This window comes from Jaculus jaculus, chromosome 10, assembly GCF_020740685.1.
Source record: "Jaculus jaculus isolate mJacJac1 chromosome 10, mJacJac1.mat.Y.cur, whole genome shotgun sequence".
Lineage (NCBI taxonomy): Eukaryota > Metazoa > Chordata > Mammalia > Rodentia > Dipodidae > Jaculus > Jaculus jaculus.
Window position 1 is genome coordinate 34,550,426 of NC_059111.1, and position 144,179 is coordinate 34,694,604.

The following is a 144,179-nucleotide window of genomic DNA, read 5'->3' on the forward strand; positions in this document are numbered from 1 at the left end:
TTTGACTTGCCAATCATCAGTCATTTGTTTCTATTATCACAACATGACCCAGGGAGATTTTGCACCCTTTTTGTGCTTCCTTTAGTTCTGTAAAAAAACTAAAGTCATGTAACAATGATGCCAGAGTATGAAATCAAATGGATTTAGTGTATGTGTGTGGAGAAGTCAAACTTCTTTCTTTCAGTATTGAAATTATTGCTTAACTTTTAAATTTTGAATTTGTAGGTCCACGTATGGCTGTGGCATTTATATGCTGAACATGTCAAGAGGAGTCTGAAGTCTCAAATAAGCAGCAAGTATTTAACACCTGCAAATGCATCTCTTAAATCATTCAAATCTCGTTATAGTTGAAATGAGACTGTTTTTTTTCAAGCTTTAAGTTTACTATTACTAATGTGAGCAGGAATGCCATAGCGGCTTGGTGCTTCTGCAACTTTGGTTCTGATATTTCTCTTTATTGTATTCCCAAGTAAATGGAGGAAGGATAATGTTTTGAATGTACCCAAACACCTAAGTACAAATGATCAAACCTGTATTTTTGCTTTTCTTATAAAAACAAGGCTTCCAGTGAAAGGAACATGCCTCAGTCAGTAAAATGCTTGCTATGGAAGCATGAGGATCTGAGTTTGCTCTGAGGTTCACATATTAAAATGCTGGGAATGGTGGCATGTGCTTATAATCCCAGTGTTTGTGAGGTATAGACACAAGGACATCCTGGGGGCTTACTTTTCAGACAGTCTAGCTTAGTTAGGTGAGTTACAGAATAATGAGAGACCCTGTATTGAAAAAGGTAAACAGTAACTCTGCAAACTGTACAACCAGCCATCCAGGCAACATGAGCTCACTGCTGCAATAGTGGCATGATTGTTATGGGGTAACCAGCTGCCTTCTGATTGGATTTGAGGCCTGGTCCATAGGAAAGAATTCAAGCCTGGTACTGAAAAGCTATTCAAAAGCCCATGGCTGTGAAGGTCATAGATGCCACAGAAGGAAGCTACTACTGCAGTTTGGTTAAATGGATATGTTATACTCATCAAATTGCTTGTGTAATAGTGCGGTTCTCAGTATAGATCAGAGAAGTGTCTTTTCACAGATGATGGTGACTACTGGAGAGACTCAATCAGCAAAGTACTGAGAAGCAGCTAAATGCTCAAAATTATATAAGACATTCCTATTGTATCTGTCAAGGCTTAGAGAACATTGCAGAAGACATGGAAGAAAGAACTTACAGGCTTGTGGAGTGCTTTGGAACATTATATTCTGGACATTTGGAGACTCTGCATTCATGAACTCACAGTGGCTATTGTTCCTGGCACAATATTGGACCCACCAACATGTCATCATGGAGGATGAAGGCAAAAATCAACTCATAGAGGGACTGGTTGGACTGGGAAAGGGTTCAACACAAGGAGTATAGAGGAGAATGGCCTATGATCAAGATACATTATGTCCATGTACAAAATTGTTAATGAAATGTATATAGTGAAAAAATGGGTGAACAGTATTCCTGAGGAATGACATATGGAATTGCTGACACCTCCAGTTGTACATGTGCACACTTGTACATATACCCATGTATGTACCTGCACACACACAAACACATACACACAAATTTTATAAAAGGATTCCAGCTACAAAATAAAATGTATAAGTTGTGTTTTATGTAGTCTCCCATACAAACCATGGACATCATAAATCTTTTAAAGAAATCTAAATTGACAACTATTGAAAAACTAGTCTGTGTTGGACAGGTTCTCTTTACTATTTTCCATGGGAATAACAGTGAGTACTTCAGTTTCCTTAGTGATGAAGCCACATTTACTGTGTTCAGTAGTTTCCATATGAGCAAAGAGACTTCCAGCTGTTAGTAATGAAGGTCCCTGTCATAAAGCATTTCACTTGTTTGGTGCTATCTAGACAGTCATCTAACCAATACAAGTACCAAAGTCAGGAATGAACAGGGAATGGCTTAGCAACCAGGGACAGTGCTTGACTTGAGCAGCCAGAACTTGGTTTTGGGTGTATGTGCAGTAAGGTATACTGTGTCCCTTTAAGTGAACTTTCAGAGATTCAGAGAGAGAGAGAGAGACCCCCTACTTACTATCTTATGTATATGCATGCATATGATTAAATCAAAAGCATCATGGGAAGGGTCATATACAGTAGATAAGATTGTGTAACTCAAGTCTGTCAACCGAAATAGAGTAATACTCAAACTATGTTCCTTAGTAACTGACCCCTTCTTGTGAACAATTTAAAAAGAAACCATGGGTCCTTGAGAACTTTCTCAGTCAAATGGCCCACTCCACCAGTGTAGTCAAGCTTCTATAATCACTTTGCTCTTACTTAAGTTTTTTTATGCTTCATTTCTTTGAATAAGGCACAAGAGCCTGGAAAGGGAGGGAGGGAGGGAGGGAGAGGGAGGGAGGGAGGGAGAGAGAGAGAGAGAGAGAGAGAGAGAGAGAGAGAGAGAGAGAGAGAGAGAGAGAGAGAGAGAGAGAGAGGAAACATCATTATTATAAACCCTTGGAGATTTATTGTCTATATAATTCAACCTGTAATTCCAGAGCAAAAGACAGCAGGGAATCAAGACCAGTCTAAGAATAACTGCTTAGTTTTAGGGAAATGCCACTGCATGGATTCATTTTGAGGACAACTTGAAGACTAAAAGGTAGGATTCTATTTCTATCTAGTAGTGTGGGTACTTTTGTTACCTTTTTCCTGAGAGACAAATGAGGATTCTTCCAGGCTTGAGTTGTCTTTGCAATTGCTAAGTATGTAAAGGATAAACCTTGTGCCCCACAATAGAGAATAGCAGAAAGCATGGCAACATCTGAATCCTGGCTGTTTTGTTAATGAACTTTGTGATGTACCTCTCTGAACACCATTCCTTATCTATAAGCAGTCTTTATTCATGATGATGATAATCCAAGCTGCGTTTTACTATTTACTAACCATCTGCAATGTATATAATCACTATGGTTTAGTTTCTCATTCTGGACCAAAGTAAGGACTCAATAAAAGTTAGCTCTATGTCAGGTATGGTGGCCCGTGCCTTTAATCCCAGCACTCAAGAGGCAGAGTGCTCACATAAGGAGGGTCTATATGAATTCTAGGCCAGTCTGGGATTACAGAGTGAATTCCAAGTCAGTCTGGGCTAGAGTGAGACCTACCTCAAAACAAACAAACAAACAAACAAACAAACAAACAAACAAACAAACATTAACTCTGTTTAGATTGTACTCTTTACATAGTGGGTTCTACACAGGGGTAGGGGAATGCATTGTGTGAGAAACGTACTTCATCCCATGTTCAAGAACAGATCCTGCTGAAGTCAGTGTTACTTGGTTACTAGAAACAAACAAACCAACAAAAGAAAACACTCCAGCATTTCTGCCAAAATTATTTACTAAGTTCAGTTACTTTATGAGACTATTTTATCTAAAATTACATTGCTGACTTATTTTAGCAAGATCCTGTAAACACTACTTCAGGGTGCAAAGGTCCAGATCATACTGCCAAAACTGAGCATTCCCACTGGGGGGGGGGGGGTTTGGATTAGGGCAGGAGCTTGGACCATGTGTCAGCACCCAGGGTGTAAAGATGACTAGGAATCTTGGCTTCTGCTTTCAGGAGAAAGGGCCAAAAAAACTAGAAATGGTGTTCAAAAAGTTCTGTGTAGCAAGAAAACACAATAACAAGCACCACAGGACTTTCACATAAATTATCTATTTTATTTTTCAAAACTACCTGGTAAGATACCACTGTCACCATCTTTTCCTATACACACGTATTGGAGACTATAGGATGACCTTCCCAAAACTCTCCACTAGTAAACATTTGATCTGGAATGTAAACTTAGTCTTATGGCTTGGATATGAAGTATCCCCCAGAGGCTCGTAGCTTGAAGGCTTGTTCCCCAGCTAAAGTGTATCCAGTCATAGTAAAGTGTCTGGGTCAGGACAGCTCTGACCTAATTAGTGGTTTATCCATGTATGGTTTCATAATAGGCTGGCATTATTGGGAAGTGATGGAAATGTTTGGAGGTGAAGGACCTGGTTGGAAAAAGTAGGTCCATGGGGACAGTGTGTTCTCTCATATGCCCCTTTTTTCTCTGCCTCTCTCTTTGTCTTCCAGGTTTGTAACTGCCACAAAGTAAGTAGCTCTGCCCATCACATCCCTCTGCCTTATCATAGGCCCAGACACATGGAGCCAGCCTGCATGAACTGAAACCTCTGAAAAGTGAATCAAAATATTCTCCTTTCTCCTCTGAAATTGTTTATGGAGAGTATGTTGTCATAGGACATAAAATTGACCATCATATTGAGGATGACTGTCTGTAAACATCATCAAGTAAATGGGGATAATACATAATACCCTTGTGTACTTAGCCAGAAGCCAAATGAGGAAACTAAAATACGAGTCTTTTAGGAATATTTTATTTATTTGCAAGCAGAGAGATAGGGAGAAGCAACAGAGAGAATGGGCACACAAATTTTTAAGAAAGGAGAATTTATATATAAGTTCCCTTCACAAAACTAGTTTTGATACATTCTATGACAAATAAATGACCTTACTTCCAGTCTCAGATTTTAGTATTCCTAAGTGGAGCATGTTGATTCTTTAGGCATAATTTCATGTACTTTGGATAAGGAATTTAAATAATTACTTTTATTTATTTTTCAGTTATGGATTTTTTTATAGAAAATTTTGAGAGAATGAGAGGGATTACTATGTGTTTGATAGGTTTTGCCATCTCTCATGTTTCTTTGTGCTTCAAGAAGCATTTCTTAAATACATAAAGGAATTCCCTTTTCTGAGTACTCAGTATAGCCTCCTTAAATAAGCTGCTCAAGACACTGAAACTGTATCCAGTGGTTTGGCTACTACTGTTTAAGTCTTTATTTTTGTGTGCTTTGTAAAAATATTTTATTTATGAGAGAGAGAGAAAGAGAGAGAGAGAGAGTGGGAGGGAGAGGGAAGGAGGGAGAGAGAGAGATGCACCATGCCCTCCAGCCATTGCAAACAAACTCCACACTCATGTGCCACCTTGAATATCTGGCTTACATGGGTAATGGGGAATTAAACCTGGGTCCTTAGGCTTCACAGGCAAGTGTCTTAACTGCTGAGCCATCTCTCCAGCCCCTCTTTTTAGTCTCCACATTTTAAGAGGAATTTAACTAAAGGATCTTGTCAGTTTTGGAGGGAGTTTGAGCTACATAAAAGGAGCCTTGGAGAACAAACAAACAACAAAAACAAAACAAAACAAAACAACAAAATAACTGGTTCAAACAGATGTCCAATTAATTACTAACCAGCTATGTGAACCTGGATAAAAACATGACCTCCTGCAGCCTACGATTCCTTATCTGGGAAAGGATAAGTGACAGTTTACTGGTTTATGCCACAGGGAGGTTGAGGGTACCTGGCATCAGAGAGTGTTTATAATGTGGCTGCCCACTGTGCACATCAGAAGAACTCTGACTAGGCCACATGTGACTGAAAGGTCAATCGCCATGTGTGGCATTTGGAAAGAAGAAAATATTCTCTTGTTTACAGTGTTGCTTTTCATCCAGTTCCTAAACTACTGCTGTTATCAAAATCCAAGGTGATCAAATTGCTGGTGTTATAAACCAAGATATATGGAGTAAAAAACACTATGTCCCAAAGCAAGTAAGGCACAATTTTCCATGACTTATAGCAGCCTTTACTACTTTTTTTGAGCTAAAAGGGGAGGAATTTCCTTCATGGGCAAGTTCAAATTGGGGCTCTAATTCCTAAGATAAAACTAAATTCTGGAAGGAAGGTTTTCAGAATGAATCTACTGAAGTAGTGGGAGAAAAGTGATTGCTATTAATAATAATAAATAATGCTGAATGTCAGAGTCACATTTTGGGTCATGATATGCAGAGACATTTATTTATCGTACCAACAACTATGGGCTAACTCCACAATGCATGACCCATTTACATCAACAAGGAAGGTCCATTGGGAGAGGGTAGATCATGGGTGAGCCTAAACAATGGTACCAAACTGCCTGTATTTGCTAAAAAGAAAACTAATAAATTAAATTAAAAATAAATAAATAAATAAATAAATAAATAATGCTGTTTGAATTTTACTATGTGCTACATATCTTCCTAATACTTTATATGAATGTTTAAAACAAGGCAGTTCCTATCCTTCTCTACAAAGGAGGAGAAGAGGTGAATAGATATTAATTAGCTCACCCAAGGTCACACAGTACCTGGTGGATCAGCAAAGAGTCTAAATCCAGAACTATCTCTCAGTAACTTTGCTAGCCTCCAGTAAAATACATGTGAAACACAATCTGCCAAGACAGTCAAATATTGATCATATATTATATTACAAAATCCTTATGAGTTTTGATCTTTCTAGAGAGCTATTAATTATAATTTGAAGATCTATATCTGAGTTTTGATGCCAGATAAGATTCAGAATATGCCCCAGCCAGCGGGGAGTTAAACAAGGACCTGAGGGGAAATTAACCTGGATGGGAGACAAGAGACACAAAGGAGACCAAGTCTATATTCTGATCAAGGTCTCAGATTTATTCAGGCAAGCACAAGCTTATATACAGAAAATAAAACTTTCCAGACAGTGCCTACGTGCCTAAAGTCTGCTCCACAAATGCCTCTGTGTCTGAAGACTATTTGCCAAGGCCATACGATAAGGTCTCTGTGCCTGGAGATCCAAAAACAGCTTCAGTTCTCATGGTCAAAGAGCAGCTACAGCTCCCAATAAGAATAAAAATGATATAATGGCTAAATGAGCTTTATACATATCTACAATAAACACATTCATAGTAGAAAGAGTGGTCTTTGCATATTTGATCTTTAAAAAAGCAATTTCTTTTTTAGAAATTAGTTACTCAGCACTTATTATTATTCATAATACTTACCAGGGAGGGGAACCAATCTAAGAAAAGTTATGTCATATCTGCACCATTGTACACAGTTACTCCACACTTAGAAAATAAAGCAAAAAGGGCTGATCCAGAAAGCTGGAAAGTGACTTAACATTCTGGCTTAAGTACTTGTCAGATCACCTCTCTCACTCTCTCAACCCACTGGTGGAAATGAAGAAGGGCTTACAGCAGGAATGTACCTCATGGTGCCTGGAAGTTGCATCAGGGACTCTGGCTTCAGGCATGAGTAAAATGCACTGATACACTTGAACTTTGCTGTGATGAACAGCAGAAGAGTTCTTTTTTTTTTTTTTAAATTTTTTATTTATTTATTTGAGAGCGACAGACACAGAGAGAAAGACAGATAGAGGGAGAGAGAGAGAGAATGGGCGTGCCAGGGCTTCCAGCCTCTGCAAATGAACTCCAGACGCGTGCACCCCTTGTGCATCTGGCTAACGTGGGACCTGGGGAACCGAGCCTCGAACCGGAGTCCTTAGGCTTCACAGGCAAGCGCTTAACGGCTAAGCCATCTCTCCAGCCCCAGAAGAGTTCTTATTTGAAAAAAGAAAGAAAGAAAGAAAGAAAGAAAGAAAGAAAGAAAGAAAGAAAGAAAGAAAGAAGGAAGGAAGGAAGGAAAGAAAGAAAGAAAGACAAATAACCCTCCACAGTGGTAGAGAATCACAGTAATAAATGGGAAACCTTTATGCTATGAAGCTCCCTTAGCATTCTCAGGAGAGAGCTCTGTAGCTCAGAGGAAAAGCTACATGCTAATGGAGTTCTCTTGTTTGCCTCTTAGCTTAGCCTTCCCTCCTATGTAGTCCTCTGACTTTTGAACTGCTTCTTTCCTATTCAGAATCTCTGTACACCTGCTTCTCTTTACTTTGTCTCTCACATACATTTTTTCCTTTAAAAAACTATAAGGGAATATTTGATGCTACTTTTTGTCCATATTTCAGACAAGAGAGTCCCCAAAGCATTCAACTGTCAACACACATCTTACCAGGTTATTATTTATTAAGAGTAAACATTAGATGGAAATTTATGTATTGAAAATAATTAGAAGCAAATCAAATGCTTGGCTGAGCACAGTGATATGGAACCTAGGAAGAACCTTTGAGTTACATCTCTTCCCTTGCTGGTGATATCCACTAGACCTACTACTTTATTTTTTATTGTATTAACCAAAATAATTACACGTCTACACACTTTCTTCTTTTTTCATTACCTACCCCACTCTTAGGTACTGCAGTCAATCCTTATGACTCCATAAATTTCTCTCTAAAAGGTCCATTTGGTAAGTGCTATTTTCTTTTGCTTTAACCTACTCTATCACACCTTGGCATTTCACAATGTTGATAACCTCTTCTACCTTGAACTTTGTCCTTTCTTCTTTCATTACGCTTCATCCCCCTTGTCACTAAAGGATTATCTCCATGTTGTGGGAGAAGTTTGTTTTCTTTGGGAGCTCAGACAATAAAGAAGCAAAGGAAAAGTGCGTGATCTAACTACAACTTGGCGCATTCTTAGATTCAAATCCCATGTGGTTCAAGAGGCTGCCCAAGCACTGCTTCCTGTGGCTATTATGCCTCCACACTAGCTTCTACACTCCTGCAGTACCAGTGAGATTGCTAGGAATGTCTCTAAACTCTGGAGACAGCAGGAACAACATTGTTTCTGGAACTTTCTAGATCAGATTAGCCTCTGATAGACCTTTTGATAAAGTGTGCATGCCTATTGGCATGGGTTGACCTGTCTTAGAGCTTGCCTTTTATATGGGGTCACAGAAGAGTGCCAGAAGAGGCAGCCTCTCCACCTTTTCAGGCAAGTGCCTTAACTGCTAAGCTATCCCTCTAGCCTGGAATTTTCATTTTTTATTTACTTGAGTGATTCTGAAGAAATTGCCATTATCAGGGAAACTGAAGGCAGAATACAGGAAATGCTATGGCTAGTCCAGACTATGTTGACAACTTAATCTTGAAAGCATTGATCATTGGAATAGACAAAAAAATATATAACTTATATTTTCAATAGGCAAGAAGTTTTGTGGACACATGTCACTCAGCTTTCTGTTGAGTATATATTCAATACAGCTCTGGTACATAGTCTGTAAGCTCTGTACAAAATGAAAATATGGGGCCCCTCTTGTTCAAAAATGAAGAATTTTAATATGGTAGTAGAAAAGCATTAGACCAAATGTAACTCCCAACTCATGAAGCTAGCCCTGACTGCATGTCATTAATACTTATTAAGTATTTAGTTGAGAGGATTGGCCCAGGGTAGATTTGTGTCAACCTTGAACTGCTGTCTCAAATGAAGGGATAAAAGCAAAGACTATTTGTACTGAGGTGGTGTGAGGGTCATTGGTGTTGTGTAAAGTTCTTATAAAGCCATGAAGAACTTGGTTTCAGTGACTATACTGAACTATGTTGGTAGCAGCAATCAGAAGCACAAGTGAGCATGTCTTCTGCTTATTAGAAAAATTGTCTCTCTCCAAAAGTGTCTTGAAGGGCTTGCTGCCACCTTGACATCCCTCTCTAAATTTCTGGTGATGAAAAACTTGATGAAAAAAATGTGTTGAACCTTCCAATTTTCCCTTATACCCTTTTCTCTTATCAAAGGCTTAGCAGTGAAGTAAAAAAGAGAGTAGGTTCTTTCTCTTCCCTTCTTTCTCCTACTTCCCTCTCTCTCTCTTTTAAAACTTTTATTTAGTTATCTGAAAATGTGTGTGTGTGTGTGTGTGTGTGTGTGTGTGTGTGTGTATGTGTGGCATGGGCATGTCATTGTCTCTTGCTGCTGCACATGAACACCGACACACAGCCATTTTGTATCTGTCTTTGTAAGAGTGTTAGGAAATGAACACAGGCCAACTGGCTTTGCAAGCATCTTTAACTGCTGAGACATACCCTCAGTCTCTCCCAGTTCTCTCTTAAAATTGCTTCTTATATACAAATAAGAACATGTTAGGGAATGACTATATTTTCCTATACCTTCAGTTATATGGCTTTTCTTATCCACATTCCATATTCTACAACCCTGGGCTGTGAATTTACATGACATGCATCTAAGGGTGAGGCTTCATAGTGAGCTGGACAATGTATAGAGTTTTCAGTAGCGGATGCAGAGAAGTAAGAGCATTGCAGAGAATCTCCTTAGAGCCAATGACTAAGAGTAAGATAGGCTTTTAGGAAATAACACAAAAGCAGCTGTAACTCAGGGCGTTGCCATCTTAATGCAGTGGTTCTTTTCATGTGATATTTTTATATAACATGTCTTCAGGCATCCAGCATTACCTTTTGATCCTAGTAACTTAAAGAGCAGTGTTTTCTCTGCTTGGTTGTTCTTCATTTTTATACATATGGGAGGCTCCCTTTGTGGGAGTGACTCATATTTCTTAGATATGTTTGACGTGGGCTCAGTGCCTCTTTTCCAAGCCCTTCTGAAGGCCTCAGAGGAACTGTAGGTGAAGCCCAGATGGAGGCTGCTGTGTGTTCTTGGATAAAACACAGTGCATGTTAAATCTTAAAATTTTACAACAACACAGCAATTAAATTGTGCACAGCACAATCTTCTTTAGGGCTTCTAAAAATAGGTTTCCTGACACATTGATTTTCTCAATTGTAAGCTCTGTATTATTCAGTAGAAGAACACTACATTAAAAGGTCTACTGTTTTTAACAAGCCCATTTATCATTGAGCTCATATTCTTATGTTTGAATGTTAAGAGGAAGGTTTGGACATTTTCTAAGCAACATATTGCAGGAAAGTTTAAATAATGGGTAGGCACTTACTAGAGAAATCAGGCATTTGAGGTAAGTAACTGTAATACTACTAACTGGCTAGAAAGTATATTTTGAACATTTTTCCCTATGGAAGAAAGGCATTAAGCTCTGTGATCTACTTCACTTCTAAAATCATATGTACATGGTATGGATAGAAGAAGAAGGTTCACAAAACAATAGCTATATGAGATGTCTTCTAATGTTTTTGTTATATTATTTTCTAGAGACATGAATGAGGTATGAGTTTGTTTAAAACAATGCTGGTCAGGCTCATTAACTTGTTTTTATCTACCAGTTTTGGAAATACTGGTCTAATGTAGTAGCTCACCTGGAGGTCTTGGAGCCATAATGTCTTATGTGATAATGTATGGATTTGTTCTCCTGAAAATAATGTCCTTAGGTTTTATCAGATTCTCAAAAGTCTGTGTAGTTTGATTTAAAGGTTCAGGCAAATTCACTCTATCTGTTCTTTTTGATTTCCCCTAGAAATTTTCTTTTGTACTTATTTTCTATTCTCTCTAATTTTTACCATAGTTATTTCTAACCAAGAGTTCCTCATGGACAAGGAAAATCACTTAAAGTATATATATACACAGTAATGATTAAAGTAATGTTTTTACAGTTTATTCTTTGTTAAGAAGTACTTTAGGGCTTCACAAAGTAAATGCAAGGCAGACATTTGTATCCCCATTTTTCATATGTAGAAGCTGAGATAGAAATTGTATTTGTAATTAGTCTAAGGTCTCAGAGAGTAGGGAAGAATTCTAGCACTGATTATTGAAACTTTAAGCAAACTTACTACTTCCTCCCATGTATCAAGCTCTATATACCTAGGCATGTGTGTTCCACTGAGTCAGAGACTGATGGTGGGGATGAGGAAATTTAGCTGTGCATGAGCTAGCACAGTAAGTGGGAGCCCAGGCTTAGGGAACTTGCTGAATTTTTCTCATTGCTAAGCTACTCTTTATTAGATTCAGTCTAAATATCTCTGACTCTGGGAGATTTCTGAAACTAGTCTTTTTTGATGAACATCTCATAAGCTGGGTCCCTTACAGAGGTAGTTTCCTGCTTGTGTAATAGGTCTGTTGCCAGATGACAGGTACAGGAGCCTTCCCAGTTGTTCCAGTAGTCTGTGTGCACTACACAGCAGAGCTCTCTCCCCGACACTTCCAGGTGAATGAGTCTATGGAGGGAAGAGAAAAGTGAACTTAGTAGAAATTGTGGCAAAGCAGCTTAATTCATTTTTCTTCAAACATGTGGTTCACAGCAATCACTGTTGGTCATGGGCATGTCCTTTTTGCTGGGGATGTTTCTCAGGTGAGTCAGGGGCTTTGAGCCCCCTGTGTAGATGGGTAAGCTAAGCATTTACAAAGCTTGCACAAAGATGTCCAAACAAGATAAGGAGTGGAACCAAGACCCCAGAGCATGGCCTTTGACCTCGTAACACAGCCTCTTATCCGTGTCTCCTGGGACAAAAATCAAACCATGAATTTACTCAGTGGGTCTTCATTTGGTATAGAGTTCAGATTTGGTACCAAGATAGGTCAAATTCAAGCTGACAATTTAGTTCTGTTAGATGCTGTAGGTTTTGGTCAGTGGGCTGAGACTTAACTCTAGAGCAGACACATTGCCAGGGAAGAAAGTAGATTTGCTATTACATTTTTTGAGGTTCCTCACAGTAAAAAAGTCTGCTTGCAGACTTTTAATGTTTTTCAGTTAAAAAAAAAATAACTGAAGCAAAACAAAAACAGTTCAGAGAAAGTTAGACTGTCCAAGCAAAAGTGTCTGGATAAAGGACTGCCCTCTTAGTGAATGTCAGATAGAGGACTACTCGAATTTTCATCTTTTCAAAGCTTCTACTTCTCTTAATCTTTCAACTCCACTCTCAAATGGGAGGAGTGAGTGGGAGAGAGTGAGTGAGCAAGCAGAGGATAAAGTAATTCAAAATAATAAAAAAGAAGGGCAGAGCAGCAGTTAAAAAAATTCAGATAAAATTGTTTGAGGGAATAGTTTCACAGAGAAATAGGAAAAGGAAAACCCTGCTTTAGAGCACAAGAAGTAGTTTGGAAATGTAATTCCAAAGAACTATCAAATTTTAAAAAGTACAACACCATAAGTTCTCCATTCCATATTTCTAAGGTTGTCAAGTAGAGAACACTCATTTTCTATGAGCTTGTGTTTTTCAGGGCTCATGAATGCATTTAGTTCAGTTTTCCATTGTTTTTCCCAAGTTGTTCAGACACAAGGAGACTACTGATTTGATGATCAAGTCTGCGCCCTGTCACAACCAGAGGGTGCATCTCTGGATAGACAAGGGAGGCTATTAGAGTAATGGGTTATAATTTGTGGAATTGGAATTTTTTCCTGAAGCAGAATTCATAATACTTGTTTTTAGTGTGAGAAACACATTTTGTTAGTATATCTCTTAATCCCCAAACAATGATGGTGCCACTCTGATTGCTCTACAGAAAGATTATATGTGCTGATTACCTACCATCATGAGGGTACATTATTGCTTTTTTCCCTTCATAGGGTTACTAGGGCTTAGATAAACTTGTCTTTGTTCTCTTCTTTTGTAACCTTTGGCTGACTGCAGTAAAAGGAATCTGGTTCCTGGATGAGACAACGTGTGCTCTTCACCTGGAGATCAAATGCTTGACTGTCCTCTTATGCCGCTCCTCTGACCACTTCTCTGCTCTTCTAAGAAGTGCTTTGGCCCGAGAGAACACACAGTGACCATTCCAAGTATGGACTAGCTGCACACATGCCAGCCAGTTTCCATGTGAGTACATGTACACCGTGCTTCAGACTAATGTGAGAGTTCATTCTAGTCTTGATGGTTGCATGCCTTACTGCCTTTTGAGGGGCATATGATGGGGAATAGAACAAAGTAGAGAATTATGCTCAAAAAGCTTCATAGATTTGATAGTATCTCACTAAATCTAAGGAACTTGTTCACAGGTATATTTTGTAAAGTCCTTGACTATTGTATGAACAATGTGACATAGCAGGCTACACACATGTCAACTGTTGGGGATTATATTATGAGACAAATTTAGGGATAGAGGAGAGATCATATATTCTGCAGGAATGTAGAGTCTGACAGGGCAGGAGGTCAGATTCTAGAAGATGGATCCTAATTCTTAGTTGAAGGAGTTCTGAAATAGCATGCTTAAAGTAGCACTGGCCCATCTCTGATGGATCAGGGCTGGAATAGAACTATAAGAGAATATAGAGAAATTTTGGCTCCAACCTAATCCATGAATTTTGTACCCCTAGTTAGAGGAGGCTCAAATATGCCCTAATGTGTTACAGAGGTTGGGGTCCTAGCTGTACAGTTGTGCCAAGACATAGCTAGCTAGTAGCATGATTCATTCATTACCTCATCTTCCATGGGTGGAGAAAGGAAATATTATCCTTGTGCTGATTTTATCAGAAGACAAACTCCTAACCTTGAAGTGGATCAGGATTGAATTCCATAAGCACTGCTCATGGCTGCATTCCAAGGAGTTATGTAAGGAGGGCCACACTTTTTCTGGGAGACTAACATGCAAGGGATCATTATTCTTATAAAACATCTAAGATACGAAAGGGAACTTTGGCTATCTGGGCAAAAAGGATCAACTTGATCTGAAAAAAAACCTAAAAGGGATGAAAACCAAGGGTGTCTTCACAATTCTACTAAATGTCCCAAGCAGGAATTAAGGAGGTTTCTCCCTCCCCTTGATTCCACAATTTCTAAAATTCCAGAGATGGGTCTTAAGCATTTACAGGTTGTAGAACTGGAGGAAAAAGATATAAACAAAAAGTTTGGGATACATGTACTATCTTCAGTCCAGAGAAGTCCTCCTCTCCCTTTCCTGTATATCTTCCTTGGCTCATTCACTATTCTATCCTTATGTCATTCTCACAGATTTTCTGTGTTCTCTTTCTTACTTCTAGATTCTGTATTTTTATTGTTTGCTTCCATGCAAGTCTTACACAGCAATGAAGGAAAATTACTTACTTACTAAACAACTAGTTGTAGAAAGTGCTGTTATTTATTTTTTTGGCAACTTATGAGTACTGAATTTTGGTTACTCTGAACTTACCTTGTCATCATCATTTCAAAGGTTCCAGCTTTTATTTTCTATTTTTTGAAAGTTTCCATTGGTTTTTAAAAGGCATGTTTACATTTTGTTAGGTAAAGGGACCTCAGCTTTTTTTTTCCTTCTGTTACCTTTTATCTTTTCCTTTAATAACTGGAATAGGTTGCCTACTAGATTTAGCCAGTTTATAGAGAAGACAAATGACCTGGATTTGTTGCTAGTAATTAATGAGACAACCAGTGAACATAAGCAATGACTTCACTTTCCCTTTGTATTGAGTGAGTGATGGTGAGCAGTTCCAGTCCCATGGTGATGAAAGGAGCATACATCAACAAGAAGACAGTTGTTGCAGAGAACAGGCAATCCTCAACTATTCACCTGAAGCCTATTCAGTCAGATGCCAAAATATGTAGGGCACCAAATCACTATAGAAGAAATTGCAAACTACATTGAGCCATTTCACTTTGATTTCTGCTGAACTGTGGAGCTGAAATATTAACAGCTGTCTTTCATTTTTGTAATTTATCTACCACAATTGCCGTTGCCCCAAACCCAAGAAACTGCAATGATACTGACTGTGTGAGAATGCAATGAAGCTTCTGCCAAAGCACATTTCTCTCATGCTCTGATATCTTTCAAGGGATGGCACTGGGACTCTCTCCTAGCATTTCTCTCATCCTCAGAAGTCCTTCAGGGAGTGGCTGGGAATGTCCTGGGGAATTTCTCTCCTCCTCTCATGTCCTTCAGGGAGTGTGGCACTGTGACTCTCTCGTGGCATTTCTCTCCTCCTCTGATGTCCATCATGGAGGGGCACTGGGAAAATCCTGTGGCATTTCTCTCCAACTCTGATGTCCTACAGGGAGTGCCACTGGGACTCTCTCGTGGCACTTTTCTCCTCCTCTGATGTCCTTCAGGGAGTGGCACTGGGGCTGTACTGTGGCATTACTTTCCTCCTCTGATGTCTTTCAGAGAGTGACACTGGGATTCTCCTGTAGCATTTCTGCTCCTCTGATGTCCATCAGGGTGTGGCACTGGGAATCTCCTGTGGCATTTCTCTCCTCCTCTGATGTCCTTCAGGGAGTGGCACTGGAGCTCTCATGTGGCATTTCTATCCTCCTGTGATGCCCTTTAGGGAGTTGCACTGGGACTCTGTAGTGGAATTTCTCTGCTCCTGTGATGTCCTTCAGAGAGTGGCACATGGCTCTCCAGTGCATTTCTGCTCCTCTGAAGTCCTTCAAGGAGTGACACTGGGTCTGTCCTGTGGCATTTCTCTCTTCCTCTGATGTCCTTCAAAGAGTGGCACTGGGACTCTCTCGTATCATTTCTCACCGCCTCTGATGTCCTTCAGGGTGTGGCACTGGGAATCTCCTGTGGCCCAACTCTCTTCCTCTGATGTCCTTCACAGAGTGGCAATGGGACTCTCCTGCGGCATTTCTCTCCTCCTCTGATGCCCCTCAGGGAATGGCACTGGGGCTCTCCTGTGGCAATTCTACGCTCTGATGTCCTTCAGCGAGTGGCACTGTGGCTGTCCTGTGGCATTTCTCTCCTCCTCTAATGTTCTTCAGGGAGTTGCACTTTGACTCTCTTGTGGCATTTCTACGCTCCTCTGATGTCCTTCAGGGAGTGGCACTGGGACTCTCCTGTGGAAGTACTCTCTTGCTCTGAAGTCCTTCATGGACTGGCACTGGGGCTCTGCTGTAGCATTTCTCTCCTCCTCTGATGTCCATCACGGAGTGGCACAGGGAATCTCTCATGGAATTTCTCACCTATTCTGATGTCCTTCAGGGAGAGGCACTGGGACTCCCTCGGGGCATTTCTCTCCTCCTCTGATGTGCTTCAGGGAGTGGCACTGGGGCTCACCTGTGGCATTTCTCTCCTCCTCTGATGTCCTTCAGAGAGTGACACTGGGACTCTCCTGTAGCATTTCTGCTCCTCTGATGTCTATCAGGTTTTGGCACTGGGAATCTCCTGTGGCACCACTCTCCTCCTCTGATGTCCTTCAGGAGGTGGCACTGGGACTCTCTGTGGCATTTCTCTCCTATTTTGATGTCCTTCAGGGAAAAGCACCGGGTCTCTCCTGTGGTATTTCTCTCCTCCTCTGATGTCCTTCAGGGAGCAGCAAGGGACTCTTGTGGCATTTTTCTCCTCCTCTGAAGTCCTTCGGTGAGTGCCACTGGGGCTGTCTTCTGCCATTTCTCTCCTCCTCTGATGTCCTTCAAGGAGTGGCACTGGGGATCTCTTGTAACATGTCTCTAATCATCTGATATCATTCAGAAAGGGTCACTGGGGCTCTTCTGGTATTTCTCTCCTCCTCTAATGTCCTTCACAGAGGGGCACTGGGACTTTTTTGTGGCATTTCTACACTCCTCTGATGTCCTTCAGGATGTGGCACTGGGACTCTCCTGTGGCATTTCTCTCCTCCTCTGATGTCCTTCATGGAGTGGCAGTGGGGCTCTCCTGTGGCATTTCTGCTCCTCTGATGTCCTTCAGGTACTGGCACTGGGACTCTCTTATGCATTTCTACGCTCCTCTGATGACGTTCAGGGAGTGCCACTGTGAGTCTCCTGTGGCATTTGTGTCCTCCTCTGAAGTCCCTCAGGGAGTAGCACTGGGGCTCTCCAGTGGCATTTCTGCTCCTCTGATGTCCTTCAGGGAGTGACAGTGAGTGTGTCCTGTGGCATTTTTCTCCTCCTCTGATGTTCTTTAGGGAGTGGCACTGGGGCTTTCCTGTGGCATTTCTCTGCTCCTATGATGTAGTTCTGGGAGTCTCACTGGGGCTCTCCTGTGGAATTACTTTCCTCCTCTGATGTCCTTCACAGAGTGGAACTGGGACTTTCTTGTATCATTGCTCACCGCCTCTGGTGTCCTTCAGGGAGTGGCACTGGCAATCTCCTGTGGCATTTCTCTCCTCCTCTGATGTCCTTCAGGGAGTGGCACTGGGACTCTCTCGTGGCATTTCTCTCCTCCTCTGATGTCCTTCAGGGAGTGGCACTGGGGCTCTCCTGTGCATTTCTCTCCTCCTCTGACGTCCTGCATGGAGTATCATTGGCACTCTCTCATGGCATATCTCTCCTCCTCTGATGTCCTTCAGGGAGTAGCATTGGGACTCTCTCATAGCGTTTCTCTCCTCCTCTGATGTCCTTCAGGGAGTGGCACTGGGGCTTTCCTGTGGTATTTTTCTCCTCCTCTGAAGTCCTTCAGGGAGTGAAACTGTGGCTCTCTTGTGTCATTTCTCTCCTCCTCTGATGTCCTTCAGGGAGTGGCACTGGAACTCTCCTAAGGCATTTTTCTCCTCCTCTGATGACCTACAGGGAGTGGCACTGGAGTTACCATGTGGCATTTCTCTCCTCCTGTGATGTCCTTAAGGGAGTGGCACTGGGACTATCCTGTGGAATTTCTCTGCTCCTCTGATGACCTTCCAGGAGTAGCACTGGGGCTTTCTTGTGGCATTTCTCTGCTGCTCTGATGTCCCTCAGGGAGTAGCACTGGGGCTCTCCTGTGGCATTTCTCTCCTCCTCTGATGTCCTTCAGGGAGTGACACTGTGAATCTCCTGTGGCATTTCCCTCCTCCTCTGATGTCCTTCAGGGAGTGGCAGTGGGAACCTATCATGGCATTCCTCTCCTCCTCTGATGTACTTCAGGGAGTGGCACTGAGATTTTCTCGTGGCATTTCTGTCCTTTTCTGATGTACTTCAGGGTGTGGCACTTGGAATCTTCTGTGGCCTTTATCTCCTCCTCTGATGTCCTTCAAGGAGTGGCACTTGGAATCCTCTGTGGCATTTCTCTCTGCTCTGATGTCCTTCAGGAAGTGGCACTGGGAATCTCTTGTTGCATTTCTCTCCTCCTCTGATGTCCTGCAGGGAGTGACACATGGGAATCTCTTGTCGCATTTCTCTCCCCCTCTGATGTCCTTCAGGGAGTGGCTTGGGACTCTCTGGTGGCATTTCTCTGCTCCTCTGACATCCTTCAGGGAGTGGCACTGGGGCTTACCTGTGCATTTCTCTCTTCCTCTCATGTCCATCAAGGAGTGGCATGGGATTCTCTTGTGGCATTTCTCTCCTTCTCTGATGTCTTTCAAGGACTGGCACTGGGACTCTCCTGCTGCATTTCTCTGATCTTCTGATGTCCTTCAGGGACTGCTACTGGAGCTCTTGTGGTATTTCTCTTCTCCACTACCGTCCTTCAGGGAGTAGCATTGGGACTCTTTCTTGGCATTTCTCTCCTCCTCTGATGTCCTTCAGGGACTGGCACTGGGGCTCTCCAGTGGCATTTCTCACCTCAGCTGATGTCCTTCAGTGAGTGGCACTGGGGATCTCCTGTGCATTTCTCTCCTCCTGTGATGTCCTTCAAAGTGAGTCACTTAGACTCTCTGGTGGCATTTCTCTCCTCCACTGATGTCCTTCAGGGAGTGGCATGGGACTCTCTCGTGGCATTTTACTCCCCCTCTGATGTCCTTCAGGGAGTGGCACTGGGATTCTCTCGTGGCATTTCTCTGCTCCTCTGATGTCCTTGAGGTAGTGCACTGGAACACTCCTGTGGAATTTCTCTCCTCCTCTAATGTCCTTCAGGGAGTAGCATTGGGACTCTCTCGTGGCGTTTCTTTCCTTCTCTGATGTCCTTCAGGGAGTGGCATTGGGGCTCTCCTGTGGTATTTCTCTGCTCCTCTGATGTCCCTCAGGGAGCAGCACGGGACTCACTTGTGGCATTTTTCTCCTCCTCTGAAGTCCTTCATGGAGTGGAACTGTGGCTTTCTTGTGCCATTTATCTCCTCCTCAAATGTCCTGCAGGGTGGGGCACAGGGACTCTCTCATGGCATTTCTCTCCTCCTCTGATGTCCTTCAGGAAGTGGCACTGGGGCTCTCCTGTGGCATTTCTCTCCTCCTGTGATGTCCTTCATGGAGTGGGGCTGGGGTTCTCCTGTGGCATTTCTCTGCTCCTCTGATGTCCTTCAAGGAGTGGCACTGGGCTCTCCTGTGGCTCTTCTCTGCTCCTCTGATGTCTTTCAGGGAGTAGCACTGGGGTTCTCCTGTGGTATTTCTCTCCTCCTCTGATGTCCTTCAGGGAGCAGCATGGGACTCTCTTGTGGCATTTTTCTCCTCCTCTGATGTCCTTCAGGGAGTGGAACCTTGGCTCTCATGTGACATTTCTCTCCTCCTCTGATTTCTTTAAGGGAGTGGCACAGGGACTCTCTCGTGGAATTTCTCTCCTCCTCTGATGTTCTTCAGGGGGTGGCACAGGGACTGTCTGGGTCATTTCTCTCCTCCTCTGATGACCTTCATGGAGTGGCACTGGGACTCTCCTGTGGAATTTCTCTCTTTGTCTGAAGTCATTCAGGGACTGGCACTGGAGCTCTCTCGTGGCCTTTCTCTCCTCCTCTGATATCCTTCAGGGAGTGGCACTTGGTCTCTCCTGTGCATTTCTCTCCTCCTCTGAAGTTCTTCAAAGAGTGGCATGGGACTCTTTCACGGCATTTCTCACCTCCTCTGATGTCCTTCCGGGAGTGGCACTGGGAATATCCTGTGCTATTTTTTTCCTCCTCTCATGTCATTCAGGGAGTGGCACTGAGACTCTCTTGTGGCATTTTTCTCATCCTCTGTCATCCTTCAGGGAGTGATATTGAGGCTTTCCTGTCGCATGTTTCTCTTCCTCTGATGTCCTGTGAGAGTGGCATGGGACTCTCACGTGGCATTTCACTCCTCCTCTGATGTCCTTCAGGGAGTGGCATTGGGACACTCTCGTTGCATTTCTCTCCTCCTGTGATGTCCTTCAGGGAATGCCACTGGGGCTCTCTTGTGGCATTTCTGTCCTCCTCTGATGTCCCTCAGGGAGTAGCATTCGGCCTGTCTCATGGCATTTCTCTCCTCCTATGAAGTCTTTCTGGGAGCAGCACGGGACTCTCTTGTGGCATTTCTCTCCTCTTCTGATGTCCTTCAGGGAGTTTCACTGGGACTCTTCTGTGGCATTTCTCTCTTCCTCTGATGACATTAAGGGTGTGGCACTGGGACTCTCTTGTGGCATTTCTACGCTCTGATGTCCTTCAGCGAGTGGCACTGGGACTATGATGTGGCATTTCTCTCCTCCTCTGAATTCCCTCAGGGAGTGGCACTGGAGCTCTCCTGTGACATTTCTGTCCTCCTCTGATGTCCTTCAGGGAATGGTACTGGGTCTCTCCTGTGGAATTTCTCTCCTCCTCTGAAGTCCTTCAGGGACTAGCACAGGGGCTCTCCTGTGGCATTTTACTGCTGCTATGATGTCCTTCAGGAAGTGGTACTGGGGCTCTTCTGTGGCTTTACTCTCCTCCTCTGATGTTCTTCAGGGAGTGGTACTAGGGCTCTCCTGTGCATTTCTCACCTCCTCTGATGCCCTTCAAAGAGTGGCACTTGGACTCTCTCGTGGCATTTCTCACCTCCTCTGATGTCCTTCAGGGAGTGGTACTGGGAATATCCTGTGGTATTTTTCTTCTCCTCTGATATCCTTCAGGGAGTGGCACTGAGACACTCTTGTGGCATTTCTCTCCTCCTCTGATGTCCTTCAGGGACAGGCACTGGTACTCCCCTCTGTGGTATTTTTCTCCTCCTCTGATATCCTTCAGGGAGTGGCACTGAGACACTCTTGTGGCATTTCTCTCCTCCTCTGATGTCCTTCAGGGAGTGACATTGGGCTTTCCTGTGGCATGTCTGTCTTCCTCTGATGTCCTTGAGGGAGTGGCACTGGGGTCTCCTGTGGCATTTCTCTCCTCCTCTGATATCCTTCAGTGTGCATCTCTGGGACTCTCTTGTGGCATTTCTACGCTCCTCTGATGTCCTTCAGGGAGTGCCACTGGGAGTCTCCTGTGGAATTACTCTTTTGCTCTGAAGTTCTTCAGGAACTGGCACTGGGGCTCTTTCGTGGCATTTCTCCCCTCCTCTGATGTCCTTCAGTGAGTGGCACTGGGACTCTCTCATGACATTTCTCTCCTCCTCTTATGTCCTTCAGGGAATGGCACTGGGAATCTTCTGTGGCATTTCTCTCTTCTTCTGATGTTATTCAGGGACTGGCACTGGGACTCTCTCCTGGCATTTCTCTCCTCCTCTGATGTCCTTCAGGGAATTGCACTGGGACTCTTTCGTGGTATTTCTCTCCTACTCTGATGTCATTCAGCGAGTGGCACCTGGAATCTCCTGTGGCATTTCTCTCCCCCTCTGATGTTGTTCATGGAGAGTCATTGGGACTCTCCTGTGGCTCTTCTATCCTCCTCTGAAGTCTTTCAGGTTGTGGCACTGGGACTCTCTTGTGGCATTTCTCTCCTCCTCTGATATCCTTCAGGGAGTGGCACTGGGGCTCTCTCGTGGCATCTGTCACCTCCTCTGATGTTCTTCAGGGAGTGGCACTGGGAATCTGCTGTGGGATCTCTGTCCTCCTCTGTTGTCCTTCAGGGAGAGACACTGTGACTTTCTTGTGCCATTTCTCTGCTCCTTTGATGTTCTTCAGGGAGTGGCAATGGGACTCTCCTGTGGCATTTCTTTGCTCCTTTGATGTCCTTCAAGTAGTGGCACCATGGATCTCCTGTGGCATTTCTCTCCTCCTCTGAACTCCCTCAGGTAGCAGCTCTGGTACTCTCCTGTGGCATTTCTCTCCTCCTCTGATTTTCTTCAGGGAGTGGCACTGGGAGTATTTTGTGGCATTTCTCTCCTCTTTTGAAGTCCCTCAGGTAGCGGCACTGGGACTCTCTTGTGGCATTTCTCTGCTCCTCTGATTTCCTTCAGGGAGGGGTACTGGCACTCTCTCTTGGCATTTCTTTCCTCCTCTGATGTTCTTCAGGGAGTGCACTGGGGCTCTCCTGTGGAATTTCTCTCCTCCTGTGATGTCCTTCAGGGAGTGGCGCAGGGATTGTCCTGTGTCTTTTCTCTCCTCTGAAGTCCTTTAGGGAGTGGTACTGGGGCTTTCCTGTGTCATTTCTCTCCTCCTCTGATGTCCTTCAGGGACAGGCACTGGTACTCCCCTCTGTGGTATTTCTCTGCTCCTCTGATGTCCTTTAGGGTTGGCACTGGGAATCCCTTGTGGCATTTCTCTCCTCCTCTGATGTCCTTAAGGGAGTGGCAATGGGACTCTCTTGGTCATTTCTCTCCTCCTCTGATGTCCTTCATGGAGTTGCACTGGGACTCTCCTGGGCCATTTCTCTCCTTCTCAGATGTCCTTCAGGGAGTGGCACTGTGTCCCTTTTGTGGCATTTCTCTCCTCTTCTGAAGTCCCTCTGGGAGCGGCACTGGGACTCTCTTGTGGTATTTCTCTCCTCCTCTGAACTCCTTCAGGGAGTGGTAGTGGGGCTCTCCTGTGGCATTTCTCTCCTCCTCTGATGTCCTTCAGGGAGTGGCACCTGGACTCTCTCATGCTTGTTAAAAGCCGATATCTGCCAGAAATACTCAGCATGTCCCTGGTTTATTTTCAGTCTTCCATGAATGTAAAATAGAGCAGCCCTCTGCATAAACAGCACACTTTAGGGTTGACTCAGGTCTTTCTTCCACCTGGGAAGAGACAGTGTCAGACTGGTAAGAATGGCCATTTGTTTGGGAAGATCCTTTAAGTCTCTGACTCATCTAAATTATCTTCTAAATAGCAGTCAATCTCAAATAAAGCATCAGTAGAACTCACTCATTTAGTGAAAATGTCTTTCCTTAGATTTCCCAGTGCTGTAAAAATGTTTTATTTCAAAATGTGTGTAACAAATAGCAGGCACGAAAATAGCCATTGTTGATTTTTAACCTAATTATAGACACACAATATTAAAGTGTTTTATTTTTAATTTTTTGTTTTTTTTTACCTATTTAACAGAGAAAGAGGGAGAGAGATTGAGAGAATGGGTGCACTAGGGCCTCCAGCCACTGCCAATGAACTCCAGATGCGTGTGCCCCCTTGTGCACCTGGCTAACATGGGTCCTGGGGAATTGGACCTGAGTACTTTGTCTTTGCAGGCAAATGCCTTAACCACTAAGCCATCCCTCCAGCCCTAAAGTATTTTCTTTAACTTAAAAATGTGATTGAGGGCCAGGGAGATGGCTCAGTGGGGTAAGCATGAGAATTTGAGTTTGAATTCCCAGCACTTACCCACATAAAAGCTGAGCATGGTGGTTTATGCCTATAATCCCAGGCCTGGGGAGGTAGAGACAAGAGGGTTCTCTATCTCCTGGTTTTTGCTTGCTACCTAGTGTAGTCAAATCAGTGACCTCTCCCTTCAGTAAGAGATTTTATCTAAAATGAAAGGTGGCAAACAAGTGAGGAATACATGTCACATTAACCTATGGTTACCATTTGTACACACACACACACACACGTGCATGTGTACCCTCACACAATGCATCCATATATATATGAACACACAAACACATAGGCACATACACATTAATTCTTTCATTAACATTCATAAAATGCTACAACATGCCAGGTCTGTGCTAAATATTGGGCAATGGGGCTCAGTGTCACCATGGGCATTTCTTATGTTATATTTCTGTTGATATAATTTCATCTTTGAAAGAACACTCTGAAAAGAAAATGAGTTGGTGTAGTTTTAAATAAAAGCAATGGAGGGTGACCGAACATGCTTTCAAATTTGTCTCTCCAGGGCAAGCAATTTTTTAGTAGTAGCAAATATTGTCACCAAAAGGTAACACTTAGGGTATGAAATAATTTTTAAGTGAAGAAGGTAAAAGTAATGGAACCACTATGAGAATAAAAGTCTGTGCTCTGCAGGATTTAGTAAATAATAGAGCAACAACCGATTTTCTCGTCACCAAAGGACAACTGCAGGAGTGAAGGTAAGGAAAATAGGGGTAGCCTTTCTGCATATTTCATCTTCTTTAGTCTGCATAAGAAAGCTGGAACATGTGTAGACTCCTTCTCAACTTCTTATGTCATCTAATGGTAATTGCTGAGGGTTAATGCAATATTAGGTAAGGAATGTACAGTGCTGAGAGCAACTCCTGGTATCAGGCAGGAGCACTGTGTAGGGATATGTTATTACATGAAACACAATATTGGGGGTGGGGAGCAGATTTTTCAGTGGAAGGAAAGAACAGAGAAGAGTAAAGAGTACTTGAGCTGGACAAAAAGCTCAGGAGATGATTTTGTTTGACTGTGCACTGACTGCTGCTACAATGACTCAGCCACACCCAAGGAAAACAAGAGGAAAATGGGTCCAAATGATATAGGGCTTGCCTGACCTCACCTGGGAGCTTCTCTTCAACACAATTCTACAGACTCTGGGCAGCCCTCAGATTTCTCCAGATATGTGAGGATTTGCCCACTTTCCAATCTTTTTAGCTAGTTTCAGTTTATCTCTTCAATGCTACTGCTCTTAAACCACGAACACCTTGTTCAATTCCTTTAGGAATCATCATTGCTTTGTTAGTCCAAGATTAATACATTAGTAATAAATTATAAATATAATGCATAATAGTAAATTATAGCTTAGTAAATCATTGTTAGTGAATGTAAATGCATATTCTCTTGTAAAAAATACATATATATTTGGTTAATGGCTTTTGGAGGCCAAACCTTAAATAAAAGAAGTGACTTCATAAATAAGTGTTTTATCTGTTATGCCTGGGTGTTTAAACACAAATTGGATAAAGGTAGCATTTCCCAGTGTATCTCAGACCACAAATAATTAAACCTCCCATCTCTGGGACCCTCTGAAACCCACAAAATCAGGTGAAACATCAAATGCACTTGAAAGCAGTTGGGCCAACTTCTATGTTGGTCTAATGTCAGTGTTAGGGAGGGGAGAATGGGAGAGATCTGAACCATTGCATTCATTCATTGACTCATTTCTTCACATTTGAAAGCTCTTCATTTTTCATAGCTTGTGCTCTGTTTCCAGCTGTTCAATAGCTTTCTTATGGAAGAAGCAGAATTAGCCAACTGCCACTGCTCTAGGGGGATGAATTGCAAATATATTGTATTTTGGCAAACTTTTATAACTAGATGAATTATTTTTCATTCCCCAAAGGCTCTCTTTATTAAATGGCTACTAGACACATCCATAATGCTAATACCTTTTTGATTTAGTCTTTTTGGATGAACAACTTCCCTGTGGCTTAGAGCTTGGATCTGTCTGCCGAGGTTCAACAAAAGGGGAAACTGTGGGTAAGTTTTTTTGATGCTTCAGTTTTTTAGGTCACATTCTTAGCTGGGATTGGGGGAGGCACACAGAAGAAACTGAAAATATGTATTCCATAAAACACTTCTGATTTTACATCTTCCAGTTTTGAAGCTATCCAGCCTCATCAACTTGTTTTGTGAAGAGAAATGTTATTCCTGTTTTAAGTATGCTCATTTATTGGTTCACTAGGAAAAATAGAAACAAGTTTCACTCCTTTCTACATCTCGTTTTTGTCTACTATACAGCTGTTTACAAGTTATCTCCTGATTTCCTCTCTTCAGAATTAAATCCAAGAATATCACTTCTTTTAGAACCCATTCATTGTGTTTTTTGTTTTTTAGGACTACATCCTCATAGCCATGGAAAGTTATTTAACTAACTCATTAAGAATTTATGAATAAGTTATCACAATGTAAGAAATATACTTTGCATGAGAGCAAAAGTATTTTTTTTCACTTGACTTAATAGCAAGACATACCCAATAAGCGTATTCTTGAAGAATGAATTCTGGAAGGCCTTATCTCCAAGGACACCACACATATTGCTGGGAAATGTCCTGTTTTATTTTGGGATTTTCTGAGGGTTTTTAGGAATCTGGTATAAGAGAATTCTGCTTTCTCTAGACCTGGACTTGATAATTTTGGGAGGAAATTACAAGTGTAAACTCAGAGAAAGCTCCAAAATGTGTGATTTGCTGCACTAGGGGAACATAGAACAGAAGTTGTGGATGAAGTGGGGATGTGGTCTTGAAGGACTTGGGATCATGAAGAGGGTTTCAAAAAGCATATGAGTGATGGAATAGAAGAAAACCAATGGGGCTGAGACTGCCTCATAAACAAGAAGAGTATGACAAGGGAATAATGCAGGGTAGATTCAGAAATGTGAAGTAATATGGAGGGGCTAGAGAACAGGTGCTGTGACTGGAGCTAAAGAAATTGTGAAGTCTAGTGTAGATGTCATTCATCCTATTTATTCATTGTTTCACAATGAGCTTCCAGGTTATATAGGACATTCTGAAGATGCAAAGGAGACATGTCCCTGTTTTAAAAAAAAAAACATGAAAATTGACAGGCAAGGTTTCTGAGCAGGAAGTGGCCTCATTGAATCATTCAGCACCCTCATCTAATCTGATCACCATTCTTTGCTCCCCCGAAATAAACAGAAGTCTTATATTGTTTTAATAAAAACTAATTATTCTTATGATCCAGGATCTTGTTTCTGTGTAGCTGGGTAAATTCGACCTTACTTACCAGCCTAATGCACTGTTCCTTTTTCAGAAATAGGTACCATCCAAAACCTTTTGGATATCCTTTCTTTAAACTGTGTGGCTTGTTAAATCAAAGCAGGTGAATTTGAAACAAGTTCAATGTCATTTCCTTCATGGATTAATTCATCTCTCTGGGCCTGTGACCCAGACTAAGCAACACCTGCTCTCATCTGAACCCTGTGAATGTACTTTTCACCCAAGAAATTTTGGATTTTAACAAGAGATCCATTTTTCTGAATAACGATATTGATGGGAAAGTGAGCATACATGAACCTCATCTTTTAATGAAAGTCCAGTGTCACACCCTCGATCATGTTCTGGACTGATCAAGACAGTACGAATGGTAACAAGTTCCTTTCTGTTTCCCCACCATTTGTCAACTTGTGGCCTCTTCTTTTTTCTTTCCCAGGAGACTTAATTCTAAATTGATGCTGTTGAAGTCCCTCCAGAGGGTTCCTCTGGGGCCCTCCACGAGAACTGTGTGTCCTTTCAGAGTGATGTTGATATTGTCTGGGACCTCAACAGTTTGGTTGCTGAGGATGGTCTTCATTCTTGCAGAAGATGTGGCAAAGCCTGTCATCATACTATTTTATTTTTTATTAGTTTTGTACTCAGTGAATACAATCAAATTGGTACCATTGTTAGCCTCCTCCCTGTCCTTCCTCCTCCACAGGGACCCTTCTTGTTGGGGTATATGGGTCATTGTGGGGTTAGCCATCAGTTATGGGTAGGAGGAAATGTCTCTGTATATCATGAACCAACGTGTGGCTCTAACATTCTTTCTGCCCCATCTTCCGCAAATTTCCCTGAGCCATGTTGGGTTCATTTTAGGTCTGCTTCAGTGATGAGGTCCCCAGACAGTTAGCACATCTAGTGCCAGAAGGTGCTATATGAGTGACTGGGGGAAAATGACTAATATCTGTCCAAGCATCTCATGGTCTAACCTACTTAGCAGCAAACAAATTGGTGTGATGCTCACACAAGTGCAATAGTGGTGCACAGCCAGCATGGGAAACCAACTGCTCTTTATTTGGCTAACTGATTTGTTCAGTGGAATGGAACCCATAGCTGGATCTGGGAAACAAGTCAGAACCATATCCAAAAATGAGCCCACTCTTCATTATCAAGCTTCCACCCATCGTGGCGTAGAAGAGGGTCTGTCATCATTCTTGATGGGCAATATGCATGCCAACACTGCTCCTAGACAGAACATGCTCTGGACTCCTTGCACTCGTGGGATGTATCCATAGTTGAGCTGGCCCTTTTCTACTTTATCCCACATATCACATCCAAATCTTTGGCACATCTGCATCTTCATGTGAGTGAATCAAGAACCCAGCAGTTTCATCTCCTCTGACTTTACCTCCCTAGTCCTATCCCTAATATTTCTTTCCTGGACTATTGTATCTATATGAGCCTTCTGCTTCAACTGGAATTTTTTTTCTCAGTCTCATAGTCAAAGGGATTTTTCTAAAATATTAGGTTAAACTATCTTGCTCAGTAGCTTCACAACACTCCCAACCACTTGTCCAGCAAAGTACAAAGTCATGGTACTGACAGCCCCACCTAGGCCAGCTTTTGCTGCAGTTCCTTGGCCATCTCTCAACACTCTCCCTTTGCCTGCTGGCTTCCAGGGGTATTGGCTTCCTTCGGAACATGACTGGCATGTTCTTATAATGGGATATTTGAACTTGCTTTCTGAAATCATATTCTGTACCACACTGACTTGTTTAAAGTACTTTGAAAACTCCTAATTGGACTCAAACATTATCTTTTGAAAGATGTCTTATGAGGAAATTTGTTTAAAATAGTTCTCATTTGTATCTATCTCCTTGTCTTATTGTTATTTTATTTTTCTAACATCACTTAGTCACATGCTATCCTGTTGACTTTCCTGCCTCTTTCAAGAGAGTTAAGCTCCCTGAACATACTGAGCAGGGTCAACTTTTCACAATGTTATTTTCAGTGTGTAAAATGCTATCTAACTTTCTTGTACAAGACTGAGCAAAAACTACAGCCAGTAAGCCAAGTAAAGTTTCTCATAGGTTTAGTACTAAAATAAATAAATAAATAAATAATAAATAAATGAATGTTGGGATAACTTTTAGGATGGATTAGGACTGAAGGAAGATTTGTTTTAAAGTAGGGAAAATTCACTTGTTTTTATAGATTGAAAGCACTATCAAATGCAGAGACATTATCCAATAATGAATAAGTTTACTCAAGCATGAACATTGCAATGGGAGTACATATGCAATAGGAAATGGTGTGTGTTCATTGGAGACCATGGGAAATGGCAGTTTTTAATAGCAAAACAAGAAGGATAATCTAAGTTGTTTTGCTACGATAATTGTTGGCTACAAGGGTCAATGACAAGGATGGTGTTAGTACAAGGTTGGAGTGCAAGTTGTTGGGTAGACATCTTTGCATAACTATTTTCTGTGTAAGGTGGCCATGGTTCTATGTGTGAGTATGTGGTTCTGGCATGGCTTCTGATCAACCTTATCAGGCATATATGTTTATGGGATCCTTTTCTTTATAATCACCTGCTATATTTATTTATACATATATTTATTCTTGATTTTTTTTTGTTAGAGTTTGACATAAGTGACCCAATTTTTGAATCTTATACCTTTTACTAAGAGAGCTGCTTGATGTAAGGCCATATAGGATGGATTGCTTATCTACAAGAACATGGTAGGACATATTAGTGCAAAGGGAAGGAGCCAGTTTAGGACACAGTTCCTAGCTGGTTGCTTCTGAACATTACTGTGTTACAAATGGCATCACCATTTTCCCATACACTGCTCTCTTCAGCCTGTGGTGGTTGGTTGGCTTGATAGGTCTCCTAAAGCCAGTGAGCTACAAAAGTATTATTTTTCATATGAACCCATGCATGAAAAGAGCATGGGAATCTCTGACATACAGGAAGAGTAGGGATATTTCCTTCAAGTCTTAAAAGATGACAACATGAGTCCCAATTTAACAAATGTGCTGAAGTGGTCAAATTATATAAAGTGTGGGTGGCACTTTAGTGGAATCAAAAAGGACTTAGTCCACGTTGCCTGGGTGACTTCCTTTCTCCCTCATTTCTGGCTCTTTGTACTCCTGAGTATTGATTGAATGTCTGCTTCCAGCCGCTTTCTGTAGAATAAAGTAGGGACAAATATTTAATCTGCACTTCCTCGAGGAGTTGTCTTTGAACTACGAAGGCTGAATTCAGGATCTGCTCACATCCTCATGGTGCTTTGTCTGAATATCCATCATATTCCTCCCACATAATATTCATGTATTTCTCCTCCACTTGTCCACAGTACCCCCAGGACTGGTGTTCTGTCTCATTTGTCTTCATAGCATGGCCACCTACCTTGGACCATGACACAGATCACGTGCCTGTTAGAAAGTTATTGAATTCAAACTATGCTACGGTAACTAAAACATAGTCTTTACTTTCTTAGTGACCCATTAGCTATTTGGGGAGAAATTAATAATTTGCCACAAAGTGGTAAGAGCTATAACACTTATATAAAACAGTTCTCCTACAGTCCAGTGGTGGGCACAGCCTCTCCACAGCAATAGGCCAGTCATTGTGCCTTTTCCCTGGTGTATTCACATTGAATTATTATTATTATTATTACTATTAATTTATTTGAGACAGACAGAGAGAGAGGGAGGGAGAACGAGAGAGAGAACGAGAGAGAATGGATGCGCCAGGGACTCTAGCACTTGCACATGGACTCCAGATGCATGTGCCACCTTGTGCATCTGGTTTATACAGTATTTTTTATTTATTTAGGAAAGAAAGAGTATTGATTGCAGAAAAATCAGATTACTTGTAAAGTTATAAAACTCTTAGAAACTGCCAGATGGGAAGTTGTCATAACACAGTGAAATATTAACCCCAGAGCAGCTGCTGGCCAGCCTTATTTCCATGTGCCTGAAAGCACACTGCTGATTCTATTGACACCTATAAAGTTTCCTTGTTGGGAAAAAAAAGTACTACAAAGCTTTGCTTCTTTGATGTTCCTTTTACATTCTCTTGGAAAGGGTATTTTTGTAAACAGGAAAGGTCAGAATAATTAAATCTGACAACTGATGGGTCTAGTAACAATTAAAACAGACAAGCTTTTCTCCCCTCTATGGTCAGGGGTGCCAATTGCTGGGCATTCTTTGTTGAAACGAAGTAATTGTTATAAGTGCTTCATAATAACTTAAGCTGTCCTCTCTACATGTCAGGCATATTGATTCCATCTGAGCTGACACAAGAGTTCACCAGATAGATTTTGCAGACTCTTGGCTCCATGAAAATATGTGACTTTGGAAGTTGGATTAACATATGTATTAGAATCTTATCTGCCTCAAATAATCTGGGTAGATTTTGAAAGTGATATAAACTCTCTGGCTTGTTTTCTTTACTGTAGCATCACAAAAATTGCCTTACTTGATGTGCAGAGTTGCTTTGAGTATATAATAAAACAGCATATGAGTGTAAAGTTTTTGTTTTTTTTTTTTCCCCTACAGCTAGGAATTTTCTACTTGGAATTTTTCTTGATAAATATTTCAAGATTTATTTTGTGTTAGATATGATACTCAAATTCTACTACTTTATGCTTGACATCCCATGATAATATCTAAGAGCCAATACCTTATGAGTGGATGTCATGTCAAACACTATGCTAAGTAATTACCTTCAAAAATATCATTTCTGCTGGGTGTGGTGGCACATGCATTTAATCTCAGCACTTGGGAGGCAGAGATAGTACGATCACAGTGAGTTAGGCCAGCCTGAGGCTACATAATAAATTCCAGGTCTGCCTGGGCTACAGCAAGACCATACCTCAGAAAAACAAAAACAAAAACAAAAAAAACCCCACAAAACTCATTTCTTTCTTATTTAATTAGGTCTATCTCAAGATGAACATATCAAGATGGAAAAGAATAAACTTTGTACAAATGTGACTAGTAGAAGTCAACATGTGCATACAAGACCCTCGATTGTGACTACAACTCTGCCCCAATGGCTACTTCTTAGCATACGGCTCACATGGCTCACATTTTATCTCTTCTTCTAGTACTTTATGGTGCACATAACACTAAGAAGACTATGCAGAAATACAGCACTCCTGTTGCCATTGTTGCCTGAAGCCAGAACCAAGGAGCCAGAGCAAAAAGGAAAGGATATGACAGCTCCAGTAGGGGTGAGAGGATTATGAGAAAGTTTTTCTGTGGAAGGGGCCATAATGGTTACTTTAACTGCAAAAGCTCTCCCATGGGGAGTGTTGGTGGTTCGCCACAGAGCTTGAGTGTCAAGCTTATGGAAGTTTACTAAGCACTGGGAATTATTATTTTTTCTTTTTTATTATTTATTTATTTAGTTAGTTTGTTTGTAAGAGGAACAAGAGAGAGAGAGAGAAAGGGGGGGGGGGAAGGGAGGGAAAGGGGATGTACCAAGCCCTCCAGATGCATGCGTCACCTTGTACATCTGACTTTAAGTGGGTGTTGGAAATTGAACTCAGTCCTTAGGCTTTATCGGCAAGCACCTTAACCTGAGCCATCTCTCCAGCCCCCACTTTTTATGAAATATTTCCTTCAATGCTGCTTTCTCTCAATTCGAAAAGGCACCAATGTTCAAAGAAGAAAAATGATTATCTGTAACTGTTTACCTGGTCATCAAGAAACTCCAGGGTTCTCCATAAAGTTGTCATCTTGAACTGTCAATAGTCAGGTTTTATGATGGTCAGGTTTTGAGGACTGTCCTGTTAAAGGCTGAGGTCTACAATGCATGCTAAATCAATGGACTCAAAAACTATGCCCTTGGCTTTAGGGCTATTCTCAGGAGCTTGTCACCTTCATTGATATGATATGATGTGATATGCGTCTTGGCTGGCTCTTTTACTTTGGATAGTCTCAGTGCTTGTGATAGACATAGTAAGATGAGGACCTTTGAATTGTATGCAAGATGATTGTTCATTTACTTTTACCTTAACTTGTAAATCCTATTCTGTAATCTCTCCTTCTCACAGCAATTGCTTGCTTGCTTATGGGAATAGGGGCCTTGGGCCTATAGCTTTCATTAATAGAAAATGTTTAGAAGAGTAAAACTGAACTAGGAAATTATTTTAAAAAATAATTCTACTACTGTCATACTCCTTTTCTCTTCCCTCTGCTTGTGTGGGCTCACTTTGATGGAGGGTTACAATGTGCTTGAAAATAACCTAAGAGGGAAGACTGTGGATTCTAATTATAGAAGAGCCTGGATTTTAGAAGTGCTTAAGGACTTGCCCACAGTCACGTCAGTGTCAAGCATGACGCTAGAGTCCAAGGCTCATCTCCACAGAGCTCCCCACTAATGAGTGCTCACCAGCTGTTTGCCTTCAGCTTTGCACTCAGGCAGTGGCTACAAACTGTTTTGAAAACCAAATTTTAGAAAGCAATGTTTTACTCATCCTCACATCATCATCTCTCACATCACCAAATAAATATTTCTTAGATTGATGATGAAAACAGTTCAATAAAATTTTATGGTGTTTATTGACCAAATATCCTGAGTGAAACACCTTTTCTCATTCAGTCTCATTTCATGTTAGCAAATGGTTGGAAAGTGTTGAGTGTGTGAGAAGCATTTGATGAGCATTTTGATGTGCTAGATAAGGCAAATTTGCCAATAGTCAACATGGATGCTTACAACTCTGGCTATATTTCCCACTCCTTCAAATTACGTTCAATGGTAACATAATCCTTCTCCTGATTCCAGAGTTTCTACTCCAAAACATGTTTGGGATAGAAAATACCAGGATGAAAAATGTGTTTTAAACTTTGTCATTAATCCTGCAAATTTGACATAGAAATGTTAAAACCAAAGACACAGAAAAACAGCAGGTAGTTTGAGTGGAGTAAGATAGATTTATTTAACATATCTAGCATTTCTGTACACTGGATTTCATGAGTTAGCAATTTTGCTGGCAATAATTCATAACAATAAAAAGATTCCTAAGAGCTGACTTATATAAAATGCATGAGGATATATATTTGGGACTAGGTATATCTTTAAAAGAGAGAAAGCTAGGCTGAAGAGATGGCTTAGTGGTTAAGCGCTTGCCTGTGAAGCCTAAGGACCCCGGTTCAAGGCTCGATTCCCCAGGACCCACGTTAGCCAGATGCACAAGGGGGAGCATGCATCTGGAGTTTGTTTGCAGTGGCTGGAGGCCCTGGCGTACCCATTCTCTCTCTCTCTCTCTCTGCTTCTTTCTCTCTCTGTCTGTTGCTCTCAAATAACCAAATAAAAATGAACAACAACAAAAAAATTTTAAAAAGAGAGAAAGCTGATTTAGATTGACTTTATGTGGTTTTCCAGAATAGGTTTTTGTTTATACTAAGCAATGGGCTTTATTTCTTTTAGAAATTTTGTATAATTTGAGCCACAATAATAAAGGCTATATTGTTAAATATAAATAACAAATTTACTTTAACCACTAAAATCCAAGGCACAAGGAACACAGGGATATCAACTGGTATACATTACCTATATTGACATAGAGGGGTGCTGAAATTTTGTCCAAGTCTCAGTAGTTAGTTATTAAAATGATATTTTCAAACTAGAAAACAGTGGTATCTATTATGTCAACCTGTAATTACAAAGATTTGGTTTAGTAACCTACAATCAGAATAAAAATGTGTCTGATTTTGTTCTGTAGTAGAAAGATGGTAAAAGCAAATACATTCTTTTTTCTTCTTAATTTTTTTTTATTTATTTATTTATTTATTTATTTATTTATTTATTTATTTATTTATGAGTGAAAGAGAGAGAAAGAGGGAGGGAGGGAGGGAGGGAGGGAGAGAGGGAGGGAGAGAGAGAGAGAGAAAGAGAAAGAGAGAGAGAGAGAGAATGGGCACACTAGGGCCTCCAGCCACTGCAAAGAAACTCCAGATGCATGTGCCACCTTGTACATCTGGCTTATGTGGGTCCTGGGAATTGAGCCTCGAACTGGGGTCTCTAGGCTTCACAGGCCAATGCTTAACTGCTAAGCCATCTCTCCAGACCAAAAGCAAATATATTCTTAACAATTATTTATTCGTTAGGAGAGAGAGAAAGAGAGAGAGAGAATGGGTGCATCAGGGCCTCTAGTCACTGCAAATGAACTCCAGACTCATGCACCACCTTGTGCTTATGTAGGTCCTGGGGAATTGAACTTGGGTCCTTAGGTTTCACAGGCAAGCACGTGAACCACTACAGCCATCTCTCCAGCCCAGCAGATATATTCTTTAAACATATCAATAACTGATTATGTCTCCTAGAGTGAATTTGGTCTCCTGATCATGAAGCAATTGCAATTTCAACTCAACCCTTCATCCTGGAAGTTCTCAGTTAGCAGTACAAGGAAAAGCCACAGAGGTGGCAGGTCCACATAACAGGGTGAGTTGAAGGCATGGCTGTTTAGTGCTAATCTGAGAAGAGGAGAAACCATGAGCTACTCACTGTGCTGGGGAAAAAAATACTTCTGTTCATCAAATGCTTCTATACAAAATGGCCAAAACCACTTTTTGTTTTTGCATTCAATTCTTGTTCTGTGTCACACAGGGGGTGGCACTAAACGTAAGATTAAAGCTATGGATGTGAAAGTTCTTGCATGGAAGTACATGATAGTCATGGGACACTAGGCAAGTACATCCTGATTATAGAGCAGGTGAAGTTAAACTAGAACTTTTATGCACTGAAAATTTCTGTAGAAGTGATTTTAAAATATTTTTAATATTTTATTTATTTATAGGGGCACACTAGAGCCTCTAGCCACTGTAAACCAAATGCTAGAGCAAGTCCTGCCTCAGGCAGGAGAGAGAGCACTGTGATCAACTAGTAAAAGTTTTCAGAGGACTGGGGCGGGGGGGGGGGGGGCATTGTGGTGCACAGAACTTGTAATTGTTCTCCCTAGACTAATTATTGGATAAAGGAGTCTTGGCTTCATTGTCAATCAATCATCAAAAGCAGAAGTGCAGCAGCCAGGACCAAGCGCAACCACAGAGGAACTGGTGAGGTGAGCAAGAGTGCTGCTTCTAAAGGGAGCCTGACAACCTGGGCCAGGGTCAAGGAGACAAACACTGAGGGTGCTCAAAATGCACCAAAGCAGAAACCCAGAAACTAGTGAGAGCTCAACACTAATGTATACTAAAAACACACACACCAAAGTTCAGGGGATTTTGCTGAAGAGGGGGCAGAAAGAATGTAAGAGCCACAGAGTGTGAGGAGGGGCTATCCAGAGGCAGGGCCTCACCCTCCCTACAATGTCTGACTGCTGTTCTCACATTTCCTAACCCACAACTCCACGGTGAATACCAGGAGTCTCCCTAAGGAGGGACCTCAATGTAGTAGGGGCAGGGAGGAGGGAGACGATGGTACTAACACATGAAGTGTCCATACAAAGTTCCTACTTAATAAAAACAGCAGTAGGAGTGCAGCTGTCAGGGTGACTCAGTACCCGATGCGGTCTTGCACTCTGTACTGCGGGGTACACTCTGTCCCTAACAGACACTCATATCCTGACCTTCAGATTCATGATTCTGTAGAACACAGCCACTGCTGACCTCTCCTGGAACATGAGGATGTTTGAAAAGAGTTGCTGACAACTTTAGGCAGAATTATCTCACTACACATGTAATTAGCAATTTGAAGTGAAATATGCTAAATATTTCAACAGATGTTTCTTTTTATTTTTAAAAAATATTTTATTTATTTGTTTATTTGAGAGAGAGAAAGAGGTAGATAGAGAGAGGATGGGCACACCATGGCCTCTAGCCACTGCAAATGAACTCCAGACACATGTGCCACCTTGTGCATGTGGCTTACTTGGGTTCTGGGAATTGAACCTGTGTCCTTAGGCTTTGCAGGCAAGTGCCTTAACTGCTAAGCCACCTCGCCAGCCTCATTAGAAGTTTCTTAAATCACATATTTTTTTTCTTTGTGTGTGTGTGTGTGTGTGTGTGTGTGTGTGTGTGCGAGAGAGAGAGAGAGGGGGGGGAAGGGTGTGGGGGGAGGGGAGTGCTGGTGAGCCAGGGCCTCTAGCCACTGCAGTTAATCTCCAGATATGTGCACCACCTGTGCATATGTGTCCCCTTGTTCATTGCTTACGTTGGTTATGGAGAGTCAAACCTGGGTCCTCTGGCTTCTCAGGCAAGTGCCTTAATCACTAGGCCATCTCTCCAGCTCACAAGTGTGTTTTTAAGATCCACCAATAGGGCTGAAGAGGTTGCTAAGTGGCTAAAGGCACTTGCCTACAATGCTTAATGACCTGGGTTGGATCCCCTGTATCCACATAAAGCCAGATGTACAAAGTACATCTGTTCATTTGAAATGGCTAGAGGCCCTGACATGCCCATTATCTGTCTCTCTTCCTTATATCTCCCTCTGCTTGCAAATAAATAAGTAAATAAACATCCCCAAGTGAATATAAATGTTCTTCCTTTCAACCATGTGCTTCAGGATAGCATCCCTTCCCAGGGAGGACTCTTTGGCTGAGGACCTCCACACATGACTGCAGAAACTGAGGCTGAGGCATTGCTGCCTCTCCTGCTGGGACTCTGCAAATCTTCTGCTTACACCTCTAAGCCAATGGAAGAGGAAGAGCCTTATCCTCTCAACTTTCTTATCCTCCTTCTCCATGCCCTCGGGCCATCTTATCAGCCCCAGGTTGCCCTCACTCACAGTCAATCTCGCTCCTCCCCAGTAATGGTCTCCAAGGATTCCTTTTTATATCCAGTCTTCTCTAGTCCAAAGTCTTCTAATGCTTTCTCTCTGTGGTACTGCTCCACACCCATTTCTGCAAAATTATTTAGTAAAAAAATAAATATCAGTTGAAGCCAGGATAAATATAACTTTTTAAATAGTCAAACCCAGTTAATGACGTTTTTAAAGGCAAGAAGTCCATTAAAGTAATTTAGGATCACTGTTTTAGGCAGGAGATTTCAATCAGTCAACTGTTTCAGATTTCTTTTGTTTGTCCCAAACTGCAAATTACTTTTGAAATTGTTCACAGAATGCAAATAAAGTGGCAATCCTCTCCTACCAGATGTACTGGATAGGCATGAGGGCACAATCATTTTCCTAACCAATATTTTCATTAAGAACCTGTTCAGAATCTTAGAATAACTTCCTCCTTCCAGCTTAATTAAACTATGAAATGGTGCCCATGGTGGGTTATTGTCCTTAAGTGCTCTTAGTGGTCTGGAGACTGGGATGGTAGAAGTGGTACCAAGCTCATTAATCTCATGCTTATCTTGGATTGAAAGGCAAGAGCTGTCTTTATACTCAGAAACAGGGGACTTCAAGATTCACACAACTGAGCAGGAATCAAGATGGACAAGCAGCCACATCTCTACAGAACAAACCATCTCTGTTCTGGTGCCTGCGTCCCAAGGGCTTGGCAGGACCAGCCACAAAGAAGTAAGAGCAATTCAGTTTGGGGAAAGTTTCTCTAATTTAAAAATCCTCTTCTCCCACCTACTATACTATAGATATTGCTCAAGACATAAGAAAATGAATTTTAAAACTATTCAGTTTTAAAACCATAAAAAACCATGGACTTAAGATGGTGTGAGTCTATAGGCAGTGGTGGAATGGGGCATCTCAGAAGGTACCAGAAATGTACTTACCCTATTCTTAGGCTCTCCTCTCCCCCAACTGTCATTAGTATTTGACTTGCTTTCTTTCTGTTGTGAAGCTTGGACAGTCCTAATCCCTTCATAACTGGTATTTCAGACACTGTAGTGAGAAGACCCCTTTGGCTTCCCCTTTGTGTGAAATCCTTTCTGCTGTCAGTACCACACTGACTGCTTGCTTATACCCACACTCTGGAAACTTCTCCTTATTCATTGTCCTTGTAACTGAAATGTCCTGTTTTTCCTTCTACTTGCTCTTTTCATGGTCGTTACTCATATGTTACTTAATGGTGCCTCACTTTCAGCTTGTTTGCTTGCTGAGCCTGGCTTGCAGGGTCTACCTTTAAATTGCTTCATGTCTACTCAGCAGTCTATCTGTCACAATTAAAAATGATGTAACTAATAAAAAGAAGAATGAAGTAATTTTATCTGTGGTATGCCACTTGTTGTTTCTATTATACATAAACCTACATTTTACCTTTAAAAAACAAACTAAAGTATGCCAATTTGCTACTGATATTTTTATTTCACATTTTACAATAAAATTTAGATTATTCATCAGATATATCTTTCCTTATTCATTTATTTAAAATAACAGAACTATATTTCTGTTCTCTTGCTTTTCTTATGTCTTATGTTCCCTAGGTTTCTCTCTCGTGTATTGTTAAGTGTTTGACTCATTGTTTTCATGCCTTATCACAATGAAGACCTCTGGCTTAGTCTTTGCTCTGAGCTCAGGTCAGTTGTCTTTGCTTGCTCCATGAGTCTGGGGTGTTTAGGGACATTGGCTATGATACACAGACTGGCTATACATACATATTATTTATCTTTAGTGAAAGTATAAAAATTTTAAACAACCGTAGCTCTAATTTAATTTGATAATTTCGAGAGGGACACTTTATTTTGTTTCAATAATTTTTTAAAATTATTTTTAATTACTTGCAAGACAGAGGGAGAGAGAGAAATGAATGAATATGAGTGAACGTGCCAGGGTCTTTAGCCACTGCCAATGAATTCTAGATGCTTGCACCACTTTGTGCATCTGGCTTTATGTGGGCAGTGGGGAATTGAACCCAGATTGTTAGGCTTTGCAAGCAAGTACCTTAACAAATGAGCCATCTGTCCAGCCCAGTTTCAATTATTTTTTGTGCATGATTATTTTTTTAACTTATCAACTTTCATTAAGAGCTACTAATCTCTATTTTGCAAAATGAGGAGTTCAGTTCATTACATTAACTTCTTATTTTCTCAGCTCTCCCATGCTGCAGTTCTCCATCCTCAGTAAGTTTAGTTCTTTTATCGATTTCCTTATATTATGACATGACAGGATTAGACTTCAGTTTCTTTGGCCATTTGCCTCGGGCAGTATCTTCTTGCACTGCTGGATGAGAGGATGCATCCACCTGTGGTGCTCACCACCTCTGCCAAGGTTACTACATTGTCATTGGATTCTTCATAGTTATGCATGCTTTATTCTATGCTACTTTTCTTGCTTTGTCTTAAAGATGCAGTCTGAACTTCTTCCCAATAAGGCGATCAGACTATAAATTATCTCTGTTTACTAAGGAACTTAGAAGGGTTTTGAAGCCACAGGGGGAGATAGTACCTTATTTTACTAAATTTGGCTTCTTTAGTGAGGTAAAGGGAAACATTGCACTTAATATTATTTCCTTGCTCACTAGCATGATTTAAGCTGCTTCACAACATTTTTGTCACTAGTAAATTCATTGTTTTTCCAAAATTGTTTTCTCAAAAGTGCTTAGGCCCCATCTTGACTGGAAGGTACTCCCGTTCTATTTTAGACCAGCTTCTTTCTTCTCCTGACAGCCACGACTTGTCCTGATTTCCCCATGATTCGTGTTCTGGCTCACTGCTTTTGTGTGCTTTATACTTTTTCCTATTCTTTTTGTTCCTGTTATATGTTAATAATTCTTGGAGGAAGAGTAGATGAGTTTTCTCAGTCTTTGGAAGTTTGAAAATGCTTTTAATTTGCCAGTGATTATTTCAATAGCAGTTTGGCTCAGTTCAAAATTGTTTATTTTATCTTGGCTCATTTTTTTGCTCTCAAAGCTTCAAAAGCACTTTCCTATTTTTTTCTAGCACTCAGTATTGCTGACAAGAAGCTTTGTTCTATCCTGAACCTTGTCCACTTGAAAATCATCTACTTTTTATTTTTCTGAAAGCTTACTCATTTTCTTTGTGTGTGTGTGACTAGGATCCCAAAATTTCTACAAGCTTTGTATAAGGAAGGTTCCTTGAAAAGCTTATAAAAGTTAGTAGACATTTTTAATTCTTTTTTTTGAAAAGTTAGGTTTGTAATTTTTAATATTTTATTTATTTATTTATAAGTGTGTGTGTGTTTGTGTGTGTGTGTGTGAGAGAGAGAGAGAGAGAGAGAGAGAGAGAGAGAGAGAGGCAGAGAGGCAGAGAGAGAGAATGGCAGGGCCTCTAGCTACTGCACACAAGCTCCAGACGCATGTGCCACCTTGTGTATGTGGGTGCTGGGGAATCAAACCTGGTTCCTTAGACTTTATAGGCAAGCACCTTAACTGCTAAGTCATCTCTCCAGTCCCAGACATTTTAAATTCTTATTTTTTATTTTCAGTACTAGGGACTGAAGATAGGGCCTAACACCTGCTAGGCAAAAGCTCTACTTTCCCCACCCCAGTGTATTTTAACCTTGGATATAGTTTTAGATTTATAGGAAAGACTTTGAGATATTATAGTTCCAATGCATATCACTCCATGTTTTAGTTTTTTTCATCATTAGTAACATATTACAATGTTATACTTTAAAAAAAGCAGTATGGATACATTGTTATGAATGCAAGTCAATCCATCCTTCCTTCTTTCTTATTGATTAAGTGTTTCGATGTCCCAGGATTCTATCCATATTATCACACTATGTTTGGTTGTCATGTTTTTATGGACTCCTGGTTATGAATTTCTCAGACATGCTTTTCATATCTTTGCTAATTTTGAGGAATACTTTCCTGATACATTTATTCATTTATTATTATTTTTAGATGTGAGTATGGTGTGTGTATGTGGATACATGCCTGTGTGGGGTTATGTGTGCATGCAGATAGAGGCCAGATGCTGATATTTAGTATCTTCCTTAATCATTCTTCACCTTTTCTTTTTGAGAAAGGGCTTTTCACTGAATGTGGAGCACCTAATTTGGCTAGACAAGATAGCTAGTAAGCCTCACGGATTCTCCTATCTCCACCTTCCCATCATTGGAATTACAGGCACATGCCCTCATGCCTCACATTTTAAGCGGGTGCTGAGGATCCAAACTCAGGTCCTCTTGCTTGCATGACAAGCATTTTATGGACTGAGCCTTCTCCCCAGCCACACCCTCCAGGTAGATTGTAGGATGCCCCTTCATAGGGATTTTTAAATAAACTATTTTTGTTTTATTTTTATTTATTTATTTGAAAGTGACACAGAAAGAAAGAAACAGATAGAGAGAGTGTGGTGGTTTGATTCAGGTGTCCCCCATAAACGTAGGTGTTCTGAATGCTAGGTTCCCAGCTGATGGAGATTTGGGAATTAATGCCTCCTTGAGGGAGTGTATTGTTGGGGGCGGGCTTATGGGCTTTATAGCCAGTTTCCCCATGCCAGTGTTTGGCACACCCTCCTGTTGCTGTGGTCCACCTTATGTTGGCCAGGGGGTGATGTCCACTCTCTGCTCATGCCATCATTTTTCCCTGCCATCGTGAAGCTTCCCCTTGAACCTGTAAGCCAAAATAAATCTCTTTTTCCCAGGAACTGCTCTTGGTTGGGTGATTTCTACCAGCAAGGTGAACCGGACTGCAACAGAGAGACAGAGAAAATGGGCGTGCCAGGGCCTCCAGCTACTGCAAACAAACTCCAGATGTGTGTGCCCCTTTGTGCATCTGGCTAAGGTGGGACCTGGGTAATTGAGCCTTGAACTGGGTACTTAGGTTTCACAGGCAAGCGCTTAACTGCTAAACCATCTCTCCAGCCCTCATTGGGATTTTTTTTTTTATAGTTTTCTCATAATTATAGTGAGGATATAAAGGTAAAATGTCATTTTTATTAAATCATATAAAGACCACATAATTTCAACATCATTGATAACTTTTAATTTTAACCCTAATAATAGTGCTCTTCTAGTTTCTCAATTTTCTTTTAGTTCTCTATTTTTTAAATTATTTTTTCATTTTTTGTTTTATTTATTTGAGAGAAAGAGAGAGAGAATGAAAATGAGTGCACAAGGGCCTTCAGTTGCTGCAAACCATTTCCAAAAGCTTGTGCTACCTTGTTCATCTGGCTTAAGTGGGTCCTGGAGAATTGAACCTGAGTCCTGTGGCTTTGCAGGTGAATGCCTTAACAACTAAGCCATCGCTCCAGCCAAAGTTCTCTATTTTTATATAGTTTACTTTTTATAAGGAAGTGACAATGAATATCCTATATTTAAGAGATGAGGAATATGCTCCTCTTCAGTCAGGATAGGGTAACTGCATAGGTTTATTTGGAATTCCTCTGCAAACAGATTCTATCTCTCCCACCACTAAACAATTTCTTTAATCATTTATTTACATAAGCATGACCAGATTTGACTCTCTGGTATCCATGTGTTGCAGTCAGGTTTGCATTGCTGGTAGAAATCACCCAACCAAGAGCAGCTTATGGGAAAACAGAGGTTTATTTTAGCTTACAGGTTTGAGGGGGAAGCTCTCCTGGCAGGGAAAATGATGGCATGAGTGGTAGACATCATCCTCCGGCAATATAAGGTGGACCATAGCAACAGGAGAGTGTGTCAAACATTGACATGGGGAAACTGGCTATAATACCTGTAATCCAGCCCCCGACAATACACGGCCTCCTGGATTGGGGGACACCTGAATCAAACCACCACACCATGTAAAGCCAGATGCACAAAGCAGCTCATGATCTGGAGTTCATTTGCAGTGGCTGGAGACCCTGGTGCACTCATTTTCTCTCTCCTCCCCCTTTCCCTCTTCTCTCTACCTCTCTCTGCTTGCAAATAAATAGATAAATAAATTCTTCTTTTCTTATATGTCTCTTGCTATAGTCCTAGAATGAGCTATTTCTCCAATGATTGTTTTTTATTGTAAATGGATTTAGAAACTAAGATTAAGGCCTTAGATGTACTCAATGTTATAGGCATCATTGCTTCTTTGCTGACAAAATATAGTCATATTTGAGTGTGTAACTAATCCATTTTATATTCATACTTTTCTGTAGATATTGTATGCAGTTCTGTGCATAACTATTTCTATCTAGATTAAAGTAAACATGAATTTTTGTTGATGGCTTCTCCCCCACTCCACCTCTCTCTCTGTGTTATTTTTGGTTATCTCTGAATCAAGGAACCAACTATAAGTCCATCCACAGTCAGCCCATGTGAATTAACAAGATTTACTTTAGCTTGTAGAATCAGGGAGACTTCCTGCCCATGGTTATTTTTCTAGCCACGTTCTGCAATGAAAATATCTTGGCAATAGAAAAACTAGAAAAGCTTTCTTTTTGTGATAGTTCTAGCTGGGAATTTATTTGGATTATTTCACTTAAAAAATGTTTATTATTTATTTATTTATAAGAGAGATCGACAGACATAGAGAGGTAGATAGATGACAGAATGGACACACCAGGGCTTCCAGACACTGCAGATGAACTCCAAACACATGTGCCTCTGGCTTTCTGTGGGTATCGGGGAATGGAACCCAGATTCTTAGGCTTTGTAGTCAAGCACCTTAATGGCTGAACTATCTTTGCAGCCCATGGACTATTTCATTGTTGAAGTGGCTGTTTCTCTGCCTTCAAGTTAGTGGTAAAGCACCAATGTAAGTGAGATAGTAAGACCCTATTGCTGAAGACTCCACATACTTGGGCTGTAAGGTCACTGAGAAATCCTCCTGTAGCTGAGCTGAAAACCACCTTCATGTAGATCAGCTGAAAGCAAGCTGGAAAAAGCTATGCTACATGCAGGTCAATGGGAGAGAGAGAAATCACCAGTGAAGATACTCAACAATGGACCCTGCAAGCTTGCAGTGGACACTGCAAGCCAGCCCAAATGAGCCAACTGGTGCAATACTGGGACACTTATTATGGGGGAAACCAAGCACTCTCTAATTTGACTGGAGGCCCGCTCCATGGGAGGGAATACATCCCTGATACTGAAAGCCTATAACAGGGGTAGTCATGAGCCACAGGGGTTTAATATCTGCTGCTATCTGGCTAAATGTATATACTATGCTTACCAAACTTTAATGTTCATACCCATATATTAATGCTACTCTTACTTTTGGTTAGAGAACCTTCTCTTTTCAGATGGCAGTGACCTTGGGATGACTCAGAAGGCACCATGGTGTTGAGAAGAGGTGACAGAGGAATGCTCAGCACTGAAATATCTCTAGCACACCTTCTAAGGCTCAGGGTCCATTGTGGAAGAAGTAGAACTACTTACAACATGCTCCTCCAAACACAAAATGGCCTGGATATCCATGACCTCACAGTGTCTGACTCTACCTACTCAAGACCATCATAATAGGAGGAAAAGATTAGAGACTTTGAGAGGGGGAGGTGGAGTTTCCAAGGGGAAAGTGGGGGCAGGGAGAGAATTACCATGGGATATTGTTTACAATCATGAAAGTTGTTAATAAAAAATAAAGAAAATAAACAATGGCACAAAGGAAATTAAAACCAAACAAGCATTTGTGGGCTACAGAGATGGTCCAGTGGTTAAAGGTGCTTGTTTGTATTGTAATACCTGATGGTCCAGGTTTGACTCCCTAACACCCACATAAAGCCAGATGAACAAAGTGGTGTACGTGTTCGGAGTTTGTGGCAGGAAGCAATGACGCACCCATACTCACTCAATCTGCTTTTGTCTATCTCTGTTTTGAATAAATAAAAAGGAAACTAAACATTTCCATTGTTTTATGGTTAAAAATGTCTCTATACCAACTGCTTAAGGGAATGTTATACTTTATTCCTTTTTTTTTTTTACTTGAGAAATTTAAGATATGAACATGCAGTAATTTGGTCATGTTCTCATCCCTTTTTTATTTTGTGTCCCCTCTCCCCTACTTCCACCCCCGAAGACACATCTCTTTCACGGTATTGCCACCTCTGTTCTGTTGTCTCACTCTTTTTGTTCTTCTCATCCTCCATGTCAAACTATTGATGTGCTCAAACCACGTGTGTCACACTTCTGAGGGTTTTGGTGACCTCTGCGGGGGAATGAATGCACTGGTCAGTTCAGGACCCAATGGAGGACAGTGACCCAAACTTCGCTTTTGCTCTCTGTGGTCATTTCTCACCTTCCTCTTCCTCACTGTTTCCTGAACCTTTCAGCAACATGGCAGCTATCTGACAGAGAGGTAGCTTCCATCTCTGCTCCAACTTTATTTCTCAGTGTCTCCAACTACACTATTTATTACTTCTTTTATTTCCAAGTATAGTCTTTCTTGAATTCGTTCATTTAACAATTTAACATAAATTTTTAATACTTTACTCCATGACAGGGGCCATGCTAGGGCTGGGGGAATCTAGTACAACCAGCACCAAGAATATCCTTATTCTCACAGAACTCAAGCCCTATCAAAGGAAGCAGATAATTTATAGATAATATATTAGTTGCCACAAGTGTGGGAAACTTCAGTGGGTTAAGGCTTTTGTGGAGGGATCTAGAGCATCTAACTCTTTGCTTCCTGGGCAACCAGAGGTAGTTAGGAATAAGCCATGGCTAAAATAGAGTGACATTTATTTCAGATGATTAAAGGTTAATATTTCATATTACTTAATATTTGTTACAATTCCATTTTGATAATGAAGTGTGACATGTATTATCCAAGTCAATGCATCATTTTCTTCATATATCTACTATATAAACTTTCAATTTCAGCATTTGTAATTTATTATTATTATTGGTTTTTCGAGGTAGGGTCTCACTCTAGCCCAGGCTGACCTGGAATTCACTATGTAATCTCAGGGTGGCCTTGAACTCATGGCAATCCACTTACCTTTGCCTCCCAAGTGCTGGGATTAAAGGTGTGTGCCACCATGCCTGGCTAAATATTTTTATTTATTTGCAAGGAGAGAGAGAGGGAGAGGGAAAAGGAGGGAGGGAGAGAGAGAGAGAGAGAGAGAGAGAGAGAGAGAGAGAGAGAGAGAGACATAGATAGATAGATAGGTAGAGAGAGAGAGAAAGAATTGGCATGGCAGGGGCTCCAGCTGCTTCAAATGAACTCCAGATGCATGAGCCACTTTGTGCATCTGACTTTATGTGGGGACTATGGGATTGAACCAGGATTGTAAATTTTTGTAGGCAAGCACCTTAACCACTGAACAATCTTTGCAGCACCAATTTCAGTATTTCCCCTTCTTTTTCTTCTTTTTGTTGAGGGTTCAAGGTGGGGTCTCAATCTAGTGCAGGCTGGCTTGTAATTCAGTATGTAGTCTCAGGCTGGCCTCAAACTCATGAAAATCCACCTAAGAGCTGAGGTTAAAGGTGTGTACCACCACATCCAGGTGAATTTCAGCATCTTTTTTATCTGAAGCACAAAACAATAGAATTTTATTGACTTCCAAATAATTAATACATATTAAGTAATTTATGATTTTAGTTCTGCTACTTGAAATTTTAACTTTAACCATTATTGAGTATAACTCATTTTCAAAACAAGCAAGTGGAGGTGCAGTAAAGAAAAATTTTATGCCCTGTTAAACTTGGAAACAGAGGCACATAGCCTTAGGTAAAATTTCTTCATTTGTAGATGAAGATTTGATTACTTCTGTGTCATCATGTTATATTGTTTAATAAGAGACACCTCTATTCTGAAAATGTTGATCTGAATTTTGTCTTTTCAAAATTTTAATTAATATTAGCATAGTGGGGTTTATGGTATACTTTATTCTCTAAAGTTAATGCCCTGGTATAGAGGATAAGAAAAAAATTAAGCATTTTGACATGATAGGGAAATAAAACCTTTTAGAGTAATTTGTCTTAGTTTTGAAAAAAATGTCATGTGAAGAAAAACATTGGATTGAAGTGAGCTTAAATAAGTGGTATTTGATTTATTTTTATAGTGCCTACTGATCTTCCATGAATAATGAGAACATTTACAACTAATAACAAACTTAATATGCATGTCATACAAGGATTGAATGGAAGTGTGAACTTTGAGTAACTGCCAATTTGTAAACTTGTATCTTGATAATAGAGCATATCTTTAAAAAGTTCATAACTGACTATTCGATTTTGTGTAAGTGCAACTCATTGAGAAAACCAAAGATAACTTTAATGAGGGTGAGTTGAAAAAAAATTACTCTCTCACCCGTGTTTGTAGTGGCTCAATTTGTAATAGCTAAGAGCTGGAATCAACCCAGATGTCCATCCATAGAAGAATGGATAACTAAGATGTGGTATATCTACACAATGGAATTCTATACAGCAGTAAGAAAAAATGACACAATGAAATTTGAGGAATAATGGTTGAATCTGGAACAGATCATTCTTAGTGAACTTACCCAATCACAGAAAAAAAAATCACCACAAAGTCTTACTCATCTATAGCACCTAACCTGAGTCTACCCGAGATACCTTACATACCCAGCAAACATCTCATGGACTAGACAATAGGATGGGTGGGGAAGGAGGAGAGGCAACGGAGGGGTGGGAAACACAAATCTAGACCCGAGTGGCAATGGTACCATAAAATTCTATTTCCTAAAAGGCAGACCAAGTGGCTGAACCTTCACCAGACCCTTAGAGGGAACACCTGAACCACAAGACACTGGAGAGGGTATGATGAAGACTAACCTTAATCTTCTACAGCTTCCCTCCCTCCCTCTCACTCACTCACTCACTCTCTCTTCTCTCTAACTCTTATATATTAGTGATATTTTTCCTCCTTTTCTTAGTGGGCACTGACCTGTAACTCCCAGTACCAGGATGTGGCAATCATCCACAATGAGCTTTTGATCAGAGAGACCTACAAAGTTTCCTAAAAGAAAGGCAGATTTCTGTCCGAGTACTTGATGACCCACTAAAGGTTAGTTGTAAGACCCTACTGCTGAAGACACCTTATGTGGTTGACATGTAAAATGGAATGGCATGGCTGGAAGTTCTAAGAGAGTCAGTCCCCAGACAGTCAGTGCGTCTAGTGCCAGAGGGTGCTACGTGGACAACTGGGGGAAAATGACCAATATCTGTCCAAGCAACTCATAGTCTAACCTACTTAGCAGCAAATAACCTGCTGTGATGCCCAAACAAGTGCAATAGTGGCACACAGCCATGGTGGGGAACCAACTGCTCTTGATTTGGCTAAGTGATCCCTCAGTGGTATGGGACCCATACCTGGAGCTGGGAAACAAGTCAGAACCATATCCAAACATAAGCCCACTCTCCATTATCAAGCTACCATCAATCATGGGCTACAAGAGGGCCTATACCTATTAAATTCTCTATTTAAAAAAAAGCAAGGGTTATCTCATTTGTCCTGGTGCTAACTTACCCTACGTTGGAGAATCTGTTTCTCTTTTCAGATAGACATTGATCCTAAGGATAGTGCCTTAGCTCTTTTTAACTTTTTGATCTCAGGATATACCCATAGGGACCTGCTCACCATTGAACATGGTGGTTTTTGCATCCAGTTCCTATTATTTTCAGTAATGTGATGATTGTAAGATGCCAAGTGTTGGATTCAGAGTTGAGTGAAGGTAGGCCAAAACTGATTTGAACTAAACATGAACTGAAGCTAAAGGCATGATGAGAGCTGTACATCATTCATTATTAGACACATGCCAAGATATTATTAAATGCTAACTTTACCCTCTTATGCTGCTGTTACATTAATATCTGAGATCTGCAGATATAATGAGGGTTATGATGGGTTACTAACATAGCCCAGGATTTTTCTATTCCTTGTGTCCTTAGCAGAAACACCAACCAATCACAGAACAAAGCGACTCCCAAACAATATTAACTTTAATAAAGTCCATTATTGTTGCATCCATTTTGGAAAAGGAGATTACAGGTGCTGAAATATAGTTTATTACAGTATAATTACTTAGAAAATCTTCATTACTCTTTAAAAGCAGTTTTTACTGAGTTTATATTTAATCATTGGAGAAATAATTGAAAATTATATGTTGATATAAATATTGACCTAATGAATATTGTCACAATCCTGATTACATTTCAAAAAATTCAAACAAGCAAACTATTAATAGAATTTTCAACTAATACCAGAATATTCCAATTTGATGTTCTGTAGACAGAAGACCGATTTCTAAATGGGAGTGCAAGAGGTATATTTTGGCCCAAAAGGAGGCAAATGAAGCAAACAATAGATGGGTCAAGCTGAAAAGGTAGTTTCCCAGGTTGGATTCCTTGGAAACAATCTCTGAGCAGATTTCAGGGAATTTATTGAAAACTGCTTATGGAACACCTTTGGGAAGCATGGGAATTAGAATTTTGCAGATGTCTACCTACACTGGAAATCCAATGACTCAAATTATCTTCATATGGATTAAACATTGCCAACAGACATCCTGAAAATCAGGGCACTAGAGGGAGTTCTCCATAGTGCACCCTGTCCCAGAGTAGGCTTTGTACTCACAGCTCCAAACAGCAAGCACAAGCCCTCCGTGAAAGGCTGCCTGGTGGCACATCATAATGATCACGAGAGAGCAGACTCCTTGTGATTGGTTATGTTCAAATGGACCCTTCATCATGATTCAATATGTGCCAGAGGAATCAGTTTCTACACTGAGAATAATCATCAGTGTCCTTTAAGACTCCAACACTGTTTTCTTTGAGCAGTTAAAATGTGAATGACTTGATTTAGTAGTATTAATCTAGTCCATTAACTTCTGAATGAAAACCAACTCAATAGAAATTTGACACAATAAAGCTAGGAAAGGAAATTAAAAAAAAATTGAACATACCTCTTATCTTTAACCCTCAGGTAATAAATAGATCAAAACTAAAGGAGGCCATATTGAAACAGGCAAACATCAAGAAAATTACTGAGAAATATTTTGGAACAGGTTGTATTTAACTTTTTACCATGTACTAGAATATGTTCTCTTTACTTTAGCTAAAAATTAAAGATATTATGCAAGCATTTCAGTTAAGGTCATTCTTGTAATGAAGATGGGGAGAGTTTTAAAACTGATAGGAGGGCTGGAAGGATTTCTCAGTGGTTAAGGCATTTGCCTACAAAGCCAAAGGACCCAGATTTGATTCCCCAGGACCCACGTTAGCCAGATGCACAAAGAGGTGCACATGTCTGGAGATTGTTTGCAGTGGCTGGAGGCCCTAGCACACCCATTCTCTCCCTCTTTATTTTGTCAAATAAGTAAATAAATAAAAATAAAATATTTTTTAAAAAGTAGTTTCCTATAGGGGAATGAAGTTAGTTTAAAAACATAAAAAATAGAACTGACAGGATATTGATATACAATTGCTGAGAAACTATCTATCTTTATGCTTTGCAGATATATAGATGGAGGGGTTGCCAGCATCTATGAGTGAAGAAAGTCATACATATTTCTATTTTCTAAACCTTCTAAGTTATGGAGACACAGTGAAATTACCATAGCACAAGTGCTCAATATGTGTTCTGGGAAACACTTTTAAGGGGATTCTGTCAGAGAGTTTACTTGGTCATTTGAAGTTTGATATAAGATTTAGAAACCTGCAAGTTAATCATCCCAGATAGGCTCTATCATTTTCAGGTGGGGCCATCTTCATTTCTCCCTTCTCACCATGGACAAGAGCACCAGGAGGATGCTAAAGAAACAGGCTTATTAGCTTACTAAGGGACACTGCTGATTTGAACTGATTCAAGAATGGAGGAGATGATGTTTGCTGGTAAACCTGATTACTCTGCAATCAAAATTTTATTTTAGTGACAACCGCTGTCAGGAATAAACTGTTCTACAATGAGAAAGACTACCTTCCAGGGTGTAGCAGTTTTGTTTATCATAAGTCTGTTTGCCACTGAAGATACCAAAGTCATATTTGAGTTGCTTTGGTCCAAAATTCAATAAATTACAAACTATTTATGCATTTCCTACTTCAACTCACTGTCCCCAAGTTTTACAAATCTTTCTTTTCTAGCACACCTTATGTTTGGTCATGGTCACGCCTTTTTGGAGACTATATTAGCAGGTTCTGAACATCCTATGCACTTTCAAAGTAATTTGAGCATAATTGTAATATAGGCTCATTGAAAAAAAGATTTCAAATGCACAGAAAACTTTTACAATTTTACTATCAAAGTTATCCACTCAATACTTTTCCATAATTCTTCATTTCAAAATATAATTGGATAGTACATGTTACAATTTTACTATCAAAGTTATCCACCCAACACTTCCATAATTCTTCATTTTAAAATATAATTGGATAGTACATGTATATGAAAGTAAACATACTTCTCCACTTGCTAAATAAATAACGTACATGCATATATATTTAGCATTTTCCAAGCTATGAAGGTTTATTAACTGGACAGTAACTTTCCATCATTGAATGCACTATAATTAATTTAATCAATCTCTTACTGATATATTGAGGTTGCTCAAAGTTGTTCTAGAATTACTATAATACTGGGATATGTTGTTTTTTCTTTTTAAAATTTATTTAATTATACTGAGTTATATACCATAATTTTCATTCATTCAAGTGTACCATAGCTCTAGCCCAGGCTGACCTAGAATTTACTATGAACTCTCAGGGTGGCCTCAATCTTATGGCAATCCTCTTACCTCTGCTGGGATTAAAGGTGTGCTACCACACTCGGCTTTGAGCACATTCCCACCACATAACAAACAAAATCCCAAAAAAGTTTTTATATTAAATTCATGTGTATAGACTTAGTTTTGGATTTTTTTTTTATTTTTTGCTTGTATTTTTTGAACTTTTTGGAGGTACGTTCTCCTTATAGCTCAGGCTAACCTGGAACTCACTCCATAGTGCCAGACTGGCCTTGACTTCACAGTGATCCTCCTTCCTGTGTCTCCTGAGTGGTGGAATTAAAGGCGTGAGCCACCACTTCAAGATTATGTATAAACGTTTAAAATTATATATGTATTCATATATATATATGCAGGGAGAGAAAGAGAGAGAGAGAGAGGGAGATAAGGGGCAAGTCAGGGCCTCCAACCACTGCAAACGAACTCCAGATGTGTGCATCTCCTTGTGTATCTGGCTTACGTGCATCCTGGAGAATCTAACCTGGGTCCTTTGGCTTCACAGGCAAATGCCCTAACTGCTAAGCCATCTCTCCAACCCCTAAACATTGTTTTTGATAAAGTGAAGGACTAACAAATATTAGCCATTATGATTGCAATAGCATTTAAAAATTAGTATAAAATCTTAAAGACCATATCTAATAGATGAAACTCTTAATTGCTGGTTCAATATTGTATTAATTTTGGCTCCTGGAAATAAAAGAGCAAAAAGACCTGATATAATAGGTCTTCTGTCTTGAAGCTATAGCTTTTTGCTTAGTTTAAGTCTTAATTTTAAGTTGTAGAAGTCATAAGAATCTTAATTTTTTTTCTACTAAGTAGATATTATATGTCCATTGTTGCCTGAGAAGGTATACAAATGGATTTTTATCAGTTAGTAATATATTTTGAAACCTTATGAAGAAAAGTTTCAATCAATGGAGATTGGAAGCTGCAGAGTTGTCAGCAGGCCCTGGCTATATTTACATATTTACACTGTCATTGACCACTCATTAAGCCACGTGGCAACATAAACCTCACATTGGTGGCTCTGTGGTTTTCCTGTGTTAAGCATTTCTTTTTGTGTGGACACTGTCTGGTTAACTCCTAAGGCAGCTGTGTTCTAAGTTGAGTTCTTTCATCAGTTGAATCAGAGATGTTTGGATGCTCAACAAGCTTCTTAGGTAATCATTTTATAATGTTCAAATCACCAGAGGTGCTGAATATCTACTTTTAATCTAAAGGGAAAAAAGATCAATAATATACTTTGATATTTCTCCTAGGACCTAAGTATAAGATTTTTAAAAAGAAAGAGAAGTCAGTGTCAGGATCTTATTTTTCCCTATTACAGGCTGTCCATTTTTTCATTTGGTTTGTTATAGAAAAATATGTGTTACATTTTCTAAAAATCAAAATTATTTGAAGTTAAATATAACATACAGAATTTGACCTTTATTTTAAAATACACTTCACTGAGTTTATCTTATAATGTATATACAAGCAATAGATGAAACTCTAATTGCTGGATCAATATTGTATTAATTTTGGCTCCTGGAAATAAAAGAGCAAAAAGACCTGATATAATAGGTCTTCTGTCTTGAAGCTATAGCTTTTTGCTTAGTTTAAGTCTTAATTTTAAGTTGTAGAAGTCACAAGAATCTTAATTTTTTTTCTACTAAGTAGATATTATATGTCCATTGTTGCCTGAGAAGGTATACAAATGGATTTTTATCAGTTAGTAATATATTTTGAAATCTTATGAAGAAAAGTTTCAATCAATGGAGACTGGAAGCTTCAGAGTTGTCATAAATTACTTAGTTTTATACATCATATATATTATATATTTCTACATATAAAATATTTTATTAAATAAACTTTGTATGTATTGAAGGTTTGCTTTCTGTAAAATGTATCTGTTCACCTTTAAATCTCTATATTTTCATTTATCCTGCCCTGATTTCCCTTGAGATGTGGTTTTCAAACAAGGCTTATAAACTTCTTAAAAATTCAAATGTTTAATTCTAAAGCATATTGATTTATACTACACAAAATAAATGATAAGTAGAAAGTTTGTATATTTTCTCATAAGTGGAGGACTTCTCAATCAACTTTTCTTTAGCCTGTATATCTTTTCTGTTGGCTCTTGTTTTCTGTTGCTGAAAGTTTTTAACCTCAACATTACCTATATATACTCTTAATTCTACTTTTGTCAGCCAGTCTTTGTCTTCATTATTTTCCTCTTTTTGAGTGTGGAAATGAAACGGACTGTTAGGGGTCCAGGAAAGTCCTTGAACCCCAAACACTGGGTTTGTGTTTTTATTTAACCAAAGAACTGGGCAAACCAAACTAAGGATAATTACTAAATTAACATATTTATTTAGGGAAGAACAGAACTAAGGGAAGGAAATGAGTCTACTAACGTGGTGGGCCTTAAAAAATCATACAGAGGACAGAAAAGCGAGTACAAAGAGCTGCTATCATGTGAAAGGCAGAGGCAGTAAAGAGCCCATGTTGGAGTAAGGGTCAGGGTTGTTTTCCCCTGTCTCAGCCTGGCTGAGATGAGGGGAAACTCACCAGAACTTGGAGGTTCATGAGTGGTCAGGCAACCCAGAGAGAGCTTGCCATCTCTCCTCATAAACAGATTTATAACCTAACCTTATGGTGGTCGGCCCTACCTTCTGGCTCAGGTGAGCCAGAGAGACAGCTGAATGGTCTGGGCTAGAGGATGTCTCAGGAAGATGCTAGCCATAATGCCAAGTTCTGGGGTCTGAAGTAAGTTCTGTCAGAAGTAGGTATGGGCAAACAGGTCAGGGAACTAGGCAAGAGATAAGTCAGATCATCCTTTCATCTCTAGCAAGTATAGATTGGAGACCTTCTTCTTTACTTTTAGGGGTCACCCTAACCCTAACAAAGCTACTTGACTCTGTCTCAGTAATAATCCTTGCACTTTGCCCTAATCAAGGCTAGTCATGTTGTCACCCCTCAGTCATTTTCATCTTTCTCTTTCTTCTAAGAGTATTCCTTCTACTTCATACTATAGAAAAGCATGCATTTCTCAGAAATTTCATAGACTGGAGAAAGGACAGTTGTTGGATACAACTGTGGAATTTCTCTAGCTAATTATTTCTATGGAATTAGACACAACTAATTGTAATTTTATAGACAAACTTAAGTTTTGGCTGGTTTTCATCATTTATTAGTTGGAAGCACAATGGTCTAACAAAAGTATTTAACCTTTTAATGTTGTGACATGGCATTGGCATCTGTGAATGCGTCCAGTTACCATGGAGCACATGTGGCCCACAGACATCCACATCTGGAAGCTGTTGTATAGGTAGGTGGTTCTGGGTAATGCATTTTATATTGCTTCTATGTGTGTGTGAATTTGCATGTGTGCATGTATGTGGTGTATGTATGGGCCCTTGCAGTGCCCCATATAAATGTCTGGCTCTGTGGCCCTTCTGCCTGGTCTTTTTAAAATAAACTTGTTATTTATATTTATTTGTTTGAGAGAGAACGAGATAGAGAAAGAGGCAGAGGGAGGGAGAGAGAGAATGGGCACACCAGGGCTTCCAGCCATTGCAAACGAACTCCAGAGGCATGTGACCTCTTGTGCATCTGGCTTACATGGGTCCTGGTGAATCTAATCAGGGTCCTTTAGCGTTGCAGGCAAATGTCTTAACTGCTAAGCCATCTCTCCAGCTCCTGGTCTTGTTTTGAGTCAGTCTCTTTTTACTGATTCTGGAGCTTGAGGTGTTTCAAAGGCTCTCTGGTCTCTCCTCCCTTCTGGGACTGGGGGAACAGATGCTTTGCATGTGGGATCTGGAGACTATAAACTTGAGCGTCTTTGGGACCCTTATGCTCTTTGGCTTGCATGAGAAGTGCACTTTACTGAGCCATCTCTACAGTCCAGTAATAAATATTCTATCTTCTTTTCCATGTAGCAGTATCTCAATTCTACTTTTGTTAACTTAATTCAACTCAAGAAAAATTTGAACACATTCTATCATCACGTTAGCTTGTATGAGTGTGAGTGTATGTGTGCAATTTTGTAAATGTAGTATTATGTGGAACCATGAAGGCCTTACCAAGGTGATTAGATAGACAAAAATTAGGAAGCAGCAAATTTTATCCACTATCCACTATTTGAATATTTCTCTTGTTCATCAGAAAACACCCCAAGTAAAATTCCCTACTGAATTTTATTAGATCCAGGACCTTAAAAATATTGTTGCATGATAAAATTAATTCTAATACTTCTACTATTACAGTGTTTATTCATTGAATTAGTGTATATTTTTCAATACCAAAAGCAACCCTTTCAAAACATGAATTTTTGTTTATTCATTTACTGGGTATTAGAAAATTTAAAAGCATTGTTATAATACGAAACAATCACTAAGAATTTATACATGTCCCAAATACTGGTAAGCATTTTCTTTATTGAAAACTTATTTGTTAATGCATTTACTATGTACCAAGCACTGAAAAATGGGAATGAAAAATATATTGACCCATGTAGAAATTGTATTTTGATTGAGGAAATGATATAGACAAAATAACAAAAATAAGATCGCCAAAGATTAAGCTAATTCATATTAGTACAATAATATGGGATAGCCATTTTCAGTAGATAGTATGTATAAGAATTTATAAGAGGATGTACTTTGATTCCTTGCAGAATAAAAGGAAAAGTCATATGCAGGCTGGGGGACTTTTTTGTTTCAGGAATACAGTATAGCATGGTGGGTGAGTAAAAGGATAGACTTGTAGTAGATGAAGTTGTTGGAGGAAGAAAGTGAGTAATACTGTATATTATTGGCCATACTACACATACCAAAACTGATTGTCTGTGAAAAAGCAACAGGAGCTCACGGTAGAGTATTGACAAGAAAAGGATGTGGTTTGATTAGATGTTTTTAAAGATCTCTTTATCTCTATGGATAATGGATTGTGGGGTTGGAGATGGACATGAATGGGAGGTCATTTTCCACATCTGTAAAGCAGTGGTAACATTAATGATGGCACAGAAAAAACTGGTGGAAGTGGAAAAGATCAAGATATATGTCTACAGGAACAGATGGGACTTCATGGTGGATTGGAAGTGGAGTCCAGGGATAAGAAGAGTCAAGGATCACCATTATCTTCACCTTTATAACAACCTTATGAGGTATGTTGTCTTCATCATCTCATTTGTTCAGAGAAGGAAAGTGTGGCCAAAGTCATATGTGCACTAAGTTTCCATGAGGTGTGAAGCTAAGAGAGAATTCAATAGCACATACAATACCATACCTACCATACAATCCTTTTAAGTGTCATCTCCTTTCAAGTGTCATCATTGATTTTCTTCTTCATCACATTCACATTTATCTTGAATTAAAGACTTAGGAGATTGTGATGGCACTTTTTCTTTCTAATAATTTAGAGCCAGTGTTTAAACAAATTAGCTTGTCCTGGAGATTCATTTTAAAAATCTAACTTCCAGGATATTCTGTGGACTCTGCACATATTCAGCCAGATGCATCTTTAATATATTCACTGCAATATGCAGTAAAATAATGATAAAAATAACAATGACCTTCAAGTATAATAAGATACTGAGGTTATTGCTGAATAATTGATGAGATAATGTTTGGTTTTGAAGTATTCCATCCTTACCTTGTGTTTTATTATGTCCCAGGACTTTCAGAATTGGCAATCAATTGGGATAGGCCTTGCAAACACAGCTTAATCCTCTCACCCCATCTCTCAAGCATCCTTGCTTCTTTAGAGGGTAGGAATAAATTAAAATTTCTCAAGTTTCATATTGTCCTGACATTAGTAAAACTTCAAAACATATAAAATATATATTCTAGACACTTAGATACTTATGAAAACTTTTTCTAGAGCAACAAAGAATGTTTATACTGTAGTTTGTGAGGGCGGATGGAGTGAAGGGGAAAGGATCCATCTACCTTTTTCTTTCTTGGGCTTGCTGCTTATCTTCATGAGAAAATAGTCTCACTGAACTTGATTTACCAAAGAAAAATAAATTAACACACACACACACACACACACACACACACACACACACACAGAAAGAGGGGGGGGAGCGAGAAAGAGGGAGAGATGCATATTAAGAAAAACAGGGCTATGAATGTAGCTCATTTGGTACAGTGCTTGCCTAGCATGCATGAAGTCCTGACTATACTAACCAGAGGTAGTGGCACACTCCTGTAATGCCAGTACCATGGAGACAGCTCCATAGTAAATTTGATGCCAGCCTTGGATACATGAGACTCTGTCTCAAAACAAACATACAGCCAAAGAAACAAGCAATTTTTCATCTAATATATTCCCATAGGTGTTCTTCTTCATGGGGAAGATATGAAGGATATGCAAAAAAACCATGTTCAAACTTTGCTATAAAGATTACTTTCCCACATCTCTCATAGTTTTGTTAAATGCTTTGTTTTTTTGTACACTTTTCTTTTTCAAAAATGGACAATTGTAACAGATTCAATGATGCAAACATTTCTGTTTGGGATTTTGTTAGAATGGGCAGGGTGGCTAGAATGCTATACCAAGGAATGAATAGGAAGGCTTTAAGATGTTTAAAAGATTATTTAGACTGATGGCTGGTTACTGAAGTTAATAACTTTCTTGAGTTATTGCTGTCTGTCCAGTTCAGTAATTCTGTTTTGTTTAGGCTACATGTGTGGCTTTCCAGGAAAAGTTTAACAAGTGTGATAGAAAAAAAAAAATGAAGATATTTTATGGTTGTACTTTGTATTTTTATGGGAATTTTGTCTTTTTGATTCTACCTCCCACATCCATCTAATACTTTTTCTTCTTTTTTCTTTTCTTTTTATTAACAACTTCCATGATTATAAAAAATACCCCATGGTGATACCCTCCCTCCCCCCACTTACCCCTTTGAAACTCCACTTTCAATCATACCCCCTCCCCATCTCAATCAGTCTATCATTAATGTTTTATGTCTTGATCTTTTCCTCATCTTATATGGTCTTATGCAGGTAGCATCAGGCACTGTGAGGCCATGGATATCCAGGCCATTTTGTGTCTGGAGGGAGCATGTTGTATGGAGTCCTGCCCTTCCTTTGGTTCTTACATTCTTTCTGCCACCTCTTCCACATTAGACCCCAAGGCTTGGAAGGTGTGATACAGATATTGCAGTCCTGAGCACTGCGGTCATTTCTTTCCATTACCATGATACCTTCTGAGTCGTCCCAAGGTCACTGCCATCTGAAAAGAGAAGATTCTCAACCAAAAGTGAGAGTAGCATTAATATAAGAGTGTGAACTTTAACAGAAGAGCTTACTGGGCATAGTATATACATTTGGCCAGACAACAGCAGATGTTACAATCCTAGGGCTTATGACTACCCCTGTTTTAAGTTTTCAGTATCAGGGATGTATTCCCTTCCCATAGAGCGGGCCTCCAGTCAAATTAGAGGGCAGTTGTTTTCCCCCATAACAGATGTGCCACTATTGCGCCCGTAGGCTCATTAGGCCTGGCTGGCCAATTATAAGGCTTGCAGTGTCCACTGATGAGTATCTTCAATGGTGATTTCTCTCCCATTGAACTGCATGCAGAATGGCTTCTTCCAGCTTTCTGTAAGCTGGTCTACATGGAGGAGGTTATCAGTTCACTTCCAGCAAGATTGCTCAGTGGCCTTGAAGCCCAAATATATGGAGTCTTCAGCAATAGGGTCTTACCATCTCTTCCTGGTGGGAAACCAAGGGCCTAGGCAATGGCCTATGATGTTTTGGGGGCATGAGGGATCTCTCTGGCCAACAACTCACTGGAAGATATCCCATCCCTGGCACTGAAAATTTTCTAGCAACAATTTACAGCTCCTGAGTGTTCCATTGCACAAAAAAGCAGGATTAAATATGTTTTATTGATATCCTCTTAGATTTTGATTAGCTGTCCCTCCACCTTCCCTTTATTCAATCTCTTCCCCAGACCTCGTTTTGTGCCTTTTCACCCCCATTAATCTATTCTTCTACTTACATATATAGAATACCATCCTATTAAGTGCCCCCCTCCCTTACTTTCTCTTCCCTTTCTATCTCTTTTTGAGATTACTGGCCTCTGTTACTGAATTTTTTCCTTCTCACACAGAAGCCCAGTCATCTGTAGCTAGGATCCATTTATGAGAGAGAACATGTGATGCTTGGCTTTATGGGCCTGGGTTACCTCACTTAGTATAATACTTTCCAGATCCATCCATTTTCTGGCAAATTTCATAACTTCATTTTTCTTTACCGCTGAGTAGAACTCCATTGTATAAATGTGCCATATCTTCATTATCCATTCACCAGCTGAGAGACATCTATGCTAGTTCCCTTTCCCAGCTATTGTGAATTGAGTGGCAGTAAACATGATTGAGCACATACTTCTAAGGAAATGATATGAGTCCTAGGGACATATACCTAGGAGTGCTATAGCTGAGTCATATGGTAGATCAATCTCTAGCTGTTTTAGGAACCTCGATACTGATTTCAATAATGGCTGGACCATATTGCATTCCCACCAACAGTGTAGAAGGGTTCCTCTTCTTCCACATCCTCACCAGCATTTATGGTCATTTGTTTTCATGATGGTAGCCAATGTGATAGGAGTGAGATGGAATGTCAACTTGTTTTAATCTGCATTTCCCTGATAACTAGGGATGTAGAACATTTTTTTAGATATGCCATTTGTATTTCTTCTTTTGAGAACTCTATATTTAGTTCCATAGCCCATTTAGGTGCATATATGTTTAGGATTGTAATGTCCTCCTGTTGGAGTGTGCCCTTAATCAATATAAAGTGACCTTCCTTATCTTACTTGACTAATGTTGGACTGAAGTCTACCTTGTTTTCTAGGCCCACTTGTTTTCTAGGCTCATCTGCTTGAAATACCATTTTCCAACCTTTCACCCTAAGATAATGTCCATCCTTTGTAGTAAGGTGAGTTTCTTGGAGACAACAAATTGGAAGATCCTGCTTTTTAACACAGACTGCAAGCCTATGTCTTTTGGTTGTGGTATTGAGGCCCTTGATATTAAGAGATATTATTGAAAGGTGTGTAATTATGTTTGCCATTTTTTTCTTTGTAATTCCGGTTCTAACTTTGCTCTGTTGTGTTAACTAGTATTTGTGTATTGTTTGCTTTTCCAGGTTCCTTATATGTGTGCTTTTCCTTCTCTTTAACTTGGAGGATTCTTTCAAATATTTTCTGTAGAACCGGTTTTGTCTTCAAATACTCCTTTAGCCTGCTTTTGTTTTGGAATGTCCTTATTTCTCCATCTATTTGAATGCATAGCTTTGCAGGATAAAGTAACCTTGGTTGACAGTTATTGTCTTTCAGAACTTGGAATACATCACTCCAAGCCCTTCTGGCTTATAAAGTTTGTGTTGAGTAATCTGCTGTATTCCTGATGGGCTTGCCTTTTTAAGTAACTTGATTTTTCTCTCTAACTGCTTTCAATATTTTTTCTTTGTATTGTGTGTATTGGTAGTTTGATTATAATATGGTGAGGAGAGGTTCTTTCTATGTTTTGTCTGGCTGGGGTTCTAAAGGCTTCCTGTATCTGCATTGGCACCTCTTTCCTAATTAGGGGGAAGTTTTCTTCTATGATTTTGTTGAAGAAGCCTACTATGCCTCTGGAGTGAAATTCTTCTTCTACTATGCCCTGAATTCTTTTTTTTTTTTTAATTTAATTTATTAGTTTTCTTTTCAGTAAATACAGGCAGTTTGGTACCATTATTTAGGCTCATCTGTGATCTACCCCCTCCCATTAGACCCTCCTAGTTAATGAAAATGGGTCGTGCATTGTGGAGTTAGCCCCCAGTTATTGGTATGATAAATGTCTCTGCAAATCATGACCCAACATGTGACTCTGACATTCTTTCTGCCCCCTCTTCCGCAAAATTTCCCTGAGCCATGTTGGGCTCATTTTTGGTTTGCTTCAGTGCTGAGGTGTTGGGGGTCTCTGAGGCTCTGGCTCTCTGATTTGGTAGGAGTTGATTTTTCTCTGCATTGATCTCCTTCCCCTTTGTGCTGGTATCCGGTTCACAGGAAAACATCACCCTTGCTTATTTTGCCAGTTGTCCTTAGTTTCAGTTGGGCCCCTTTTGAGGTATGTTAGGGCAGCTCTCTTCTTAGGATCTGCATCTATCTGGAAAAGAGAAGCAGATTCTCCAACGGAGAGTAAGTTAGCACCCAGAAAATTGAGATAACACTTACTTTTTTGATAGACAGTATGGTAGGTTATTTGTTGCTAATTAGGTTAAACAATGTGTTGCTTGGACAGATCTTGGTCATTTCCCCCAGTCGCCTATGTAGTGCCTTCTGGCACTAGACATGCTGACTGTCTGGGGACTGACTCTCTCCTGGCTTCTAGCCATGTCATTCCATTTTACGCGTCAGCTGCGTATGGAGTTTTCAGCAATAGGGTCTTACCACTGGCCTTTGGTGGGTCATCAAGTACTCTGTCATTGTTGTGGGAAACCTTGTAGGTTTCTCTGATCAAAAGCTCATTGTGGATGGTAGGCCCAAGCTGGGAGTGGGGGTTACAGGTCAGTGTCCACTAAGAAATTGAGGAAAAAGATAATTAATATACAAGAGTTAGAGAGGAGAGAGATAGAGGGGAGAGGGGGAGAGGGAGGGAGGGAAGATGTAGGAGATTTAGATCAGTTTTGATCCTACCCTCTCCAGTGTCTTGTGGTTCAGGTGTTTCCTGCAAGGGTCTAGTGAAGGTTCAGCCATTTGGTGTGTCTTTTAGGAAGTAGAATTTTATGGTACCATTGAAAGTCTTTTTTTTTTTTTTAATTTTTGGTTTATTTATTTGAGTGTGACAGACAGAGAGAGAGAAAGGGGCAGAGAGACAGAGAGAGAGAGAATGGGCGCGCCAGGGCCTCTAGCCACTGCTATGCCCTGAATTCTTATGTTTGATTGTTTCATAGTGTCCCGAATATCTTGAAATTCTCATTCATACTTTTCTATTAGTTTGTCTTTTTCTTTGTTGGACTGTATTAGATTTGCCACCTGGTCTTCTAGCTTAGATATTCTGTCCTCTCCTTTATCCATTCTACTGTTTTGATTTTCTACAGAGTTTTTTTTTTTTTATTTTTTTTTATTTCATTAACTGTGTTCTACATTGCTAATAATTCTGACTGGTTTTTCTTTATTACTTCTATTTCCTTATTTATGTCTTGTATTGCCTTCTTTATTTCATTAAATTGGTGTCCTGGGTCTTCTTTGATTCCTTTGAATTCCTATTTGATTCCTTTGATTTCTTCTTTTTTTTAAAAAATTTTTAAAATTTTATTTATTTATTTATTTATTTATTTATTTATTTATTTATTTGAGAGTGACAGACACAGAGAGAAAGACAGATAGAGGGAGAGAGAGAGAATGGGCGTGCCAGGGCTTCCAGCCTCTGCAAACGAACTCCAGATGCATGCGCCCCCTTGTGCATCTGGCTAACGTAGGACCTGGGGAACCAAGCCTCAAACTGGGGTCCTTAGGCTTCACAGGCAAGCGCTTAACGACTAAGCCATCTCTCCCACCCTTTGATTTCTTCTTTGACTTCTTTGAACATATTTACAATCATTCTTTTGAAATATTTCTCAGGCATTTCCTTGAACTCCTTCTCCCTGGAGGTCATTTCTGATGCATTAATACATTTTGATGGATTTATATTGTCTTTCTTTTTAGTGTTTCTTGTGTTATAATGTATATATTTTTGCATCTTGGATTAAGTTAATGCTTGGATTTTCTAGCTAGCTGGGTATTCTTAACTGTATGAATTGATCTGATGTTATATATCTTCAAGGTAGGAGCTTAATGTGTTAGGTGTGGCTCTTAAGACTCTCAGAGTATCTACAAGGGTGTTCCTACAGGTTGAGTTTGTCTGCTATGGGAATATTCAAGTAGGCTGAGTGGAACCAAATACAGATAGATTGTAAATTATAACTAAACAATGTGCACATTCAATGAAAAACAGCACCGAATATTTATGCAAGAGTAGGTATTATAATAACCAGATCCTCTATCAACAAAGAGGTTAAGATTTCTGGTCTGTTGAGGGTTCCAAGTCAGCTTGTGACCAAGTGAGACCCTTTTCTGGTGCAATCCCAGTTACCTTTTTGGATGATTTTAGTCTCAGTTATGCATCCCTCTTTGGTGCTCTGTGGTTTGAGTAGGTTGGCTGGATTGCTGGACTGCTGTTCTGTTTTCTGGAGCTGGGTACTGGCTCTTCCTGGGGGACAAGCTGAGTGTGGCAGCTGTGGCCCCACAGACCTGGCAACTCTGCTTCTGGATCTCTGGCTGCCACTGCTTCTGCTGGAGCTGCCACTGCTGGATTCACCGCTTCTGCTGCTGGAGCCACCGGTGCTGCTGCTGCTGAATCTTGAGCTGGAGCTGCTGCTGCTGCTACTGCTGGATCCACCACTGCCAGATCCACTGCTGCTGCTACCAGAGCTGGCACTGCTAATGCCAGAGCTGGAGCCAGAGCCGCCACTTCCACTGCCGCTGCTGGCACAGCCACTGCTGGAGCTGAAGCCACTGCTGCTGGGGCTGCTTAGGCCTGCCTGTGTGGGCTCTGGATGCCCCGGATCTCTCCTACTTCTCTGCTGCCTTTTTAATTTCTTATACACCTCACTTTTTTAGTAAAAGTGTGTATTTTGCTGGGTATTCTTTTGCTTTTTCTCCCCTAATCTGCTTTGGTGTGGTTCCTAAACCACCAACTTTACTGGCAGTCCTTTTTTTTTTTTTTTCATTTTTCGAGATAGGGTCTCATTCTAGCCCAGGCTGATGTGGAATTCACTATGTAGTCTCAGGGTCGTCTCAAACTCCTACCTCTGTCTCCCCGAGTGCTGGGATTAAAAAGGCTTGCACCACCATGCCTGGCTTCCATTTAATGTTTTGCTGATAACATCCATTATGGTTTTGTGGTAGACTACAACTTACTAGCATTTTTGTGTGTTTTGGATGCTGCTATTGTTATAATGTATCTGTTCACAAAAATGTGAAAATAACAGTCTGTAGACAAAATTACAAAGAGAAAATCTCAATTTGTGTGAGTCAATGGGCATCACTCATACATGCACCTCTATCTTTTTTTTTCTTTTGCAACTTGACATGTAGTTTAAAATCTAAGTCAAGAAATTAATAAAACCTTATTATCTAATTATATATATATGTATGTACATGCATATATTGGTTGATAGGAGAGCTACTTCTTAAAGGAGTCCAGATGGCTTTTACTTTTTAATTAAATTTTTAGACTTAAAAATGCAGCCAATATGGCTCAGGAAATTTCACAGAAGAGGGTGCAGAAAGATTGTTAGAGCCACAAGTTGGGACATTTTGCAGAGACATTGCCTTTTCCCCATAACTGATGGCTGCCTCCACAATGCATGATCCACAATCCCCATGTGGATGACCTGCATCCCCAATGAGGACGGACCCTTTGGAGGGGGGTCAAGGATGAGGAAAAGGATGGTACCAACATGTGCTGTTTACAGTATGTCCATAACTAATAATAAAAAAGAATATTCAATTATACTTAGTGCTGAAGGCCCTGCCAACAATAATGGCTCACTGCCCTTGATGGAAGTGGGTATGTCTTCTACCCTCACAACCCATTGGTTTGGAGAACAATGAATAGGTTTGAGTGACTTAGTCACTATATCATATTGTAACTCCAATTTAAGATATTTTTGTGGACATATCCTTTCATAAGGGTAAATCAAGTACAGTAGCCAGGCATGGTGACTTACTTGTAACCCCAGCAATGGGGAGGCTGAGGAAGGAGGTCTGCCCTGAGTTCCAGACTAGCCTGGGTTACAGGTGAGTCACTGTCTCAAAAACCAAACAAACAAAAGAACAAACAGACCTTGGCACTCTAGATTGAAACTCACATATCATGTCTGGTTAAGATTTGCAGTCAGATGACTTACCAAAAAATAATTTTGAGGGGTTTTTATTGTTGTTCATTTTATGGATGATAAGAGACATAAATTGACTAGGTAGCCAGGGTAACAGAACCTCAAAAATAATGTTTTTTTTTTCCCTACCAGGAAATGTCACTAAGTTAGAGAAATCTGGATGTAATACCCTCCAAGAAAGATCTCTAGAGTAAGCTTATACCCTTCCTAGAGACAGAATCTCTGATCCTTACTAAAATTACTAGCAAAGCTATAAAATATGGTCTTTGTCAATAGTAACCTGCTTACCTGGTCTTCCTCAAGTAACCACTCTCCAAAACAAACAAACAAACAAACAAACAAACAAACAAACAAACAACCCAGATATGAGTCTTGAGGTGGGCTTCTCCAACCCCCTCTTCTATCCCTGGGAAAGAGCTCCACCTTTCTTCCTTCTATTATGTTCTAGGCTTAAGCCCCCTTTGTCTTCATCCTCCTAAAGCTTTAAACTGTAGTAAAATCTTTCTGAACATTAAAAAATAAGGAGGAAAATAGAGAGAGAGAGATAGAGAGATTGGGCACATCAGAGCCTCCAACCAGATTCATGTGCCACCATGCATCTATCTGGCTTTATGTGGGTACTGGGAAATTGAACCCAGATCATTAGGCTTTTCAGACAAGCACCTTAACTGCTGAGCCATCTCTCCAGCCTTAGTTTTTACTTTTTTAACTGAAGATGAAATGTAAAAATTGTGCTTTTTCTTTCAGTGCTGGGGATCAAACCTGGGGCCTCATTCATCTTAGGTGAGTGTTCTATCACTGAGCTACACTCCCAACCCAAAAGCAAAGCCTTAAATATGGTTATAAGTAGAAAGTTGTTAGGTCATTCCATTTTCCTCCCAGGTACTGGGTGTCTTCCACTGGTCCATGCTATCTTATTCTTTCAGTAAACCTTAGGAAATTTCTTCAACCCTTAGCTTAAAATGTCATAGAAATCATTTTCACGACATAGCACCCACTATTTTTCCCCCTATAAACTAAGTTACATTTGTTCAGAAATCAGAATCTCTGGCTGAAGTGGTCATTTGATTCAAGGCATACTGCAGCCTTTCTTTCATTCAGTTAACCTATTTAAAAATATGTCCTGTAATACTAAATACTTGATGTACAGTGCTAGACACATGTATTTCTATAGATTTTCAAAAATCTGCAGATAGGGTTTTTCAACATGAATTCATCTTCAGTTACATGACACAGTAGCTTAACTCTGCCACTTACTGATTCACTAAATTAGTAAAACAATAAATACCTTCATGCCTCACCTTCATGATCATAAGATGTAGTGATTACTTCAACCCATTTATTATTGGTTTTGCCATGTGGGTTTATCATTACTAACCTTTCTTTATCACCAAGTTACTTAACAAAGCCAACAGATGAGAGAGTTATGCACATATCCATACTCATTTCCTGTGTTTGAATCACACCTCTTATATTTCTTTTCCAAATTTATATTATGAAATTATATATATGATACATATGTATATATACAATCTATTTTTGAACTTCTATGTCACTGTTAGATAAAATAGAAAGTAATTACATATTCAAAATTAGTAGAATAACCTAAATTAGACTATGTAAGCACATGTAAGTAGGCAGTCATTTACAATGGAATTGCATTTTATGATACTGTTTGTGGATGTATTTATGGAGCTTATGCTGTGGAGTTTTTCCTCCTATAGTAATCCAGAACAATGTAGACTTGCCAATGGAAAAATCCTACCAAAATCCCAGTGAAAGACTAAACCATTGACCTTCACTTTTTTTTTGGTGGGGGTGGGATATGGGATCTCTCTTATAGCGCAGGCTGGCCTTCAAACTCTTGATCTTCCTGCCCCAGTCTCTTGAGGATATGAATTACAGGTGTGTACCACTATACCAGACTCATGACTTTTATTCCAATGTAGTACAGTAATATATTTTAAATGTTCTTAAAGAGTGAATAAAGTTTCAGGGTCTGGCCATAAGGTTCTTTATGAACTATACTTTTAATTTTTTTATTTTTGACAACTTCCATAATTATAGACAATAAACTATGATAATTCCCTCTCTCTCTCTCTCTCACTTTTCCCTTCACAACTCCACTCTCCATCATATCCCTTCCCCCACTCAGTCTGGCTCCTTTTTTATTTTGATGTCATCATCTTTTCCTCCTATTATAATTGTCTTGTGGAGGTAGTGTCAGGCACTGTGAGATCATGGATATCCAGGCCATTTTGTGTGTGGAAGAATACATTGTAAGGAATACTACCCTTCCTTTGGCTCTTACATGGTTTCCACCACTTCTGATGCAATGGACCCTGAGCCTTGGCAGGAGTGATAGAGATGTTTCAATGCTGAGCACTTCTCTGTCACTTTTTAACACTATGTTACCTTTTGAGTCATCTCAGAGGTCACCACCATCTGAAAAGAGAAGCTTCTCTAACCAAAAGTGAGAGTAGTATTAATATATGGGTATGAACATTAAGAAAAGTGCTTACTGGGCAGTTAGATGAGCATAATGTATGCATTTAACCAGACACCAGCAGGCATTACACCCTTAGGACTTATGTTTACTCCCATCATAGGTTTTGAGTATCAGGCATGTGCTCCCTGCTGTGGAGAAGGTCTCCAGTCCAGTTAGAAAGCAGTTGTTTTCCCCATGCTACTATTGCTCATGTGGCCTGGCTGGCCAAACTTAAGGCTTGTAGTGTCCCCTGTTGTTTATCTCCACTGTTGACTTCTCTCTCTCCCATCAAGCATTTTAACATGAAGCATGGAGGAGGGCATGGGAAAGGAGCCAAAAGAAGATAATGAGAATGGGACACTGTCAAATAACTGTATGTTCATATACTAGGATAGTTTACTTTTATTGTTCTCTTTTATTTTTATTTTTATAATTAACAACTTCCATGATTGTAAACAATATCCCATGGTAATGCTCTCCCCTCCCCCTACTTTCCCCTTTGAAACTCCATTATATCCCTTCCCCCTCTCAATCAATCTGTCTTTTATTTTGATGTCATCGTATTTTCCTCCTATTGTGACGGTCTGTGTAGGTAGTGTCAGGCACTGTGAGGTCATGGATATCCAGGCCATTCTATGTCTGGAGGAGCACATTGTAAGCAGTCCTACCTTTCCTTTGGCTCTTCAATTCTTTTTGCCACTTCTTCCTCAATGTACCCTGAGCCTTGGAAGGTGTGATAGAGATATTGCAGTGCTGAGCGCTCCTCTGTCATTTCTTCTTAGCACTGTTGAGTCAGTCTCACTCTAACCCAGGTTGACGTACAACTCACGTATGGCCCAGGCTGGTATTGAACTCATGGTGATTCCTCTACCTCAGATGTTCATGTGCTGGGATTAAAGGTGTGTGCCACCACCTCTAGCTGTATTTTCATATATTAAACACTTTAATAAATTTTTTAAAAGGACCAAAGACATCCTTTATACTATTCTTCTCTATTTGCTGAGGTCCAGCTTCAGCAGGGTTGTAGAACTCGAAGAGGGTGTGTGGAGTCGGCATTATGAGGAAATGATGTGGACCAGCAGTTCAGGTGAAGCACAGTGGATGGATGCAGAGCAAAACTCTGCTTCTTTATTTATATTTTACAATACATTATCATTATTTTCTTTGCAAGCAAGACATAGCAACTTATTCATGTAGCTTCTATTTTCTAAGAAATCTTGCACAATATTCTTGGTTTCCCCTGCTTCTGCTTAACTCATGAACTTCTTATGCCATAGACATTCTGAGAATATCTTTTTTTTTAATAATTTCTCTTTAAATTTTTATAAAAATTATGTTATTTATTTATTTGAGAGTGACAGACACAGAGAGAAAGACAGATAGAGGGAGAGAGAGAGAATGGGATCGCCAGGGCTTCCAGCCTCTGCAAACGAACTCCAGACGCGTGCGCCCCCTTGTGCATCTGGCTAACGTGGGACCTGGGGAACCAAGCCTCTAACCGGGGTCCTTAGGCTTCACAGGCAAGCGCTTAACCGCTAAGCCATCTCTCCAGCCCTCTGAGAACATCTTATACAAGAGAGTCAAAGATTGAAAGCTGGTTAGTATCTTACACAGGCTCATGGAAACTAGCCAAGAGTCCTGGCAGGTAGCTCTTGTAGTAATAAGGTGTTATGCCCCTGTATATGGTAAAGATTGATTTATCCAACTAATGTTTTGCATTGATGTCTTTCCTTTAGGAGCCCAACTTTACTCTATTGTTAATTCTGAAAGTTACATATTTTGTTTTATTTCCTTGCATGGGCCCAAACAGATTACTTGAAAGATATTTGCTTTTGCTCCCTAGCATTTCAGGCCTCTTTTCTAGTAAGTCATCTGTAGGTTTAGGAAATGTGTCCATTAATTCCTGTAATCATAAGTAATGTTTCTTGAGAACAATTGGTAAGGCATGAGACATAGCATTGCAAGGAACATGTCTCACTAGGTGAAATATACATTTGTGGTGTGGAGAAATTTTGTTCATTCAAACTAGTCATAGTTTAAGGGTCCATAATCTGTTTACCTGTTTAAACATTACAGCCTCAGACATTTCCATTTAATCATTGGTGACTGTATAAACACATCTGAATTGGATTCCCCTACTACTACTGAGTAGGGGGAAATGAAAGCAAAAACAAGTAGTAATAAACTTATAGTAATTCCAAAAATTTCAAGGAAAAGATAGCAATAGTACAAACTGTCAGACAACAGGAACTCCAGGAGGTCCTGAGAAACTTCATGGCCCTGCCAAAGAATGTCTCGGGTACTGTAGCCCTGCTGAACCATGTCCCATCAGCGTCACACTCCAGAGCTGACTGTTGCTTTCATTTGGTCACTGACATCTATTCCTCTTCTTTTTGTATCTCCTGCTTTTCCTGTTCCCTGCCTTCTTCATTCCTCTCTTTTATTCACTATTTCCACATTTACCTTAAATATTTTTTTAACTTCATAGCATGTTTTGCCCTTTTCTGTTTTGTGATTATTGGTAATATATAAGTGAATGACTTATTTTAACTGTATAATTATATTTTGAGTAGTTTGTTGTTGTCTCTCTTATAGCAGTTTGTCCTCTCTTCTCTGAGTGGTATTGGATAGTAAACCCTCAAAATTAGGGTGCTCAAAATATGAACTCCAAACAGAACTGGAAGAGAAATCTAACTTACAGATGCAACATAGAAAGGCATGACACATGAAAAACAAGGCAATGTGACTTCACAACTCTGTAATTCGAAGATTCTGAAATAGGTAAAGTGCCAGGTGAAAAGTTCACTAATAAAAGTGACTGATGACCTGAAAGGGGGCAAAAAGAAGAGATGAATTCACTCTAGGACATGGAGAGGAGAGCAGACAATACCACAGAGAAGGTCAGCAAAGCAGTTGAAAACTTTATTAAATAGAGCTCTGATGGCAGCTAGTCCTTTGGAATATCAAAAGATGTCATAAATCATCTTGTCACTTATTGGAAAGAATTTCTTATTTCTGGAAAATTCAATGAAATAAGTCATTAGGTAGGATTTGTAGTCTATGCATGAACTTTCTTTTGTGACAAGACATGGGTCCAAGTGAATTTTAGTAAGAATAAGTATATACTACACTGTGAACAATAAACAGCATTGCCATTGGGTTTTTATAAACATGGTTGGTTCCCCACCCACATCTTTTTACTGAAGAGGTGGAGCCTTTATCTTGTTATCGTGGAGGGCTTCCCAGCTTCCCAGCCTACTTCAATCAACATGGGAAACTACAAAATCTTTTATAGTCATTATCAGGCTGAGGCTGTAATTCAGCTGAAAGTACATCTTTGCTTATCTTCTTTCCCTGCTATAGAAGTTACCTTCTTATTGCAAGGAAAAAAAAAAATCTGACCAGAAGCAGTTTATGGAGGGAAAGGGTTTATTTGCATTTACAGTTTTAGAAGGAAGTTTTGTCATGGTGGGGAAAACAGAGCTGAAGCAGACAGCTGCTATCACAACTTATGGTCAATGAGGGACCAACAAGAATGAACTGTAGACACTCAGTGGGGCTGGACTAACAAACTTCAATCCACTTCCAGTGACACATCTCCTCCAGCAAGGCTTTACCGCCCAAAGGCTCCATTATATGGCTTAATCACAAATACATGAGGCTAGAGGGACATTTTATTCCAACACATAGCTTAACTTTTCTACTTTGTCTATTCCTACCTTTCTGCCTTTCAGAGAGGTCAGAGGGAAAATTTCTTTTTATCTTTGATCCTCTATTTCTTTTTAACCATAAGTAAAGGAAACTTATTCTACAAATTACGTTCTTTTTTTCAAGTTTGAGGACAATTTTATTGTAGCCTCATTAATGTCTCTGACATGAGTGTATCAGTTGGAAATTCCTTTTATTTATCATTTCTTTCTTCAGTAAGTTCCAGATGCTTGACCTTGGGGTCTGGAGTATCAAATATTTCCTGGAGCACAGTCTAATCAATCCCAGTGAATAGTTGGGGAGTGAAGATTGCTGAAAACATTCTGAGAAATCCATTTATCTGTATCCTATGGGAAAAGAGACATTAACCCACAGTGATTATTTTTCTTCTCTGAAATCTTGAGCCAAGTAATTTCTCTTTATAGGTTTAATTGCATTTACTACTGAATGCAGGAGAGTTGGGGACATAAGGATCCCATACTTCTATCTGTGGCACAGAGGACAGCCTTGTCAGTCGTGCCGGTGGGGAGGAGAGAAGTGCTGCCTGCTTGAAGAAACTGGTGTTCAATGAAATCTTTTCTTTTCTTTTTTTTCATTGTGGTTGAATATGTGCTTCTATGACCTGTAAGGAGTATAGCACACACCTGATTTTGTTTGGCTATAATTTTTGATACTAGCTCTCTGGCTTCAACAACAAAAATATTGAGACACAACATAAAACACTAAAACTAGAGAGTAGAGAGATGGCTTAGTTGTTAAGTGTGCTTTGTTCACAAGAAACTAGCCAAGCTCAAATCTCCAGAACCCATGTAAACAGCTGGGCTTGGCTACACCCACATCTGTATCCCCAGCCTCACAAAAGTGAGCAGAGACCAGGCAATAACTCAGCCTTCCCCAAAATAGTAAGTTCAAGTATCAGTGAGAATCCCTGTCTTAGATGAGAGTGATGGAGTGGGGCACCTTGCATTCTGCTCCAGCTAACACAGGTAAGTGCCTCCCACTGCAGGTGAACACACTGGGCGCTGCAAGAGCTCAAACACTTGCAAAAACCATACACACACACATACACCACATTATATACACACGTACCACATTACATGCACACACATACACACAAGTAAACAAAAATCCCAAAGTAAATTAATTTGTCATAAAACTGATATTTTTCATAAAATAAAAAGAATCAGTATAATTTTAGAAGTTGCTTTCTTTTTGTTTATTTTAATTAAATTGATGTATGTTTTTAAGCTACGTGTGGTGGCTCATACCTATAATCCCAGTGCTCAGGTGACAGAGGATCAGGAGAGGATTTGAGAAAAACATAGACTAAGTTTGAATTTAGTTTCTGAGAAGAACATTTTGATAGAAAAACAAATTTTGTTGTTAGAGCCATATGGTTGTATATGAATAGAGTCTAGGTATGAGTCCTTCAAAGTAAAATTGTAAAAAAATGAAAACACAATAATAAAATCTAGATAAATGCATATGAGAGTATACTTTTCCTTGTTATTGAAATGATCATACTTAAATAGCAAAACATAAAAATTGAAGCTTTCTCCTTCCATTTCTTCAAATGTCCACTGAGGACAGTTATTACTTTTCACATATGTATTTCATGAGATCACACAAACACTGATCTATTCTATCACCTCCTTTTATTATCATCGGTTATGGCATTGAGCCATATGTGTTCAATAATGTGGCTGCGTATCTCAACATCCAGAACAGTAATATAAGTCTAGCTGTGAGCCTTGGGTTGACTATTTTAGTTTACAGAAACACTTGAGGGATGGTATACCCTTACACTATTGATCCTGTCTCACCAACTTCTCAAATACTTATTTCTCAAGGCTCATCCTTATCTCCAAGTGTAATACATTCCTGGCTTCTTCATAAGGTTTTCTTCTTTCTTTTTATTTAGTACACATCCACTGTTCCCTTTCTTGTTTTTAAACCCCTCTCTTCTCTGATTTTTTTTTTTTCACCTACATTATCCTTGGGCATCAGCATAGTTTCTCTCTGACAAATACTACTGCTGTGTTTGCCTCATTAGGAGTTGGGATATAAGTAAGTGTACATGGGGACAAAGGAAAAGTGATCATTGCTGGTATTGGGCAAAATTATTGACCAAATAATTAATTAGAACTTTCCCTGGTAAGAGTGGCATTAGACAGGTGGCCTTGCATAGGCTTGTGGAAGCTAAGCATCCTCTCATAAAGAACACAAGATTTAAGAGAAGAGCAGGAGAATCAGACTCATTAATTAGAACTTTCCCTCGTAAGAGTGGCATTAGACAGGTGGCCTTGCATAAGCTTGTGGAAGCTAAGCATCCTCTCATAAAGAACACAAGATTTAAGAGAAGAGCAGGAGAATCAGACTCATGAATTTGTATCAGACATTTTTTCATATCAGTACTACTGAATACCTCACAGAAACAACTGAAGGGAGGGAAGATTTATTTAGCTTCATAGTTTCAGAGGTATCAGTGTATTATAGAGAGAGGATAGCACTCTGGAGCAGTTTACTTCATGGTGGGCCAGGAATCAAAGAATACAGAAGGAAACCAGGGCAAAGATACAGCCTGTAGGAATCATGTCTTCCAATAAGGCCTCACCTACTACATGTCACTAGCTCTGAATAATGTTATATTATGAATCCATCAGTGAGTGATTAATCCACTCATTCTGGCATAGCCCTCATGTTCTAATCATCTCTGAAGACACACTCAAACACACAACTTATGTGGGCTTTACTAATGTAGGTATTTCTTAGTCCAATCAAATTGACAAGAATACAAATTGTAAATTCAAACTCCCAAGTCTATTTAAAGGGCTGGAAAACATCTTTCTGCTATGAGCTGCTTTGTGAGGAAGACAGAACAAAGAATGGGAGTTAAAATTAATGTAATTACTATCTGTAAAAGTCTTGGCCTTTTCCATGGGGAAACAAGTACAGTTATGTTTGTAACATCTTTTAGACATGCAAAGAGAAAAGAGTCACATAATTGTGAAAAATGTAAATTAATAAGTTGTTTTGTACTCAATTCATAAAATTAAATTTTTCTCATACTATATACCAAAATTACTTTTCCAAAGAATTAAGGATTTAGGAGACTGGAGAGATATCTTTGTGGCTAAAGTGTTTTCTTGAAAACATGAGGACCTAAGTTTTATAGCCAACACCCATGTAAAAAAGCCAGGTGTGCTGGCACATGCCTATAATCCCTATGCTGTCGAGACAGAGACAGATAGATGCTTGTGGTTTGCTGGCCAGCCAGTACAGCCTAACTGGTGAGCTATAGAACAATGAGATTAGCTGTCTCAAAAAGAGGTGAGCTGTGTGCAAACATGCACATAAGTGTGTGCCCCATACACATAATGGCACATGCACACATATGAGCACACACCATACACATGATATATTCAATTTCCTTCCAGAGAAAGGGTCCTTGCAGTGACCACCATACAACACTCAGAAACCCCTCTTGGAGAACTAACAAGTAAGCATGACTTGGCTTCTTTCTGAAGAACACAAGCTCTTCTGAGGATTTGGAGAAATTAAGGCTGCAAGACCAAATCACTGAGGGAGCAACATGATTCAAACAGCTAGCTGCTTTTGGCCATTGTGAGCTAGAAATTCAGTACCTTTCTCCCTATCCTGAAGCATAGGCGGCACAACTGGGACACCCTACATGTATTCCTTCTGCTTAAAATACACACACACACACACACACACACACACATGCACGCATGCACGCACACAAACCAAACAATACTCCACCAGCACATGGTCCAGTGTGTGTGGAAACACACACCTGGTGATGACATACATCACAAGGACTCATTCTCTTTGTTTGAAGTAGACGGCAAGAAAACCAAGCTCTACTGCCCAAACCTATGACTTTTGGCCAAGTTTTTTCTGTGCCATAAGATATTCGATGGAGTATGGCTCTCCATTCATCTATTAGGTCCTGTCTCATTAAAATCAGTGTGTGCCTGTCAAGTACCTGAGCATTCTTGTTCTACATTAAGACAGAAGTGGACAATGCTGACTGTCATCTGACTGAACATTTTGCTAAGGAGAATTCCTTCCTCATCTATAATGTATCCTGTATCCTTTCTGTGCCTCAGTATGTGCTATAAGGGCTGTGGCAAGTTGCTCATTGATTTCAGTTACTTACTTTCCAAGGTTTGAAGAAAAAGTTGGCTGATCACAATGTCCACTCCCTTATCTGGTGCTCATTAGCTATCAGTTACTGGAAAGAAGTGCTTCTCCATTACCTGCATAATTTCCAAGGTAAACTGATTTCTAGCAAATAAATGAGCCAGTTGATGGCTGCAAATCACAAGGATATTGTCAGTACTCTGCAAGCCCTTCAGATGCTCAGGTACTTGACAGGCACACACTGATTTTAATGAGACAGGACCTAATAGATGAATGGATTAATAGAGGATTAAATGAATGGATTAAAAGAGGCCCAAAGGTCCAACTCCAGTAAAACTATGGATTCAAGCTTCTGACAATGGACCGTTTCCAAGGGTCACTGGAAGTGACCTGTAATTCTGACCTAGAGAGGCCCAGTAGAAGGAATGTATACACTATGGATCTGTCATTTCTGTTGCTGCAGAGATTGTCAAGTCCAGTTTCCTTTGGGAAGACCATCCCCCCCCCCCAAAGACTGCCCTGGCTTTGATGTTCGTGCTCACTATAAATGCGGGTTCTGAGGAGCTTTTTCTGTTTCAGCCAGATTGCCTGGATGGATGTGCATTAAGCCCAAGTGCAGATCTCACAGCACTGATCCCAGAAGTTCTGTTATAGTACTGCACCTGTCTGGCTCCTGGCTCCCTGCACATGCTCTGTAGCACCATGAGGTGTGGTGTCCTCATGTCCTCTGAACTTTGTAGGAGTGCTTCTTCTTGCCTGATGAGCAAACCTCCAAATGTAGCTACCACCAAAGAGACCTCTCTATTTACTGTTTATACACAGGGTTTGTGGAGGGGTAGGGAGGAGACACCCCTTATGAGTATGTGTATCTACTGGAAAAGGGTCCATTTACCTTGGATTTCATCTTAATGCAACTTTTTTCCATCAATTTTTATCAAAAGATTTGCTTTTGATCAGTCTCAGGCTGACTAGAGCCAAGTACTTCTGAAGTTTCCCTGAGGATTAGTTTTGCTAATAACATCTAATCTCTTTTAATAAGATACAAGGAGGAATAAGAGGTGATAAGTCCATGTTTTCACTGAGTTCACCTGTGGGCACTGAGTAGTATCTTTTTGCCTCACTAGAAAGTGCCCAACAGTTAAAGTCTTCTTCTTTCTCTAATCCCTGCCCTATTTTCCATTTGCAGGCACCAAAATAATCTGCAGGTCTCTCTTTCATATAACATGTTAAGTGGTCAATTATTTTGCAAAACCTTTGTCCCTGCCTACACCAGTATAAGACACCTACACTTCCACATAAGTTTCTTTGATTTTGTCCGAGCATTCTGGGAGAAGTGAAAAGTCATTGAAAATGACTTCTGTGTCTCACTCAGCCCATGACTCAGCAAGGCAGAGAAGCAGCACAGTTACTAAGTTTTCTTTTCTTTCCTTTCCTTTCCTTTCCTTTTCCTTTTCCTTTTCCTTTTCCTTTTCCTTTTCCTTTTCCTTTTCCTCTCCTTTCCTTTCCTTTCCTTTTCTTTTTGTAATTTATTTGAGAAAGAGGGAGAGAGGGAGGAGAGAGAGAATGGGCTCACCAGGCCTCTAGCCACTGCAAACAAACTCCAGACACATGTACCACCTTGTGCAGCTGGCTAACGTGTGTACTGGGGAATTGAATCTGGCTCCCAGGCAAGCACCTTAACCACAAGCCATCATTCCAGCCATGCTTTTCTTTTTAACAGTACTTCCCACTCCTTGGATCCTCCAAGAACGATTACTGAATTTCCTTTTTGAGATTTGCCACCATTCTATTCTCTGACCTCCTGCTTTTAGTGGTATTCACATGGAGAAAGAAACGTTCCCTTTAGTTTGTCCCTGGTCCATTATATAACCTGCTGTCTTGGGGCAGCTTTTGATGCCTGACAAGTCACTCTTCCAACTGTGTCTCCTTCAGCATTGCTATCTCTGTGGTGCTCTCACCATAATCGTAGCACTGGCTCTTTGTACCTTTCTCTTGTCATATTTATACTCTACTTACATTCCCTGTGGGTTAGGGGAAGCTGATTTTAATCAAGAACAGTGGCAGCTTTCCTCCACTTTCGGTATTACTGTTAAAATTTATCCAAAATCAACTTTACTGGGGTTTTCTTAAAGGGTAAAGGCCTTTTATAGATGCTAAATGCTTCCCTATGTATGGAGAATTTTACTACTTACTATTAAATAATGCATGTTCTCTGCCAAAAATAAATATTTGGGGCTGAAGAGATGGTTTAGTGGTTAATGCATTTGCCTGCTAAGCCTACGGACCTAGATTTATTTCCCCAGAACCCATGTAAGCCTGATACACAAGGTGGCACATGCATCTGGAACTTGTCTGCAGTGGCTAGAAGCCCTGGATCAATCATCCTCTCTATCTGCCTCTTTCTCTCTCTTTCTCTAATAAATAAACAAAATCAAATATTTTTTAAAAATTTAAAAAATAAAGATTTAATGTAAAATTCAAGCAAGAGAAATAGAAGAAAATATAAAGAAATATTCAACTAATCAGGATTGGAAAACACTTCTAGACATAAAACAATGGTGAACAGATAAGAGAAAGAAATTTAAACCCTTTTATATAAAACATAAAATGTATATTTGTGGTAAAAATTGTATACTTATGATAAATAATGTGGACCAAAGTGTACACAACCTTACTATAAGACATGATACCATGATTAAATCAAACTAAAAATCTCAGAAGCAGAATAACTAAAATGTAAAAAAATACAAGGAGAATTTCACTGTTAATACATAGGGATGATAATAGGTAAGGAAATAAATAAAACTGAATGCTTTATTTGTTAAACAAAATTGTCAGCATTTCAAACAATAGTTCTTAGTGTTGGCAAAGGTGTAATTTCACTGTCATAGAGAATATAATTTAGGGCAATAGCTTTTTCTTATAGCCAACTGTATTTGTAATAGCCAGTGTGGTACCTTGTATAATACATGTTCAATGCAAATTTGTTGAATAAATGAACATTGAACAAATCTCTTTGAAAATAAGTACAAAGTACCTTAAAATGTCACAGGATTTTCCATTAGTTCCAGTTTTGAAGAGTGTTCTTGATAAAAAACAATTTTTGCAAATTCTTTAGAAGTGAAGTTGTAACTAGTAATTAATTTTGTCAAATAGTAATGTAGGAAAAAGCAAAGAAAAGATATTGTAATTCTCACAAAACTCTTTTTGTAAAGTTGCAGAGTGAAATTAGTGGTGGCAGACAGTGCATTACTGAGCTGACAGAAATTTAATTTTCTACAGCAAACATGTCTAATACATACAATTTGTATAACAAGTTAATAAATCTCTTTTTAAAAATATTTATTTATTTGCAAGAAGAGAGCAAGAGAGAGGGAGGAAGGGAGAGAAAGAGAATAGGCACACTAGGGCTTCTAGCCACTGCAAACTAACTCCAGATGGATGCATCATTTTGTACATCTGGCTTTACATGGGTACTGGGGAATGGAACCTGATTTGTCAGGCTTTGCAGGCATGCACATTAACCACTGGGAAATCTCTCCAGCCCTAAACTCAATCTCTTAAAATAAAAATGTAAACCAAGATTTTCAGCCTTAAGGATAATGGCTATGCAATATCACCTACACTGCTTAGGTGATAAACAAGAATCTTTGCTCTTATAAAGAGTACTGCATAAAGTCTTTTTGTCCCATCTTAGCAAACCATCTACACAAATTCAAAGAACAAGATGTGTGGACATAATGGAAATTGGATGTCCAACCTAAGCTTTTATTTAAAAAAAATGGTATCTGATTAAAAACATTTTTAATCTGTTTTCTGTTGAAAACAAAGTGCTGCCTATTACTATGTTTTATTTATTTATTTATTTGAGAGCAAAAGAGAGAGAAAGAGGCAGAGAGACAGAAAGAGAGAATGGGCGCACCAGGGCCTCCAGTCACTGCAAATGAACTCCAGACGCGTGCACCCCCTTGTGCATCTGGCTAACGTGGGTCCTGGGGAATCCAGCCTTGAACCAGGGTCCTTAGGCTTCGTAGGCGAGCACTTAACCTCTAAGCCATCTCTCCAGCCCTACTACTATGTTTTATGCTAATTATACTCTGAAGATTTTCTAATAAATATTCTGTTTACCTATGACCTATAGCTTTAAGTGAAGTTATTAACAGTATGAACAGAGAAAATTCAAAGTATGAGCTTATTTTATAATTCCATAACTGTAAGTACAAACAGACACTTATTATAAGAATTTGCATCATAAAATTATTCATAATAATAATAGCTACATAAAAGAAACATTAATTAAAATATTAAATACAACAGGATAGACTGTTTTGAGGACATTTAAATTGCAGTTAAAAATATTTAAAGGCATGAGTGCATTCTACAATATCCTATATTATTGTAAATACTGTGAATAAAATAATATAAGAATTATATATGGGATGATCACATTTTTTATATGTAGATGAAAAACAGGATGCAAACACACTAACTAACCAGGAACTATATCCAGAGAGCATTATAAATATGTTTGATCTTTATTTTATTTGACTTTTTGCATATTCAAAAATGTCAATAATGAGAGCACTGTATTTTTACAATAATTTTTGTAGTAGTTTTGTTCGTATCTTCAAAATAATGAGTTTACCTTAGATGTGAAAATTAGGACAGTTCAAAGAAGAAATGATGTGAAGAAAGAAGCCCTATAATGAATATACACAATAATTTTACTAAAATTAGAAATATAACACAATAAAAGAGTATATATTATTAACTAGCTATGTACATCTCATTTGGAAAGTACAGAGTTACCTGGGTTTGACATGAAAGAGCATTCATGTCTTATGCACTTTGTCTTGTACAAATTAGATTATTAGCAGATAGGACAATGCACTGAGTTTAACTTTCTTACTGCTTAATAAAGAGGTTAGGCTATGGCTAAAACCAGAGCTTCCTAATCTGGACATAAACTTGTAAAATTGTGATTACATGTACAACAGGCATTCTTTTTATACATAATATTTGAATATTGTGGTCTGGGTTAGGAAGGGGAGAACAGAATTTGAACACTCACAACTTGCATTAAGAACATAACTCTCATTCCTCATAGAACTAGAAAAGTAATTCTGTATTCATATGGAACATGACTGTGGATAGCTGAAGCAATGCTAAGCAGAAGGAGCACTGCTGGTATTATCACATGAATTATACTGTAGTGACAAAGATTGCACAGCTCTAGCACCAAGAGCAGACACATAGACCAATGACCAGAATAGAGGGCCCAGACATAATACCACTTAGCTATGGACACATAATTTTTGGCAAAAGTGTCAAAAACATATATGAGGGATCTGGGGAGATGGATCAGCAGGTAATGTGTATGCTGTATAAGCATGAAAGCCTGAGGTTGGATCCCAATTGCTTGTGTAAAATGCTGGGTGTGGTGATACATGCCTATAATCCCAGTGCTGGGGAGGAAGAGATGGATACCCTAGGGCTCACTGGCAATTACTCTAGTAAAATTGGTATTATAGGTTCAGGTAGTGACCAAGTCTCAAAGACTAAGTGGAGAGAAATTGAAGAAGACTATCAATGTAACTTCTGCCCTCCACACACATGTGCACACATGTATACATGCACCTGCATATATATGTACACACACGTACTCATAGGTATGCATACAGTTGACATATATATATCTGAATATACACTAACACACATGCACACCACACATGAATTAAAAAAATAACATGCACTGGAAAACATCCAATTCAGCAAATGATACTGGCAAAACTGCATATCCACTTGCAGAAAGATAAAATAAAATCCATATCTTTGACCCTGTTCACAAATCAGTTAAAAATGGATCAAAGGCCTTTATTTAAAACCTGAAACACTAAAACTGTGTGGAGAAAAGCATTAGGAAACCACTTCAAGGTATTGTCATTGTCAAGAACTTTCTGAATTGGACTCCAATATCACAGGAAATAATCTCAAGAATTGACCAATAGCATTACATGAAATGAAAAGTCCTCTGCATAGCAAAGGAAACTGTCAGTGGACTGAGAAGACAGCTGAAAGCATGGGAGAAAATCTTTGCTAGCTATACTTCAGATGGGTGAATAGTATTTAGAATATGTAAAGAACTAAAAAGCTATGTATACAAAGAAACCAAAACCTACCAATCAATAAATGGGTTAAAAACTGAACAAACAACTAAAGAAAAACTATAAATGCCCACAATTATTTTTTAAAAATGTCTAACAACATCCTTAGTCAATAGGGTTTGACTAAGAATTAAAACAAGTTTGAAAGACATATTCCTCTAGTCAGAATGGCTACATCAGGAGGATGTACAACAACAAATGAAGATTGAGAAAAAGGAGAACCTTTCTTAGTCACTCATTGTGGGAGTGTGAACTGGTACAACCATTACAGAAATCAGTACAAAGTTTTCTTGAAAAATTAAAAATAGAGCTACCATCTAACCCAGTTATAGTAGTCCTGGACATATGCCCAAAAGACTCTAATTTCTACCATATAGATAATTGTGCATCAGGGTTTATTACTGATGAATTCACAATAGCAAGAAAATGGAATGAGCCTAGATATCTATCAACAGATGAATTGATAGTGAAAATATAACACATATACACAATGGGATTTTATTCAGTCATAAATACCCTTATATTATCAAATTTTCCAGAAAGGGAATGGATATGGAAATTATCATATTAAGTAAGGTAACCTTAGTTGATAAGATTAACCAACTCAGTGAAAATCACCATAGAAATAATAAACTTTGTTTAATGCTTACATTGTGTGAAGAACTCTTGTAGTAATTTGCAAGTAAACAAGTGCATAGTGTGAATAAGATAGAAAGATAGGGCCACTCAATGTTGTATGCAGGTGAAAAGTTTGGTAGGAGCTCAGTGGTATGAAGGCATGTGCCTCACATCAGATACCAAAGATTACATGTTGAACTAGGGTGATGGAAGAACCTTGGGAAACTCTTACCACTTCATAGTCTTCCTAGGTTGATTGACCTATAAAACAGGAATGATACTCACAGGAAAGTGACTACTGTCTATCAAGTATACCCAAGAAAGCTGTTTAAAAAAATCTATAAGCATAAGGTATTCTTGCTGTTACCTTCATGATCTGACATTTGTTTTGGTCAAAGAAGCCTTTGACTAGTTTAAAGATGGCTGAAAAGAAATGAGATGACATCAAAGTCCACCTTGGATTTTGCTACACAGCAGTCTCGTGTGAGTGAATGCATAACTAAAAAATTGATTGCAAGAGAAGAATGTAGAAAAGAGGAAAGAAAAGAACTTGTATGAACACAGGATGTGTTTTGTGGGAAGAGGATTTTAAAGGACAACTGGAGATTTAAGGTCAAGGGAGCCAGAGGAAGCAGGTCTTACCTTCATGTTCAGGATGGTCAAATGCTTCTAATGAAACAGGATGGGGAACACACCAAAGCTGCAACTATGGGTAATTCTTAATGAGTGGTTAGGGTTGCAACTCAGTGAGTGTGAAAGTGAGCCAGAGGAGATTTGAAGGAGAGGAGAAGCTTTTCAGTGTGTTCATAGGGGTACAAGGAAGAGTGACAGGCTGAGTGAAGTAAGAGTTTACTCGGGACTGCAGAACATTAGCACATATACAGATGAAAGAATCAGCCATCATAGAGGCCAAAATTACAGGTGGTAAAAATGAAAGAAGTTATGAGAAAAGCCTGGTAGCCATATGAAGCAAGTGACATGTTTGAAGGCCAGAGCTGGAAAGAGCAAAAACATTTCTTCTGAGACAAGAAGGAAAGAGAAGAAAACTGGTACTGGTATTTTTAGGTGACAGACAGGTTGGTACTTCTCATGTCAGAGCCTCTGTAATCACAGTGCAGTTGCTACACTGCAGCAATAGGCTGTGACAAAGTCGGAGAAACCCAAAGTTTGTGGGGGATGTTTTAGTAACCATCTACAGATGGGCATGAATGTTATCATGAGAAAATTAAATGGAACTTAGAAGAAACTGACATAAAAATTAAGGTGTAGTCTGAAAATTGATAGCAGAAATTATATTTGTTGATATTTCTAGATCTTTGTAATGGTGTCTTTATTGAAGTTTTGTCCCTATCATGAAATGAAAGGCAGCTGTTTATCAGGGTTCTGATGAACTACAGTTTATCAGTGAGTTCCAAGGTATCTTTTTAAGATTTTTTTAAAAAAGTTTTGTCATTGTCATCTGTAGTTTGATATTGCTCCAATCTCTGTGACAAGCAGTTTTGTTGGTTGGAATTCCAACTGTATGCAGGTTACCACTGGAAAGTTCATAGCTTGTCAGAAATACTAAATACTTTTCCTCTGTGTAGTTATGTTCTTTTTGTGAAGTTGAAATCCCTCTCTACATGGGAAAGGATCTCTATTTTCAATGTGCTTTACTATTCATTGTACAAATGAGAAGTAGAAAATTGCTGCACAAATGAAGCTATAATTGTCCTTTTAAAGTTTCCCAGTTATCTATGAATTTCATGTTACATTTTAGATTTCAAACTTTTACTTTTGTGTCAAATGGAAACTCTGCTGGTTTATTCATCATTTTGTATGGGCTCAATGCAGATAGTGTGTGATGTTATGTTTTCTGTCTGTGTTATTGATTCTAGTCCACATAGATTCTGTACACATTCTGTAGGCTAGGGAAGAAATGAGTTCTACCTACTTCAAGCAAATATCTTCTTGACTTATCAAGGATAAATTCCTTCCTCATTCACAGAAATCGTGCTCCATCTGCCTGGAATTTTTCATGGGTTTTTCTCGATGCCCTTCACAGTGTGATTCATGAATTTGCTATAACATTCTTAAGCTTTCTAACATACATCCATCTAATCGAAGTTGATATTTATTTCTACTCAACTAATGCTGATCATTTCTGTGTGCTACTTTAGCACTTTCTGAGTTGCACCAAAGTATTTGTTTAATATTTGAGTTTGGAAGTCAGAAAGCTCCTATAGAGCAAAAATGGTTAGTATCCTACAGACCTTTGGGTCTTTAGCACTTAGCACTGAGCCAATACTCTATTAACACAGCTAACACATGGCTGAGTGCTACAGTATTCCTTAAGCAGGCTCAATGGAAAACAGATCCTTCAAGATATTCCATGAAAAATGGATTTTGTTGTCTTAAATAAGTATGTGAGAGATTCAATATTCCCAGTGCCTCCTTGGGGATTTCATATGTAAAAGACTCAGAAATGGCATAAATAAATCTTAATTTTACATGACCACTATTCCCCACACTTTTAAAAATAAGATACTAACTTTCACCATCTCAGAGAACTCTAGCAAAAAATAGTGAAATTTTCTATAAAAGTCCAGAAAGGTGTCCATTAGGAGATGTAAGTGCATGCACTCTCCATCCATGAAATGTCTGAAATTCTATCATCTACAACAAATGTGAATCCAGAGGATAGTATGTATAGCACTGAAAGAAAAATCCTGCATGATTTACTCACATGTAATAGATATTATAGAAGTTTAGAGCAGAATGGTGGTTACCAAAGGCTGGGGAGGAGGCTACCAAGGAGGAAGAATGGGAAAATATTGGTTAGTTGGTGGAATGCCACAGGGAGTTAGAGTGAGTAAGTTCTGGTATTCTTTTACACATTATGGTAGTAGTACCTAACAACAATGTATTGCATATTTCCAAATATCCAAAGGAGAGGATTCTGAATGTTATCACAAAAAAATAATAAATGGCTAAGGCAATGTACATGCTAATCACCTTGGTTTGATCATTCTACAATTCATATACACATCAGAACTGTACTCTGTAAATATGCACAAGTATTGTGTGCCATTTAAAATAAACAAAGCAGCCACATGGTCTATGTTGCCTCCAGTCAAAGTGTCATTGTGGCAGTGTGGTCTTGGGAAAATAGCCTCAGACCCAGAGTCTGCTGCAGTCACCTTCTCAGAGCATCAGACTAGGAGCATCATATGGGAAGAAAGGCTTTATTTCAGTTTCTAGAGGAAGTTTCATCATGATGGGAAAAGAGAGAGAGACAGAGAGAGAGAGAGAGAGAGAGAGAGAGAGAGAGAGAGAGAGAGAGAGTGTCAGGCATCACACCTCCACAGAAGCAGGGAGGAAGTAGAGAAAGTAAACCCTGTATGTCAACCGTCAACTGTTTTCTGAGCATGCTCCTCATACTTCTACAGTTATGTTGCTCAGCAAGGCTAGGGCTTATCAAAGCTGCACATAGGCCATTATTTCCAGTGAAATTAATTTGCTCAGAACTTTTCTCTTGAGGTCATTTGAAGGTAGACACAGAAAACCTTCCTGAACAAACTAGGGTGCAGCTATGGAGATCCAGGATGTGCCTCTTGTTTCTGAATGACACATGTGGAAACTTTTAGAGCTCTGCCTTGGGGGAGACTTCACATGTTGCACTGATTTCAATTTCTGGTAAAGCGAGATGAAAAGAAAGCCTAGGGCACAAAATCATTTTGAGTAGCAGAGCAGCTTTATTATGAAGAAAACAGTACTGCCTTAGTGAATGGATATTAGCCACACCAGGGCAAGGGAATCCTCTAGACAGACTTCATGTCAAGTTGATTTAACCAAACTAAAATGAGCCACTTAGTTGCATTTTTCAATTTGTGCACCTGTTTGCTAGTCAAAGTATTTTTGGTGGGGGGTAATATATACCTCTCAAATACTTATGATTTATTTGCAGTATTAAGGCAAAATTTTCAATGAGAGCTAAATTCTTAATTTTGTTTTCTTCTTTTTGAGGTAAGTTCTCCCTTGAGCCCAGGCTGACCAGGAATTCACAATGTGGTCTCAGAATAGCGTGGAATTCACAATGCTCCTACCTCTGCCTCCTGAGTGCTGGGATTAAAGGTGTGCACCACCACACTCAGCTCAATTCTTAATATTTTTTTTTAAATTTTTTTTTGGTCATTATTTATTTATTTATTTGAGAGCGACAGACACAGAGAGAAAAACAGATAGAGGGAGAGAGAGAGAATGGGCGTGCCAGGGCTTCCAGCCACTGCAAATGAACTCCAGACGCATGCGCCCCCTTGTGCATCTGGCTAACGTGGGACCTGGGGAACCGAGCCTTGAACCGGGGTCCTTAGGCTTCACAGGCAAGCGCTTAACCGCTAAGCCATCTCTCCAGCCCTCAATTCTTAATATTTTTAATCTGTAAATTTATAGATTTGTTTTGTTTTGTTGTCATCTTGCACTGAAAATTCTCTAACTTAATGTTTCATATTGACTCTGAGTCTTTTTCTCATCAAGAATTTTCCAGTCTTTTTCTGCTTGAAAATATATGTACTGTAAGTTAAAGTAAAAAATGAACTGATTTAATTATTTTCTTCTCAGAGTTCTAGTCTTCACTGTGCTCACTTATTCCTTCTCACTGACAGTACTTGCTGTCTATTTTAAGATTAAACCATCGTTTTCCCTTTTTGGGGTGTGCCCGTGGGCAGAAGAGAGTCTTCTACCTAACAGAAAGCCCTTCCAGAGCCAGCAGGATAAAGAAGAGCATGTGGAAGTAGGAAGTAGGAAGTAGGAAGTAGGAAGTAGGACTAGCTGTGGGTTCAGCAGGCTTGGGAGAGGAATAAGAGAGGGTCATGGGAGTAAATATGATTAAAGTATGTTATATACATGTATGAAATAGTCAGAAATAAATAGAACAAGAAAATAAATGAAAAAAGGAAATAAATAGAACAAGATATGAGGGCCAAGAGGGTAGTTTAGAGGTGGGTGTTTACCAGCATACACCAGGCTCCAAATTTGTTTTCCAAGACTGCAAAACCAATAAGCCCCTGCAAGAACCACAGGTGGGGGGAGAGAGGCAGACTGATGTGTGTGTGTGTGTGGGGGGGGTGAGGGCCAGGGTGATCTGAGCTGACCTTGCCATATACCACTCTCTTGTGAAAGGTGATTCTATCTTATGTCTTAAATCACGATGAACCATATTTCACCTCTTCCTCTTTTGAGGATTGGAGAATTCAAAAGTGTTCCACACTGCCCACCACCTTCCTTGGGCCTGTGGGTTGGAAGGCGTAACTTTTCTTTTATAGAATCTCGGGGAAAAAGTGACTCCGTGCTAAGGACAGATCTCCTTCTGGTCTCAACACCAACACCTCTCTTCTTCTTTATTGCCTCCTGCCACATTGGCTAAAATCAACATTCGTTTTTAAAAATTCATTTTATTGATGATTTTAATACATGAATATATTATAACTTGATTGTATTACTCTCCTTTGGTCTCTTGTTCACTCTTTTCTGATTTGTTGTTTGTTTTTGGTTTTTAGGCAGGGTCTCACTCTAGCCCACTCTGTAGCCTAAGCTGGCTAGTCTGTTCTTAAACTTGCAAAGATCTCTCTACCTCAGCCTCCCAAGTACTGGTGTTGAAGGCAGGTGCCACCCCCAGGCAGAAATGGCTTCCCAGGCATGGGCTTCACCACTTCCTTCCAGGAGAGGACTCTGAGACTCTGGACAGACGCTGAATTTTGCAGCGTCAGCTTTTCATTTGTAACATGGAGTCTAGTTTCCTACAGCCCCAGAGCAATCCATGGCTCCGTTTTCCACCTTCCTGTAGTTGTGATATTTGCCCCCACTCCTTGCTCATTACATGCTGCTTGCTCTAAACGCTTGCTGTGACACAGGCTGTCACCTTCCTCCTCATTTTTTAAAACCTTCTTTCTACTGTACCCCCACACAAAATCTTGTCCCATGGGATACAAACTTTATGTTTTTACCTATACCAAGGTGTTCTGTTCATGGAAACATGAAACTTCAACATTACTACTAAGAAGCAAAGTGAAGCATAAAGAACCAGAAAAATGTGTGGGAAAAAGTCTGGCCTAAAGATTATCATACCACAGACATTTGGGCAACTTGGGAGGAGAACTTCAAGAAGCCAGGATGTGGTGTAGAGTCAAGAGAAACACCTGAGTGTTTAGAAGATGACTGTGGGATGCTGTAAATTTGCTATGCATAAGTTGAGAAAAATATGGGCACTTAACTCAAAGAAGTTTTTATTTTGGGTAGAAATAGCTTAAAATGAATCTAAGCTGCAACTAGGGAAGAAAGTTGGCTATTAGGAAATATTTTCCTTTCTCTCTGACATATTTATAAAAATATCTTCTTTTACTGCTAATTTTAAAGTATAGAACAAGAATATTAATGTAGTGAAGACTGTCAAGGAAAGGCATGTTGGCCAAAATAATGATCAGCTATTAGGTGTCCAGCATAATTAGTAGAAGATGAAAGCATTTTGGGCTTCTATCAGTCATGAAATCACAAAAAAGACAGCATTTTGCTTGTCTTTCTTGCATTTCAGATCTGTGAGGAAGACTGAAGCTGTAGCAATTTTTTGCATAGAAATCAGTGGATCCTTTTTCTTTCCAAATTTAGTTCAGAAAAAAGCTCATGAACATTAGCTAGTAAACATTGGTTTTGCACATTTACTACATGTATTTTTTTTTTTTTGCCTGTGTAGGTTTGTGCATGTTCATGTGTAAGAGCCATTTTTGTGTGTGTGCATATGTGAGCATGCATGTGGAGGTCAGAGCATGCATGTGCAAGTGTCATCCTCAGGAATGCTGTCTTCCTTTTTTGAGACAGGGTTACTCACTGGCCTGGAGTTCACCAATTAGGTTAGGCTGGCTAGTAAGCGAGCTCTATGGATTGCCTGTCCCCTCCTCCCCAGAGATGGGATCACAAGAGCACACCACTACACCTGGCATTTTTATGTACATTCTAGGGTTATAACTCAGGGCATCATGAATGTAAGGCAAGCACTTTACTGGGTAAGCTGTCTCTCCACTCACAATGTGTTATATTTGTTTTTCAAGTTTGGGCTTTGTGAACAGTTTACTTTGACACTAGGGAATGGCATTATTGAGTATGGGCATTTTCATCAAGAGAACATTACCCCTGTGCAGAACCACAAAAATGCTCACCCTAAAGTAAAACTCATGAAAAACATTTCATTTTCTACTTTATTTCTGTGTGACAGAGCCTAAAAATACATGCAGAAAAGCATAGGAAACAAAGACTTGCCTTTATGAAAATGTCTTACATATATTTATTTACATGAATTTCAACTTTCCATTTGGTTTGGATAGAACAAAGAATCAAAAAGCACAACCCTTTGACATTCCACTCCCCTCTAATTAAACCACTGACAGAGTATGGTATTTCCCATCACATAGTAGTAATATTATGTAACAAAATTTGAGGAATGATCATTAGTATGAAGGTTTATTTGTATTCTCTGCATGTTATTTACACAAAAACCTCATTTATTCTATATAGCTATTCATAATTGGGAAATATGTGTATGATGGTGGTGAGAAACATAAAAATGGAAATTGGGGTTACCTTAATTCTTCCTTTTTAGTTCTTAAATGTTTTGAAGTGCTGAGCTACAGTTAATTGGAGAATTAATGATGAAATCTAGAACTTGTCTTACAAGTTGGCCATACTCACAATTAAAACCAGAGCAGGTAGAGTGGGAATGGGCCAGCAAAACCCAGGCATTGTCAACAGTTGCCCTACGAGCACATAAGCGCTGTCTATGGGCAGGAAGGACGTTTGTGGTTTCCTGCTTCAGGATGCACCGAGTTATTTCAGAAGTGAGCTAGCTCACTTTATAAAGACAAACTGACCTAATAACTGGAGTGGGGCCTAGTGTAAACTTCTAACCTCATAAGAAGGTTGTCTGGTGGAAGAGGGCAATGTGTTTAACAATGCAGTTTCGACATATCTCAAAGCCTTGCATGGAATCCACCTTAGGCACTTCCAGGCAAAGTACTGGAGCCCAAGAACTATGATGGTTCTGAATCCAACTATTGTATGGAAGAGGCTTCAAGGTTTCTCAAGGCTGTATGTCCAAGTGTCATACAAAAGTGTCTTCAAGACTTCTCCAGGCTCTGCGTCCCACTGTCATATAAAAGAGTCTTCAAGACTTCTCCAGCTGAGAGTCAGTCAGTGGCTTGGAGGTTCTAAGGTACATCTATGTGTTGACCAGCAGTGGTAGTTCAAAGGAGTTTATGCATTCGGACAGGATAGAGGTGCCATGATTTGTTTCTGCACGATGCTTATACACTGTAAGTTGTAGCTGGTGGTAGGCAGGTGGAAAAATATTTGAGAGCAAGACTATGTTCAGCAGAAAATTGCAAATCCCTCAGGAGTTGTGGATTGAGTGCAGTGGAAATTCTCGGAGTGAAGAAAGGGCCAGCTAAAAGAAGCAATGAAAATTCCATTGAAGTAGGTCTCGAGTGAGGTATAGAATCAGATCTTCAGAGATGGAGGAGCTTAAGGTGGCAGAAGACAGAAACGTTGTCTCCAAAGTGATGGGGAGTCAATGAGAGGTGAGGAAGTTGTACTAAAAGTTATAAAAAAGAAAGGGTAAAAATGTTTGAGAAGGAAGAGGGAAAAATCTAAAAGTAGAATATTAGATTGATTTTATCAGTAAGAATAATGAACTCGTGAGAGTGCACGAGTAGAGAATGGCGGTCAATACGAAAGTACAGACAACGTAGCTTTGAAGAAAACTCTAAGGGCCTTCATTATTTTTTTTTATCATGAATAGTTACTTATTGGATTTCATGATGGCAATGTGTATCAATTAATGATAGATGTACATCAGGGCAAGAACCTAGTTAGGTTCTAACACCGAAATTCCCCCTCTATCTTTTAAATGCAGTGGTGTGTTACATTCTAGTCATGTTTAATGAAGTGTATTCCACCTTAAAAATGGCCTTGTCCATTTAATTTTATTTTAATGATGGCCACTAGAGGGCATTGGTTTATTTCATTAAAGGTGCACAACAATCTGAAATTACTGTTTTAACTTAAAATGCATTCAGAATGGGACCCAGTCTAGTATAAAAGAAAACCTGGTTACATTCATGGTATTAAAAATTCTATTTCTAGCCATTCCACTATCTTGCTTGTTTGTTTGTTTCTTTTTTGGTTTTTCAAGATAGGGTCTCACTCTAGTCCAGGCTGACCTGGAATTCACTATGTAGTCTCAGGGTGACCTTGAACTCTTGGCGATCCTCCTACCTTTACCTCCTGAGTGCTGGGATTAAAGGCGTGTGCCACCATGCCCAGCTGTTTGTTTCTTTAGTCAGAATAGCCAAGGATAGACTAGATTTCACTTTGTAGACTAGGCTAGCCTTGAACTTTGTGTGGTCTTCCTGTCTCAGCCAACATAGTGCTGGATATACCCTGATTTCTTGCCTGCTTTTGAATATAGTTCTTCTGTTCTTTGAGTTCTTCTGTGGGGTTCCCCAAAGGGGTCCCTGCTCAGGGCTGTCTACACGACCCCAAAAACACTCACGCAGGATGCTCTCAATGCAAACCGCACAAGGTTTATTGATTCCGATGCATCGGGGCTCAACACAAATTTCCTCTCGCAGGAAGAAAGGTGAAGAGCCCCTAGCCACGTGTTTGGTCAGCTTATAAAGGGTGAAAACCATAGGTATGCAGAGTCATAGGGGCTTTTCAGCCGTGGGTTCCCCTGATTGGGTGGGGCCCATGAGGTGGGCTCGTGAGGGTCCCTCTGATTGGGTAGGGCGTACAAAGGGCCAGGTCCTCATGGTATACTTTTTACAAAATGGAGGTAGTTGCATACTTTTTACAAAATGGAGGTAGTTGCAAAATGGCAGTTCTGTGATTCAGTGCAGTAGCAACCAAGCCATATTACAGAAGCTTCAAAAGGCAAGTTAGCAAAGCAGCTAGAAAACAGGGCAGCAGAAATAGGGCAACTTTTATCCTTTCATTTCCCCCTTTTCTTTGTCATAATTCCAATCATGGAATTTCAGTTTCTGCAAGAGACTGGTACTGTTGTTTAAGTATCATGACTTGGACGGTGCTAATCCTTTCTCTAATAAAGGTAACTAATCTATTTATTATGCATGGACCAAAGGTGAAGAGGAGAATTAAGATGATGAGTGGCCCTAGCAAGGTGGAGATCAAAGTAGTCATCCAGGGGGACCTGGTGAACTAAGATTCATACCAAGACTGGTTTTGCTGTCTCTCCCGTTTGCGTTGTTCTAGGCTTTCTCGTACTTTCTGCAAGCTGTTTTCTACTAATCCAGTCTTGTCTGCATAGAAGCAGCACTCTTCTTTTAGAGCTGCACAGAGTCCCCCCCCTGTTGTAAAAATAATAAATCTAGGCCTCTTCTATTCTGTAACACAACCTCTGAAAGTGAAGAAACCGAGTCCTTTAGGTTCTGCATTCCTGACTGTAACTCTTGTAGATCCTTGTCTACTGCTAAACTGAGTGGTTGGAGGTGACAAGGGAAGCTATGCCGGTGCCTGCTCCTGCAACACCCAACCCCATTATTAAGGGTCGAGATGGGGGGTTGTCTTGTTCTTTTGGCAGGTCAGTGGCAGATGTTTCTTCTGTGCAAGGCGATAGTAGTAACCAGCTTGATTGCAGAATCTACCTGACACTTAATGAAACTGGTTAGTCATCTGAAGGCCCAGGGGCCAAAGGAGATAAGCAAAAGGAATCCAACAAAAGGGCCTAAAAGACTGGGAAGCAAAGTAGTTATCCAGGGAGATGTGGAAAACCAATTTTTCCTCTAGATTTTTTTTTTAACTTTATCAAGGCTATTTTGTATTAGCCCAGTCTTATCTAAGTAAAACAACATTCTTCTTTGAGGGCTACACAGAGTCCACCTTCCTTTAAGAACACCAAATCTAGCCCTCTCCGGTTTTGAAGTACAACCTCAGAGAGCGAGGCCAAAGAACCTTTGAGATCTTGTATCCCCTCATGTATGAGGTTAAGATCTCTGTCCACTAAGGCACTGAGTTGTGAAAAATGCTGTTGGGAGGTTACCAGCGAGGCAATGCCTGTTCCCGCTCCCGCAACACCAAGTCCCAGGAGCACAGTCAGGGTGAGGGCAGTTAAAGGCTCTCTATTTGGTTTAATGGCAATGCCTTAATCTATAGTAGATGTAAACTTTCAGAATCATGAATGAAAAATTGTGGCAAAACTATAACTACAACACACTAGTCCTTAGTCTGTAAAAAGTCCTTGTTGACAATAAAGGGAGTCAGCCCCGTGGAACAAGCAAGATAGGAGTTACTAGGGGCTTTAGTATATATAAAGGAGTCATTGATAATAGCAGTTTGGTTGCATACCGGTTCAAGAGTCAGAGGAGGGAGCATATCAGGGCCTAATAGACACAGTCCGAGGCCGGAAATGGATGCAAGAGTAATACCCCCCTCTGGGGCAGAGTGCCAGAATAATCCCTCTGCACTGTTAGTAGACACAGGAGATGTAAGGATGGCAATTCCCTCATAAAAGGGAGGTCCTAGAACTTTTAATCTGTATGGCATTTCAACCAAGCTCTATAATTTAAATAAACTTATTTTAAGTAAACTTTATCTATGACAACAGGAACGTATGGTATAGACAGTCTATTTCTCTTTTATTTCTCCCTCTCATGAGAAGACACTCTAACTGCTTTAGGGGGCTGGGTCGAAGACATCAGATCATTTACTACTTCCTGCTGAACGGGACAAGAAGTGGAGACTTGTTGCAGTTAGAGAATCTCTCCTAGAGAGTGGAACTATTTTAATGTACCCCAGAGTGTAGAAAGATAATCTTGAAAGATAACTTTGGAAAGAATAAAAGTAAGGAGTTACTGAGAAGTGAACACACAGCAAACTGGTCTTTTTGTAGGTCGAGGGAATCCAGGTAGACAGGCTTGGATCATCTCAGGACCATCTGAGGATGAGCTGGCTGAGATTTTCTTTCAGAACTGTTCATTAAATGGCACAGTAGTATTTAACATGGCTTGTAAAACAGATGAGATGCTAGCAGAGTTATCAGAAACATATACATAACATTTAATCTTAATAATAAAGAGCTATTTTTTTATCTTTGGTTATACATTTCTCTCTGAGTGTTTAAGACCTTGTAGATAGCCAAAAGTTAATTAAGGATTAATTTTGGAGGTCATTAATGGCTCTCCAAAGAGACTTTAGGGACACAGGAGTAGCCCCATAGCTTACTGGTGTCTTTTGCCTGTTAGGATGAGTCAGGGCCATGCTGGCCAAGTAGTTTTCCCTTCTTTGGGAAGTCAGGAGGACTGATTGCTTCTCAATTGTGACTCTCCTGTTTTACATTGTACACCACTTTTGTTTGGGTCTCCATATCCTCCCTGCTCAGGAAGACAGGTGACTTACCAGGGGGCCAGTGTAGAAGTGTCCCATCATCTCCAGTGGCCTCATGACATGGGAGAACAGGCCAAAATATTGACACTTTTTACTCCGATGATTCCATTTGGCTTTGGCTTCTACATAGGTGATTAACACACTTAGAAAGGAAGTTACACCAGCTTGGATGTACATACATATAGAGCACATTTAATTACTAAAATAGACTTAACTAAAGAATGGCACAGGGCTTCTAAAATCATTTTGTCCTATCTTTAAAATTTTTGTTGTACTGTGGTAGCATAAGTCATATATATATATCTGAGGTATAGAAAGTAGGCACATCTCCCATTTTAAATATCCAACATTTATAAGTATAGGCAGAACCTGTTACCAGTCTTGAAAACATTACCAATTGATTTACAAACTTAACTTATTTAACCTAGAAAACAAGTAAGACAGTATAAGGTCTTAGCACCTGTGTGAAAACATCTTTGATTAGTTCAGATACCTGTGTGGGTACAAATTACCCAGAGAACATTGGAAACAGAACCATAGAGCTTGATTTTTTTTTTTTTTCATATGAGGACCATTGTTTGAGCATGAGGCTGTGCCCTAAAGTAGGGAATATGTCTTATGGGTTAATTTTGTTATAAGCACTGGACTTAAGATGCCAAAATTGAGACAGTTACTTTACATATAACAGAGTAGAATCTGGTCTTTTCTGAGCCCAAACAGCTAGCTAAATATTAATATAACCCTTGATAAATCTTTTTGAAAGAAAAAAACATTATTTGACAACCAATGATTTTGGCTTAAACTTGATAACTATTGATTTCATGCACCACAGAAATTTTTTATTAACATAAAACAATTTTATGTTTTACCCATGACTTAAATTTGATAAAGCTTAAGCAAACTATCCCAACATACTTCAGCCTGAAAATTTTTTTTTATCACTGCAGCCAATATCCTATTTAAGTTCCTTTCTTGTCTCCTTTTCCCATTATTTTTTCTCTCTTTTGCTTCCTTTTTTTTCTTTTCTTTTTCTCTCTCTCTTATGATAAACCTTTTCAGCTTCCTTAATTATGTCTGTCAAAGCTAGATCTTGTAAACCCTCCAGATGTTGTAATTTCTTTTTAATGTCTGGAGCGGACTGCCTTATCTATGTCATTGTTATTGCTGCCTGTTGACCCGGAGAAGTAAGGCCAAAAGGAGTATATCTCCGGGAAGCCTCCATCAAGCATTCTAAAAAAATAGAGGGAGGTTACCTTAGCCAGATTCGTGGGGCGGCGAGCAGCCTCCCTGAGACCTGCCATCAGAGCCTGGCGGTAGACTCAGTTGCTCCCTACCTTCTGCTGAGTTGTAATTCCATTCAGGTCAGGTTAGAGGGAATCCCACATCAATCTCATCTGGGAGCTAGGTAGGCTGCTCATTTGGGCCTGAGACATGCTAGGGTCAGGGGGAGGACCAAAGGCTCATACGGTGGAATCAGGTCCTTCAGTTTCTAGTCCCTGCAGTGGGTCCATCTCCTCCTCCCTCAGCCAAAGCTGGAGCGGGGAGAGCAGGGGGCTAAGGTGGGGGAGATGGAATCGGGGCAGAGGGCCACTCGGGAGGGTCCTCTATTTCAGGATATATTTTGGGCTGAGCCAAGGGGTCTGTGGCCATTTGGCTTGGTTTTCTCCTGGCTTGTTGGGCCACTGCCAGGACTCGGGAGCCTGACCGTGGCAGGGGTGGATCCAGGGCTTGACCCATGCCGGGGGATCCATCATTAGGCTCTCCCAGACCAGGATGTATGACTGTTGATCTGGGTGAGGATGGGTCCCTTCTGAAAAACAATATTCTTAACAGCAGAAATAATGGTTAGATCAAATGCTCCCTCTGGCAGCCACTCAAAGGAGCAGAAAGTCTGTTTTTTACCTTTTTTAAATTTTTACAGATAAGTCATGAGCCTTACTTCTAACTTCAGAGAAATGAGATACCGTCAGAGTCAGGGGGGTCGTCATAGTCTGTCCCATAATTAGAAACAAGAGTCCACAAACAAACACAAAATAGATACTGACAAAAAGAAACCAAAAACCGTGACACCTCCGATGTGTCCAGAACAGAAAACCAAATGCAGTTTCAGATGGAAGATGCCTCTGTGGTTTCTCCTGAAGGAGAAATACACAATCTTCCTTTACCAGATAGGAGACTGTCAGCCACCCTGACTCTCCTCAGATCCTGGGGCATCCCTCAGGATTGCAGCCTGTGGTCCTGCCAACCACCATTGTCAGGTCCTCACGGTCCTGAACAACAGCTGCCCAAACCGAAATTAAAACAGATCAGAGCAACAGAAATCACAGAAATCACTCAAACACTCAGACAAGCAGCGCTGCAGACATTTACATTGTTTACCTCCAAAGGGGTCTCTGGAGTCCTGGGTAGACGTGCAAATCCCTGGACGAGTCCTCAACTGAAAGACCCCCAGAGGGAGACCTTCACTCAAGTCTCGAGATAGCATGCACCCAATGACACACAGGAGACCCAACTTGCTGCAAAAGCATGAGGCTTTATTCAGGAAACCAGAGCTCTGGGGTCGACACATATCTCACGCAGGAGACAGAGGTGTTGACTCTTTGCCATTTCTTCAGTAGTAAGTTTTTGATTTAATTCTTTACTGACCCTTTGTCATTTCTTGGGATGAATGTTAGGTCCATCAATCATAAACCATGGACATGTCTTATCAACAAAAATAAAAAACTGTATAAGATCCTTTTCTTTACCCGTATTCCTCGCTCTCTGAGAGAGGCTTTTAAATCCTTTATGAAAGAAGCCTCTTTAGACAATGAATGGCCCATCTTGATGGGACAGAATGAAGAGGGAAAACTTACCAGGTCTTGCCGTCTTCTTGGGCGGAGAAGCGGTGACCATTCAGGAACACTCCGGAGCTCATGTGCTGGGGGCTTTCCGTCCGGCAGGGGTCCGTGCCTCGAGCCGCCACGTTGGGCGCCCGTCGTCACCAGGGACGTTCTTTCTGGCTTCCAACAGGATACGTTCCCTCTCCTCGGTCGTGAAGAGGGTCTGGAGTAACTGCTGGCAATCGTCCCATGTGGGCTGGTGGGAGAAAACTAGGGATTCCATGAGTGCAGTTAATTTTGAGGGGTCCTCCGAGAAGGGAGGGTGGTTGGCCTTCCAATTATAAAGGTCTGCGGAGGAGAAAGGCCAATATTGTAGGGGTGGCAGAGGTCTCTGAGTTGGGTCATCCCCTGGTCCTAAAGGGGGTGGGGGTCCTATAGCCCTGAGTGGTAGGGCAATGGGAGTATCAGGAGACAGCGCTCGCCTACTTCGGGTCCCCGTGGCTGGGCCCCCCTGTACCCCCTCTGGTGAGGGGGCAGGAGGAGGAGCTGTGGGGGTGTGGGTTGGCTGGTAGGGTGGTGGTGAATCCAGGAGGAGGAGCTCCGTCTGAATGTCTGGGTAAATCTTCTTTTCTTCCCGGGGGGGTCCTGCCATGAGAACTTTTGAGGTCCCCAAGGGGCTACTGTTAGTGGGCTGGGGAGGAATCCAGGGCTTCAACCAGGAAGGCGGGTCTTGGATAAGATTCTGCCAAGTAAAAAATGTAAGGCATCTGGTCGGGGTGGCCTCTGGGCCCCTGCAAGATGATCCGTTTAACAGCCTGAATAAGATCTGGGTTAAAGGTCCCTCCTCGGGGCCATCCAACATTAAACATAGTCCATTCTCCCTCACATAGAGTTTGCCATTTTCCTTTCTTTATTTCGACAGATAAATTATGAGCTCAGCTCTTAACATCAGTCCAGTGAGCTAAAGTCAAGTCTAAAGGGGTTGAGATAGTCTGTCCCATGTTAGAAGGGGAATAAAAGAGATAGGAGAACAAAAGGATCTGGAGAACACCGAGAACAAAGAGACAAAGGTGGCCCGATCGCTGCTCGAGTAAAAATGAAACTGAAGCAGATGGTGGCGAGCGGGACCCAGATGATGCTTCCCGACAGAGGCGAACTCGATCCGAGTTCTTCAGATAGGAGACAGAAAAACCTGTCTCCTGGGGGCAATCAGGAGCGTCCTCCAGATTGCTGGGTGGTGGTCCTCAGGCCTGTCAGCCCTGACTCAGAGCACCCAAAGGGAAGGCATCCAGATACTGAAACCGGTTGAAATTGAGAATTTTTCCAGAGGACAGAGATAAAAGTACAGACGTACACAGACAAGACAGGAGGCGCCTCTTACCTCTGAGGGGTCCTAGATGAGGTCTGGGGTCTTGTAGAAATTCCCGGCTCATGCACCAAATGTGGGGTTCCCCAGAGGGGTCCCCGCTCAGGGCTGTCTATGTGACCCCAAAAACACTCACGCAGGATGCTCTCAATGCAAACCGCACGAGGTTTATTGATTCTGATGCATCGCGGCTCGACACAAATTTCCTCTTGCAGGAAGAAAGGTGAAGAGCCCCTAGCCACGTGTTTGGTCAGCTTATAAAGGGTGAAAACCATAAGTATGCAGAGTCATAGGGGCTTTTCAGCCGTGGGTTCCCCTGATTGGGTGGGGCCCACGAGGTGGGCTTGTGAGGGTCCCTCTGATTGGGTAGGGCGTACAAAGGGCCAGGTCCTCATGGTATACTTTTTACAAAATGGAGGTAGTTGCATACTTTTTACAAAATGGAGGTAGTTGCAAAATGGCAGTTCTGTGATTCAGTGCAGTAGCAACCAAGCCATATTACAGAAGCTTCAAAAGGCAAGTTAGCAAAGCAGCTAGAAAACAGGGCAGCAGAAATAGGGCAACTTTTATCCTTTCACTTCTTATATTAACACATGTTATTTTCCTTTTCTATAATACATGAATTCAATAAAATGATATGTTTGATTTTTATCATTTTCTGTATTATATAAAAATGATTTCTATTCCAACACACGCACACGTGAGAGGAAAGGTTAAGGTCCATATAAGTACAATTTAACTTAAGGTCTTATTGACATAGAACATAAGATGAAAATATTCATAAATTGTTGGCTGATTGATTTGGCTGCCTGATGAGTTCTATCACATTATGGACCAATTTAAGGACTTAAATATTCCTGTTTTTGAACTAATATACAGCTGTCTTTCTTATGCAGCTGGCCAAGAACAAATGAGCATTAAAAACAAGAAACAAAAAAACTTAAAGAAGCTTTTTCATGCTTCTTATAGTCATAGAGGCTTCTTCTGGTCATAACAAAAGAAAATGTTACAGTATATTACAGGTGGAGTCCAGATAGCGTAGAAGGATTGGTTAAATTTCTAAAACCAATTGTATTGTTGATTTTTTTTTTTTAGGGATGGAAAATAGGCTCAAGCATTAGCAGGGTCAGATACAATAACAATATCGGAATGAGGGCTAGAGTAGGGAAATGCCATAGCGATAACTAAGATGCTACAGTCACCCTTCTGTGATCATATATCCTCTGTGTTCTACTCCTTAGTCAATAAGAGAGTTCATTTATATAGTACATAGGTGTTGAAGGCATTGCTTTGTTGAGACAAAACATCTAGTCAAAAACAACTAATAAGAGGAAAGGCTTATTTTGGCTTAGTCTTGAGGGGAAGCTTCATGATGTCAGAGGAAAGATGGTAGAGCAGAGGATGAACATCACCTGTGCCTCAGTAGGTGGAAAGCAGGAGCAAGAGTTTGAACTGAGCTCTGGCAAGGGGAGCTGGCTCAAACACCTCAAAGCCCACCTCTAGCAACACACTTTCTCCAGCAAGGCTCTACTTCCTAAACTGTCACCAGCTGGGGACCAAGTATTCCAAATGCTTGAGTTTATGGGGGGGCATCTGATTCAAACCACCACACTAGGCCTTATTCATATACGGTATCAGTTCTATGTTTGCATCTAGTATATGTGATAATGCACAACTCAGATCCCCATCTGCAAATAGGAAGTTGATATATTCCAGATTTGGAAGTTAGAGAGTATACAATCTGATTGCTAGACCCAACTTTTTGTTCTTCTTAGGCAATTTTGAAGTTTAAGTTATTTGAATATGCCTAAGTTGTTCAAATGGAAAAATAGTACCATTTCAATCCTTTATTGGTAAAAAGAACCCTCTTCATAATGCATACCATTTCATATGAAAAGTACAACTTTGTATGTTAAACTGAGCCTAGTACTACAAAGCAAGCTAAAAAGGAAATCAATAGGTTCTAATTTCTACATTCTAAAATATTTTATTCAGCTACATTTCAGTCCTCACAGTACAAGATTACTTGTAAGGATGACCTTGCTGGATGACACTGTCAAGTTTCCTTTACTTGATGAGGTAACAAAATTCTCTCAACACTGTGATCAACTCCCTACATCCACATCAGTTAAGCTCTCCAATGTTTCACATTGAGTTCCATTGCAGGTTTCATTCAGATCTAGCCTGTGTGGTGAGTAATTAGGCAGTAATTATTTATTCATATTTTAAAAATATTTTTAAATTTTTTTGTTCATTTTTATTTATTTATTTGAGAGTAACACAGAGCGGAAGAGGCAGATAGAAAGAGAGAGAGAATGGGTCTGCCAGGGCCTCAAGCCACTGCAAATGAACTCCAGATGCATGTGCCCCCTTGTGCATCTGGCTTATGTGGGTTCAGGGGAATCGAGCCTTGAACTGGGGTCCTTAGGCTTCACAGGCAAGTGCTTAACTGCTAAGCCATCTCTCTAGCCCCAAGCAGATATATTTAATACTGAGCATTTGACAGTCACACAAATAGTCAGGTATTAAAAATCCACCATGTGGATGTTGGTCTAAGTTTGGTTTTGTAAAGAATTTTTTTCAGTGTCTATCATAAGTGTGGTGGTGCCCCCCCCCCCAGTATGTTTTGATGTGGCAGCCTATGGGCTCAACTGTGATGGCTGGAGTAATATTGCTTCTCATCACTACCAACCTACTTTTCCTTTGTGATAGAGTCTTTTACCTATTCCAGAGCTTGCTGTTTGCAAGCCTCAGCAATACTCAAGTCTCTGCTCCCCACAGCACTGAGGTTACAGGGATAATTTCAGGGCCTCTCAACTCAACTCCTGAACCATCTCTTCAGCTGTCTTGTGGAGGTTTTAATTCAGAGTCACATTTATCATCTTCAGCCCTTGTATCTGATTACTTATGACTTAGTGTTATTGCCACTTGCAATTTTTAGTTCAGTTCAGTAGAACATTATTTACAGATACTTGAAACTGTAAAAGAAATACTTTAAAAAAATATAGCTGGGCGTGGTGGTGCACACCTTTAATCCCAGCACTTGGGAGGCAGAGGTAGGAGGATCGCCATGAGTTCAAGGCCACCCTGAGACTACAGAATAAATTCCAGGCCAGCCTGAGCTAGAGTGAAACCCTACCTCAAACAACAAAACAAAACAAAACCATGTGTATATGGACATATATGTTGTCAACTGAATGTTCCCATCTAGCAGGTAGCTATATTCTATAGTGTCAAAGGGCAGTCCATGCAAGTATTTAATAATGGAGTAGCATTTCCCATCATGCACTTCTTGCTTACCTCACAGTTAGTGCAAAGTGGTTTGTGTTGAAGGCAGAAAAACACCAGCTTGCACAGAAGCAGCTGCATGGTGGGCAAAGGAGTAGTTATGCCACTGTCACGGTGATTGTCAGTGCGTGGCTCCTCTTTAGGTATGCAATTCAGTTCCCTAATCAATATGTCAATTAGGCTTCAAAGCAAATCAAGGGCTGGTCTAATTTCTCAATTACTCTATGCCTTAACTATATCTTAGAAGCTCATCAATATCAGTAGATTCTGAAGTCATTTGTAATTCTTATCATCTCTTTCTGTCTATGGTTTTATCATCTAATTACCTAATTTTATATCACCCATGGCACAGTTAGCTTTAACAGAAGATGTACGTGCCTGAAAAAGATTTATTTTCATTAGGCCAGTTAGAGTGTGATAACTAAATAAATAACAGTTTTTAAAAAATGGAGCACAATGATTTCTTTAATCAAAAAGGGTCCTGTAAATGTCCTATCTATAATGTCAAGAAAAGACTTAGAAGTCAGTTGTTGCTCACAGGTTTAATTTCCCTTAAACTCTTACGTTTTAATCTTGGATTTATGTATGTGATCAGCTTTTAATGATTGTCTATAAATGTTATGCAGAATCTAGAATCTAATATGAAAAATAAAAGATATTGGGATGCATTGCATTTGCTGGTTTCCTAACTCTATTGCTGACCACCCACTGAGAATGAGCCAGTGACAAGGAGGAAGAAACAGCAGGAAGAAAGTTAAGAAAATTACAAATGCTTTCATATTGGTATGCTCCTGGACTGCTAGGGTACTGTAGGTATGAGAGACTGATCTGCAAGGCTACTTTAGAGATGCCTTATAAAGGATTCCTTTATCAGGTGCAGTGTTAAACTAACAGATGTGGCATTTTATATTTGTAAAAATAGTTATACTTTTCAAGATACATTCATAGGTCTTTCTTATTTCCTTTCATGACAATGTTGGAAAAGTATATTGTGCAAATTATGCTTTGTAAATGTGAGGAGCCTGAGTCAGTGGTGTTAAATGGCATGTTCAAGGCCAACAACAGCAGCTGATGGAAATGATACTGAGTTCTTAATCTTTCCATTTCTGTTACCACTGCTTTCCCCAGAAGCCACTTACCAAATGCTTACTTTGTGTCAGGACATGGGCTTTCAAAATGCATCTCACTGAATCTCTCCACTGCTCTTTGAGGGAGATATTGCTCCATTCTGTACAATCTAGTGCTTTTTACAATAGTACCTTGCAAAACTATAAGTCAATACAGAATTAAACATCATTAATTTATCATTTCTTCTTTTTTTGCTGTTTAAATGCTTACTTGATAACTCCAAATCCCCTTCTGTACTTTGAGATCAGCTCAATGTCTTATTGTAAAAAAAAAAAAAAAAAAACCTGGGTTTTTGTGTTCATTTCTACTCTTTCATAATAACCAGTCTTAGAACTCAATTGTATACACCCCTTATTTTGCTCTAAAAAGCTGCTGGATGACAGTTAGATGATTTTATGTGCCACAAGCTGTTATGGAGATAAATTATATACTACAGAAGGCTCCAGTGATATGCTGTCCTTTTGACAAAGACTGGGGTTATTGCAGTTACATGCAGAAAAGAAACATATTAGGTATTTGCTAAAGGGTATATTTGTAGTATAATGGTTTTTAGGTCTCAGAGAAAGATTTTTTTTAAGGTATAAAGTTTATTTTCCTGTTTATTTCTGTGTTCAATGTTAAGTCAAAAAAAAAAATCTCTTAATAGCACAAGGGCTGAGTTCATCTGTGTGGTGAAGGTCCTGTATATCCAACTGAAGCTTCATGAGACTGATTCATGCCATCTAGAGCCAAATTGTAGCAACATGACAACAACAACAACAAAAACAAGCCCCCGGGAAAATCCTCCCCAAATGAGACCAGCATTCGAACACGGCAGAAGAACATTAAATTCTCAGCTACACTAACAGAAAAAGTTCAATTTGAATTTTCCCTGTGATCCAAAGTAAGTAATCTAGCTTCTTTAAAAATTAGGTTGTTAGCCAGGCATGATGGTTCACGCCTTTTATCCCAGCACTTGGGAGATCGGAGGATCACTGTGAGTTCGAGGGCACCCTGACTACATAGAGAGTTCTACCTCAGCGTGGGATAGAGTGAGACCCTACTTTGAAAAAGAAAAGAGAAAAGCTTTTTATAGATTGAGGGGAAATTCTGTAGATTGCAGAAGTTGGCTGTCTTTCACAGATTCTAGAGAGAGAAACAGCCAAATATGTAACAAAAACCAAAAGCAGAATATACAAACTGGCAGCAAGCAGGAGGACCTCAGAGCTTTCTGCATGCCTATGGGCTGCATTTCAGATTCACTCCTAGTGACACCTTAGGCCTTGACTCCAGGATGCCCTTCTAGTGACATCTCCTCTAGCCAAGTGGCTGGAGACCCAATTTATAAGCTTTAATAACACCCCTGAGTCTACAGGGGACATGCATTTAAATTACTAAACTCCTCCCAGCCAATCTGGGAGAGAAGTCTTTCCCTTGGGGAAGAAACCTCTGAAGGAAGGGACTCTCACACGTGGCTCAGGTCCACTTGCAGGAATCAGTCATTCAGCTAGAATAAGCTTCATCATCATGTTAAGATGCGTAGGAATGATTAGGAATGATACAGATTGGCTGACCAGGAAGGGCCAGCCCACAGATATGTGCCCTCCTAAAAAGCTTTTGCTGAAGAAGAATTAGGAGGTTGTTGCTGTTGACAGTCATCTTGGATGAGACTGGGTCACATTCAAGTTTTAGTCTCACAGGGCTGGGTGTCATCTACATTTCTTTGGGCCAGTCCCTAGCTAACTGCTCACCAGAGAGATCTACTTGCTCCTAATCCATATCAAAATCAGGGAACTGTATAGACCATCTTCACTATAGACAATGTTTCTGTCATTACCTTTGTTTTTGCTTTGATCATAGATTAACATGTTTACATTTTAATAAAATCAGACTTGGAAAGCAGTCAAATCAGTGCCAATCTTCACATTCTATTTGGTGAAGATAATGTTTTTATAGGATAAAGCCACAACATTTTTCTTTGATCAAGCTAAAAATGTTTGAAAAATCCATTAGATAAACTTTTAACTTATTAGGGAGTCATTTCTAAGAGGGCTGTTCTCACTGATACTTTGTACAGAGGAAAGTGACCTCTGGCTGCAGTAGCTCTGAGAGCCTACTCTAAGGACCTGGCAACACTTTAGTTTCCATATCTGAGGCTCTACACTGAGGAAACCACTCAGGTTTGATGTTCACCCAGGCCTTCAGATGGGAAAGGCATTCCTCTCCCTATTTTTTTCTGACAAAATTTTAGGCAAACACACCATGGCACTTTTGTGTTTTTCCCCTGCAAGTTTTATTAGCAAAAATATTTAACAACATTGACATTACTTTCTTTAAATTTTTAAAAATATGTTTTATTTATTTGGTTGCAAGCAGAGAGAAATGAGAGAGAGAGAGAGAGAGAGAGAATGAATAAATGAATATGGGGGCTGGAGAGATTGCTTAGTGGTTAAGGCACTTGCCTGCAAAGCCAATGGACCCAGGTTCAATTCCCGAAGACCCATGTAAGTCAGATGCACAAGGTGGTGCATGTGTCTGGAGTTCATTTGCAGTGGATGGAGGCTCTGGCATGCCAATTCTGTCTGTCTTGGTCTCTCTCTCTCAAATAAATAAATTAAAATTAAATAACAAAGAATATGGGTATACAAGGGCCTCCAGGTGCTGCAAACTAATCAACATTTTGAATTATTTACTCTAATAGCTTAAGTACTTGCTCAGGACATTTGGAAATTCTAATTCCATTAAGTTGTGGAAGGCTCTCTTTACTCTTTTGGAAGCATTTTGTTCATTTATTAAGCATGTTTATATATTTGAATTTTGATGTTTTAAGTTGAGAAATAAGAAGATACAAAAAATCTAGGCAGGCAGTAGTGGAAATTGGAGTCAGGGTGCCATGTGTCCTGTTAAGTAAGAAGTGGTTTTCTATGCTATTGAAATAAAGGAGGTTTTACAGGTTACATTACAGGCTGACATCAGGTTGAAATCTGCAGCACTGCTAGATAATGAAAGCAGAAAGTTTTTTTCAATGTGAAGAAATCTAGATGTAAGTATCTTCTGGGAGCCACTGCATTTGGCTTGTGAGATTGTAGTGTCTTACTGGAGAAGAATGGATTTGTACTTGTCAACAAGTACTCTGTCTGTAAGAGCCCAGGGAATTGCAAACTAGTCTCTGACAAGGGATAGGGGATGTCAGGCAGAGGAAAGAAAGTACTCTTTACTGCTTTTGTATAGTGAGAAGGTGTATACTTCTGTGAGTACTTGTCAAATCTTATGTTGGCAAATACTGAACAAACCTGTGACTGGATGAAAATGAGACTACAAAAAGGAAGGTAAAATGGAACTGCCTCAGATTAATGATTTGAAAGAAGAAAAATGTCAGTCTACTGGATTTCTTTCTCATTACTTAGAAATTATAAGCTACCCATTATTTTTTTTTAGCTTGCCAGCTAAATTTTTTTTAAATGAAAAGCCAAAAATAAAATGACAGAGACAATTTGTGGTAAGTGGAATCAGATGTTCCCCCACCTCTAGACTCATATATGTTTTGAAAGTGGAAATTTAGGAGGTGGAGCCTTGCTGGAGGGAGTGTGTTGTTGGTGGAGGGTTTTGAGCTGTTCAAGCCCAGCCTCCCCCTTGCCAGTGCTCAGCCCACACCTGCTCAGCTCACTCTCTCCACTTGGTTTGGCTGGAGTGATGTCCAGCCTCTGCTCTACCATCCCTTGCCATCAGGAAGCTTCCCCTTGAGATTATAAACCAAAATAAACCTTTTCCTCTTATCAGCTGCTTTTGGTCAGGTGTTTATCCCAGCATTATGTGGGTAACTAGAACACCATTCTAATGTTTAAAAATATAGATACACTTGGGGCTAGTAAAGTCTGGTCCAGGGATGGGGCTAGTTTTTAGGAAACATTTTAAGATGTGTGAATTTGAAACAGTATTGGTCAACATTGTAGAACAGTTTAGACATTTGTAAAGACACTGGCAGACTCACTTAGAGGTTTGTGGATTGCACTCCTAAACCATTTTTTTAAGATATTAAATTAAATTATTTGAAAGACAGATGAATGGCTACACCTGGGCCTTGGCAAGAGAACTCCAGATGCTATGCTACCTTGTGCATCTGGCTTTATACGGGTACTGGGGAATTGAACCTGGGTCTTTTGACTTTACAGACAAGCACCTTGACCACTGATACCTTACTCCAGCTCCTCCTAAATCTTCTCATAATGGTTATCCAACAATAGTGTCTCCATGTGTGTTTGTCTTATTTATGTCACATTTATGACACTCTCTCAGCTGGAATTGAAGCAATTTAGGGGTAATAGAGCCCTGAAAGTAAAAACAGGAATGTCTTTGAGTCCATAGGGGAGAAGGTAGGTCATCCTACTTTGCTAGGGGTCCAAAATATGAGAAAGGAGAAAATGGCTTTTTCTTATATCTTAAAACCTCAGAAGAAGAGGTAAACAAATGCATACATCCTGCCTTTTCTGGGAGAGAAAGGGTTGTAAAGGGACTAGTCCCTGCCCCACAGCCTAATGCTATCCAAACACTTACTGTCAGGGCTGGACTGACTCGTCCAGCTACCTATCCAGAGAGTACACATGAAAGATTCCAACCTGGGTCATAAGGTAGGCTTACAGAAAACCCTTCTTGCTTCAGCAAGATTCCAGCATTCCTTCCTTGTCTTAAATTCAATCTATAATCTAATAAAATCTTTCTAAATCTTATTCCCTGGTGTGTGGATTCATTTCTTTGAAGTCACAAGATGAGAATCCATAGGCCACTGATTCAGTGAGAGCCATGTGTGACTGCTAAGCATTCTGCAGCCCTAGCTCCCAAGTCATGTCCCACCCAAGAGACAAGAAAAGGCTGCAACACTGTCAAAGACATTCCAACATTGCCAAATCAGAACAGATCACTCCTTCCCTACCCTTTCCACTGAAGAAATCTGCTGTGTGTTCTAGTTTTAATTATGTATCTGCTTGTCTTTTATGAATGCTAAATTTTGGACCAGGAAGTTTTACCCTAGTTTATATAAATTATGAATAAATTATTCCTTGTAGTAAGTAGCATATGCCTTATATATAATAGACCCTAGATAAATATTTGTTGAATGAATGAACATAAAGGGAAATGACACAATTAATCAACAACATAGAATCATATTAAAAGTATATGAGACTCTGACTGGAAGTAATTCTCTTGTCATCCTGCTCATGAAATATTTCCAGAGCCACTAGGTATAGATGATGATATATTGAATTACTCAGTTCAATTAGTACATTAATTTCATTTTAATTTTCTGAAATGTGTCTAAGATATGTCTTAACACATAATTGAACTGAATTCTCATATCTTTTATTAATGAGCTTGTTGGGCTCCATATAAACTTAAAGGGGAAGGCCTCAAGGTTATGTGAGTGGATGTGGCCAGAATGCATGGAAGCCCTGGAGGCCAGAGGGACTTTGCAAGAAGAGGTCATTCTGGCTCTGATGCAGGATGGACACTCAGAACATGGGAGTTAATTCATTGTTAACTAATTTCGTGTGTCTTTTGTGAGTTGGGTAAATGTAATCTTGTATCTTTTTCTTTTTTTTTTGTTTTTGTTTTTGTTTTTGTTTGTTTTTGATGAAGGGTCTCACTCTAGCCCAAGCTGACCAGGAATTCAGTATGTAGTTAGAGGCTGATCTCAAACTCATGGCAGTCCTTCTACTTCTGCCTCCCAAGTGCTGGGATTAAAGGCATGCACCACCACTCCCAGCAATCCTGTGGTTTTGAGGTACCTATATGCAAAGACTAATTTGACAAGGGAAAAGGCCTTTGTCAAATATCAAGTATCTTGACCCAAAGTCTGGATCCTTGATTCTGTTCCATTGGTCTATACTCCTATTTTTATGTCAGTACCATGCTATTTTTATTAGTATGTGTCTTTGTAATATAGCTTTAGATCAGGTATGGTGATGCCTCCAGAGGTGTTTCTTTTGATGAGGATCCATGCTTGGATATCCCAGGCCTTCTGCTTTTCCGTATGAATTTTGAGAGCATTTTCTCTATCTCTGTGAAGAACAATGATGGGATTTTGATTGGTATTGCATTAAATCTGTATATTGCCTGTGGTAAGATTGCCATTTTCACAATGTTAATTCTGCCTATTCAGGAGCATTGGAGGTCTTTCCATTTTCTCTAGTCCTCCTCAATTTCTTTCTTTCTTAACTTCTTGCTTTACAATTTGTATCCTTTTATTTTTTTTCTCCTATCTTATTGCTTGAGCTAAGACTTCCAGAACCACGTTGAATATCAGAGGTGAGAGTAGACACCCCTGTCTTATTCCTGATCTCAATGGGAATTCCTTCAGACTCTTTCCATTAAGTATTATTTGGGCTTAAGTAGCTTTATATATAGCCTTTATTACATTGAAATATAAACTGTTCATGCCAATGCTCTCCAATGTTTTGATCATGAGGTGATGTTAGCTCATCTAGTGCCAGAAGGTGCTCCATGAGCAACTGGGGGAAAATGACCGACATCTATTCAAGCAACTCATGGTCTAACATACTTAGCAGCAAACAACTTGACATGATGCTCATACAAGTGCAATAATGGCACACAACCATGGTGGGAAACCAACTGCTCTTGATTTGGCTAACTGATCTGCTCAGTGGAACAGAACCCATGGCTGGAGCTGGGAATCAAGTCAGAACTATGTCAAAAAATGAGCCTGCTCTCCATTACCAAGATCCCACCAATCGTGGGCTACAAGAGGACCTACACCTTTTAAATTCTCTCTTAAAAAACAAAGGTTATCTCATTTATCTTGTGCTAACATCACTGTCCGTTGGAGAATTTGCTTCTCTTTTTCATATAGATGCAGATTCTAAGGAGAGAACGAGTCCATCACACCTCAAAAGGGCCCCAACTGAAACCAAGAGTAATTAGGGAAATGAGCAAGAGTGCTGCTTCCTTGGTGAACCTGGTACCAGCACAAGGGTGGAGGAGATAGACATAGAGAATACTCAACTCGTACCAAACCAGATATCCAGAGACACAGAAGCAGACCTAAAATGAACCCAACATGGCTCAGGGAATTTTGCAGAAGAGGAAGCCAAATGAATGTTAGAGCCACACCAACACCAACATCAGAGACATTGCCTCTTACCCACAACTGATCACTAACCCCACAATGCACCACCCATATTCCCCAATGAGAAGGGTCCCTGTGGAGGGGGGAAGGACAGGGAGGAGGCTAACGATGGTATCAACATGACTGCATACACTTTGTACATAACTAATTAAAAAGAAGAAACCAGCATTTAGCTGCAAAATTATGTTGAGTACATTCCAAAGTCAAATTCTCTAGCCATAGCTATTCATGTTAATGTTTAGTAAACTGTTTATCCAGTCCCAAGATTTCTTTTTTTTTACCTTTTTTAAGGCAAGTTTCCCTAAACTACTTGGTATTCTTTAAACTCTGCTTCCTCCAGCCAATTCCTAGTTTATTGAGAAATTGTCTATTTTCACTTCCTTTTGCCTCACAAGTTTTCTGTCTCTACTTTCTCCCTTCCTCCCCTCCCCCCCTCTGTCTTTTTCGAGGTAGGGTTTCACTTTAGTCCAGGCTGACCTGGAATTCACCATGTAGTCTCAGAGTGGCCTTAGACTCATGGTGATCCTCCTATCTCTGCCTCCTGAGTGCTTAGATTAAAGACGTGCATGCACCACACACCTGGCTACTTTTCCTTTGTACTGTGTCAGATGAGGAGAAATACCTCAGTTACTAAAGAATCTTCTCAGCCGGACGGGCGTGGTGGCTCACGCCTTTAATCCCAGCACTCGGGAGGCAGAGGTAGGAGGATCACTGTGAGTTCAAGGCTACCCTGAGACTACAGAGTTAATTCCAGGTCAGCCTGGACCAGAGTGAGACCCTACCTTGAAAAACCAAAAAAAAAAAAAATAAAAAAAATAAAAATAAAAAAAATAAAATAAAAAATAAAGAATCTTCTCAATGTAGATGGTAGTACAGATTGGGGAGACTCAAAACTCCTTATAGCAGAAAATATGAGATTGTCAAGAACTCAACACTAATGTAAACTACTAATATCTCCTCCAGCGGACAATGCAAAAGAGGAGGCTGGAAAAAAAAACATATGAGGAAAGGGTGAGAAGACATACGGTGAGACACTGTTCTCTCAACATCAACCTACTGGTGCATTCATGATCCCAATGCGGCTACTGATCCCTCCTCTGAGCAGGACCCTTCGTGGAATGGAGCAGGTGAGAGGGAACAAAACCTGGCAGAAGTGTGACCAGTTTACATTGTGTTCACATATTAAAGTTCTCAATAAAAATCTTTTTAAAATTTTGGCTTCCCCCTCTGCCCATGCTTTTGGTTTACTTCCATGTAAGCAGCTGGTCCTCAAGAGACCAGTTAAGGTGCTTCAATTCTAAGTCACCTCAGAAGCATGAGCTTGTAGCATCTCTAAAGTCTTTCCCCTCTGTTAGCCTTGATGCTAAGTGATGGGTGGTGGGGAATGTGAACAGCTTTCTTCATAGGAAAGAGCGCAGCTGGTTTTAGAGTTGTTCTAGGAAACCATGAATCATTTTCCCAAAAATCCACTTAATTGCTTGATAGACAACCTGAAATCATGCCAGTTCCCAGAGCTTCTATTGGCTAGACTCACATGTCTGAAACAGGCTGGAAGACAGTCTATCTGGGATGCTAAAATATTCAGGTCTGGGGGTAAGGTCTTAAGGCTACCACTCACTCACTGTGAGTTCCCCATTAGTGCTGCAGCTCTGTCTTTCTTCCAGGCACCTGGTTTCACTGGGGATGGACAAAAGTAGTGATTTGTCCTTCAGAGTTCTCCCTGTAAATAGGCTGAGGCTTGAGAAAGGATCCAGACTTGTTTTCATCCCTGTTTGTTCACTCCTTTATATTTCTAGTGGAGAGAATTCTTTAAAAAGTCACTTCAACCTATATTCTCATTTTAAGGCCTGTTTCTGCATAATATGATTTATTTTGCTGTGTGTGTGAGAAACCGAGAGATAGAGATAGAGAGAGAGAGAGAGAGAGAGAGAGGGAAGGAGGGAGGGAGGGAGGGAGGGAGAATGGGTATTCCAGGGCTTTGACTGCTGCAAATGAACACCAGATGCATGTGCCCCCTTTTGCATCTGGCTTACATGGGTCTTGTGGAATCTAACCTGGGTTCTTTGGCTCTGCAGGCAAGGGACTTACTCACTAAACCATCACCTCAGCCCCTAATCTGATTTAAAATAGTATATGTAAGCCATATCACCCTGAACCCTTTTTTTTCTATTTTTTTTCCTTTTTTTTTTTTTTTCTGAGGTAGGGTCTCACTCTGGCTCAGGCTGACCTGGAATTCACTCTGTAGTCTCAAGGTGGCCTCGAACTCTCGGCGATCCTCCTACCTCTGCCTCCCGAGTGCTGGGATTAAAGGTATGCGCCACCACGCCCGGCCTTTTTATTTCTATTTTTAGGCCAATTGTGTTTGCATATAAAAATCATAGATTAGCTTTTCAATTATTTCCATCAAATGAACATTTTAATGAATATATATTATTGTGGGAGAATTTATACCACCATCAAAATTGCATGTTTCTGCTCCTGAAGTGGAATATATGTTAATTACTTTAGGTTTTTCTCAATTGTATTTAATGTTTTTTCTCCAAGGCAACATTGCACACTGTTTTTAGATTTTTTAAATGTTCATTTTTTTTCAAAGTGGGGGGGGCAAGAGAAAGAAATGGGGGAGTATGATCAAAATACATTAGGTACATCTATGAGCACTGTCCATAAAAGTCAAAAAACAAATTAAAATAAATGTAAAAATAGTAGATGGACTAGTTGGAAAGAAGGAAATCAGTGGAGAGGCAATGGTGAGAGGAGCAAAAGAAGGTACTGGGGGGTAATGATCAAAATATATACATGTTTAAAAATTGTCAACAAAAAAATTTAAAAGGTAAAAAATTATCTTTTTTTTAGGCCTTTGTAAATGGCATTTTATTTTTCTAAAGTCTATTTTCACAACACTTTGTTGTTTGCTTACAGGAAATGTAATTTATTTTTCCAAGTTTATTTTCTATACAGAAATTGTATTAAGCTCATCAATTTATTCCATTAACTTAACTGTAAATTATTTTAGATTCCTACATTCACAATTATATGATTTGAAAATTTTAACCCATAACTAAATGTTTCAGTTAGGAATTGAGTTAGTGAGGAAACATACTTATTTGATGCTGATGCATAAAAGAGAGGGTGAGCAGTGGGAGAGCGGGTTCCATGAGGGGACGATGAAATGAATCAAGCTGTGTTAGGAGAGTCAAAGCATCATGCCAAGGTAGCATGTTGGGATCTCAAAACAGAGAGAGAAAGAGAGAGAGAGAGAGAGTGAGAGAGAGAAGGAATATAGATGAGTCTTAGAAAATTGAGAAGGACAAAAGGCACTTTTTGCTTTATGATTTTCAAGTAGGAAGAGGGCTGGGTGAATTTCATGTTATGTGACTCAGTCTACAAGCTAACAGCCAGGGAGCAATGGAGAAAAGAAGAGAAATAAGGCCTCTGGTCCTTCAAGGTCTCTAAAGTGGGGTAAGGGAGGCTGTTCTGTTGCATTCCTGCTCCTAAATCCCACCCAAGACTCATTTCAAAGAGAATAGTATTCCCGTATATAGGCTTTATAGAAATTAGTAAAGTGATTTTTGTTTCCTTTAACACATTTCCTCTAGCCAGTACTTGACACTGTTACTAGGCTTTGAGTCTTACTATGTAGTCAGTGACAAAAGATTCCATGCTATCAATAGTGAAATATAGCTTTAACTATATATTTGCGTATATAGTCACATTCTTGGTTTGAGTTAGAGAAACTAGTCTAAGAGGGCTTCTGTTCAGAAGGGAAGCAGTTTGTTTGCAAAACCAAGTAACTAGATTGGTTTTAAATGTAAATATTGGTTATACTGGTAGAATAAAAGCAGAACATGACAGAAACAGACAAGTTGATTTGGCAATCTTGTATGCAGACAGATGAACTAACAAAGAAGGAATTGCCTTAGGAGAAAGATAATAATTTGAAGGCATTTTCGTTAAAAATAAAAACAGCTTCACTATAAAACAGATTGAATCCTGTATAAAAGCTAGTAGAAGCCATGTGTGGTGGCACATGCCTTTAATCCCAACACCCGAGAGGCAGAGGTAGGAGGATCACCATGAATTCAAGGCCACTCTGAAACTACATAGTGAATTCCAGGTCAACCTGAGCTAGTGTGAAACCCTATCTCTGAAAACCAAAATAAAATAAATGAAAAATTTAAAAAGCTAGTAGGTATTGAAAAACAATACATTTTGGAATTATGCATAACTGTGGATGCTACATTTAAAATTGTTTATTACCGTATTTAAGAAATATATAATTACATTTACATGTTATTACTTATCAACTTATTAAAAATAAAACTGCAAAGATGTCCACTATCATACACCTCTCTGTCATGCCTCACTAACTCCTTATAAAATGTGATAATACAAAATTGATTGCACTCACCAGGTTAAGTCTTAAGAGTTGGAAAAAACCATAAAGGTGGAATCATGCTGCCTGAGGTAGATTCTCTCTTTTTCCTCTGTTACATTTTTTTTTTTCTTGAGGTGGGCATTGGACAGTTTGGAATCTATTTGCCTCTTGCTTAGAATGGAGTGACCTGGTGGTACACTGAGCAGGAGTATGTAAACATGATTCCGTGAGACTTAATTCCTTTATTATAGGGAAGTGGGTAAATTTGAGACATACAAAACTTAAATGTCAGCTATGAAAGAGTTTGTGCTGCAACTCTCCAGAGGGCATGCTTCATCACAGAGGTGCTGATGTGCACCTCAGAGTCCTCCCGGCCTCCCTCAGGCTGAGTGCGTGTGAGAGGAGGCCCCTGAGATCGCAGCAAACACTGGTCATTTTCTTTCTTTTCTCACTTAGACCCATAAAACAAGAATGTCCCCTCCAGAACTGGGGAAATAAGTATTGCTAGTGCTCTATCACTCTGCCAACTTCTAATTTCTTTCCAAGAGATAATTAATTATAAGATAGTAAGGTGAATAAAGTGGCTGAGTATGAACACCCGAGGCCTTCTCTGCGTGATGCACCTGGGTCTGGACCATCTTTAAGATAGGGCTGAAGTACAGCTGCTGCTGAAATTACTCTCAGACTCTCCTTGAGAAACAGATGTACAACAGCTGCAGCTACTCTCATTGCTGTTTGAGAAAGACCCAGCTTTCCAGGTGAGTGGCTCAAGATGCACATTTGGAGAGAAGGTTGTTGTTGTTTTGTTTTGTTTTGTTTTTGGGTTAGATTGTCCCTCTAGTCCGGGCTGACCTGGAATTCGCTACGTAGTTTCAGGCTGGCCTCAAACTCAAAGTGATATTCCTACCTTTGACTCCTGAGTGCTGGGATTAAAGGCATGTGCCACCATGCCTGGCCAAGACTGATTGTCTTTCAGGTCTTCATTTCATAACTCAGCATTAAAGTAAAATAGTTTGACAACATAATCCCTGTGTTGACTTCTTGATTGTATAAGAACTGGCATAAGATTGAGGGAAAGTATATGACTTGCTTCTCAGAGATCTTAGCATGGGGTGTGGGTTCATAGATGGTGAGCACTGAGTAATCCCAGCCCTTGATGAGCACTTTCTGTGAGAGGGAGTCTAGTTCATCAATCTTCATCACATCTTGCATAGGACATTTCTCAAGTAAATACACCAAGTTTTGTTTTAATTTCATAGTCACCTTTTTATTTCTGGAATATTAATTCAATTTTCCATGTATGTTGGTGTTTGGCAGAAGGGCTACAAGTACAGAAGAGCCTGACATGTTAGATAATGTTCAGATATTAATGAACAATTGGCCTATCTCTTTAAAAATATTTATTTCTTTATTTGTAAGCAAAGAAGTGTATGTGTGTGTGTGTGTGTGTGAGAGAGAGAGAGAGAGAGAGAGAGAGAGAGAGAGAGAGAGGGCATACCAGGGTCATTAGCTACTTCAGGTGCAGGCCCTACTTTATGCATCTGGTTTTACACGAATACTAGGGAGTTGAACCTGGGTTATTAGGCTTAGCATGCAAGTTAACCACTAAGCTCTCTCTCTAGCCTAACTGGCCTATCTTTAAGAAAGCTATGGAAATTTTGATAATCTTTGGATTGCTAATAAGTGAGACTTGTGTGCTACTTAAACTTTATGAAGGCAGTGGTACCTTTTGAGATCTCTTAGGAGCAAGCTAACTAGCATCACCTGTCACAATTGTCAGCTTGATAGGACCTAGAGTCATCTGTGATGGATTATCTTGCTGAGGTTAACAAAGGTATGAAGACCACTCTGTGGATGGCATTATTCCATGGGCTGGGGTTCTGGGTTGTACAAAAAGAAGGCAGCTAGAGGAGTAGAAGCATTCATCACTCTACTTCCTCCCTGCTGATGGGATGATGTGATGTCAGTTTCCTGCTCCTGCCATGCTTTCCCACCCATGATGGACTCTACCCTTCAGAACTGTAAGCCCAAATAAACCTCTTCCCTTCTAAGTTACTTCTGGTCAGGTATTTTTCCCTAGTAATAAGAAAGTAACTCATATGGTTACATTTCTGAGTTAACGCATTCCTTCTCATCACCATGGAAAACTTATTTAAATTTTTCTAGCTCAAGCATACTCTGGGTAGACTCTCAAAGTATAGAATTTGGATATTTATGTAACAAGTAATTTGCATTAAGTATGGATTGTTCATACAAGTACTTTGGCCATTAAAGGCCAAGGTAAATTAACAAGCCTGGTGAACCAATGCCAGGTCAGGAGAAACAGTTCAAATCCCTGGCTACTGTGCTTCTTAGAAAGCTAGAGAAAGCAAGCAAAACTAATAAAATGAAATGGTTAATTTGTTTTATCCCTTATAAAATATAGATCTTTTATTGCTGTTTTTAAAAATTTATTTAGTTATCTGGAGTCACAGCCTCACTCTAGCCAAGGCTGACTTGGAACTCACTGGGTAGTCCAGGTTGGACTTGAACCTTGAATTCACAGTGATCTTCCTACTTCAGGCTCCCTGACTGCATTGATTATAGGCATGAGTCACCATTCATGGCTAAGAAATTCTCTGTAAATAGATATGACATATTAGTTAAAAACATTTTTCAGCATCTTCAGGAAATTATCAATTCCCTCATTTTCTTTCACTACCAAGACAATTTGAATTGTTTGGAAGATCCCATAGTGCATTTCTTCTGAGTCTCTCCTGATATCTTCTTATTTCAATTAAGACACTTGATTTTTCAATGGGTGAAGAATAACTCTTCAACTCTTTAATTAGAATACTTATGAGGTACTTCTGTTATGTGCTCAAGCAGAATTTTATTATCTTCCCAACTCCCTGTATTTTATTATCCCTCCCAACTCCCTGTATTTTATTATCCCTCCCAACTCACCTTAACCTTCTGGCCACAAAGGAGAAGTCTTTGAAGTACAGTGCAAAAATGCACAATTCATAAAGGAGCATAACACTTGGGAGGAAAATTTCTAAGTATTATATACACATTATTATGTTACTATGTAGAGTACTTACAAATTAATAACAAAAGACAGCTCAATAGATAAGAATATGAAGAGACAATTCCCAGAAAAATAATGGCTATAATGTAACATACACACACAAACACACACACATATCTGTGAGTATATATATATATATATATATATATATATATATATATATATAGTCAATCACACTCTTACTAAAATAAAAATGGAAAAATCAATGAATTATGTTTTTATGTGCTTTAATCTAACACCAGAAAAGATTTAAAGAATTTTCCAGAAGCTCCAGGGGACAGACACTTTCACACAATGCATTTGGTAATGTTGGAATAAATTTCTTGGAGGATTTTTTGGCAAAATATATAAAAACACTTAAAAAGAAACTGGATTTGGAGGATAGCTTAGTAGATAAAATGTTTACCATGATAGCATGAGGACTGGAGTTCGGATCCCCAGTCCTTATGTCAGAGTGTAGGATGGAGAAGTGCTCACCTATAACCACAGTACTGGGGCAGTGCAGCTAGAGAATCTCTGGGGCTCACTGGCAAGCTAGTCTAGCTGAATCAGTGAGCTCCAGGCACAATCAGAGAACCTGTCTCAAAGAATACCCTGATATTGACCTCAGGCCTCTACCCACACCTGCGCACATGAGCGCGCGCGCACACACACACACACACACACACACACACACACACACACACACTAACAAATGTGTCCCCTTTATCTTGTAATTCAAAATGTAGTAAACTACCCACAGGTAGTATTGAGAGAGTTTAGGAGTAACAGGTCCCCTGAAAGTGAGCTAAATGTGACCAAAGATAAGAAATATCCTTGAGCCTGAAGGAGGAGAAATGTCCTCCCGCATGTAAAGAGGAATCTATTCCTTCCCTATCTCTGCTTTCCTCAAGGAGTCTCTTCACCTTGTAGGGGCCAGAAACATAGAGTGGGGATCTGCTCTTTCCTTATCTCTTTCTTTTCTAGAAGAGAAAATTAAGAGATGAGATTACTCCATTTCCTGGAAACCTGGCAGCACCTGGACACTTGAGGTGGGGGCTGGACTGACTAACTCAGCCCCCTCCCCGGAGATTATCATAAAAGACCAGGAGAGCTTTTCCATTTCTGGGAACCTCCTCCTGGGTAGGAGTTCTGCCTTTTTCCTTTTACTTAAACTCTTATAAGTTCTGTATTGCCTTAAAATCTGTAGAAGCTCCATAATAAAATCTTTCTGAACTTCACCTTCTGTGATCTGTGGATTTCATTCATCAAAATTCATAAGGCAAGAACCCAGAGGCCACGACTCTGTGGAAGTTTTGTGTGGCTATGAATTTCTGGTTTCTTCATTCCTGAGGTAAAGCCCATCCAAGAGCTGAGAAAAGCTCTGTTCCTCTCACAGACACCTCAAATCCCCATATCAATACTTGTAGAAATTCATGAAGAAAAATTAAATGAAATTTTTACCTGTGGAGTCTTACACATCATGACTCAGCCACACACTGGACTATGTACATGGGATATACTGTGTACTCAGTGTTCTCTAGAGGAACAGAACTGATGAATATTTTATAAATGGGATTTATTAGCTTGCATTTCAGGATATAGACTTGGTAATCCAAGAGTGGCTGTCTGAAGGTGGGAGAGTCTGAGAACCCAGTAGCTTCCTGAACCTTGTAAATTTCATTAGCTTTCTGGAGTGGATGAGCCCTACCTCTTGCTTTTGGGAGGGATGGTTTCAACTGAGAACAAACAGCTAAACAACAGCGAGACTCTGAGCTTCTAAGCGTCAATGCCCACAATCCCTGTTAATGTGCTTCAGATGTCAGCTCCTCTCTGGCTCAGTGTCTTGAGCACAAGTACGTCCATCTTTCCAGAAGGTGGGACGCGGAACGTGATAGCTGGTGGACACTTTAGAGAGGGAGAACATTTGGAAAATAGACTGCTTCAGTAAGATGCACTAAAATGAGTCACCTTTAAGAATGAGAGCCTTAATCCTCAAACACGTGGTTATCTTTGTTGTATTGGCATAATCAGTGACTTGTACATTAAGCGGTAGCATTTCAGCAAGTTTATCAGCAAGCAATATTTTCAGTTATTAAGTAAGGTTTGAAAATGGGTTTAAACTTGCTGAATGTAAAGATTGAACCTCAAGTCACTGTAGCTTTAGTAACTGCTTATTGTATTAGTTTAGATGCTAGCACTGCATGTGCTGTGCCTATTCTGATTTTAGTAAAATAAAGAGTTGAACTGCACAGTCAAAAAAAAAAAAAAAAAAAGAATTAAAGCCTTGTTAGGGGAGTTCTAGCACAATGTGAAAAGAGTCCTGAAAGAGAGAGAGAGAGAAATAGATCTGGAAATCCATGGAACAAAGGAAAGTGTCCATTTTTATGAGTTTTAGAGGGAAAGAAGTGTGTCTGGGCATGGGCCACGTGAGCGAAGTCAGTAAGTCTTGATGCCAATGGAGGAGTGAGTGATACAGGGGCCTATGGTCTCTTCAAGGTCTCAAATTTCATTGTGTCATTTTATCTTACTGCTGTATAGAATTCCATTGTGTAGATATACCACATCTTAGTTATCCATTCTTCTAGTGATGGACATCTGGGTTGATTCCAGCTCTTAGCATTATGAATTGAGCTGCTACAAACATGACAGAGCAAATCTCTCTGACCTGTGGTTTGAAGGTTTTAGGGTACATGTCCAGTAAGGGAATAACTGGGTCTGTTAGTATCTCTATAGTCAGCATTTTCAGGAGTCTCCATATTGCTTTCCAAAGTGGTTATACCATCCTATATTCCCACCAACAGTGGATGAGTGTTCCTACTTCTCCGCATCCTCACCCACATTTATTTTCATTTGATTTGTTGATGTTTCCTTATTGGGGTAAGGTGGAATCTCATAGTTGTTTTAATTTGCATTATATGGTGATTAGGGATGATGAACATTTTCTTAAGTGTGTGTTTGCCATTTGTATTTCTTCCTCTGTGAACTGCCTGTTCAGCTCTTTGTCCCATTTTGTGAGTGGGGTGTTTGACTTCTTACTGTTTAGATTTTTGAGTTCTTTGTAGATTCTAGAGATTAGGCCTCTATCAGTTGGATAACCCGCAAATATTTTCTCGCATTCTGTGGTAATCTATTGGCTTTGCTTATTGTATGCTTGTCTGTAAAGAAACTTCAGCTTCATGTGATCCCATTGGTTGAGTGACTGTTTAAGATCGTGAGCTACTGGGATTTTGTTCAGGAAGTCTTTTTCCATTCCTCAAGGTCTTTGGGGGGAGGGGGTGCTCTGCTCTCTGCTGTCCTGCTCCTTGCAGGGAAGGAAGTTGAGGTGTAGAAAAAGGAAGTCATTAGATAATAAAGTAATAATTCCAGGTCTTCTCAGCTTGGGCAGCAAGGACTTTTAAAGTGACCACATCTATGTTCTAACAGCAGCTGCTTGGCTATGCACAGAAGGAGAATGGATTGGGGTTTTGGCTCCATTTCTTGCTTCTCTATTCTGTTTGTCTCACCTAGCCTACAGTATTCTTGCAGCAGCTGACTTTGTTGGCTTTACCCACTGTAGGAATTAGTTTTCAATCATTTTTATCTGCAGTGTTTATGCTTTGCTCAACTGTTTGATGTCTTGTGAAGTTCTGCTAACATTTTCCACATCTATTCTGCAGGACTAATAAGTTTAATTTGTTTGCAATTATAGGGTTGTCTTGGGAGGGTATAAGGATATATATGTAAACTCTGCCTTGCCTCATATAGTAGAAGTTTATACATTTTTTAAGGAATACAAAATCATATGAATTTTATATTTTGAAATAAAAATCCATTCAAATTTGTAAATCTGTGTTTACTTGGGGGTATAGGAAAGAAGGTATTTATTTATTTGCAATGAGGAGAAAGAATGAGAAAGAAAGGGAAGGAGGGAATATGGGCATGCTCCAGAGCCTTTGGCCACTGCAAATGAACTTCAGATGCATTCACTACTTTGTGCATCTGGCTTTACGTGGGGAATGAGGAAATGAAGCTGGGCTGTTAGGCCTTGTAGGCAAGCATCTTAATCTCTGAGCCATCTCTCCAGCCTGGGAGTTTTTGTTCCTTTTTTTTTTTTTTTTAAAGGATTTATATCTATAATTTTAAATAATGAGCACCAGGAAAATGTTTCTCATTTATCTCTATTGCTGAGAATGTTGCAACAGAGAGACATCATTAGGCAGAAATTTCCTGTCCAAATTCCCACTACCAATAAGGGAAGCTAAAATGGATTCTTTTATGGGTAAAAGTTTATGGAGGAGGATTAGTATGCTGTGAAAGAGCATGATGGGGTTCTGAAGCCAGGGCTTCCATTCTCAAGAACAAAGCAGTGTGCTCCTATGTATAAAATTCTGGGTTAGGAGGAAGGGGTGTGTCTGGGAATAGACTATGGGAGAGAAGTCACAAGAGGGATGAAGCAAGAAAGTATTAGATAAGAGAGTAAGTTATGCAAGGTTGTCTTTGCCAGGGCAGCATCTGGCCTCTAAAGAGACCACATCTGTGTTCTAACACAACCCTTCTTTGTTATCCCTTTCTCCTCCCATTAATTTCCTAAGAGATTGTTTTCCTCACTTCTCCTTTGCATATATGATTTTATGTATCTGTATAAAACTCAGGACCAACAAATAAGGTTTTTTTCAAGACTGACTTAATTCACTCCAATTATGTCTTTTTTAAAAATCTATTTTCCTGTGAAAAGCCTAACTTCTTTATGGCTGAACAAAAATTGTATTGTGTATATAAACCACATTTTCTTCATCCATTCCTTTGTACATGAACATCCAGGCTGGTTCCATATCTTAGCTACTGCAAAAAGTGCTGCTATAAACACTGATGTGCAGGTATTTCTGTGATATGTTGACTTGTCTTTCAGGTCAATACCCAAGAGTGAGTCACATGGTAATAATATTTTAGGGTTCGTTTTTGAAATAGCTTATTTATTTGAGAGAGAGGCAGAGGGAGAGAGAGAGAGAGAAAGAGAGAGAGAGAGAGAGAGAGAGAGAGAACATGCCAAGGCCTCTAGCCATTGCAAATGAACTCCAGATGCATGTGCCAACTTGTGCATCTGGCTTACATGGGTACTGGGGAATTGAACCTTGTACTTTCAGCTTTTCAAGGAAGTGACTTAACTGCTGAGCCATCTCTCTAGCCACTATTTTTAGTTTTTTGAGGAACTTGCATTCTGTTTCCCATAGAGGCTAAACTAATTTACATTCCTTCTAGCAGTATATAAGGGTTTTTTTTTTTTTGCTTCAAAAACAGGAAAATTTTTAATGGGTTTCATAATTTTTAAAATTTGGAGCATTTGCATAAAAAACTTTAAAAATGTATTATAGTAACTATTTATACAGATGACAAGTACAATGGAAGGGGCCATGGGAAATTTTATATATATATATATATATATATATATAGTATGTTCATAATATGTAATGGGGTTTTGAGAATTCAAGAAAAGTCCTGAAACTCCAAACCCTGAGTTAGTGTCTGTTTTTAACCAACAAATTGGATAACCAGACTGAGAAGGATAATTTTAGAACCATTACTTTTTTTTTCAAGAATATATGAGACAGAGGGAGGTTCCGAGAATGAGGAAGGCCAAATAGATGTACCCAGGTGGGCTGAGAACCCATGGGGAAAGTGAGCATGAGCCTGAACCATGAAAAGGGATTTAGAGAGGAAAGAGAAGAAAATGGAGAGAGCTCCCACCATGTGGAGGACAGGAGAGGATAGAAAGCCTATGTAGACATGGAGGGAGCCCTACCAGGACCTGGACATTAAGAAAGATGAACCGCTATCCAAAAGGGCCTCCTATGCAAGGTCACTGAGAAATCCTGCTGGAGCTGAGCTGTAAACCTCCTTTATGTAGACCAGCTGACAGAAAACTAGAAAAAGCCATGCTGCATGCAGCTCAATGGGAGAGAGAGAATTACTCAACACTGGACACTGCAAACCTTATATTTGTCCAGCCAGGCCAAATGAGCCAGTGGGTACAATAGTGGCATGTCTGTTATGGGGGAAACCAACCATCCTCTAATTTGACTGGTGGCCTGCTCCATGGGAGGGAATATATCCCTGATACTGAAAACCTACAACAGGGTAGTCATGAGCCCTATGGGTAAAACATCTGCTGGTGTCTGGCTAAATGTATATACTATGCTCACCAAACTGCCCAGTAAGCACTTCTCTTAATGTTTATACCCATATACTAATGCTACTCTCACTTTGATTAGAGAACCTTCTCTTTTCAGATAACAATGACCTTGGGAGGACTCAGAAAGCACCAGGGTGCTGAGAAGAAGTGACAGAGGAATGCTCAGCACTGAAATATCTCTATCACACCTTCCAAGTCTCAGGGTCCATTGCAGAAGAGGTGGTAGAAAGAATGTAAGAGACAAAGGAAGGGTAGGACTCCTTACAATATGCTCCTTCAGGCACAAAATGGCCTGGATATCCATGACCTCACAGTGCCTGACACTATGGCTATACAAGACCATCATAATAAGAAGAAAATATGATGAAATAAAAATAAAAGAGAGACTGATTGAGAGGGGGAGGGGATCTGACAGAGAATGGAGTTTCAAAGGGGAAAGTGAGGGGAAGGAGGGAATTACTATGGGATAATGTTTACAATCATGGAAGTTGTCAATATAAAAAGAAAAAATAAAAAATTAAATAAAGAGAAAAAAGGGCCTCCTAGCTGGTTAGCATGTACTTATTACCTTGCTGTGGTGGGCTTTACCTTCAGGCTTAGGTGAGCCTGAGTGAGGGCTGATTGGTCTGGGCTAGGGGCTGGCTCCAAAAGGGACCAGCCATGATATCAAGTTTGGGGGCTGAGCTTAACCAACCACCATATCAATATTAGACTTAAATTCTAGGAAAGGGGAACTCCCTCCCAGGAGGGGCTCAGGTTGCTTACAGAAAAACAGATCTAGGTAACTCCTTCAATCAAGAGATAAGGGCCCAGTCACCCCAAACTACCTGACAAAGCTACCTGACTCCCTCATACATGTGTGTTCCCATACTCCTATGTATGTGGGCACCTTTATGACTGTTTGTGCTTGCATGTGGAAGCTAGAGTTGATGGAGGGTGTTTTCTACCTTGCTTTTTGAGACAGGATTTCTCACTGAACATGGAGCTCACTCATTCCACTAGACTAGCTGGCCAGCAAACTTCAGGGACCCTGTCTCCGCCTCCTCAGTACTGGGTTATAGTTGCATGTCATTACTCCTGGCCTTTACACGGGGTCAGGGGATGTGAATTCAGGTCCACATGCTTGTGTGGCAAGCATTTTACCAACTCAGCTATTTACCCAGCCAAAAGGAAATCATTTTATAGCTTTATAAGTACAAGTTTCTTTCCTGGAAACGCAATATATTGCATCTGTAACTGAGCATCACCAAATTTCTCAATTGCTGACAGCTTTGACCCACGTGTGCCTATGATGGTCAGTTATTACTTTGCAATAATTCAAATGTCTTGGAACCTATTATAATGTGTGATAAAAATTTCAGTGAGTTGTGAAATCCTTAGAAGTATCTTGGTATCTTGGTACCTGTAACTATAACTAACATATTGACCTTTTCCCTGTGAAATGATAATCCTAGGAAGAAGTGAACACATGTCTATTTTCAGTCCAGATAGGACACACATGACAGACCTCAGCATGACTGACCCAAAATCAGGTTTGGTGAACCAGTGAGTTTATTGGAGTTACTTAAAGAGCAGAGTGAGGTGTTGCTTACAGGAATAATGGATGATGTAAATGGCAACTGCATCGCTGAAAAGTGCCCCTCCCCAGGGAATAGGTGCATTTCTGGAGCACACTGAAGGACTTACAGGCCACTCTGTAGGGCAGGTGGAAAGTCTCTCTCCCAAGGAAGTGTTTACCCCTCATTTTTATTTTTTAGCTTTAGAGAGGGGCTTTCAAACTTGATCTCTCCCAGACTTCTTGACATCTTGACTCCCTCCTCCCTCCAGAAAGGACTATTTCAAGGAATTTTCTATACAGCATTCCCCATTTTCTCCAGCTCTTATACTCTTTATACATGGCCCCTCTTCCTTGATGTTCCCTGAGACTTGAATGAGGGTGAGATAAATGTCCATCTATAGCTAAAAATTGGGATGCTACAACACAGAAACAGTTAGTCTCAGCAGCTTGACCAGTTGAGTCTTTGAAGGCAGCAGCAGTATTAACAATACTCTATGCGTGCATGTACAGAGGTTAAGGCAATTTGGCTAGCACATCATATCAGTTCCACAAAGCAATAGCTCTTACTTCTCTGTTGGGGCCTATAATCTTCCTGCCTTATGTTTATGACCAGGTTTTCATTATCAGACATAAACACCTGCTGTGGAGTGGCCTTGAATCCAACTGGAAAGCTGTTGGCTGTACACAACAGTCATGCCACTATCACACAGCAGGTACCTTTTGCCTGGCATGCTGATAATGCAGCAGGTGGGCTCCACAGCTTAGCAGGGCGGTTGGTAATAATTCTGCCCCAGTAGTCTGCAATACACACTAAGAAAGCTAGCCAGTGAGGGGAAGCAATACACACTAAGAAAGCTAGCCAGTGAGGGGAAGCTTTCAGTTCAGTTATAACCTGATTTCTCCATGTCTTTCAGCCAAAATGTGCACTGTCTTCAATAATGGTCTTTTACACTTTAGTTTTGGGATGTAACCAATAGCAGTAGAAAAAGCTTTTTATTTTTCATTTTGGGGTCTCATGAGCCTCCTTAACCAAACACCCTTAGGGAAGTATCCTACCTCTGCCACTGAGATCTTTCTTCAACAACCTTCAGGTTTTCAGGGTGCTCCTTTTCATCCATGTGGGATTCTTTCATCTAAACTCGAACTGCCTTCTTTATTGCCCTCCCAGATACTTTTCTAAACATGCCAGACACCAGGAGGTTAGTACTATAATGTTTATGTAATGAAGCCTTTTTATGGAGGGTGGACAGGATCTCCAAGGGCCATCACCACCCACTACAAGCAGGCATCAGTTAGTCTCAGAAATCAGCAGCTAAGTGGATACTAAAGTACAGTGTTAGCAGGCCCAATACAGCATGAAGAGAGCATATTGATTACCACCATCAAATGAGCAACATTGGAGATGGCACCATGGATGGGAGGACTATATATCTGGCCTCTATAATCTATAGACATTTTCCATGAGCCCTTTTGCTTCTTAAATCTAGGATGCTTTCATAGGGACCCCTTGTATCTTTACATCCCTAATGGGCTCAGTGGGGCCCACATAAGCTGTTGGGCTAAGTCCAAAGGAGAGTGAGGCTGCTATCTAGCCTGCTGTGGTGTCTGGCCTTTGTCCTGGCTTTCCTCATCCTTTGGCTTGGTAATCTCCTGGAGGCCTGAAACTGAGGCTGCAGCCTTGGTTATTGTTTCTGTCTCAGTAAACCTGGCTACTGTGATAGCCTCAGGTTAGGCGATCATTTCCACCCCTGGCATACTTTTTTGCAAGAGAGAAATGGTCATAACTCATTTTGGGGGCATAACTCCCCACCTGTAGACAAGATGAGTCTCTTCACCTGCACTGATTTATCACTTATGTTTTCCAAGAACTATTCTGATTTTAAAGCTTTCCAGAAGCTCAAGAGCACTACATTTGGCTTTCTGTCATTTTTTTTTTTTTTTTGGTTAGGAACTCCAGCTCAACACAAATCATGCCACATTTGCCTTTGAGTGACCCCCAAAAGACCTCTCCATCTGCTTGGCCCTTCTTTTATCTCTTCTAGATTGCTTCACTACTTTGTGGACCTGACCTATCACCTTTATCTCATTCTTTCTTTTGTCTTGTCCAATTTATCTGCCAAATCAGAGACTACTGCAGAAGACACAAACCACACGTGCCTCTCCCTTTGCAATTCCCCCTTTACCTGATCAAATTCTATCTGTGCAGCTGTCAGATATATTTCTTATTACATGTAGCAACAGCCATGCTGACATTCTCATTTTCTATGTTCCACATTCAGGGACATCCGTATTTGCTTTAGGCCTTCATCCATTTTCAGAACATCCCCGAATTCATGTTGTGGACTCTACACATCAAGCAGACATACAACCTCATACCACTCAGAGGAAGATGGCACCATGGGATTCCCCCCATCCCACACTCTACCTTCTGATGCTCCATTGTAGCTATATGTTTTTACTACCCATATGCAGGACTCATGCTATACTCACCACCACAAGAAGGCACACCACGACACACCACCTATGGAGGGGTTGCCATGTCTCAGCTCCCCCATGGCTGCTCCACTGTGAGCCACAGTTGCACATCTTGCTATTCATAGCCAGGGCCATGCAATTGCTCCTTCCAAATTAGTCATTGGTTCTACAGTGCTCCACTTTGGGCACCAAGTGTCTCTTCTCATGTTCAGGTGCCAAGTGTAGTGTGGAACTTTTTAGCCTGGGAAGACATGGACACATGCCTATTAACTCCAGATAAGGCACAGATAACAGATCAAAACACAACTGCACCAAAACCACATGTGCAAACATACACATACACACACAAATAAATACAAATATTTAAAAAATTTTATTGATTTGTTTGTGTATGTGTATCAAGATATGGGTTTGAGATTACTAAAACCAATAAAATGATCACATTGTTAAATAGCAAGGGGGCCAAGAGGAGGGAGGCAGGGAAAGGGCTCTTCTGAGTAACAGGAAGTAGAAGAAGGCGTTTCCTTTTTTTTTTTTAAAGGTCAGATTCAGCAAGAGAACTGTGGAGGACTGTAAGTACCCTTATTGTTCCTGGCTTTGTCTTCCCCTTGCGGCCCTGAGAATGGAAAACGCAACTTGTGATACTAAGGAGAAGGAAGTGTTTAAGGAGGAATTAAATGAGGACTGTGTGATTATAATGCTGGTCCCAGTTCTCCAGGACTCTACTATAGAGCATCTAATGGAATCAAATATTTCTTCCATGGAAGACATCAATTATTCAAGTAGCAGACCTGAATGTCCTAGGAAAAGCAGTACAGTTCACCCAAAGAAGCAGTTCAAGACTCCATCAAAACCCAGACGGAAGGAGCCAGTCCTTCCTTTGCCAGAAATCTTGCCTCCAATTCATATGGTGACTCGACAAGACTGGGGTCAAAAACACAAATTGAGTACTAATGGTGATGGTGAGAAAATAGAGGTTTATGCAAGATTCCAGAGACATGCATACCTTGAACAAAAATATGATCTTTCTACCACATCCTTGGAGGCCAGAGTGAGAATACTACCACATCACAAGAAACCAAGCAAAATGATCAAGGAAAGGAAGTCTCAAAAAAGTTGTAACATGTGTATGCGTAAGGAGAGCAATGTAGCTGACGTTGTAACATTACCTCAGGCGTCCATATTGGCAGCCTGGTCAAAAATTGCTGCTAGAGCTATGGAGCCAGGAGCGGTGAATTCTTGTTCTATTCCCAATTCAGCCTTTCTGCAGAAAGCTTCTGCGATAAGAAGATCATGGAAAGATTAATTCTAACTAGGAAGAAAAAAAACAACCCACTTCAGAAGACTGTAGTGTGTGCTGCCATAAGGTATGCCATTGTGTGAAGGTATTTTGATCTGAAGGCAATTGAGAAGAAGCAAAGAAAAACTTTTGCCTTCCATCCAATGGACACAAAATGAGGGCTCACATCCCCAGAGATACCCCTTCCTGGCTCTAGCAGGATGAAGAGTGGAGAGCCAAGGACTAAATCAACAAGTATCCCCACAATTGTAGGGTTGTGTACAAACCAGCCTGTGGGTGCAGGTGCCTTGAATCACATGCTTGAAGTATTTATCTCCACAGGAAATGATGATTTGTTTTCATGGTTTTATGTGTTTCATTATGTTTTGTTTTAATAAAACTTTGTGAGAAAAAATAAAGTATTGGTATTATTAAAAATATAATTTTTTGAGGCAGGGTCTCACTCTAGTTTATGCTGACCTGGAACTCACTCTGTAGACCCAGGATGGCCTCAAATTCAGAGAAATCCTCTGACTTTTACCTCCCAAGTGCTAGGATTAAAGGCATGTACCACCATGTCTGGAAAAATATTAACATATTCTTAAAAACATTAAATAAAGTATGCTTTGTACTTAGTAATATACAATAGGTGACATGAACCAAATAAAAATCAATTATAAAATGAGAAAATGTCTTGGATTGAGAGTGACTCTACTTCTATGATCATCCTCACACTGGCTTGTTATATCCCTAGTTTGTTATGTGGCCTTGATCAATTCAGTTCATGTCTTTGAATTTACATTTCCTACCTGTGAAAGAGAAGTATTGGCTTAGCTCCCTCAGATACCTCCTCCCTCTGAGAATCAATGGAATTGTCAATAGGATCATTTTTTTACTATGTTTCTGCAGAACAGGAATGGGAAACTAAGGCATATCAAGAAAATGCTCCTGTGATGTTATCAGGGGCTCATCATAGCCAGATGATAGCTCTTTTACAACTGACAGAGGCAGAGGAGGATGACTTCAGTACAACTTCAAGTGCCAACATGATTTAATGGAAGCAACCCAGATGTTATTTCATTTTATTACTGAGTGAAACTTACTCAAATGCTTACTGAGCTTACCGAAGAATTTGGAGAGAAAACAATGAATCACTGATGAAGAATAAACGCATCTTAGGGAATCCTAATAAAAAACAAATTTATCATTATTTCAATTTCATTTTTCATCTCACGCTGGATGGTATTAGTTTTTTGTCCATGTGAATGATACAGCTTTGATTCAATATTGTTCTCCACCTAAGCATTGTGAATAAAGTCCAGATTTGTACAATAGCATGGGATCACCAACATTCAAATTCGTTCCTATATGTTGGTCAAATTCTCAAATTTCCCTGAGGCTTAAATCATTGTATTAATATAGGAAGATAGAAAAATCCAGCCATTCCTACTGGTCTGGTTCAGTTGTTCATGTGATTGTTATTCAGTTTAAATGTCATAGAAGAAAAATAAAGAATGCCCAAGTCTCTGCAAATACTGGCTTTTTGTCCATGTTTATTTACAAGCTCCTTTAAAAAAAATATTTATTAACAAGCAGAGACAGAGAGGAGAGAGAGAATGGGCATGCCAGGGCCTGTAGCCACAGCAAACAAACTCAGATGCATGAACCACTTTGTGTATCTGGCTTTATGTGGGCACTGGGGACTCAAACCCAGGTTTAGGCTTTGCAAAGCAAGCACTTTAGCTGCTGAGCCATCTCTCCAGTCCTGTAGTTTCCTTTTATTCTCTGTTTGGACTTCTATGTTGCCTTTTGGTCATCTGACCAGCTATCTACAGCTGTCTCACATAAGGGATTTACTCAAGTAACTCATGTTCATTTTGTGTACATTTGATTTTGGCAAATGTCATGCTTTGATCTTTGTTTACACCTCACATACCACTTTTTGCATTGATGACATTGAAATCTAATTTTTTAGAAATTTTAAAATGTGTGATGCATCATTATTTTAGTCACCATTCTATAACTAGATGGTGGTCACTATTATAAAATTAACTTAATAAATATATTAATTTTTAATGTGTCAATTTTCATCCTTTCATTAGAGTTGATTTTATGCATTTCAAAGAGAAGACTCCCCTAAGGGGTTGTTAGGAAATGAGGCAGCCAGAAGGAAGAACTTCTCCTGCTAATAGCTTCTTTCAATCACTGACTGTACAGTCACATCATATAACTATGGCTATTAAGTTTGGGAATGCCAGTTCTGAAGTCTCACAACAGAGCTATGGTTTCACAATTTGGTTATTATTTAAAAATAGATTTTTAGAGCTCATAAATTGGTTTTGGTGATCAGGTTTGTCTGAGAAACATTGTCATTCATGTCTGTGTGTTTTAACCACCATAGAAGACCAAAGAGGTTAAAGAAAAAATGTTTTCTTACCTGTTTGAGGATTGATTGAAACCTTAGGAACCATTGCTCAAAAAGATGGCTCACTAATTTACTTAGTCCTCTTATAGGCATTTACTGAACATATACTATGGGTAAGCCTGGTGTTGGACCTGATTTTGAAAAGCTCACCATTTAATGAAAATGACATTTGGAAGAATTATAAGTTCTATAATATAACTATGTGCAGAATGCATTGATTATGCTGCTCCTTCCCTCTTTTTCCCTCCCTCCCTCCCTCTTTCCTTCCACTAAGAAATACAAATACAGAACTTGTATATCCTAGGCAAGTGTTCTACCACTGACCTACACTGCCAGCCTGGCTATAATGCTTAAGTTGGCAGGTGACTTCTTTGTAAGCAAATTTCTTAACAGCCCAAATTCTCCTAGACATTATGAGCGCATCAAAGGCATATAAAACATTTTTAGAGTTAAACTGAGAGGGAGTCAGGTAGCATTGTGAGGCAGTTAGGATGACTGGGCCCTCGCAAGTATCCTTGAAATCTCTACTTTGCTAGAAGCATGATCTGACTTCTTATCTCTCCCCTAGATCTGTTTTTCCACAAACAACCTGGGAGAGAGGTCTTCTTTTCTAGGATTTAATCCTGATATTGTGATTGGCTAAATTCAGCCTCCAGAAAATGGCATCATGGCGAGCCTCTTCCTGATACAGCACCTAGCCCAGACTAATCGGCTGTCTCTCTGGCTCACCTGAGCTTGAAGACAGAGTTCACCACCAAAAGTTATAAATACATTTACGAGGGGGCAAGCTGTCTGGGCTGCCTGACCATTTGTGAACCTCCAAGTTCTGGTGAATTTCCCCTTGTCTTGTCCAGCTGGGCTGAGATAAGGGGAGAACCCACTGACCCCTACTTCCCATATGGGCTCTTTACCCCCTCCTGCCCTCTGCATGGCAAGAGCTTTTTGTACTTTGTTTTGTGTCATCTTTAACTCTCTTTTGCAGTTCTTCTAGGCCTACCACATGGGCTCTCAGATCACATGAGTATATTCATTTTCCTTCCCTTGTTCTGAACTTCCCTCAATGAATATAATAATTTGATAATATCCTTCTTTCTCAGTCTTATTTTATTCAGTTATTTGGCAAACAGTAGACGTGAACCTAGAGTTTGGGGTCCAAGGACTTTCCTGAACCCCTAACACCCCATTTTAAAACTTCTTCATATTCATCCTTACCTAAAAAATGTGGGCTGTGTCATATATCTTATCTTGAAAAGTAGGTGAACTGTGAACCATGATAAATCAGAATATAGTCATAATTTTGTTAAAAAACACCTAGTTTACATAAATTTGGATATATATAATATCATTTAGCAATGAAAGTGAAAAAGAAGAATAAAAAAGAGTATCAGAGTGAGGACACTGCATAATTGCTTTTTTCAATAGAGATAAATTATCAATAGCAGATATGAAGATTATTAAGACAAACAGGTTGGCTTATAATGTACAAAAATCTTCAATTTAAATTTCCAGTGATTTTATCATTTGTCATGTCATGTATATTTTATTTCATTGTGATGGGAGAATTTCAGAAACCAATCAGAATCAAAGAAGGAAATTATTAGAAAGTATGACAATTGATTTCTACTGCTCAGAGACCCAGAGCTAAGTAGCAGAGCTCTTCTTATGCATGGGTTGTATAGGCTGCTACAGGGAGTAAATGAGACGATCCTACAAGATCAAAAAAGGTTCAAAATACAAATGAATGTTTTAATTCATAGATAGAGAATTGGCTAAATTTATTACTGTCTGAAACCCATATCCTAAATCATGCACACATCCAGCCAGTGGATGCAAGCCTGTAGTATATATTCAGCTCTACTTATATAGAATGCAATTATAGTTGTCAGATACTATCCTGCTTTTAGTAAACACATAGAAAATACTTTGTAGTTATGAGAGCTTATACTGTTGCCATTTTTCATAATTGTTAGTATAATCTGTGTTTCCCCTGAAAAATGCATCCAGACATATGATATTCACATCCTTTCACACTCTCTAGAAAGGTTAGATCACACTGTACTTCTGATCTACAAAAAAGAAGTTGCTCGGTATGTTGTCTCACTTTAGGTCAGTTTTCTTCACTGGTTTTGCATTCTGATGTATTTTTTTATTTACTTGGTGTATCTCTTTATTTCTATATGTTATGTTATGTTTGTTATGTTATGTGATGCCAATGCTGATCAATATGAGCACTCCTTTGTGTCTATATTTGAACCAAAAATTAAAAGTAAAATATTAAGATAATTGTGCATTTAGTATTTAGATAGATTTAAGTTTTTCCTTGATATATCTATAATAACTAAAGGCAACATTTGTTTGCCAGTAGCAAGCAAAAGCAAATTACTTTTTAAATGCTAATTAGTAAATGGATAATTAGATATTACTCTTTGAAAATGAAGACTTGTGAAACTCTTAGCATATTTGGGAAATGTAAATATATTTTCACTTACTAACAGCTATAATCAGGATAATAGGCTTTTCCGTAGCTATTAGGAATATAGCAATTACTTGTGTGTGGAACTTAATTTATGAGCATAATTCTAGCATTTGCTGATTGCTCTTCTCTCTGAATAAGATTAACTCTTAGATAATTGGTAACGATTAAATTTACTTAGCTTCAAAGACAATGGTAAGAGAGAAAATCAGGTATATCATTACCTTTACATAGACTTTGTAAGCATAACTGGGAAAGTGAGGGAAGAATAATAGGGAAATTAAATTTTCCGGCTCCTTATTTATGAGACAATTTGGACCAACTTTCCTCTACATTTTCCTTTTTCTTTGTCTTGTTGATTGAAGGTTTTGCTGTTTTGTGGTTCTGTAACACCTTGTTGCTGGTGAGGGTGTTTTTTGGATTAAATGTACCCCTGGTTTTGGTGTATCATATGCATAATGTATGTGAAGAGTTCAGGTTTTATATGAAAATTCTCAGAAACAATGTAATTTTGGTATAAATTGCGAGCTAATTTAAATGTACACATATTTCCTATACTGGTTACACACACTAGACATAAAGAGTTGCCAATATAATAATGGCTCTTAATTCAATTTTCTACTTAAATGTATTGATTTTAAATCTTTGTTAATCATTATAGAGTCACTTCATAGCAATAATGACATTATTTACTCTTAAACATGTGAATACTGACCTATTTTATTATATTTGTATATAAGCATGTATATATTGATAATATATTTTAGTATGTAGGTACATATATAATATTGTACATATACCCATATATGTTTATGAACAGTGCACATATTTTCAACAAGCTTGGTTTTTCTTTTCTTTTCCTTTCTTTTCATTTTTTGTGGAGCAGGCAGATGTGTGAATGAGTATAAAGTACAATGTGTGTTACTTCTAGGGTTTAAAAATATAAAAAGGGGCTGGAGAGGTGGCTTAGCAGTTAAGCACTTGCTTGTGAAGCATAAAGACCCAGGTTCGAGGCTCAATTCCCCAGGACCCACATAAGCCAGATGTACAAGATAGCACATGCATCTGGAGTTCGTTTGCAGTGGCTTGAGGCCCTGGCTCACCCATTCTCTATCTATTTGCCTATTTCTCTCTGTCTGTCACTCTCAAATAAATAAATAATAAAAATTTTAAAAAGTTAAAAAATATAAAAAGTACTAATTTGTCTTACATATGCAAATCAAATAACCACATGATTTAACCACATATCAAATGCAAAAGAACTATCTGAAACACATATGTTGAATACCACATACATGAATACATATATACATACATATATAATATATACATACATATATGTGTACATAAATATATGTGCATGAGAAATTTTCAGGGATGAAAGTTTGAAGTTTCAGCCCACTCTTTAAGGTTTTATTTTGTTTATAAAGTAAAGTTAACTAAATTACAGGAAGAAGAGAAAGACTGCAGATTATTTTTGTATGTTTACAGGAACAGTTACAGACAACTAGACCAGGATTGGAGATGAAGAGCAATTTGATTTCTTTATAGCTGTTTGAAGTTATGCATTGTGAACTAATTAAAACTGTTTAGCATTTAATATATTGATTCAGCATGCATTTTGGAGGAAAGAGTTCTAAATTTCAAGGAGAAAAATTTCATTGTGAAATGCACAGAAATTAGTTTGATAAGTCCTCAATTATTGTGGCTATTTTATCAGATGAAGACAAAGAAGAATAACTATTGGTTTAAATAATAATAGAATGTAATTGCTTACACAAATAGTGACTCATTTTTGGTACTCATTAAAAAAATCTACTGAGAAGCTTCACTGTTGAACAGGAGCAGCTCAAAACAAGGATAAACATTATGTTTGTTACATGGGCATTGTACCTTCACAGCATCAGAGAGAAAGAGAAAGAATGTGGAAGAAAACTACAAGAAGATGGAGAACAGAGTAGGGTGCTAGGGAGGAAGAGGAATGGAAGAATGAGGCCAGGTGCTCTGTTTGGGCTCCTTGGTAGTTGCCTCAGTGAGTATTCCTTGCTATTTCATATGGAAAATCAGAAGAGAGCTGTTACTGTCAGACTTTTATATTTATCCAAGCAAAGCAAAGGAATTTGGGGATTGGCATATTGTATTAGAAACCCCAGTTATTCCATTAAGACTAGCAGTAACCTTTACAAGCAATTGTGATTATTTAGAAACTGACATTTGATTTCCTGAGTGCTCATTCTGCCCTGTCATTTGCTTCCTGTAAACAAGCAGAGACTGGTGCTCACCTTAAGGTTAAGGCACAGAACAGAACTTGTCTCAGACACTACGTCTCACAAGCTGGCAGGCAGGGTACTTAATTGGAGGGGAAATCATTAGAAAAGGATTGAAACTACTTGTATCAATAGACTATGGGGAAAGGCAATACTAAGAAAAGCTATTGCCGTGGCATACTGCATCTCAGCTGATATATTAAATGAAGTTAAGTCCCCATGGTACTTTGGTCTAAACCAGTATGCTGGGTAATAGTGTCAAGTGTCACCTTCTCCACTGAAGTGGTTGCATAATAGTATTTGACTTTGCCAACACTCCAGTGTAGTATTTGAATGTTCCCATTCATACAAATATAGGTTCCTTTCTCTATTTCTGTCTGGAAGATTCGTGTTTACATCCATACCCTGATACTTCCTGGTTTTGTCACAGACACCTATATTCACCTGAACTCTGGGTCCTTTTCATTCTGCCTCTCAGGTACTTTGTCCATTTTCATCACTTCTGACTCTCCAGTGTTTTTCTTTCTAGGATTTTCTTCAAGAAATCATTGAAATACACTCCAATATTTCCCATATTAAATCAGCATCAAAATATTTTTTTTCAAAATAATTTTTATGACAGAAGGAGAGCCAGGGCCTCTAGCAACTGCAATCAAACTCTAGATGCATGTACAACCTTGTGTGCATGTGTCATCATGTATGTATGCATCACCTTGTGTGTCTGGCTTACGTGGGTTTTTGGGAGTCAAACCTGGGCTTTTAGCCTTCTGAGGCAAGCCCCTTAACCACTAAACCATCTCTCCAGTCCTAATATATATATATTTAAATAACCATTTGCTTTACTTTTAGCAAATGCTCTATCTGACCTTTCTGACTCAAGAGAATTCCTTATGGACAATAAGAAACTTTGTCCTTCCCACTTGCTCTACAGGACTTCATGGTAGCAACTATAGCTACTTCTCCACTTGCAGTATGGCCGTGAGGCCAGGACACTTCACTCGCAGTGTGTGTGGGGCTGGAGCTGTAGCACAGTACTCTTCACTCAGTGGCTCCTTGAACTTGGGGCTTGATGGAATATGGTAGCCATATCGAATTTGTGGTTTTTGTCTTTGGTGCTTTATAAGAAAAGTCGGGTTTTTTTTTTCTTTTATTTTTTTTTTTTGAGTAAAGAAAGTGCAATGAACAAGGAACCAACTGAGAGGATGAATGCAAGGCTTTAAGCATGATACCCTGGAAAACATGATTATAGGTCATATAAGGGAAAAGCCATAAAAGTGAAGTCCAGGAGGAAACATATTTTCATGAATTTTGGTAAAATCAAATTTCAGACTTCTTGATACCAGTGAACATCTGGTGGACCATTTAGCAATCCACTATTCTATAATCAAACTGATGGAGCAATAGATCCCACTTAACAATGCTTTATGTGTCCTTGGTGCATAGGTGGGATAGCTTTAACCAGTTTTCCTTCCTTTGCAGGTTGGCGTGGGTTTTGGGCAGGTGGCTCCCTAACCCTGCCTGTGACTGCTATCACCCTCTGTCAAGGAGGGAACCAGGTCAGTTGTAAGTGTTTTCACAGGTCAAGGAACTGTATAAGTTGTTGTCTTACTCCTAAACTGTCACCTGGCATAATCAAAAAGAGGGTAGGACCATGGGCACCCTTTGTATCTTTGGGATGGATAGGGAAGCACTTTAATTCCCTGGGCTGACAGAATCATGGTGAGGTATAATGGCAGTGTGAAGTTGCCGGGGCCTCTTGTGAACTCTGTGGGCAGGTGTCTAGGGAATCCATGCACAGATCTTGCTACTCCTCATGGGCTGCCAGGACACTGTAGATTAGGATTTGAAAATGGAGCGACTTCTCTGCCGGAACTTCACTGTGCACCAAGCCTGACACATTTTGTAGCAGGCTTGAATGCAATCTGTTCTGTGTTTTCTGTAGCCTTTCTGAAATGTTGATGGTCCCCAACTGTTCCTGGTCTTCCTCCCATGTTGCCCTGTGGAGTACCTTTTAGATGATTCTCTTCTTAGATTCTCTTGCTAGTTAGTTCTGGGGTTGTGGTGATGTAGGTGGCTTGAGAGTTCTGCCCTTCTCATTCACATGTTCCTTTTCCCCTGTGTGCTAAGTGCCCTGTTCAACTCACCTGTTCCACTCAGTCCCAAACTTCCAAGTAGGCTGTGTCCAGTGACTCCATCTTGCCTTCCCTCTCATTCCCATAATCCCCATGGATTCTTCTCAGGTCCCAGAGAAGTTCTGCTATGCTAATAACAGCTATTTGCTCAACACTTCATAAATGCTAGTCTTGGGACTCCTGGTCAACATGGAATCTGCCTAACCATGCTGCACCTCTAAGGGAAGTAAAGGAAAGGGATTAAGGGTTCACTGGGTCTTTTGGAGGAGGGAAATCTCTAATAGACCACCAGTGGAAGGGAGAAGAGGGGTAAAAAAGGGAATTGGCTGATTCCCTCACTCTCAGGTAGCCTACCAGTCTGTCCTAGTCATAGTCCCAGCCTCATGATACTTCTGCACTAATTGCAGGCAAGGGGACCCAGGCCAGCATAGTTCCACCTGCACCTCTGTGTACTTGCACAAGATTGACAAACCCTTGGCCAATTTGATCAAGCAAATAAAAAGAGATGCTTCAAATTAAAAAAAAATAGATATGAAAACGAAGAGATCATAACAGACATAAGTAAATCTGGGAGAATCATCAGAACTTATTTAAAAAAAAAACTCTACAAAACTGCATAATATAGGGAAAATGGATAAATTCCTGGACACCTACCATCTGCCAAAGCTAAACTCAGAGCATAAAGGGAATACAATTTGTAAAGGTAGAAGTTAAGTTAGCTCTATTCACAGATGACATGATTTTATATGTAACAGACCCAAGAGCATCCATCCCAAAACCTTTGAAGGTGATTAACTCCTTCAGCAAAGAAAAAAAATCAACGCACTGAAACCAGTGGTCTTTCTATATGCAAATGACAAAGACACAGAGAAAGAAATAAGTGACATTGTCACATTTTCAATAGCAACAACAACAACAAAATACCTTGGAATAATATTATAACCAAGGAAATGAAAGATCTAGACAATGAAAATACTCAAAAAAGGAATTGAGGAAGATTTGAAAAAATGGAAAGACCTCCCATGCTCCTGGATAGGCAGAATTTACATTGTGAAAATGGAAATCTTACCAAAGGCAACATACAGATTTATTGCAATTCCAATCAAAATCCCAACATTGTTCATCACAGAGTTAGAAAAAAATCTTAAAATTTATATGGAAAGGAAGAAGCCCTCAGATATCCAAGCATATCCTCAGCAAAACAACAACAACAACAACAACAAACAAACAAACAAACAAACAAAAAAAAAAACCTCTGGAGGTATCACCATACCTGATCTAAAGCTATATTACAAATCCATAGTAATAAAAACAGCATGGTACTGGCATAAAAAAGGAGTAGAAGCCAATGGAATAGAATCAAGGATCCAGACTTTGGGTCAAGTAACTACAGCTATTTGATATTTGACAAAGGCCCTAACAATATGGGCTGGAAAAAAGACAACATCTTCAACAAATGGGGCTGGACAATCTGGATAACCACATGCAAAAAAATTGAAACTTGATCCACACATCTCATCATGCACAACACTCAAGTCCAAATGTATCAAAGATTTCAATATAAGACCAAAAACTCAGCTACTACTGGAAGAAAATATAGGAGGAACTTTCCATGATATAGGAAAAGACTTTCTGAACAAAACCCCAGTTGCACATGATCTTAAACAATTGCTCAACCAATGGGATCACATAAAGCTGAAGAGTTTCTTCATAGTCAAACATATAATAAGCAAAGCCAATAGATTACCCAGAAAATGGGAGAAAATACTTGATGAATATCCACCTGACAGAGCCTAATCTCCAGAATCTACAAAGAATTCGAAAACTAAACAATATAAAGTCAAAAAACACACTCACAAAATGGGGCAAAGAACTGCACTGGCAGTTCTCAGAGAAAGAAATACAAATGGCAAATGCACACTTAAGAGAATTTTCATCATCCCTAATCATCAAGGAAATGCAAATTAAAACAACTATGAAATTCCAACTTACCCAAGTAAGGATAGCAAACTTTAAAAAGCCAAATGAAAATACATGCTGATAAGGAGAAATAGGAACCCTCATCCACTGTTGGTGGAAATGTAAGATGGTACAACCACTTTGGAAAGCAATATGGAGACTCCTAAAAAAGCTGACTATAGAGTTACCAACAGACCCAGTTATTTCCTTACTGGGCATGTATCCTAAAAGATTCTCTTCTCAGTCCAGAGATGTTTGTTCAACAATGTTTATAGCTGCTCAATTTGTAATAGCTAAGAGCTAGAATAAACCCAGATGTCTATCATTGGATTGATGGATAACTAAGATGTGGTGTATTTACATGATGCAATTCTACACAGCAGTAAGGAAAAACAACACAATAAAATTTGAAGAAAAATGGCTGAACCTGGAACAGATCATTCTCAGTGAACTCATCCAATCACAGAAACATAATTATCACATAGTCTCACTCATCTAAAGCTCCTAACCCAAATTTACCCAAGATGCCAACATACCTAGCAAGAATCTTGAGGATTGGACAATAGGGTGGGTGGAGAGGGAGGGGAGGGGAATGAAAAGGTGGTGGACAGAAATCTGGACCCAAACCGCAATGGTACTATAAAATTATACATCCTAAATAACACAAGATATGGTTGAACCTTTACCAGGCCCTTGGAGGGATTACCTGAATCACAGGGCCCTGGAAAGAATGTTAGAGCCACATGTTGGGTCATGATACACAGAGACATTTTCTCCTACACATAGCTGATGGCTAATCCCACAATGCATGACCCCTATACCCTAACAAGAAGGGTCCCTGTGGATGGGGAAGGACTAGGAGGAGTATAACAATGGTACCAACTTGACTGTATTCATTGAGTACAAAACTAATAAAAAAAAAACATAAAATAAATGCTAGTCTTGTTGTTTATACACTATATTTCAGATTTACAATTATGGTGCAAGATAAGTGTCATTACCTGTACCTTGGATATGAGAAAACAGAGGCCCATCCAGTTTCAGAAAACATTCTAAAGTTACAGCTGCTAGACTACTTGAATGGTGGCTACATTCCAAAATGTGTTTCTTTCTACTGTCGTCACAAGGCACCTTAATGGTATTTGTATTAGGTACTACTGAGCTTTGTTATTATTACTTCTTGATCAAAAATAAACACTGATTATATGCCAGATGCTAGTGCCCATACACTTCCTAACTCACCTATCCAACAAGCTGTGAGTTAGATAATGTTTATTAGAATAACTCTGATCTTGCAGGTTTGAAGAAACTGAAGCACAGAAGAGTGTAGTACCTTCATTGGGGTCTCACAGCTAGTAGGAGAAAGAGAGCCCGGATTTTAATCAAGGTAGCCAGTCTCCAGATTCTAAGCACTTCTACACACAACATTCTCTATCTTGCTCTGTTGGTGGTTAGCCATCTCTGAGGATTTGAAAGAGACTTTTTTCATTTACGTTCATATGTTATTTTCACTGGGAACATTAAAGGCATGAGATTTTTTTGGACAAAATATGTTAGGTGATATCTTGAACAAAAATATTGTCTCTATTGTCTTGTGCTTTCTCCTTCTGGATAGGGAATGGGGACATATAACCCTAAATTATTCTTTTGTAGTTTGAATCAGCCATAGGGGAATGAAATGCTTAAGAATCAAATGTTAAGATAAGTAAATGTGCAGGAAACATTTTAAATGTATAATTTATTTAATCATCAAACATTTATTGTCTGCTGTGTGTGTCAGGTGTTGTATAAGGGCTAGACGAGCAGACAGAGAACAATATCCCGTTTTCCTTCATGCAGGCTTCATTCTTCCGAGAGAGAGAGAGAGAGAGAGAGAGAGAGAGAGAGAGAGAGAGAGAGAGAGAGAGAGAGAGAGGAGGGAGGGAGGGAGAGAGAGAGAGTTCCATGGACAAAGACTGAGTAGATTTATGGTAGTCCTGAGGCAAGAGAAAGCCTGTCTGCTGAGGCCACGATGAAAGTCTGAACTGCAGCAAATTTCTGTAATTCTGAGCTGTTTTCCTATCCTAAACATTACTTATGCATCTGTGCAATGGGTGTCTATCTCACTGCACTGAGAAATTAGAGAATTCTCATTATTCTTGTTAGAGCTCAGGGTATGTTTATAGGAAGAGAACGGATTCTTGTTCATGCAGA

General features: G+C 39.7%; 1 protein-coding gene and 2 pseudogenes across 1 annotated transcript; 2 read left to right on the top strand and 1 right to left on the bottom strand.

Annotated features, from left to right (window-relative positions):
- Nucleotides 1-27,185: 27,185 nt before the first annotated feature.
- On the bottom strand, nt 27,186-27,748 carry LOC101593516 (annotated as a pseudogene).
- Nucleotides 27,749-33,871: 6,123 nt separating this feature from the next.
- LOC101593806 lies at nt 33,872-77,276 on the top strand (annotated as a pseudogene).
- A 52,797-nt stretch (nt 77,277-130,073) lies between these two features.
- Nucleotides 130,074-130,757, top strand: LOC101594095 (developmental pluripotency-associated protein 2-like). The gene has a single exon (XM_004660398.2). It carries the CDS (start codon nt 130,074-130,076, stop codon nt 130,755-130,757), a length of 684 nt encoding a protein of 227 aa, XP_004660455.2.
- Nucleotides 130,758-144,179: the final 13,422 nt, after the last annotated feature.

Excerpts from the sequence above, each read along its gene's own strand:
- LOC101594095 (XM_004660398.2), top strand. The coding sequence starts at position 130,074 with ATGGAAAACGCAACTTGTGATACTAAGGAGAAGGAAGTGTTTAAGGAG.